This window comes from Arvicanthis niloticus, chromosome 6 (assembly GCF_011762505.2).
Source record: "Arvicanthis niloticus isolate mArvNil1 chromosome 6, mArvNil1.pat.X, whole genome shotgun sequence".
Lineage (NCBI taxonomy): Eukaryota > Metazoa > Chordata > Mammalia > Rodentia > Muridae > Arvicanthis > Arvicanthis niloticus.
The window spans coordinates 71,689,931-71,798,670 of record NC_047663.1 but is presented as its reverse complement, the minus strand read 5'-3'; the positions used below and the strand labels follow the sequence as shown (position 1 = coordinate 71,798,670).

At 41.4% G+C, this 108,740-nt stretch overlaps 5 protein-coding genes across 12 annotated transcripts; 3 read left to right on the top strand and 2 right to left on the bottom strand.

Annotated features, from left to right (window-relative positions):
- Positions 1-6,586: 6,586 nt before the first annotated feature.
- On the bottom strand, positions 6,587-9,542 carry LOC117711527 (olfactory receptor 2V2). The gene is made up of 2 exons (XM_034507249.2): positions 9,031-9,542; positions 6,587-8,547 (listed from the first exon to the last, which is right to left on the bottom strand). The coding sequence occupies exon 2, from the start codon at positions 8,522-8,524 to the stop codon at positions 7,577-7,579; it is 948 nt and encodes a 315-aa protein (XP_034363140.2). The 5' UTR covers positions 8,525-8,547; positions 9,031-9,542; the 3' UTR covers positions 6,587-7,576.
- A 13,378-nt stretch (positions 9,543-22,920) lies between these two features.
- LOC117711270 (olfactory receptor 2V1) lies at positions 22,921-27,862 on the top strand. Its single transcript, XM_034506810.2, has 2 exons — positions 22,921-23,346; positions 26,223-27,862. The coding sequence occupies exons 1-2, from the start codon at positions 23,281-23,283 to the stop codon at positions 27,189-27,191; spliced, it is 1,035 nt and encodes a 344-aa protein (XP_034362701.2). The 5' UTR covers positions 22,921-23,280; the 3' UTR covers positions 27,192-27,862.
- A 7,253-nt stretch (positions 27,863-35,115) lies between these two features.
- Positions 35,116-43,222, top strand: LOC117711027 (olfactory receptor 2V1-like). 5 transcript variants are annotated; one of them, XM_076936964.1, is made up of 4 exons: positions 35,116-35,706; positions 37,774-37,826; positions 40,390-40,489; positions 40,956-43,222. In XM_076936964.1, the coding sequence occupies exon 4, from the start codon at positions 40,975-40,977 to the stop codon at positions 41,926-41,928; it is 954 nt and encodes a 317-aa protein (XP_076793079.1). In that variant the 5' UTR covers positions 35,116-35,706; positions 37,774-37,826; positions 40,390-40,489; positions 40,956-40,974; the 3' UTR covers positions 41,929-43,222. The 5 variants fall into 5 exon arrangements, with proteins under 5 accessions (XP_076793079.1, XP_076793081.1, XP_076793082.1 ...); XM_076936966.1 differs by lacking the exon at positions 37,774-37,826; XM_076936967.1 differs by lacking the exon at positions 40,390-40,489.
- A 2,150-nt stretch (positions 43,223-45,372) lies between these two features.
- Positions 45,373-51,585, top strand: LOC117711814 (olfactory receptor 2M4-like). The gene is made up of 2 exons (XM_034507718.2): positions 45,373-45,544; positions 49,901-51,585. Exon 2 carries the CDS (start codon positions 49,905-49,907, stop codon positions 50,841-50,843), a length of 939 nt encoding a protein of 312 aa, XP_034363609.1. The 5' UTR covers positions 45,373-45,544; positions 49,901-49,904; the 3' UTR covers positions 50,844-51,585.
- An 11,657-nt stretch (positions 51,586-63,242) lies between these two features.
- Positions 63,243-87,277, bottom strand: Btnl9 (butyrophilin like 9). 4 transcript variants are annotated; one of them, XM_076936960.1, is made up of 10 exons: positions 87,058-87,277; positions 80,979-81,104; positions 78,748-79,095; positions 76,855-77,136; positions 74,325-74,453; positions 73,526-73,558; positions 72,139-72,159; positions 71,919-71,945; positions 68,189-68,215; positions 63,243-67,026 (listed from the first exon to the last, which is right to left on the bottom strand). In XM_076936960.1, exons 2-10 carry the CDS (start codon positions 81,082-81,084, stop codon positions 66,365-66,367), a joined length of 1,635 nt encoding a protein of 544 aa, XP_076793075.1. In that variant the 5' UTR covers positions 81,085-81,104; positions 87,058-87,277; the 3' UTR covers positions 63,243-66,364. The 4 variants fall into 4 exon arrangements, with proteins under 4 accessions (XP_076793075.1, XP_076793077.1, XP_076793076.1 ...); XM_076936962.1 differs by having other exon boundaries at positions 87,063-87,277; XM_076936961.1 differs by lacking the exon at positions 87,058-87,277 and adding an exon at positions 84,985-85,738.
- Positions 87,278-108,740: the final 21,463 nt, after the last annotated feature.

The window sequence follows — 108,740 nt, the reverse complement described above, 5'->3', positions numbered from 1 at the left end:
TCCTGTAAGCTAACACCCAGTCCTGCTTTCCTTCTGGTCGACCCCCGCCCTCCCCCCCCCCCCATAATTCTCTCATATCCAGCCTCATTGGCCACCACATGTTCCCTCAACATTGCAAGCAGACACCAGCTTCAAGGCCTTGACTGTTTAGTGTTACATCACACAGAGGGCTTTTCCAGACATTCCCTGCCTGGCTCAGGCATCTCCAGTTTTTATTGAACACTCCCCTCACACCCTATTTAAAGGTGATTTTTTTCTTCAACTCTGAATCTCTTATCTGCTTTGTGTGGCCCAGCAGGCAGTGTATGGTATGTTCTATCTACATAATTTTGCTGATTTCTGATCCTCACTAGGACTTATGTTTCCCGATCCTGCTTTTGCACACCGTATTGATCACAGGCTCTTGACAAAGTGACTATTATGTTCCCAGCAAATATTCTGGCTGAGTAATATTTATATTATCCAAAACAACCTTGTGAAATTTTTTGTCCCAGCTCACATGTTTCAACTCTGTCTGTGGAGTTTTGTTTTGCTTCCTTTGGAAGAGAGCATTAAGAAGCCACTTCGTCTCCACACTGGTCTTTGGAGAAAACATAGTCTGTGTCCCATATCAGCACTTTTCTTGATCCCCAGTTTCACTGCCTTTGTTTGTGCCTTCCTACTGCACACAATTCTTCAACTCAGGGACCCACGGATGGTCTCACAGACAGAGAGAAAGAAGGTAGGGAAATATCAATAAGACATTAAGAGGGGCTGGAGAGGTGGCTCATGGTTTAAAGCACTGGGTGCTCTTCCAGAGGTCCCGAGTTCAATCCCCAGCAACCACATGGTGGCTTACAACCATCTGTAATGGGATCTGATGCCCTCTTCTGGTGTATCTGAAGACAATGACAGTGTACACACATACATATAAGAAAGAGAGAGAGAGAGAGAGAGAGAGAGAGAGAGAGAGAGAGAGAGAGAAGAGTGAGAAATGACTCACTTTCTCCCTTCCTCCAACAACAGTAGGGCAGACAATGGGAGGAAAAAGAGATGCTGATTCACAAATAGAAACTGAAAAATGAACCATCAGCTTGGCACAGAAACTGTGAAATGATTCTCTGTTGGTTGTTGGTTGTTATCTTTGGTTGGGTGTCCTGAAGAAAACCTACCTGTAGAGGGAGTTCTAGCATGAAAATAACCATTTCCCTCTTCCCCTGCTTGCTCTTACTAGGTGAGAGGGATGAGGAATCAGCTCCATCAGATCCAAGCTCCCTCCTTAGTCTTCACTAACCCAGAGAGAGGGAATAGGGAATACACAGCTTCCATATTCACAAATGTCTGGGATCCATCCCATACCATATGACCTATTTCTGTCTGGTCAGGAGGTGTGTTTGGTTATAGTACATAGGACCAGAGTCTACATCCTTTGTGCCTGCCATCTCTCTAGTCTTGCTCCCTGAAAGTGTCCCAGACTTTACAATAAACTTTATGGTCAAAGTTTTAAATTTTTTTTGACATGTGTCACATTTGTAAGTCCACCTTCTCACTAGCCAATCCTAGCTGAGAAAACTAATCTTTTACCCCATGACCTCTACTGCCCAAGAGCAGAGACTCCGCCAGGCTTCTGGGAGGGCAGGTTTATGGGGCAAATGTGACTGTGACAGATTAAACATCTGCTGTCATGGAATTTCCTGTTTAGTTTTGGTAGAGCTCAACAAATATACAGTTTTTGACTGTATGAAAAGGTCACAACAAAACCCATTTTTTACAATGAATATATGCTAAGAAAAAGAAAATAAGTGACATGATAATTTTATAACTCATCAATGTCCCCGATGGCAGACTTAGAAAATTATAAAGAAATAACAGAGAGGAAGAATGCACCAGAGCATAGGAAAACTGAAGAATCAGGAACCATAGTAGTTGATACACTTGTTCCATTTTGTACACACTTAACTTTTTTGGGGGGGATGGGGAAGATGGCTTAGCAGGTAAGGGCACTGGTTGCTCTTCTGGAAAACCTGGGATCAGTTGCCAGCATCCACATGAAAGCCTTTTATTCTTCTGTTTTACATTACTTTTCCTCCACAGTGCCCCTTCCCTCTACTTCTCCCAGTACCTTCTCCTACTTCCCCTTTCCCCCAGACCAACTCCTCCTCTGTTTCCCTTCAAAAAACAAACAACACAACAACAGCAAAACCAGCCCCCCACCCCCAGGGACATCCATCAACTCTGTCCCAACAAGATGCAATAAGACTGGGCACGAACCCTGGTATCATGGCTGGACAAAGCAACCCAGTAGGAGAAAACAGGTCTCAACTGCAGAAGAAAGAGGCAGAGACTCTTTCACTCACACTGTTGGAAGTCCCATAAGAACACCAAGCTATACAACCGTAAGCTATATGCAGAAGACCTAACTCAGATCCATATGAAGTCTATGTTTGTCACTTCCATTTCTGTAAGTCTTTGTGAGCCTTGTTTAGTTGATTTTGTAGGCTGAGTTCTCATAGTATTTTGACCTTGCTGGCATCTACATACCTTCCTCCTCATCTTCTACAGTGTTCCAGGATATTTGATCACACTGTGAACCTTAGCACACACCTTTAATCCCTCTGGCTAGAATACAGACACACCTTTAATCCCAAACGATGAAGGTAAACTTAGTGTGTAGAAGGAAGCAGCCATGTTTGAAAGTTATGTCTTATTGAGTGGCAGACAAAGTGATGAATCAGAGAAAGATTTGACAGAACAGGATATACCCAGCTCTCATGAGAAAAGAGAGGAAAAAGAGGTTACTTAAGGTAGAAGACAGAGACAGAGACAGAGACAGAGACAGAGACAGAGAGAGAGAGAGAGAGAGAGAGAGAGAGAGAGAGAGAGAGAACAGTTTTACCAGGAGAGTCTTACAGAGACAGACTGAAGAGAGAACAAGCTGCTAGACAAACAGAACTGAAGAGCCCAGAGTAATTCCAGACATTGGTCTGCTACCCCCATCTTACTGCAAGTCCTCAAGCACTGCATTCTTTACAGTTGCAGTAAAACCACCTGGCCTGCCTTGGGCCCATAAATGTTGAGATAAGACTGCTGCCTTAGAATAGCCTTGAGCCTGTACAAACATCCTGCCTTCTGCTTCACCCTGGGCCTGAGAACTGACCCTCAATTTATGAATTTCTTCTTTATTATCCCCTAACATCTGCTTATGGGTTTATGCTTCAAAAGGAGACTGCCCCCACCCTTCAAGATTGTCATTGTCAGCTCCTGAGCTTGGCTGTGACCCTGTCCAGTTAGAAGCGTTTTCCTGAGGTGAATAAAGTTGCCTTTGGTTTATTTCTGACTTTGGTAGTCCTTTCTTTATTATTTGCATGCCCCATGACCCCAACAAGAATGAGCCAGAGGATCAGGAGCCAGAAAATTAGAACAGATTGCTAGAATTAGTTTTAAGTCAAGCAGAGCAATTTAGGAGAGGCAGAGAGGGGGGCAGGAGCAGATTGAATTAGTCAGCACGGAGTGAAGTTTGAGCCAGAACAGCTGAGTTGAAATCAGCCAGGCAGAGATCAGAAAGAACAAGAAAGAGTGAGCTTATTCAGCAGCAAGTTTCAGAGGCTGAAAATATTCTAGGCCTAGGTAAGATTATACAGAAGCTAGGAGCTTCCAGGACTAGGTAGGTCTAAGTTAGCAATTAGAGGCAGTAAGCCTCAGAGATGGCAGTTAATACAGGAGAATAAAAGATGCTTTTACATTGAAGGGTCCCCTGGCTCCACCTAGTGTTTGGCTGTGGGCTCTGCAGCTGCTCCAATAAGTTGCTGGTTAATGCCTCTTCTGATGACAGTTGGGCTAGATACCAATCAATGAGTATAGCAGAATATTATTAGAAATCATTTCACTGACTCCTCCTCAGTTGTGTTTGGTTCTATCCTGGACCTCTGGGTTGTCCTGACTCTGATTCCTGGCCATCCAGGCAGTGTCAGATGTAGGCTCCCTCTTAAGGCATGGACCAGTCATGGGTTGGCCACTCCCACCATCATTGCATCAGCATGTCTTGCAGACGTGATGTGCAGGACAGATTGTAGCCAACACCTTTCTTAAGTACAGACCTACATGCAGGCAAAACAACCAAACACATAACAAGACAAATTTTTTTTCTATAACAAATAACCTGGACTCAGAATCTTCCTTATGATCAGGTAGGTTGGTTGCCTAGCACCTGTAGTGCAGATTGTGTGTGTATGTGGTGTGTGTGTGTGTGTGTGTGTGTGTGTGTGTGTTGTTATCTACTAAGGTCAAGCTAGATATTTCATGAGAGCAAGGAGTGCATCTCCCCCCGTTCCCTCTTCCTGTTGGTCTCCATTTTCTTTCCAAGTAGCCTCCCTCAACCCTATTTTTTTTAAATCTACATTTTTTGCAGACAGAAAAAATAACTGTAATGTTCATCTTTCTGAGTCTGTTTTATTTCAATAGCTTTTCCTTTATAAGACACATTGTCCAGTTAATTGAATTGTATGCCTGGACAAAAGGAAAGTTTCTTGTGACCCCAAATTCCCCAAATGTCTGGGGAATAGTAGCTGATCAATAGATATCTGTCAATAGAAAACCTGATTTGGATTTAAGTGTATCAGCTCATGGTAAATCTTTGTATAGCTTTTCCAAATCCTGAGTTTAAAACATGGTAGATCTTTGTGTAGCATGTCCAGGTACTGAGTGCTGCAAACACATTAACAGCACACTGTTTTTTGTTTAGTATCTTAGTCAGGGTTTCTATTCCTGCACAAACATCATGACCAAGAAGCAAGTTGGGAAGGGAAGGGTTTATTCAGCTTACACTTCCTCATTGCTGTTGATCACCAAAGGAAGTCAGGACTGGAACTCAAGCAGGTCAGGAAGCAGGAGCTGATGCAGAGACCGTGAAGGGGTGCTACTTCCTGGCTTGCTTTCCCTGACTTGCTCAGCTTGCTTTCTTATATAACCCAAGACTACCAGCCCAGAGATGGGCACCACCCACAATGGGCTGGGCCCTCCCCCCTTGATCACTAATTAAGAAGATACCTTACAACTGGAACTCATGGAGGCATTTCCTTAGAAGAAACACCTTTCTCTGTGGTAACTCGAGCTTGTGTCAAGTTGACACACAAAGCCAGCCAGTACATCCAGGCAATGCAGTGGACACATAGTATATGCCCTAAAGGGGCAGATAAAATAGGAACACCCCCCAAAAGACTATAACTTAGGCAAAGGTTAGAAAAATATTTTAATGTTGTTTTTTAAAAGTATTTGTTTATTTGTAAATTAAAACAAGTATTCAAGACTGTGCTGAACTTCTAATCCTCCTGCCTCTACCTCTCAAGTGCTGGGATTACCGACATGTACCACTCTACCCAGGGCTTTGAGTGTACCAGGCAGGTCCTTCATCCACTGAGCTATGTCCTCAGTCCAACTGAAATGTCTTTTTTTTTTTTTTTTTTTTTTGAGCTGGAGTCTTGTGTGTGCTAGGTTGACTCTGAACTTGCAGTGTAACTGAGGATAATACTAAGATTTTGAGCATTCTGCCTCATTTCATGATTCCCAATTGATAGATGTTTGTCACCAAACCCAGTTTATAACAGAATGTTTTTCAAAATTTAAAGCTTTTACTTACTGACAGAGTCTCAATAACCCCTAGAATCAAGCAACTCTCTTGACTCAGAAGTATCTGGGACTAAAAATCCGCACCCTCACAGATATTCAAAACTTGTTAGAGCAAACTCATGTCTTCTTGGAAAAGGGATGAATTAATTCTGCAGGTTCAGTGCTTATGGATGAATGGTTCTGGTTGCTACATAATTTGTATAGATTGATATGTGTAAAATACTAGGGAGATGTAATGTGCATGAGTTTAACCAGAAACACTTTCTGGAAGAAGGGAATCTGTTAAGATTAAGATTTAGACAAAGCAGGTGGTTGGAGTAAGAAGAGAAAAGGAGCCAGAAAGATATTTAGTACTATAAACACTAAAGTCAGTTTGCTGGCTTGGGCACCACCTAAGAGGCATCAGTAAGAGATCAGTAAAGTAATTTACGCACGCTCACATAGTGGAAATTCTGGCAGCTACAAGGACATACAGCTTCTATTTTCACAAATCCTTGAAGATTTCCTTTGGCAATTAAGCCTCCCAGGGAAGGAAGCGCCCCCCACCCCCCCCCCGTAAGGTTCTTTGAAATAAGCATGCTCACTACAAAATGCTTGTTTTGAGAATCTAGCTTAGTTGGTTGTCTAATAGTATGTCCCCAAGGCAGCACTCTGTTTTTGTCTCTGTCTTCTCTGTCTCTCTGTCTCTCTCCATCTCTCTGTCTGTCTGTCTCCATCCTCTCTCTCTCTCTCTCTCTCTCTCTCTCTCTCTCTCTCTCTCTCTCTCTCTCTCGAATTCAGCATCCCACACAAGCTAAGCAGACTTTCTACCAATGAGCTCCATCTCACCCACCCTGCTTCTTAAAAATTGTATTTATTAATGCTGTTGCTCTCCACAACCAAAGCCTGAGACTGAGCAGGCACTTTCCTGAGGCTTAGCAAAACTTCCAGCACTTAGTTTGAACCCTCCGCTTTGCTCTCTGCTTTCAAAGAGATAATTGGCTTTTCAGGAAAAGATGATTTTATTACAAAAGTGGGTGAACAACTGATGCCCAGCTCAGCACAATGGATGTGAGTCCAATTTATAGTCAGAATGTAAACGACATTGAATAAAAGTTCAAATTTTGCTGATGTCTTCAACTTCCAGGGAGAAACAGGTTAGTCTATACAGTCAAAAGTATGAGGCAGGAGACCTGCAGCACCCAGATGATTCGGGTCATCTTAAGCATCATATTGAGATTCAGCCTCAAGCAAAGGAAAAATGATAAGAACAGTTAAAAACAGAAGTGATAAGACAGTCACATTTTTTGCTATAGGACCGTGGGCATCCTTTACTCCCACGTGCATCTTCTAGGTCCCACACACAGAATAAGAAAATAAACCTGTCTTTACCCTGTTTCTCCTGAGTAGCGCAATATTCCATTTTTATTCCCTGAAGCAACCTTAATAAGGTTTCATGGTACAAAGATGAGAAGTCTCTAAAAAGAATTCTAGAGCCTTGCTTTCTGCCATCTGGAAGATTTTTCATTTATGCCGTTAATGGGAGACTTTATTATATAAATAACAGAACAGTGGTAGCTTTATAAACAAATAAGGTGCATGATCAGTATGTAAATTAGAGAAAAATAGTCATACGTGCCTTGGTGCCTGGAAGTTAAGAAACTTGTGAGCATCAGTGAGAAGGGTTAAGTCTTCTGGTAAAGAAAACACTCCAACTTTAAGTGATAAATGATACAGTCTTAATGCCCTGGTACTGCCATGCTTGAGTTAACAGAGCTTTCTTTTCCTCTATAATGTACTTAGAAAGAAGTCTGCAAAAGACTGAGGGGAGAAAACCCATTTATCACAAGAGATACAGTTCGTACTGATTTAGGGTTTATAGAGTCCGATCCAAGATAGCAGGTGTCACGCACCTCATTGTTAGTGATTAAACCGTGTCTCACAAATGGCGAGTTATTTACAGCTACGATGAGACCAACTCCAACTCCAGAGTTCAGTGCTGGCTGCCAATCCTGCAGCGGTCCAGCCCTTTCTGCAGTGCTCCTATCACATCTCGATTCCTCAAGCTATAAATGAGGGGGTTGAGCATTGGAGTAAGGACTGTGTAGAAGATAGATACCATCTTGTCCTGGCTTGGGGTCCGGTATCGTCTTGGCCTCAGGTAGATGAACATGGCTGCTCCATAGAAGAAGGAGACAGCTGTCAGGTGGGAGGAACAGGTGGCCAGAGCCTTTTTCTGGGATTTGGCAGAGTGCATACGGAGCACGGTTCCTAGGATGCGGGTATAGGAGGCTACAATGATGGAGAAGGGAAACAGCAGCATGAAGACACAGCAAACAAACACTACCTTCTCAAATAGGGATGTGTCCACACAGGCCAGCTTCAGCAAGGAGAGCATCTCACAGAAGAAGTGATCCACCTCCCTCAAGCTACAATAGGGGAAGGTCATTACCACCACCATCTGCACCAGGCCATCTATTATCCCAAAGGCCCAGGAGCTCCCAACAATCTGCAGACAGACCTTCTGATTCATGAGGACAGGATAGTGAAGTGGGTGGCTAATAGCCACATAGCGATCATAAGCCATGAGTCCCAGCAAGAGCCCCTCAGATCCCACAAGACAGACAAAGAGGCCAATTTGTATGCTACAACCCACAAAGGAGATGGACTTCTTGCCAGACAGGAAGTTGACTGCCATCTTTGGCACATTGGTACAGACCAGCATGAGGTCCATGAGGGAGAGCTGACTGAGAAAGAAGTACATGGGGGTATGAAGTCGGGGGTCAGTGTAGATGAGGAGGATGAGGAGAACATTCCCACACAGTGCTGCTGTGAAGACCAGCATGACCACAGAGAAAAGAAGAACATCCGTTGGACTGTAGGAAAAGATGCCCAAGAGGATAAAGTCGTCTGTGGATGACTGGTTCAACCACATGGCCATGCTTAGTTGCTGCACTGGATCATCTGAAAACATAGACAAAGACATGTTAATTGATACCTCTCTCCCTTGAGTCTCATTCCAGACTGAAACTTGCATTTAGAATGAAAAATAAATACAATTGCATTTTTTTCTGGTGTTATGACTATAACTCACTAAGCTGTAGTTTTATCCCACAACCTGGAAAAAACAATCTCCTCCCTTCCTCTCTTATCATTAAAAAAAGAAAAATGGAGGAAGAGGAGGTGAGAAGAAGGGACTGGGAGGAGAGGAGAAAGGAGAAGCTGTGATTGATGTAAGGTAAATTAATTAATTAATCAATTTAAAAAAACAAAGAAAGAACTCAGCAACAAGCCCTTGATAGAGGAAGAGGATATGTTGATATATAAATAGAAAGGGGAAAATGAACAAAGTACTGGTAATAGGGATTTTTACAAAAAGAGAAAATGTCTGTGTGTGGGGGGGTGCATGCGTTGGGAGGTGGGAACAGGAAAGAGTCCAGCACTCACCTTTTGTCAAGTTTCCTGTAGGAAAACAACACAGAAATTCAACACAGATATTCAGTGGAGGAACTTCTACCAAAATAATTTCATTGTCTTTTTCCTGTGTTTGCTCTTACTAGGTGAAAGAGGACAGGAAGTAGCCGTTCTTCCAAGATCTGATCTCTTTCCCTAGCTGCACCAAACTTTCAGCCAGGCTGTGCATGTTTATACCACCCTGGGGACTCTATTTCAATGTGCCTCAGATAAACAACATCTTCTCACAAGGAGAAAGTTGACAAAATAATAAATACTTGACATGGTATATATGCCATTTTCTACAATATGATCATTATATATTTATATTAAATATTATACTCAATTCCATAAATATGTATAATTATTATGCATCAAAGTGAGGGAATAGAGAAGGAGAAAGTAGACTGAGTTAGTAAAATGGTGGTGATGGATCAGAACCAGGATCTAAGAACTGAAGGCCACTCACTGATGGCTGCCTGCCCACCTCAACCATCAGTCTCTCACCTGCCTTGTAGAACTGCCTCCTATTGTCCATGTAGAAGCTTAATACAAAGACTGAGTAGGAAAGTCTCATGAGAGCACCCAAGTGCCCGCTCTGGAACAATAGTCCCCAAGCTTACAATTAAAGCCACTCAAAGAGGAAACTTGGAGACAAAAACAGAGACAGGGCCAGTGGGGACAGATAGAAGAAAGCTACCCAGAGTTTCTACCCTCTGGGCTGCCAGACCTCAGGAATATAGAAATTTAAGGTCAGTTTCTTTGTGTTTTATTATATTATCCTTGCGTTCTCCAGGAGCCATGATAGGACCTCTACTGTGCCTGTCCTCTCAGATTCTCTCTGCAATTTGCCCTTTCTTTTTGTCCAAACCTGCCCTTTCTTTTCCATCACAAAGTCAGCCTATGTCTACAATATGTAGAGAATTTGGTGAGATATCATACTTGAATATAGTGTGAGCACTGACAGGGTGTGGTGGTCCATACTGTATTCCCAGCACTTGGAAAGCAGCAGGAGGAGGATAGAAAGGTCAAGGCTAACTGAACTATTTCTGTGAAGAGACACCATGACCAAGGCAACTCTTATATAAAAAAGCATTTAATTGAGGTATGGCTTACAATTTCAGAGGCTTAGTCTATTACCATTTATTACCATTATGACAGAGAGCATGGCAGCAGGCAGGCATGATGTTGGAGAAGGTCCTGACAGCTACATCCTAATCTAAAAGCAGAGGGGATGGGGAAGTGAGTGAGTGAAGGAGGGAGGGAGGGAGGGAGGGAGGGAGGGAGGGAGGGAGGGAGGGAGAGAGGAAGTGAGTAAGTGAAGGAGGGAGAAAGAGAGAGAGGAAGTGAGTGAAGGAGAGAGAGAGAGAGAGAGAGAGAGAGCCTAGTTCTGGGGTGGGCTTTTGAAACCTCAAAGCCCACCTTCAGTGACTCACGTCTTCCAGCAAGGCCACACCTAACCCTTCTAATCCCTCTCAAGGAGTAACATTTCTTGGTGATTAAGCAACCAAATATATGAGGCTATGAGGCCATTCTCCTTCAAGCCACCACAGGTATACAGTAAGACTCTGGGGGAACAAAGAAAAAGAAAAGAAGGCAGAAAGGTGGGTACTGAACACAAGCCTGGTCCTGAGACATTTATAAACTACAGAAAAGAGAAGAACTGTAGCTATGCTCACAAGACTATGTGTAGTATCTGTCCTTTGTGTTAGAAAGGCCATTTCCAGAACATATATCACTATCTTCTCCACTTTTCATTTTAGAGAAGTTTTCTACTGTTTTTTAAAGACAAGAAGGGTGGCTATGTAAGAGGCGGGAAAGCAAACACATTGGTGTCAAGAGCAGTGAGGAGAGGATGAGTGAGTTCAATACCTTGAGAGAAGATCACAGTGGGATCTTGATCAGAATGATGGAAAGGAGGAGAAAAGGAACAAGACACCAGTCAGAGCAGTATAAGAGAAGGAATGAGCATCTCCTGTTTGGCAATCTGCTTTCTGGTAATCCAAGAGAGCCTGGAACTGTTCATCGTCATACAGAACTGGGAACAGAACATCAAACAGGCCTGAACCTTTGTCTCTGTGGGGGCACTATACTCACAGGAAACTGATGGGCACAGTGATGTCTATCTCTTCAAAAGAGGAATTAACCCCAAGTGGAAGTATGGTGCAGATAAAAATGGGGAAAAGTGGATTATTTTGCTGCAGAAGTCAACCATAGGTCAAGAGGCAAAACATGCAACCAGTTGACAGGGAGTGAACATGGGCAAAAATCTGTACAGAATAAGAGGGAGTCAGTAGGACAGATAGAGAGACACATACAAAGTAGAAGGGAGGGATACTTGGCTTGAAGGGTTTTAATGGCTCATGGAGAAAGAGAGCTTTCTTTTCCTTTTGGGACATTGGCTGAGGAAGAAGGTCAGCTGGGTGCTTTCTCTGACTCTCTGAGCTAGCAGGCTTTCACCCCAGCATCTGGGTCCCAAGTCTTTATTGGTAAAGTTGAATATTGAGATTTTGTTTAAAAAAACAACATTTGGTGCTCCAATATGTGGCATAACCACAAAGACAGAGAAATCATGTCAGCTTAACTAAGAAACCATCAGATTTGATAAGACACCTGAACAGTTCTCAAGGAGAGTTAAGGATGGGAAACACCATAATAGAAGGCATTAGGACCCTGTATAGTGCTACCTTAGATGGCTTGAAAATAGAAGCAGAAAATGGAAAACTAAATGACTTAATTGTAATTGGCTCAATACTGATTATGATTATTATCATTTTGATATTTCATGTTTTATCCTTAATAGCCATAGTGGCTTTTTGTACATTCTCAAAGAAAAGAGCTTTATAGATACAGGAAAAAAGAAAAAATATGAAAAATGGATTGATAAAGTAAAAGCCTTAGAGGAAAAATTAGAAAGACTTATAAATAAAAATGAAAAAAATACTCAGATACTTAGGAATTTGGACAAGAACCTACCATACCACCCATGATGAAACTGAAAGTGGTGGCCCACACTTGTAAGGAAACCAACCTTAGTTTATCCAGTTACTACACAAGACCTATCAGAAGATAGGCTCCCCCAAGGTTATGAAGAAATTAAATGGAATCTTACAGACATATTAGACTTGAGGAGATTGAAGGAAGCAATCATTTCATATGTTATTAATTCACCCTATGTGAAGCAGATACTAAATTCATGGGCCACTCAGAACAGAATTATCCCCTAAGACTGGAAAGATTTGGCAACAGCAATATTGGAAGCGGGTCCTCAGTTACAATGATGAACATGGTGGAAAGAGAAATCTAGGCCCACAGATCAATGAAATAGGGCTAGAGGTGTTAATATTTTCCAAGGTTAATATGCTGAGTTACAAAGGCAGCTTGAAATTGATGATCACACCTAGGCACTGTGTTCTTAGAAGTTGTAAATACTTGGAACAAGGTTAGAGAACCAGGAAAGAGGTCTGAGTCATTTACTAAAATTATGCAAGGGTCCCAAAAAAGCATTCACTGATTTTTTTTTTTTTTTACAAAGATTGACTTTAGATTCTTAACAGTAATATAACCTTTGCATTTTATCACAGTCTGATTCAATATGCTCACAATATGTTTTAAGTTGTCTTTATGCCATTATCTGTTTTAGTTTTACAGTATGGTCATGCTGTATACAACTTTTTCATAAAGACCAGAAACTAATAATGAACATTTTTTCCCATCAACTCAGACCATTTCTTTCTTTTGCATAACCCCCTTATTTAAGGCAAAGATGAATCTATCTAACTTATATTTCTTTTAAGAGCATAGAAAATTTTACTTACTAACTTAACCTAAGAATTAACTTGTCCTAAGAATGAATTCTTTACCGTTGACCTTTAAGCTCTATTTCTTTAGGTCCTATTTTCTCTTAGTAGGGTTTGAACTTTCTCTTATTTCAATGTATTGGCATGCTTAGGTCCTCAAAAGTAGCTGACATTTCTGGGCCCTTTCCTCCTTCCTCGTATATTCCTATCAATTTTTGAGACCATCTAATAAGGAATCTTTTTAAAAGGTCTTGATCAATCATGTCTTTAACTAACCTTTTAAGTAAGCAGGAATCATAGTCCCATCTCCCAAGGATTGATGCAGGTGGCCCGGATATCATTCCCACTGATCCTTCCCAAGTAGAAGAGAAGATCCAAGGGCCTCCCTCGAGGAGGTCATTCTCAGAACAATCATGCACCTTTCCCAGGAGATACAACATGGCTCCCACAAATCAAGGACAGAATAACTTCAGTTGATAAAACAAAACTTCAGGAGAGACCCTCCCAAACCAAAACAAGACAGCAAAAGCCCAAGTATTTTGGCAAACTGCTATAAATGATCAGAAGCCAAAGCTAAAGCTACAAATAAATGGCATTGCAATGAAAGATTTGGTAGTCATGAGCAGGTGTAACAATAATTTCACTAAAATATTGGCATCCAGATTGGTCTTCTTAGGAGGTAAATATCAGCTTCTAGAGGTTGGAACTTTATCTGAGGTAAAACAAAGTACAAATTGGTCTAGTGTATAGGACCAGAAGGCAAAATAGGAAAATTAAAGCCATATGCTTTAATTTATATAGCCATTAACTTACGGGGGTGTGATTTGTTGCAGCAATGAAAAACAAAGATTAACATTCCTCAAATCTCAGGAACAAACCATAAAATAAAGACTGCTTCTCAGAAAAATATTAAAAGGTATTGTCAAGAATAGTCACACACTGTCCAGGTGGTCCATAAACAGAACAGGACAGGTGTTGGTCTTTTAAAGGTACCAATCACTCTACCTTTAAAATGGTTAACTGGGGCTGGAGAGATGGCTCAGCGGTTAAGAGCACTGACTGCTCTTCCAGAGGTCATGAGTTCAAATCCCAGCAACCACATGGTGGCTCACAACCATCCATAATGGAATCTGATGCCCTCTTATGGGGTGTCTGAAGACAGCTACAGTGTACTTACATATAATAAATAAATAAATAAATAAATAAATAAATAAATAAAACCTAGAAAAAAAAATAAAATAGTTAACTGGCAAACCCAAATGGGTAGAACAATGGTCTATGACAAAAGAAAAATTAGAGGGACTAGGACAGCTAGTATAGGAGTAACTAACTGCTCAATCCATTGAAGAATTTACCAGCCCATGGAACTCTCCTGTGTTTGTTATAAAAAAGAAATCAGGAAAATGGAGGATGTTAACAGATTTAAGAATCACAAATAATATGATTCAGCCAGTAGGCTCTTTACAGCCTGGAATCTCATTGCCTTCTTTATTATCTAATTCATGGCCTGTGATAGTTATTGATTTAAAAGATTCCTTTTCCCAATTCCTTTGCACGAGCATGATAGGGAAATGTTTGCTTTCTCAGTACCTACTTATAATAATAGTTGTCCAATAAAGAAATATCATTGGAAAGTCTTACCAATTTACAAGAAATGTTAAACAGTCATGCCTTGTGCTAATATTTTATACAAAAGTCATTTGAAATAATTCACGACAGTTTCCTCAGTCTAAAATTTATCATTACATGGATGAGAGCTTACTGGCTGATTCAGATGCAAATACCTTAGAAAAAATGTTTTATGAAGTAAAGAGAATTTTGCTTTGCTGGGGATTACAAATTGTTCCTGAAAACAAACAAACAAAAAACCAAAGAGGCAATCCTATCGATTATCTAGGATATAAGATAGGTTTATAAAAACTTAGCCACAGAAAGTATAAGTCAGGAGAGATCAATTATAAACTATTAATGATTTTCAAAAATTGCCTGTAGATATTAACTGGCTATGGCCCACAATTGGATTAATTGCTTAAGAGCTAAGTAATTTATTTCAAACCTTACAAAGTGATTAGGACTTAAATAGTCCAAAAAATTATCATCTGAGGTTGAGAAAGAATTGGCTATGATAGAAAAGAAATTATGCACATGTGAACTGTTTGGATGCAAAGCTGGATTGTATTTTGGATATTTTGCCTTCTACTCATTCTCCCATAGGAATTCTTATGCAGAGAAAAGATAATATCTTAGAATGGATGTTTTTAGTACACAAGTAAAAAACTAAAGACCTATATAGAAAAGGTTTTTGGATTGATTCTGAAAGAAAAAAAATGAAACTTCATCAATGACCAGGAATAGACCCAGCAGAAATTGTGGTACCTTTTACTAATGCTAAAATTTCCTCCTTATGGGCAGAAAAATGAACATGGCAAAGAGCCTGCAGTAATTTTTTTGGGAGAGATCAACAACAAATATCCCCCAAACAAGAGACTTCAGTTTATAAAAACAATTAATTGGATTCTCCTTCATTTAGTAAAAAGGGAAAACAATTTTTTGAGCATCTACATTCTATAATGATGCAAATAAATCAGAAAAGGCAGTAAAAATAAGTAAAGTATCTCAGAGCCCTTATGATTCAGTTTTACAAAATCAGAGCTGTATGCAGTTACTATGTTATTGTATGATTTTTCTAAATCTCTCAGTATAGTTACCAATTCTCAATATATAGAAAAAGTTGTTTTACATACTGAAATCAGTGATCTTATTTCAAGTGATTCATGATTAAATTTATCTATTCAATTACAACAAGTAATCAGAAATAGAAATCACCCATTGTATATCACACATATCAGTCCCATATGGGTCAACAAGACCCTCTAGCACAGGTAATAATGAAGTTGATCAGTTATTAATAGGAAATGTGCTAGAAGCCTCAGAATTTCATAAAAAAAAAAAAAACAAAACACTGTTAACATCAATGGTTTGAAGAAAGATTTTTTAACACTTGGCAAAGAGCCAAGGAAATTATAAGGCTATGTTCTACTTATTCTTTACAAAGAACTCCAAACTCCATTACCTGCTGAAAGTAACTATAAGATACCTAAAGAAATGAAAGTTGGCAAATGAATGTGTTTCATCTTTCAGAGTTTGGAAAATTAAAATATGTGCACCATACCATAAATACATATTCAGGATTTCAATGGGCAACTGTCTTGTGTTCTAAAAAAGCTGATTATGAAATTACACATTTATTAGAAGTTATGGCTATTATGGGAATGCTTGTACAAACTATAATTGACAATGCTCTAGCATATGCCTCTAGTAAAATGAAACTTTTTAAAATATTACAACATAAAGCATGTTACTGATATACTACACAATCCTAGGACAAGCAGTTATAAAAAGATATAATCTCACTTTAAAAGATATGCTTAATAAATAGAAAGGGGTAACAGAAAGGGGTAAGAGAAAGATCTCAAAGATAGATTTCACCGTACTTTATTGACTTTACATTTTTGAAATGCTAATAAGAAAGGAACAACAGCTTCAGAGAGACATTGGATAGTAGAAAAATGCTGAATTAAATGATCCTGTATATTTTAAAGAAGTACTGACCTCAGAATGGAAACCAGGATATATGTTATGTTGGGGAAGAGGTTTTGTATTTGTTTCCACAGGAGAAGAAAAACTGTGAATATGGTTAAGATTGATAAAGATTAGATTTGAATAGGAGAAACCTGAATAAGGAGAGGTAGCTATCAGTCCAAACTGTAACTATAAAGACTAACAAATGCATTTTACCAAAGGCACACTTACCTTACTGGCATGAAACGAAAAATGGGTTTTTCTAACCACATGTCTTAATTCCATGGTAGAATGTTAGACTGTAGATTGCCATGTTTCCCACACTATCTTGTAACCAACTTTTTAGTTTTCTTCTTAAATAAAAATGAAATTTTTATTGTTTGGTATTAAAAACACAGTTAAAGATTTATAATGTTTTAAGTAAATTCAAAGGGTTCCTACAGTTCATATTTGTTTTCTAAATTTCTAGGAGTTAGAGTGATTTGGAGGTAAGATAAAATATTAGAGCAGGGTCATGGTTGCCCATGTCTTTAATTCCAGCAGAGATAGTCAGTTCTCTATAAATTAGGGTTTTTTTTTTTAATTTTAGAGTTATAGTGAACAAGGTGGTGGTAGTACATGCCTTTAATCCCACCACAAAAGGACAAAATTCAGATACATCTCCTAATTGGTATGTTTGCACACTAGAGAAATCACATAGCATATTTACAGATTATTATCAAAACCATCTATAGGGTTTTTATAAAGGCATCTAATTTCCACTGGGGACAGAAACAAAGAGCAGCTTTTGCTGATATGGTCATCTCCATGCACGCAACCCTGACCAATATCGAACCAAATGATGCTCTAGTTATGGATATCATATTTATTGGTATATTGGCAACTGGGGTCAAAAAGATTTCATCAACATTTATCTGTTGTCTTTTATTGCAAATGCTTTCTATATACAGAGAATAAATATTCTGTCTTTGAGAAACAAATCTGGACATTTTAGGAATTATGGAGAACCTTATACTCAGTCCTTGCCAACCTCCCTATAGTCATAAGCAAGCTCCTTATAGTGATAGATTGGATCCATTTGAAGGTAGAGTCCTCTCATGCTTGGCCATGGAAGGAAAGGTATTGTTGAAGCCTGTGCCCAGCATAGCTGTAGCCATTTTGCTCCATGCCTGCCTAAAGTGGAAATTTCTGGTTTCTTTTAAAACTCGGTTGTGTCATGAGATGTTTTTATGGAAGCTGTCTTGTGAGATGGCATGTGACGTTTTGCTGAAAACAGACACTTGGGAGGGTGCATGATGTCTAGAAAAGATATAAATAGAACTCCACAAACAGTGAGAGGATACTCTTGCAATGCTGCGCCATGCAAAGTGTTTCTGCTTTTTACTGGTCTTCACTGTTCATGGAGAGAAATGTGCCAAAGAACTTCTCGAGGTATTCTGGCTGATTCTGGCCACTTCTGCTGACTTCTGCTGCTTTCTCCCCTACCCCTGGTTGGAACTCAAAGCCTACACTTGCCAGTCATTTCATATTTTTACTGACACAGAAAAATAGCTTTACTCAGAGTGGGGTTAGGCTGACCACATATTCTATTATGTTTGAGGTTTTTAATCTTAAGAAATTCCACAACCATAATCTCCACTTAGGACCAGTCAGAAGAAAGGTCAGTTAGAACTGTTTTGTCTAGCTAGGCAAAATAGCCTGAGTCAGAGCAGACCATTGAGCAGCACTTCCTGCACCTGTACATGAGCTCATTGTGAGTTTTGCCATATAAGCTGGCCCCAAAAAACATTCAGGTCTACAGTCAGCTCCTGAGTCTGTCTGTGGCCATGGTCTTGGGGTGTGCATTCAATAAACCAGCCCTGTTTAATTGAGATCAATGACTGAGTCATTTGTGTGGCAATTCCCAGACCTCAACAATATTATAATGGAACAGGTGGCTATCTGAATTCCTTCATGACCAGGATATGGTAGGAAAGGTGTCCATGTTGTCTCACACTGAGGAAAGAGCTCAGTTGCCTATAGTCCCCATCCCCAAACCACTACCCCTTCCCTAAAAGAGACACCTATTGAACTGTGGGGACCAAAGGAGTGGTCACAATATTTGGCTAATGCATCATTTACTGATGGTTCATCAACCACTAAAGGAACCAAAACTAATGGAAAGTAGCAGCCTGTAGACCAGGGAGTATAATGGCCAATACTGAGGAAGGAACTACAAAATCAGTGCAGCACTAGTGGCTATAAGACAGGCAACTAGGAAAGCAAAAGGAAAATCTCTATCTTCTTCAATTCATGGTATGTATGCAATGGTATATCTATATGGTCATCAAAACAGAAAACCACTAACTGGCAGATAAATGCTAAAGATCATGGGAGGCATGAACAGAAATGACAAAATCTAGCAAAACTTAGCGAGGACACCAAATTTTATGTCACTCATACAGGCAAGACAGACAAAATGTCTGAAAGTAATGAAATAGACAAATTGACATCATGCTAATAAGGACTAGAATATTAAAATTTGCCAGGGCACAAATTCAGTATAAATAAACAGGAATGATAAATTACACATTCAAAAAACTCGAAAGTTTACCCCTAACACTAGAAAATATGGTGGAGACCCAAATTAAACCAGGACAACCTATGTGAATAATTATTATAAGGAATCCATAGTCAGATGATATATAACAACTAATTTTTACATAGTTTAGTTTCAAATTTTCAAGAGTTTTTAAAATTTTAATTGAAAGATAATTCTTTTTCTGTTGCCAAAAAAATTTGCCCTAAGAAAGATATAACCTGCCAAAAAAGGCAACACCCCCACGCCCCCAAGTTAGGGTTGGGGCACACTTTTGTTTTTATCTTCCCAGGGGAATAAAAGCATTCAACTAAGTAATCCAGAGATCACTGGACAAATGAAACACCTGAAGAAATAGGTCAGATCATTGAGAGAATATGTGTCAAGTAAGAGTAAATTGACCAAGTGGTATCACCCACCCCCAGCTCATCTGCTGTTCTCTACAGATATAAGTGGCAAGTGGTATTTATGTGGTTCCAACTCAATTATAAATTAGAGCTGGCTTTGAGGTTGGAGTGTGGCTCTCTCCTTCTCTAAATCAATGCATGCTTGTTAAAGGACAATCCAAAATCTCTGTCTTGTATCAGAAGAGTCACCTGGTATGGGACAGAGGAACACAAAAAATTAGGGACTATTCTATTGCCACTAATCTCCTAGTCTTCTGGTTTTCATTTGACTCTCTAAAACTTCTCTTAAGGTATAAATATTATCTTACAATCTATAATATTATTATCTATAGATAAGCTTTTTGTTGTGATACTAGAAGTCACACAGAGAACTAATTCTAGAAATAAGCTTCATTTAGCTTCCCATTCATGTTTTCAGCTTTGAGTCTAAAACAGGTAACTAGGAACAAAGTTTGTCTACCTCAGATGTATTTAATAGATTGTGGTCCCCAAACCTTTCTGAGATCTGCTGAATATGACATTTAAAATGTTTCAGTTTCCTACCATTGCCAACAGTAACCTTTGAGGTCTCCAAGAAGATAATGGGGTCCTGCAATAACCAAGCCACTGGATTGCAGTAACACTAACCACTTGGTGAAACTGCCCCATGCCTCTTCAGCCACCAGAAGAGGCACTAGAACAGAACAGTCGAAACGTTTAGGTTGACTGCTGAGTTTTATCTAGCCAGGATTGCCCCTAAGCTGACAAACACCACTCAAAGATCAGCTTTAGACTACAAACTGCTCAGGACATTCAAATTCCTGAGTCCATATGAGACTGTCACAAACATTTTATACAACTTTGAACTCAAAATACTTAATCCTAAGACTGCCAAATACAACCAAGCTGGACACTGTGGAAAGCTTTGCAGAAATCGCTTCATTATTGTAAACAGTGTTACTGTGTTAGAGTTAAACTCTTCCCTTCTTATTTAGACAAAAAGGGAGAAATGCTGCAGATATTTGACCACACTGTGAGCCCCAAGGTTGTGTTGTTTACTGGAAAAACCTGTTTCTAGTTGTGGTGGGCTCTATGCTAGCACACACCTTTAATCTAAGAGCTTTCTGTCTGTTGTAAACAGGATTCAATGAAGTCAACCATAGGTCAAGAGGCAGAGCAACCAGTTGACAGGGAGTGAACACAGGAAAAAAACAGAGAGTAAGAGGAAGTCAGGAGGACACATAGACAGATGCACAGGAAATAGAAGAGAGGGACATTCAGTTTGAAGGGGTTTTTTTTGGCATACAGAGGAGGAGAGCTTCCTTTTCCTTTTGGGACATCAGCTGAGGAAGAATGTCAGCTGGGTGGGTGTTGTAAAATCGAATGATCAGAGTTTTGTTAAAAACAACAATAATATAATTTGTGTCTCCAGTTGAACCATCTTCACAGGTGGTGTTACTGAAGACTATTGAGTGGTTGGTGTGCTACCTGGGGCATCCTTCTGTTGTGGACAAGAGGAACTGGAAGAGCAGTGAGTGTTTTAACACTGAGCTGACTGAATACAGTGCAGCTGAGACTGGCTAATGATACCAATTTATTTGTTTGACTAAATAAATCTCTTTTTTTCATAAAATGTATTCTGATCACAGTTTCCCCTCCCCCAGCTCCTCCCAGATCCTTTCTACTTCTTCATTGACCCAGATTCACACCATTTCTTTCTCTTTCATTAGAAAACGCACAGGCAACTAAAATAAACAAACAAACACACAGGCACAGGACAAAACAAACAGGCAAGAGCCAAAGAAATAGTACAAGAAACAGATGCAGAGGCAGAAACATATGCACTCATACACATGGGAATCCCACAAAACCACAAAATTCAACACACACACACACACACACACACACACACTGTGGGGATGTGACAGTGTGGCAGCCCTAATCTGATGGTCCAAAAATAAACTGCTCTATCCAAGTTAATTAGGGACACTTCCTCCAGAGTGCTCAAACCTGTGTAATAATTCACACATAATTCCCTTGTGATGGATAAAGAAAGTTAGTATGGTACTAGGCATCTCTTAAGGGCCACTGACCTTTTGCCCTGGAATGCCCTGAGATCCTAGTGGCCCAAAGGTGAAATAAAAACAAGATTATGGTGTTCCTGCTTTCTGCTTTTGTAAACTCATTTATCGATGTTGACTGGGATGAAGTGGGTTTTTTTAATTACTACAGAACAGGAAATAAAAACATCTGAGGGTTGTAAAGCATTTTTTTTGCCCAGCTATGAATTCCATAGATAATTATGACATGCACCTTTGATGTCCACCTTTATAAACGCCCTCTTTAGCTTCTTTTGTGTGTCACACTGTTTGGCTCTAAGGCTGCTGTCCTGCTAGCAGTGAGAATAAATTCATTTAATCTATATAAGTCTAAGTTTTTGATCTTTCCCGGTGGATTCATTCAAATGTGTGTGTGTGTGTGTGTGTGTGTGTATGTGTGTGTATCTGTATATACATGTTTGAATACGTATATTTGAACAAATATATGTATATGTGTATATGTGTGTGTGTGCGCGGGTGTGTATCTGTATATATATGTTTGAATATGTATGTTTGAACATATATATGTATATGTGTATATGTGTGTGTGTGTGTGTGTGTGTGTGTGTGTGTGTGTGTGTGTGAAGAGAGAGAGAAAGAGAGCAACCCTCCACAAATACCATTGAGTTCATCTTGTGTTGGCCATGGGACCTGCCCTTAGCATGGTTTGTGTACCCAGTGAAGACTCAGTTGGAGAAAACCAGTTTTTCATTCGTGGGTGGTTGTTAATTGGAGATAGCTTCTGGATTCGGGATAGGGGCTTGCTATGGTCTCTGTGAGTGCATACGTGCATCGGCCCTATTGTGTCTAGAAGGCCTTATTTCCTTGGTATCTTCTGTCCCCATCCTGGCTCTAACAATCTTTTCACCTCTTCTGCAAGGTCTCTGAAGGGCATGAAACCTACGGAAATGTCGGCAGTGTTTGAGTAACAGTCACTCCCATGCCAGTGTCTTGTGGGTGTGAGTGCTGTTCCTTCTCCCCTATGGTTAGAAATTCCCTGAGAATAGGACTTGTGCTTGAATCAGAATTCAAGTCACCTCTTCTCTGCATTTCATTCAGGATTGGTAGATGCAGGCTAACTACATTAAGGCAATTAAAGGGCAGGTGTGGTTTGTGGTTACTGGGAGCAATTGAGCGGAGACACATAGGTAGAAAGAAGGGTTGGGGGACTGGGGGGAGTATGAGGATAGAGGAGTGAGGCTCAGGAAAAATGTTGCAGTGGGGAAGTAAGTAGAACAGCAGGGAAGTCTCTCCACACTCCTGTTAAGGCCCTATGGTCTTTCCTGACAGGTTTCCTCATTCAGTCCCCACTGGCCCTGTTTGAGCCACTTTGAGTTTCTTTAATTGCAAGTCTGGGAATTCCAATTGCAGGGCTGGAGTTTTCGGGCTCTCTTGGGAGACACTGGCTTCACATTCCTTGCTTAGTGTCTGTGTTAAGTACCTATGTGGGCAGTGGGGGATAATTCTGGGACTCACGTGAAAGACGGGTGTCTTGTAGAAACTGTGCAGGCATGAGCGGTTGAGCTCCGATGTCCCCAGGCTGAGTCTGGCACTCCTGTCCACTATCTCCTTGACTAAGTCTCCTTTTTCTCCTTTTGTCGCTTTGGTTTGGAAGGGGTGGTTGTCTGTCTAAGCCATACTATCTGAATTAGAGTGGTGCAGAGCTAATGAGTCTAAGCAGTCTGGCTGAGCGTAGATGGGGAGGAAACTGAGGAAGGAGATCAGAGTTCGAGGCATAGATATCTTCTATCCTCTTTCCACCAGAAAATGCAACAGAAGAATGATGAAATAAATTTGAAATGAGAAGTTTTTCCAAAGGGTCTTTCTGCCAGTGTTTGCCTCACACACAGGAGACCCACCAAAACGTGAGTAAGGGTCACTCTCCTTAAGACAATTCCTCTTATCCTGGCAGCTCTTATTACCAGCTGTTGCTTTATTTCTTCATTACAATATGTTTATCAGCATTTCTTCTGCTTTAGGTTGTCTGGTACTATTAGAATGACTGTTTATTTTTTTCTTTTTAAAGGAAGAGATTTTTAGTGTAATGTCTCTCCTCTTGTTCCCCAAATAACGTTGAAAAGTGGCTTCTTTTATGTTGCTAGTTCTAGGAAGAAAAAAAGGAAACCATTATATAAGAAACCATTTTGTTAAAGGTTGATCTTAGGAGGAAAAACACGTAAAATTCTAGGGGGGAAAATCCTGAGTTATTTTGTGTATCAAATAGTCACTCAATAAGTGTTTACTGACATCATAACATATATGCCAACAATTTCATAGGAGTCTGGGAATCTCCTTATGTCTCTAGTCATAGCTGTAAACATAGGTTGTAGTTAGGGAAGCAGAAGCCAAATCATACAAATAGAATGCAGCATGTGCTGTGATTTTTGCCTGCTGTAAAACTCAAGGCAGGAAAGTGATGAGGGATGGTGGAAGGATTTTAGGTCTCTGTATTCAGGGAAGTCATCACTGAAAAGGTGAGCAGAGTGAACAAGAAAAGTTTATCCTCTAACAGTGATTCCATTTATCCACCTTAGGGGAAAATGGCCCATTGAATTCAAGGAAACCATCAAGGATGGAGAAAGAAATATTGCGTATTAGTTTACAGTATAAGAATTAGGATGAGAAAAAGGGGTGGGGAGTCTATGTGGCTGAATGACTCTATCAGTGGGACAGAAGTTACTCAGCACACAAGAAGAACTTCTGTGAGTACTAAAGGAGATCCAAGTTATTTTTTTTTTTTGGTTGAGATTAAGACCAATATAGCTAGGAAGATGCTTTAAGGCTTTGGAGACAGTAACTCACTCTTATAGAAAACCTCATTCCTGGATATTGTTGTTCTGAAGAATACCTGGGCACATATTCTGGCACATCAGACATGTTGTGTTCTGTGGAGAAATGGATGATGTGGCAACTTCTTGATCATTGGTCTGATGTAACCCATCCTAATTTAGGGAGTTTCTGCAGGTCTTTTTGTACAATGAGCTGGATGTCCTAGGTAATTGTGTCACTTCACTTTTGCAGTGGGTGGGCTAGGTAGACACCAATACACCAACCAGTACAGGAACATCCCAGAGGTGCAACTGCCACCCATTTGTGAAGAACTCCTTATATTTTATAAATAGCAGAGGCTATTTCCTACATTACCACTAATTTTCTCACCAAGAAAGAAATCATGTAACAAATCGCTGTGCTCAGGTCAAAAACAAGCTCCCTGAAAACAAAAGAGGGGGATTTCTGCTTTTGGAACTTGGAATTTTGAAGCATGTATTTCATCTGCATTATCTTACTTAGCCAGCCAGATTCACTGAGGTCATGCTATGAACTAAATGGCTCCCCAAGGGCTGTCCGGATGTTACTGAAAACAATAGATGATATTTATATCCCAGTGAGATGATACAGAAATATCATAGAAAATAAATAAAATAAAATAGAAATAGAAGCATTTATGCAGTCAAATGAGGTAAGTAATAGAAATTAGATCAGGGAAGGATCTTAGATGTAAAATTCATATATATATATATATATATATATATATATATATATATATTTCACAATAGCTTGCATGATTCTATTAAAGTGTGAAGTGATTGAAACAACTCCTACTGAAAGTATATCAATGACTTCCCAAACCAGTCTAATAAAACTAGTCTAATACAAATCAGATTTTTTTCAGACAAACAAGACCCTCCATGCATGTGTGTGCACACATATGAGCACACACTCACATATCTGCACCCACTAGTGTCTTGTGGCAGATACTATATACATTATACATATACATATAGGAAGAGAGAGAGAGAGAATCTGGTGCTTGAGCAAGGATAGAGGTGGTTTAGAGAGAGGGATCTGGGTAAAGAGCTTGCCTCAGGGACAAGCTTTGAAGAATAAAAGACCAAAGATGCAAATATGATCAGTGTGACGAAATCCAAGGAAGTACAATGAACATCGGGGAATGGTGTGAGCTTCAAGACACTAGTGGGTGCAGCTATGTGAGTGTGTACTCATGTGTGTGCATACACACATGCATGGAGGGTCTTGTTTGTCTGCAAAAACCTGATTTGTATTAGATTAGTTTGAGAAGTCACTGACATACTTTCAACGGGAGTTTTTTTCATGGAGGGAAATATATATATATATATATAATCTCACATATGTGTATGCCTATATGTATGTATGCCACATGTGTGTGGATGCATTTAGATGCCAGAGCAGGGCATTGGATCTCTTGGAGTCAGAGTTACAGATAGATGTGCATTGACTAAAGCAGGTTCTTGTAAATGAACTCATGTCCTCTGAAAGAGACACAAATGGTCCTACCCATTGAGCCATTTCTCCCATCCCTAAGTCTTTACTACCTTTCTTCACAATATATAAGTTTTCTTTTGCATAGAAAATAGACTCAGTACTGTTAAATTGTGATCCCAGCTATTTAAAGTCAGTGCTGTATGGTAAAGCCAAGATACTACTGACTGGAGGACTGTTCAATAGTTCTGTGACTCAACAAAAATAGATTTTATCGTTCTTGATATTGATGTAAACAAATATAAACATGAAATATACTTCTATGAACTAGCAAAGATTGTTTCATGTGTGTTGAGGCATGTGAAAAAACATTGTTTTGTATGTTACAACACAAATGTTAATTTTTGGTGAGTTACAAAGCTGTATCTGACTGAAATAGAAGGATTCAGAAGCAAAGGCATGGCACTTCATCTCAGAACTTCTCTGCATCTATTTTCAGGTGACTGTGAACCACCGAGCCATGGGAATATGGCTGAACGAATCATCTATAGATGGGTTCATCCTTCTAGGCATCTTCTCCCAGAGCCAGACTGACCTTCTCCTCTTCTCTGTGGTCATGCTGGTCTTCACAGTGGCGCTCTGTGGAAATGTTCTCCTCATCCTCCTCATCTACACTGACCCCCGACTTCATACCCCCATGTACTTCTTCCTCAGTCAGCTCTCCCTCATGGACCTCATGCTGGTCTGTAACATTGTGCCAAAAATGGCAGTCAACTTCCTGTCTGGCAGGAAGTCCATCTCCTTTGCCGGTTGTGGCATACAAATTGGATTTTTTGTCTCTCTTGTGGGATCGGAAGGTCTCTTGTTAGGACTCATGGCTTATGATCGCTATGTGGCCATCAGCCACCCACTTCACTATCCCATTCTCATGAGCCAACGGGTCTGTCTTCAGATTGCTGGAAGTTCCTGGGCTTTTGGGATCCTTGATGGCATAATTCAGATGGTGGCAGCCATGAGCCTGCCCTACTGTGGCTCACGGTATGTAGATCACTTCTTCTGTGAGGTGCCGGCTTTACTGAAGCTGGCCTGTGCAGACACATCCCTTTTCGACACCCTGCTCTTTGCTTGCTGTGTCTTTATGCTGCTTCTTCCTTTCTCCATCATTGTGACTTCCTATGCTCGCATCTTGGGGGCCGTGCTCCGTATGCACTCTGCTCAATCCCGAAAAAAGGCTCTGGCCACCTGTTCCTCCCACCTGACAACTGTCTCTCTCTTCTATGGGGCAGCCATGTTTATCTACCTGAGGCCAAGGCGATATCGCGCTCCGAGCCATGACAAAGTTGTCTCAATCTTCTACACAGTTCTTACTCCTATGCTCAACCCCCTCATTTATAGCTTGAGGAACAGGGAGGTGATGGGGGCATTGCGGAAAGGGCTGGACCGCTGCAAGGTTGGCAGCCAGCATTGAAAAGCCGTGGCCTAGTGCCTAGTGCCTGGCTGTGTTGCCTGCTGTTTGCATATCATTGGTAAGTCATCTTTGTTTTGTGGATCTCTGTTTCTTATAACTTTATAGATAAAACAGAACCGTGACATGGCCCTCTCCCACAAGGATTTTGTAGGGACCACTTCCAATGAATCTGAAACCTCATAAGGAAGGATTGCTGCACTGTGAGTGTCATTACTGATTGTAACATCCTTGAATTAAACGTATTCTATTTTTCAGTTACTCTTGGTGATAGTTGTCTTTTATTGAGTGTTTACTAAGGACTGGAATTGTCATATTCAGTTCTGTACTATTTAATAGGTAATTTGGGATAAGAAATGTGGGTATCTTAAATGGGAATTTTCCAGATGGCAGGAAATGAGCTTCTATAATACTTGAATACATTTAGCTCTCTCTGTTCTAGTAGAGGCTATAGAAACTGTCCTTTAAAATTGTTGTTTAGGGCCCAGTGAGATGGGTCAGCAGGTAAAGGCGCCAGCTTCAAAGCCTGCCAACCTGAGTTTGATCCCAGAGCACACACAGTGAAAGGAGAGAACCCACTCCCACAAGGTGTCCTCTGACCTTCACATGTATTCCAGGACACATATGTATTTACATATATACACAGAAAAAAAATAAATGTAATCTTCCAACAACTTGAGTGAGTGTGTCTTTTAAATTTGGGGGAGATATGCTTATTGGAGTCCTTTCCCTATTGCCAAATTCAGTGGTCACCGTTTTCATGAGTTGGAGTTCTCTGTATCTTACAGAGACTATGACCTTACGAGACATGTGAGGGGCAGATATTGCTTTCCCTTCCCCAGGCTATGTTTTTACTTTCGGGTAGTAATTTCTAAGATTTTATAAAGTCCAGTTTTTCTTTCTGCTTGTGGCTTTGGCAACATAACTGAGAATCCACTCTGAAATTCAAGGGCACGAATACTGACTTTCACATTTCAAGGATTTATTGTTTTCAGTCTTACATTTAATTCACGGATCCATGTCCAGGCCATAGTGGTATAGCGTGCCGTGTAGGAGCTGAAATTAATCCTTTCCGCATGTGGATGGATACCCGATTTTCCTAATGTTTGTTGAAAATACAGACTTCTTCCTCGACTGAATGACATTAGCATCCTTGCCAAAAGTCAGTGCAGCATGAATGTTTGAGTTTATTTCTCACCTTGAAGTTCGCTTCCAGTTTTCTCTCTGTCCATTTTATGTCAGCACCGCACAGTTGTGATTATTCCCACACCACTGTTTTATTTTGTATTTAAAATTAGCCACTGTGAATCCTCCAACTTAGATCTTTTTCAATATTATTTTCCTTTTGGGATTTCTAAAAATGTCCAGAAACTTGAGAATTGACTTCTCCATTAAAAAAAAGTCATTGAAATTTTGATAGCAATTTCATTGGATCTACATATCACTTTGAGTAGTTTTGTCATCTTAACAACTTCAGATATCTCAATCTGTAAACACTGGACAATCTCATTGTTTAGTTAAATGGTGTACCTTTTTTGTTTGTTTTTTAATCTTGGGTGAATAATTGAATTTACAGTCTGCTCAATAGGAGGATATTTGTATCTTTATTGTAAACCTAGCCAACTAACTGTGGGAAAGGTCATAGACTCAAGAGAAGATTAATTCAGAAGAATAACAGTAATTATTTCAATATATATAGCATAGTACTCACTATATAGAAAAGACTGACCTCAAAACTACCGAGCTCTGTCTGCTTTTCCCTTATGAGCATAGGGATTAAATGCATGTGCCACTATGCCCAGCCCTCAGTATAATTTCTAAGTGTATTCAAATGCTTACCCTTATGCCCACCAATAGGTAAAGCTGTCATTCCTCCTCAAAGAAGCTGCCTTTTGCAGCAGATGGACACTATTACAGAGTTCCACAACTGGTCAAAATGCAGACAATAAGTGACTATAGGTGCCAAGTCCCAAGTCATCTGCAAAGCAACACCTATACCTAATGCTCAGGAAAACGCACGGGAGAGGAGACAAAAGATTAAGAGATCTGGAGAACCAGGGTTTCTGCTGTGAGATAGTTGTGTCTTCTAGACACCACAGAGAATATGGTTGCCTAAGAGGACATGCACAGTGACAACAGCAGTTGACATGCTAATGCAGATGAGGAAATTTCACACTGTCTCCTCACCTCTAGATGAAGTGCTGTAGTCATCAATGGCTGCTGAGAGCGAGAGAACAAGTTTTCTCCAGGGATGAGCTCCCTCATAGGTTACCCAGTTTCACCATAGGTGCAACAATAAATAGACTCAGTAGTAAATACATATGTGTGTGTGTACACAATTTGTACATGCACGTGACAACCAGAATTAAAGATGAAAAGGTCATGAGTTTTAGAGGGAGCTATGAACATGGAAGTAGTTTGAGGGGTGATAGAGTGGAGTAGGAATTAAGTGGATACAGTACTCATATATTAAAAACTTTAAAAATGAAAATTTTAAATGAAAAAAAAGTCATACACCGCGACCAAGATGATTTCATCTCACAGATATAATGTTAGCTCGACATGAGTGAATCAGTAAATGTAATACAACATATAAATAGAACTAAGGAGAGAGATCAATGATCATCTCAACAGATACAGAAAAGGGCCTTGGACAAAGTTCAACATCCTTTCATAATCAAATTCCTGAAGTCACCAGGGTGAGCAGGAACACACTTTAATTTAACAATAGCTACATCACACACATCTACACACACATACATCCACACACAGATGTTCACACACACACGTACAAATGCCTATGAAAGGATGACAAACCAGAATGCCTTTTTTCTAAAGCCAGGAATGAAGCAAGGAGGCCACCATCACTGCTGTAAGATTTAGAGCAGTAACAGGAGGAGGAAGGAAAGGGATACAGTCAGGAAAGCCAGAGAGCAGAGAGTCTGTTTGCAGATGATACGGTTAAAAGACTCCACAGACTCCACCAGAAAACCCTTAGATCCGAAAAACACTTCCAACAGAGTAATGGGATACAAAATCAACATACCAAAATCTATACCTTTTCTACACATCAATAGCAAACTTACCAAGAAAGAAATTGGGGTGGAAGAGGGGGTGAGAGAACCCAGTCATAATAGCTTTAAAAATAGGGGCTGGGGGTTTACTGACAGCTCTGTCAGTAAACAGCTTGCTGCACAAGAATAAAGACCTGAATCTGAACCCTCAGTTCACACATAAAAATTCAGATATCCCCACACTCGTCCGTAATCCTAGGGCTGGGAGGTAGAGCCTGGCAGGTCCCTGGAACTCACAAGTCAGGCAGCCTTGCTGAATCAGTGAGTTTTAAATTCAGTGAGAGACCTTGTCTCAAAAGATAGGGTGGTAAGTGAGTGAGAGAGACTCTGACATCAACCTTTGGCTTTACACACACACACACACACACACACACACACACACACACAGGCTTACAAGAACATACACAAAAAATAAGAATGAGTTTAACCTAAAGGAGTTAAAAAAAACTACTACAACTAAAACCTTAAAATATTTTTTTTAAAAAATCAATGGAGATACTAGAAGATATAAATATCTCCCATGCTCACAGATTGCCAGAATTAATGTTATTTAAAAAAAACAAAAAAAAAAAAAAACAAAAACAAAAAAAAAAACAGCTCCTGGGTTCGATGTAATCAGCATCAAAATTCCAACTATTTTTACAGAACTAGAAAAAACCAATCCTAAATCCTAAAATCCACATAAAGGACTCCAAGTAGCCCCCACAATCCTCAGCACAGAGAACAATGCTGGAGTGATCACAAAGCCTGGACTCAGATGATGCTACGGAGTCACACTGACATAACCGTATGGTACCAGCACAAAAGCAGACTGTGGAAGAGACCAGTGGGATAGAAGACCCAGAGATAAACCCACACAGCTGTAGACAACTAAGGTGTCAAAAACTACATTGGAAAAAAAGAATGACCACTATGCATTCGTGTGTGTGTGTGTGTGTGTGTGTGTGTGTGTGTGTGTGTGTGTGTGTTATATGTGAACCTCTGAGTGCTTGCAGAGATCAGAGAAAAATGCTGAGTGCCTACTCTGTCACTCTCCACTGCGTTCCTTTGAAGGGGGGCTATCTAACTGAGGTGGGCTGTAATCAGTAAGCCCTGGTTATCTATCTCCTTGTCTTTGTCCTTTATAGCACTGGGATCACAGGTGTGCCTGGCTGGCCACATGTGGCTCAATGACAGTTCCTTTAACAAATGGTGCTAGGACAACTGATATCCGCATATGGTGGAATGATACTGCGTCCATTTCTCTCACTAAGTCAATCCAAAGTGATCAAAGACCTTGATATAAGACCTCAAACTCTGACATGGTTAGAAGAAAGGAACATGTTGAGATATATAGCATGTGAACGTACTCTCTGAAAATGCCTCCAAAAATACAGGATATAATCTAACAATTGATAAATAGAAATGCATAAAACTAAACAGCGTCTGCACAGTAAAGGAGATGATTGCTAGAGTGAAGAAACAAATAGCTGAGGGCTGGAGAGACGGCCCAGTAGTTAAAAGTGCTTGCTGTTCTTGAAGATGGCCAGAGTTCCTTTCTCAGCATCCATATTGGGCAGCTCCTAAGTACCTATAACTTCAGCCTCAGGGGATATGATGACTTTTTATAGTCTTCATAGGCAACTTGTGTGCTTACCCTTCCCCACATATGTGTATAATTTTAATTTAAAAAGAAACAGTTAATAGAACACGAAAAATTGGTAATAATATATCAGATGGGATTAATATTCAGACTATATAAGAAACTCCTAAAATGAAGTACACAAACCCCCAAATCATCCAGTCATCAACTGACTTAATAACCCAATAAGTTACTCTCCAAAGAATGAACGAAAGTGACCAGTATAGCATTTTTAAAAGGGTCCAATATTCTTAGCCCTCAAAAAATGCAAATTGAAATGTCACCAGGATTTCAGTTCTTCCCATTCAGAAAGGGCACCATCAAGAAAACAAATAGCACCAAGTGTTGGCTATAATATTGGGAAAAGCAAGCCTTTATACAGTGCTGGTGGGACTGTAAGATGATGCTGTCACTATGGAAGTCAGTGTGGAGGTTCCTCAAAACTAAAAATAAAATTATTATATGACACAGCTTTCCCTCTCCTGGGTATGTACATGAGGGACTGAGTCAACCATTCATGTTTGCATTGCTACGCTCTTTACAATACCTAAGAAACTGAACAAACCTAGATGTCTACCACTAACCTGATGGACAGAGAAATGTGCTACATGCATGCAACGTGGTTTTATTCAGATATAAATAAAATTGAGGTTAACTGGAGAACAACTTGCTAAGTGAAATAAACTAAATTCAGAGAGACAAATATGCCATGTTTTCTTATTTATTCTTTCAGGATTTCATTCAGTATAGTTTTAGAATATTTTTCTGTGTCCCCCAACTCCTTCCAGATCCCTACCCACCCAACAACCTACCCTGTGGGAAGTCGACAGAAGGTGGCTATCATTCTTGCAGCCATCTTGAGTCATATACCCTGACAAGAGATTTGATTGCAATAGCCTGCAAGAGCTGAGCACACTCTGATATATCTTGTTTTAGATACCCAGGATCTTCCCTTGGGTGTGTGAGACTTAAAGCTGTGATTTAGAGCCAAGACTTAGGGGCGTGACTTAGAGATCAGATTTAGAGATAAGACCTAAGGGTGTGACTTAAGGGCATGGCTTAGAAGTGAGACATATAAAAGGCAAGAGGCAGACAGAAGAGTTCAGTACAACTTGGAGTAGGAATTAGGCATTGAGGAAGAAGACACTTGGACTAGAGAACTCGGAAGAAGAATTATTATTATTAGGCACTTGGCACTTGGAGGAAGAACTTGGAATTAGACACTTGAGACAGAGAACTAGGTAGTAGGCTTTAGATACTTGGATTAGACACTTGTAACTTGGAAGGAGACTAGTGACTGGGAAGGAGACTAGAAACTAGGGACTAGGAACTGAAGACTTGGGACTTGGACTAGGAAGAGAGACTGAAAAATAAATGGGATTGAATTACTCGCATCTATCCTCACTCTCTCTCTCTTGCTGAACCTGACCCTCGGACCAGAGGAGCTCGGGCCACGACACTACCCAACTTCCTGAAGTTTTTTTTTTTTTTTTTTTCTCTTTTAAAGGAAGAAAACACAAAACAAGCATGGAATCCAGTTTGCATTGGTCTCCTGAGCTTGGGGAGGGGGTGGGAACTGCCCTGGAGTGTGGTAGATATACCTAGTGTCACTCCATTGAGGATGACTGGTTTTTTTCCCCACTCCCAGCTACTATCGTTTGTGAATAGTTTCTTGGCTATGAGAGGAGCTGTGTGTGTACCTCACCTCCTTTGTGCTGGAATTTTGTTTGGCTTGAGTTTATGCAGGTCTAGTGAATGTCCTTTCCTGACACGTGAGTGTGTGTGTGTGTGTGTGTGTGTGTGTGTGTGTGTGTGTAGATTAAAGGAGACCCTGAGAGGAGAGCAACAGTTTGCAAAATGAAGGGGGAGGGAAGAGAAACAAAGAAGGAAGTAGAATTTATGTAGCCTGAAAGCAGAGTGGTCAGTATTTGGGGAGGGGGCAGATGACCAGCCATAGGGAAGCAAGAGACGTCGGGGAAGACAAAGGGATAAGATACTTGTATGACCCAGCCTGCGGGTCATTCAACGGGGTCTGCAAGGGAGAGAGTGGGAATGGAGGGGCAAGAGACACAAAGAATGGAGACAAGACAATTGTCTGATCAAGTCTCACTTATTGAAAGGCAATTATGGGTATATAAGCACAAGCAGGGAGTGCAGCTGGAGACACTTAACCATGAGCACCTTGCAGCTGGGACACTAAACAGCAAGTCCAGGATATGTCTGAGAAAAACAAGATGTTATCAGAGTGTGCTCAGCTGTTGTGGGCTGCTTGCAAAAATACCAAGCTAGAAAAACAAGTCTCTTGTCAGGGTGTGAAAGTATCAACCTGCAAATCTATGGCCCAAGATGGCTGCAAAGATGATAGACACTTTCTGCTAGGAGTTGGCACCCAACACTTGTATTCAAATACCACAGTCCTTCCACAGGCTTTAGAAGGAATGAGGGAAGTGATGCTAGCAACTATAAGTTTTAGGACTTACAATGAGGAGGTAACTTTATATTATTTAATTTTCACAATGTGGGAAATGTATTGGTTAAGTCACTTTCCCAAGATCAAATCTAAGTAAGAGTCTCATCTAGCTTTGCCTGATATTGTCTACCTAGCAACTGCTATGCTATGGTCATTTGTTTGCATTGTTTTCTGAGGCAGGGTTTCTCTCACTTTGCCCAGGCTAGCCTCAAAACTACAGTCTTACTGCTTTAGCCTCCAAATGCTGAAGATTTCTTAGTATGAATGAAGCCCATTTTGCTGTGAGCTTACAGGATGGTGGGCAGAAGGCAGACAGTGGCAGAGCTGCACCGAAACACAGTAGAATTGAGCTCTGAGGGAAGGGCCAGTGTGACTACCCTAAGTGGGTTAGGCAATAGGAAGATGCAGGAAGAAACAGAAGTGGGAGCTCTAGAATATTCTAGGTACACTGCTGAGTCTACCTAGATACATCATTTAATGGCTGTCATCAAAGTAAATTGCATCTCAACACAAGAGCCAATGCTGTCCACTTGTTTTTGGAGTGGAAAGAAAACCCATCATTCCCAGATTGGTCCTTAGAAACCCTCATTTCCACTATGTCTTCCCCTGGGATGGAGTTTGTTGCAGCCCCAGAGATGATCAGAGAACTTTGCAGGAAGCTCTCTTTCCTCAGAGGTTTAATTTCCAGAGACTGGGACAGAGGTGTGGCAGAGGACAGGTCTCTGAGGACTTATCAAAGCAGAAGCAACTTTCTTTAGTCACAATGAGATGACAGTGGGTGAGAGCTGACAAGGAATAAAACCTCTCAGGCAGGAACTGGCCCTGGCCCTGGCAAAGGGTCACATCTGCAGACAAGAACTCTGTTTTCTCTATCCTTGTTCTTCTAGTCCCATGGCTCTTCTGGAAGACTAGAGTTGACACTTCTGAAAAGCATTTCCCTAATCCCTAAAGATGGTACCAGGCTTTTAGGGAAGACTTTTTTTTCTGGGTTTGCTGTGATCCTTTTCTCATCATCTCCTTTCCATCTTTGTGCATCTCTTCAAAATCTTGCCACAGCCTCTTGGAAGCCATTGTGTTCCACAACTCCTATCTGTACAGTATACTAGAAAGATTTGAAGAGTCATTCTAAACAGGAGGTTTTCTCCTGCAAGTTTCTCTTCTCTGTTTCCTTAGCTTCCTTTTTCAAATTCTCCTCTCTCAAGGAGATGGAAGTCCTTCTGCTTGTCTGCACGGAGATCTCCCTGAAGATCTAAGTCTCTGATTGAAGCAGCTGCTGCTGGATGGTGGCAGTGAATGGATTCTGCTTGCTAAAGCTGACTGAGGTCCTTCCTGGTTTTGTTCCTGTGTTTGCAGGTGAGGTTCTTCCTCTTTGCCTCTTGGTCCTCCCCTCCAGATCCTTAAAAACCATCAACATCTGCTCAACCCACTCTCTTGCTTACTCCCCTTAGGTGTAGAAGACATGTGTGTCTCCGTTTGGCTTCTAACATGCTAGGTTCTTTGTCCCAATCCTTCATTCTTTGGATAGAATTAGAGAAGACATGACTGACCTACTCAGTTCATCATCTAAAGCTGGGGAGAAGGAGTGTCACTGAAGGGAGGTGGCATTATCAGAGTCCAGTCATAGGTTTTAGGAAGAGTGAGCATGGCTTGATATTTTCAAGCCAAGGGAAGACTGAATAATAGCTAGACTCCTTGAAACTGGCACATGTTTTCATGAGCCCCACAGAGTGCTGGGAGAACTGTCTCTTATGATACTGAGACATCAGATTTTTCCAGAAAGGCAGCAGTAAAAGCCATTCTTGTGGACCAGCCATGTAGATGTCCCCTTCTTGCTCTTCCTATACCACCCTGTATTTTCCCACCTGTTTTCGTATCCACTTTTTGAAGGATAATTAGAACTGGAGCTCATTTGGAGAAGCTTGCATTGGTGTGTGCTCCCCTCTCTTCCACTTGAACTTTTCTTTCTCTGTGAGAAAGCTCCTGGTGGGGCTGATTCCCACTCTTTCTGATGCAAACCTCTTCAACAAAATCCCCAGGTGTGCTCCTGCTTGAGTCTCTAATGTACAACAAAGGTTTTGGCAAGATCCTACAAAAAAAAAAAAAAGAGGAAATTTTAATTGACACAGCTTCATGCTGTATTTTGTTCACTGACAAGGCAAGTTCCTTGAATTTTTTTTCCAAAATTATTTTAGTGATCTGTTCAATACATCTGCAGTGGACTCTGTACTTTTTTGTTGGCTTCTGCCCTACAAATTTCCACGACAAAACCTATTAGGCATTATGTTAATGTATATATTTTTTAATTCATTTTGACCAGGTCATTGTCTCACAAGTTTAAAATGCTAAAGATAAAAATGTTTGCCCGTGAAGACTTTTCTCTAATTCAGTGTCAGCCATCAGATTCCTAGATTCTCCCCTCTGAGTCAGTCTTGCTGTTTTCTGGCACAGTGGCCCGGGTATGTGACTTGTGAGTAAATGAGTTCACTGCCTTCTGTGTGTTGCTACATTTTAAAACAATTTAGGGAGAATTCTGTAGCCATTCACCCAAAGCCTATTTCCTATTTACCTCAGCCCATTGTCTATTTAATGTTTCCTCTAAGGACCAATTAGATTGTTTGTGGGTTTTTTTTTTCTTAAACTTTAATCAAATCTACATCATATCTACAAGTAATTTTGCATATGTTCAAATATTTCTGTAAGCTTGCCTGCCAGGAGAGCTATCCTTATTTTGTATCTTTATTTTCTGAGTATCTGTCTTCTGAGTGCTTCTTTTCCCTCTCGTTGTAATCTTACCGATGCCTTTCCACATCACAACCTTGTGTTTATCTATAACGCTTTCTTATCTCACTCAGAGCTGGCAAAACGTTTTTGATACTTCCCTGAGAAGTCTCCTTTCTAATTACTGCCACCCTGTTAGTTTTCCTTCACTAGTGGATAAAACCTTTTTATGTCTTTTAGCCCTTGGATGTTGGCTCATATTAAAGTATTAAGAACAAGTTAGTGAGCCAGGCGGCGGCGGTGGTGCATGTCTTTAATCTTAGCACATGGGAGGCAGGGCAGGTGAATCACTGTGAGTTCGAGGACAGCCAGGACTACACAGAGAAGCACACTCTCAAAAAACAAAGACAGAACAAAAAAACAAAAAAAAAAACAAGTTAGCTCTGAATGTGTGGGGGTGTGCTCATTGTAGCCTCATTTTGAGTTATCCACCTGTCTTTTTTTCCCCCTGTCTGGCATCAGTAAGTGGCTCCCAAGCTACTCAAATTCCTGATTGCAGGGAGGGCCCTCCCACTTCCTGCTTGGTGGAAATGAATCTGGGTCCAGGAAAATAGATCAGATGATACATGGTCTTCACATTGCCCCTTGTGCTTGCAGGAGTCTCCCCTTCCCTGGTCTTCAACTCCATTTTTCTTTCCCCAGAGAAGCAGTCAAGTCTGTCTGCTGTGGGTGAGGAGGGAGCCCATCTGTGTGTGGTGAGCAAGGTCGTGCATGGCAGTGTCCTTCTAGGTGATGCCTTTGTTGGCCTCCCACTCATCCTGGTTTACATGGCTGCATCCTGCAACCAATCCTGAGTATCTGGGGGCTTGCTCTGCAGTTGCTATGCTGTAGCATCACTTCCACTACAGAGCTTAGCTGTCTTAGTTGCAAGTTGGTCACCTTCCACCCAGCCCTCTCAGTATCTAAAAGTAGTGCTTGCTGCTGCCCTCACATTCGCCTTCATTGTCTCTGTGGCCACTCTTCTTAGAGTGAAGTTTTAGAGATGTCCTGAATGGGCATGTACAAGCACCCATCTTCCCCCAGAACTGGAGATCTTCAGATTGGCTATGTTTTAAAGTCAAACTTTACTGATCCTCAGTGGCTGAGAAGGCGCTCTAGGGACAAACCTGCCCTCCTTTCCCTGACACAAAGGCAGACTATAAACAGAACCCATCTATGCGACTTAACTCAGTGTCTTTCCCTGTCCTGGGGAGAGTTAGTGCACCTGTTCTCACCAGTGTGAACTACTGAGTTTGGTTTTGTTCATCTCTCTGAAGAAGGTGCCTCTGGCCTCTATTCACAGATGCTCCTTTCCTACCTTCTTTATTTCTTCTAAGCCTCTACTGCTTCTGCCCCCTTCAGGATGTTTTGCACGATCACTCTGCAGTACACGGAATTTTATCTGCTCTCGACCTTCTTGTTGCTCTGGAGGAAATATATATATATATATATATATATATATATATATATATATATATATATATATATAATTTAAGACAGAGTTTCTCTGTGCAACAACTCTGGAACTCAACTCACTTTGAAGACCAGGCCAGCCTCAAACTCACAGATTTACTTGCCTATGACTCCAGAATGCTGGGGTCACCTTATGTAGCTCTGGCTGTCCTGGAACTCACTTTATAGATCAGGCACTGGCCTTGAATTCACAGAGATCCACCTTCTTCTGCCTCTCAAGTGTCGGGATTAAATGCTTGCACCATGATACCTAGCTAAAAATATCTTTCAGTTAAATTTTTAAGTTAAAGATCTTTATTCCATACTTGTTGCAATTGTAAATAAATACTCTGGCTTTTCCTGCTAATTTTGTTAATTGGTTGGTGGTAATTGTGAGAAAACTGTTAATTTTTAGGTGCTGAAGTATACATAGTTTAGTTTTTCTCATTTTTGAGCCACACACTAGCCTAATACAGCATACTTTTAAAATTATATTTATTTTTCTATGTCTTTTATAGAAAATGTAGAAAGTACAAGAGAAATTTAGGAAAATGATATTTAATGCCACTATATAGAAAGGACTACACTGTTAATACCTTGGCATATTTTCTTGAGGCTTTTAGAAATACTTAAATATTTTTTATATTAAAATGTCCTAAATAGCCAAGTGTGGTGGTACATACCTTTAATTCCAGCATTCTGGAGTCATAGACAGGTGAAACTTTGTAAGTTTAAGACCAGCTTGGTCTTCAAAGTGAGTTCCAGGACAGTTAGAGCTATTACACAGAGAAATTCTGTCTTAAATAAGATAAAATAAAATGTCATAAATATCCTATTGACTAAATATTATTTTACCATATGTCATAGTTTATTTAGTTACTTTTGGATTTTTATTATATTTGTGTGTGTGTGTGTGTGTGTGTGTGTGTGTGTGTATGTAAAACACACATATGGTGGTTGGTAGACAGCCTGCAGTCATCTTTCTCTACTAACATTTGGTCCTGGGGATTGAACTTAGGTTGCCAGGCTTGGCTGTAAGCCTCTGAACCATCTCATCGCCCCTTATTTACTTCTTTGTGTTGAACGTTTCTGTTGCCTCCAATTCTTCATTTACTAGACTTCTTAACATATACTTTAAAGGCCAGTGAGATTATTCAGTTGGTAAAAGCCTGAAGACTGAAGACCTGAGTTCAATCCCTGGGACACTTGTGGTGGAAAGAGAGAACTGACTTGTGCAAGTTGTCCGCTGAACTCTGCACAGGTGCTGGGAAACAACAAGCGTGTACACACACACTCAGTAAATGTTGTTGAAATGTGTTTCTTAAACGTACTGTAAGCTCTCCTATTTGAAAATAATAAGGGCCCTTCTTCAGCTGTTTGCCATTAATGAAATGAAGGTAATGATTATTCTTTCCCCGCCCCAGGACTTTGTGTTCTTGTTTGGTTTTGCTTTAAAATAGGGTCTCACTATGTAGCCCAGGCTGACCTTGACCCCAAGATATCCCTCCCTTACTGTCCCTCGTAGGTGGGGTCACAAGGGCACACCACCACACCTGATACTCTCTCTAAGGGTAGCTATGGGAGTTAGATATGAAGCCGCAGCAGAGTCCTTGTCATGGCCCCCAGCACATGACAAACAGTCCAAGCAATGTCACCTGCCCTCATTTCAAACCACTAAGTGCTGCTTAGGTCTTCACACCTCTTTGCTATCAGCTTCTGTTCTTTCTGTTGACTCTGTCTAAATAACAAAGACTAAAGCTTAGCGAGATTATGTCAGTTGCCCACTTGATCATTCTTAATGCCTGAGTACTTTTTGTTTTTTTTAAGAGCAATCCTCAAGTGGATTTGGAACCTGGGACCTTTACTGATTTTATGTCATCTTATTGTGTGGTGATGGTGTTTGAGCCCAGGACTTTGTGCATACTAGGTAACTGATCTATTCCTGAATGACATTCTTACCCTTGACCTAGAGAGCTAGGGATGAGAGCAGGAAAATTGAGCACAGTTCCTGATGGGGACAGAGACTATTTCTTACATTAGTAAAAGAAAAAAGAAAAAACAAAATCTTTAAACTAATGTTAGAATAACCAACACAACCTTTTTTTTTCAAATCTTTAAAGAGCCTACACATTTATTCTAAATCAAGTCATTTTTAAAGATGACAATACTCCAGGTGGTAGTGGTGCACACCTTTAATCCCAGCATTTGGGAGGCAGAGACGGGCAGATCTTGGAGTTTGAGGCCAGTCTGGCCTACAGTTCCAGGACAGCCAGGGCTACACAGAGAAACCCTGTTTCAAAAAACAAACAAACAAGATGACAACACATTGAGCAAGTTATAATGTCTTTACTATTATATATATTATAATGCTAATTTTGTAAACTTGCTTCCAGACCCCAGTGCTTGCTAACAATGGCCTGGGCAAGCAACCAGACTCTCATCTCTCACTTTGTCCTCCTGGGCCTCTTCACCCACTCTCCACTGCATCTCTTCCTCTTCTCCATCATCATGGTCATGTTCCTGGTGGCCCTCTCTGGCAATGGACTCATGATCTTCCTCATCCTTACGGACTCTCGCCTGCACAGCCCCATGTACTTCTTCCTCAGCTGGCTGTCCCTCATGGATCTCATGCTCATCTCCACCATTGTGCCACGGATGGCTGCTGACTTTTTCATGGGCCGTGGCTCCATCTCCTTCACGGGCTGTGGCCTCCAGATTCTCTTCTTCCTCACCCTCCTGGGGGATGAGTGCTTCCTGCTGGCCTTCATGGCCTATGACCGATATGTGGCCATCAGCAACCCACTGAGGTACTCTGTAATCATGAGCCGACGCGTCTGCTGGCTCATGGTAGCGGGATCTTGGCTCTTTGGCCTGGTAGATGGACTGATCCAGGCTGTTTTTACACTTCTCTTCCCTTACTGTGGTTCTCAGGAGATCGACCACTTCTTCTGTGAGGTTCCTGCTGTGCTCAAGCTGGCCTGTGCTGACACCTCTCTCTACGAGACCATGATCTATGTCTGCTGTGTCCTCATGCTTCTCCTGCCCTTTTCTGTCATCTCGGCCTCCTACCTCCGGATCCTGGTAGCAGTGCTCCGGATGCGCTCTGCAGAAGGCCGGCGGAAGGCCTTCGCTACCTGTTCCTCCCACATGATTGTGGTCTCCCTCTTCTACGGGGCTGCCATGATCACGTACATGCGGCCACAGGCCTACCACTCCTCCAAGCAGGACAAAGTGGTCTCTGCCTTCTACACCATGGTCACCCCCATGCTCAACCCTCTGATTTACAGTCTAAGGAACAAAGAAGTGACTGGGGCCCTAAGGAAACTCCTGGGAAAGTGTCCCTGTGGTGGTGGGGCTTTTGGTTGAAGTTGGTGTCAGAAGAGATGAGGTGTGGAGCTTGAGAGCCTGGATCCTTCAACTGCAGTGTGTCTGGGGGAGACACAAAAGTACCCTTTGAAAACATGTACACACGTTTATGTTTTCTTCATTCTTGAATGTTGTTACTGGGTATGAAACTATATGCTGACATTTATTTTCTGTCTTTAAATGACTTTTTATTAGCTTTTCTGGTTACTTCTGATAAGTACTCAACTATGTCTTTTAATGGAGAGCCTGTATGATGAGGTTACTTTTGGCTACTTTTCTTTACACATCTTGTCTTCAGCAACTTGAAAATGGCATGTCTCTAGTGTGGGCTTGTTTTTAATCTACGGACTTGAATTCTCCTAAGACTATTAGATCTGGTGAGTAGACAATAACTCATTTTAAAGACAATGTATACAAATACCTAGCAAATTTGAGGGCTTTTGTAGACTTGGTACTTATTTCGTCCTTTGAAAAAGTCTTACTATGTAGCTCAGGACGACTCCAAACCCTCCAGCCTCCTGCCTGAGCCTCCTCTGTGATGGGATTTTAGTCCAACTCTTTTCCCTCAGATTGTGGATGGATATTCTAGAGACACATATTCATCACAATTCTCCTGTGATATATGAGCTTGCCTCCAACTTGACAATCTAAGACTACCAGGATGCTCACAGGTGGGTATCTGATGCTGCTCTAATTCTTTCATTTGCCTTCATTTTATTTGGCCCTGCAATATTTGATAAGCCCATTTTGCAGTTCAGAAGTCAGCACCCTAACCCACAGGCCAAATCTGGCCCAACGGTTGTTTTAGAAAGACCCCATTAAGTCTCCTTCGTGATAAATAAGAGCTGGATAGTTGTAACATCTCCATGTGCTCCACAAATCCTGAAATAGAGACTGTCTGATCCATTACAGGATGAGCCTTCTCTGTCTCCAACTTAGATTGCTGACATTATCCCTTTATTTCCAAGATGGCCCTTATTTCACACCATAATCCAGCATTTCAGCCATTGTGTTTCTCAAGTCTAGAGTCATTCTATTCTTAAAGTTTCCATCCCTCTTTAAAACACAATTGAAGATCTTTGTATGTTCAAGTAGTCTCATTCATTAAAAACTTATGAGATTTAAAATCATGTTGTATGTCTAAACTTATGAGATCTGTTAGTCTGTCTGTCTGACTGTCTGGATGGCTTTTCTCTGAACAGGGCTGTGTTTTCTTTGCTTTTTGTATGTGCTGTATTTTCTGACTCTGTTGTGCACTTTGAATAAAAGTCATATTGAAGACTAAACTATATAATTTTTGTTCTAGTCATTTTGTTTTGAGGGAGAATGCCATTCTTCAAACTGATGGTGAATCCATTAACTTTCAGCCTCCCTTTTGTTTAGAATGGAATATCTGCTCTTCACTAACCCTTGGTATCTTTTATGCAATGCCCACTTAGGGTATTTGTTTGAGCATAGTAGGATTGGAGCTGCAAGGGGTTGGAATCCACCTCCAGTAGCATGTGTGTAGTTCTGTATGCACCGCAGCAGGGCCTGACTAAAACGCAATTGTGAGAACTTTCACTTTTTCTTTTTTGTTTTTTTTTTTTAAGCTTTATTTTTTCTATCAATTAGCAAAATACCTCTGGGGAGAGTATTTGAATTTATCAGGAGACAAAGACAGGAAGGCTGCAGGTTGGAGGCCAGCCTGGGCTGTCTAGTAAGATCCTTTACCCAAAGAAAAGGTTTTAACAAAAGATGCTTATATTTGGGATTCTTCTAGAATCCAACCTGTTGTACTAGTCCATTCATGGTAGGGGAATTTTAATCCAGCTAGGAATGTAGCACTTGTCTACCATACAGGAGTTCCTAGGTTCCATCCCCAGTACTACTTCAAAGAAGAAAAAACTAAAAAAAAAAAAAAAATCACAATCCTGTCTCCTGTCATGTCAAGCATCTCTTCCCTGGGTAATGCCATCTTCTGCAGGGGGCATGGCTTATTCATTCAGTGACTGATTTTTTCCCCAGTAAGATCTTAGTTGACCACCATGACTTCTGTTCTGTAACTGTCTTCCATCTGTTTCTATTTACACTCAGGGTTGGAGACATGGCTCAATGGTAATGTCTATATAGTCTATATGTATTGTAGCTGTATCGTATATGTGTCTACAATATATAATGTCTATGTAGGTTTGATCTCTAGCATCTGGGGAAGAGAGGTGAGAGGAAATGTGGCTCGAGAAGGAGATAAAATAATGGAAGCAAAGTGATCTGAAGATGCCATTCTTCTGGCTTTGAAGGTGGAGGAAGGGTCCTGAAGCAAAGGAATACTGACAGCCACTCTAAGCTGAAAGTATTTGAGCTGGCAACCGGTGAGCCCCATCAAGTCTTTTGTCTCTGTCCTACTCAGAGCTGATGATCCAGGAGTGCACATGTATGGGACACCAAGCTTGTTTTCTGCATCTGAGCTCCAGACCTCATGATTGCACAGCAAGAGCCCTTAACTGCTGAGCCATCTCTCCTGCCCCGAGACTGATATCTTTAGTAATAATCTAGGAAGCTGAACAGTATTAATCATCACTAAATGGCCAAGTCTTGACAAATAACCTGTCAGGCCTTCTACTTCTTCCCTTGCTTCTTCATTAGGATCAGGTATGAAAGCCCAAATACATATCCTAACTGTGAGTAGGGCAGCATCACTTCTAGTCATCTACTCCAGGCCAGCATCCTGCAGTCAGAGCATACCCGAATCTTAGTTCCTTTGCTCCATCTCCAGCCCCCATTTTAGAAATGGCCTCACTGTGTAGCCATGGCTGCTCGGGAACTTGCTATGTGGTCCAGAATGCCCTGAAACTTAGAGAGAAGCACTTGCTTGGCTTTCAGCGCTGGGACTAAAGACCTGCATCACTGTGCCCAGCTATTCTCCACCCCCCCACACACACACACATGACTGAAGCCTTTGACTGTCAATCAAAACTCAGGAGACAGTAGCTGACTCCCTTGCTGTGGATAAATGGCCTTGCATTTTCTTTGATTGGTCTTTATTTCCACAGTGCTCAATAATTATTTGTGTATTGAGTGATTAACCATTAAAAGATATAGGAAAGTATGGAATGTGAATTGAAAACAAGGGTTACAGAACCCATGACCTGGTCATCCATTAACAAAACTCCCAGAGAGTACAGGCAGACATTCTGGCACTCAGTGGTTACCCTGGGACAAGGTAACCATGAATCTTGGGGAAGAGTAGGTGGCATGTTAGACAATATCCCATGGGTGTCTCCTTCAGTAATTTAATGGGAGTCTAGGGTATTTTTCAAAGTTAGGGCTATGGGGAGTGAACTTTGTCCTGGAGCCAATTCATTATTTGGGTTTCCTTTTTGGTGTGGTGTACATGTCTATTCCCTGGTCTCATTAATAACTGGGTCTGGCATCCCAAGACATCTGCCTTGAATAAACCTGGGACACAAGCTCATTATTAGTTTTGAAAGAAACAGAAGACTACCTTGAGTGTTTAGTTTTATATAAATCTGTATCTGGAGCTTTGGGGTTGGAGGAAAAGAGTGTGTAAATGTCCCTCCCAGGACCAACACTTACACACTCCACCCAAGACTGGATTTGCAGAGTGAAGTAGAAGGTGACCTATGGGGAGATGAATGGGGGTGGAAGGTACTGAGGAGGTGAGGGAGGTCTGAGAGATGAGGGACTGAAGGTGGTCAGGATTTGGGAAGAGCTGTTCTGACTTTCACTTCAGGTTCTCTGGAGAAGGTTGGGCTGAACAGAGAGATACCTGTTGCTTTGACTGGCAAAGGAACTGGGAAGCAGGGAGGTGGCACTCTTGGTTTTCACAATGGTGAAACTGTTGTGTTTGTTCAGCTACTCTTAGGCTAAGTTCCAATGTCAGGAAGATGATCCATGGAGTCTTAACCAAGTGTGTATTCACTTGTACTCTGATTCCATCAGTGTATTGGCCAGAGCAGATCTTGAGGTCCAACCAGGCTGTGCTCTGTCTTCCTTCCTTCCTTTCCCTCCTTCTTTCCTTCCTTCCTTCCTTCCTTCCTTCCTTCCTTCCTTCCTTCCTTTCTTCCTTCCTCCCTCCCTCCCTCCCTCCTTCTCTTCCTTCCTTCCTTCCTTCCTTCCTTCCTTCCTTCCTTCCTTCCTTCCTTCCTTCCCTCATGGGTGCATGTCTGCAGCTTGCTGTGTCTTAGGTCTCTCCACATCGATTTCCATAATTTTCTGACTCTATCCAGATTTTCTGCTAATATCAAATGAGAATAGTTAGTTATACAGCCAGATTGCTGTGAAGCAATATGTGTAAGGATACATACACATATACATGTGCATGTACATGTACATATGGTTCTCAGACTTTCTTGAAGCCTTTAACATTGACATTCATCTTTGTTCAGCACCTGCTTCTTTTGATGGCAAAACAAAACTCCTCCCTACTCAAAAAAAAAAAAATAGAAAAAACTCTCAACAAACATAGAGGAAAAAGACAACACCTTTTGTTCTTGAATAAGCTTTATGTCAGAGGTGATGCCCCTCATGGGGAATGTACCATGACCAAAAAGAAGGGAAACTCAAGCTTTTTGTACACAGAAATTCTCATAAGCAGATATGCCCACAAATTTATGAAGCTCTAAGAATGGACTTGGCTGGCATGGCAGGGGAATAAAAAAAAGACAGACATATGGACACACAGAAAACCTCAGATTGGGTGGACCAGGCTCTCTGATGGACAAGTGGCAGCTGGAAAATCCTCCTGTTATTTAATACAGTTGGATAGCGAAGCAAGATGATTGTGTAAGAGAAAAAGAAAGTGAAGTTATGAGATATAGATAAACAGAAGCCTTGGTTAGTATCCAGCTTAACAAAGAGATGGGTTTACAGAGCTTGGTAGGTACAGTCTCTGGAGGGGAGCAGTCTTCAGACTGTGACCATCTGAGCAGCAGAACACCACAGTGGACATTTTCTGTATACACTGTCAATATTTGCACTTGAATTAGGAGAGAAGGCTTTAACCATTTCCCTGAGCCTAGCCCAAGGAAGGTTTTGCTATGTTCCAAGAGTCTCAGGCACTGGGATCCTTGATATGGCAGTGCCCTTGTCAACAACTCACATTTGCACAGGACATCGCTCACTACCTACATGGATACATGCATTACTACTCAGTTGCTTTCAGGTAAATGGACACTGATCCTCAAAGAATAGGATTTGACTGTCATCATACATGGTTTATCTTAAATTTGTTTGTGAACTGAAGAAACAGCCAGCTAGATAATTGATTTTGTATAAAGGAAAATTAAACTTACATCTTCCTGAAAGGAAGTGACTTTGTGTTTCTGAAGGAAGGGCCAGGCTCCAGTTAGGTTCCTACTCTACCCCAGTGCCCAGTACCAGCCCCGGCCAGCAGGGAGGGAAGAATTGGACATGGGACACCATTCATTTTTGATTCATGAAAGGAAGCACATCTCAGTTTGGCTTCACCTACTGTGACAACCTGTGTCTTTCACAGGCTTAATTTAAACATAAAATAATTTTCTCAGAAACTCTTCATTTATGCACAGCTTTTCAAAATACATTTCCATTTAAAGTCTTCCTTGATTACGTAAGAATATTGAAAGTGGAACAAAGCAAGCAAACAGCAACTTCACGAGAACAAAAAAATAACATTATGATAAAATCAGTTTTCTTTTAAGTCAGTATCTTCTTCCTTAAGATTAGTGTTGTAAAAACTTTTGATTACAGAAATGCTAGACAGGATGACTCTATTTGAATTTGGTTCTGTTTCAATTTGGCACAGAATTAATAGGTCAAAAGTTATTTCTTACTACCTGTTATTTCACACTTGGCTGTCTACTGAAGCTCAATCTCCCTGAGCCTTATTTATTTCTGCCTTTACTTCCTCTATATTTCTTTTATATTTGTCGTAAGAGCATCATCTTTTTTTGACTCTTAAATACAGTGCAGCCCCTTGCTTAAGCTACGGTGGTCTGTTTTGTGTTTTTCTATAATATCAGAAAAGTTCTGGTCTGACAAGGCTGTTCAAGAAGGCAGGCAGTTCATTGAGCTAAAACATTTTTTTTTTTGAGCCTCTGTCATGATCCCTTGTTTCAATATGATTCCTATCTTTATTACAATTCTGGAAAAAATACAATGACATCAGGATTCCTGAAACTGCTTCCTTTTGCCTTCAGGAAGGTACAAAGGCTTGTCATTCACTGTATGATCAACATCTCCTACGATTCACACAAGTTCTTTCTTTCTGAAGATGAAAATAGAAACCTAGTCATTCAATTAGTTTATCAGCTTTCAGGAATTTCCAAAGTTTTTCTTCTTTAATAATTGTTCTCAAATCTTTTGTCTTATCCTTACTAATAACACTCACTAATAATTTAAATTTATATCCTAATAATAAGTCCCTAAGAAAGATTCTGTTTTCTGCATAAATGTTATTCCTAAGGAACTTTCATTAATTTCATTCTTGTCTACACCGGCTTCTTGTGATGCCAGCTCTAGCTTTTGGAGAAAGGCCTTTAACAGTGAGAAATAGAAGTATAAGCAAGAGGTACAGAGCAAGTTTCCACCAAGGGTAGTGAAGGTCAGTCCAGGACTCAAAGTGCTAAAACTTTGCCAAACAGCATCTTCAGGATGATTGGTGCCACCACCCTGGAGACTGACATAAGGACACAGTCTCCCTTTCTTCTTTTCTCTTCTCCCTTCTCCCTTCTCCTTCTACTTCCTCCTCTGCTCCTCCTTCCCAAGGAACACACTCAACCCAGGACCTCAAACATACTGGTATATTGAGGTACAACAGCAACACCTTTCTCTCCTCTCCTCTCCTCTCCTCTCCTCTCCTCTCCTCTCCTCTCCTCTCCTCTCCTCTCCTCTCCTCTCCTCTCCTCTCCTCTCCTCTCCATATATATCAAAAAGACTCTCATTCTTTATCTTTGACTGTCTTAGTTCTCACTATATAGACCAGGCTGGCCCAGAACTTATGGAGATCTGCCTGTCTCTGCCTCCTGAGTGCTGAGATGAAACTTTTCTCTTCATCACTGCATTTCAAAGGGCTCTAGATCTTAGGTCTTGGAAAGCAACATTCCTGGGTCAGAAACAACACTAAAGCAAGAACTTCACTACGCTTTTGAAAGATTTAAAAAGATATTGGGAATATGTAAAGTAAATAAATAAAAAATCTGTAAATAAATAAATTAGTGTGTGTATTGGGGCAACAAGCAGGACAGATTGGCATACACACAGACAGGTAGAAGGTGGGAGGATCAAGAGTTCAGGGCCATCCTTGGATACATAATGAGTTCAAGGCCAACATGGGCTAGAGATCCTGTTTCAAAAACAACAACAAAGTCTCAAGAAGACTGACATACATCTCACCTAGAAGGAGCTTACTTAGTTTTCTCAGGCAGGAGCTTCAGGAGAAGGGGTAGAGAGGAGTCTCCTCCTGCATTTTAACTATCAATGAACACAAATATGTATGAGTGGGATTGTGAGGCCATGACACAGTCGTGAAGGTCAGAGACTTCCAGGGAGTCAGTTGTCTTCTGCAGGACTTAAGGAGAACACTCAGGCCATTTGTCTTGCACTGCAAGCACCTTTACCTGCTGAGCCACCTCACCAGCCTGCTTCCCTTACTCTTTAACAAGGAAGAGTCAGCCTTTTGGTTTTTAATTGTGTCACCTTAACCCCTTCCATCCAGGCTTTCCCTGAAGCTATTCCTCCCACCTGCCATTTAGCTACTGCTCATCCTTCCTTGTGCTACCCAATGTCCCTGCCTGTGTCCTCATTCCCCACTCTCAAGAGAAATAAGGACCAACTCATGCTTGGTACACTTGAAAGCTGCTAAGAGAAAATGAATTGTTACTGCAGGAGGAACTGGTGGGGCAGGGTCAAAGGCTAGTCTCTGCCTTTTTGGAGGAAATGTTTTGTTTTATGCTACTGAGATGTCCACTAATCCATTTGGTTTTATTCTCAGGGTCATGGCAGAGGAGTTCTCGAATCATTCCTCCCTGTCCAGCTTCATCCTTGCAGGCCTGTTTAGCCACTCACCTTATGACTCCTTCTTCTTTTCCCTGGTTCTTCTGGCCTTTGGGACTGCTGTGGTTGCTAACATCCTCCTCCTGATGCTCATCCAGGCAGATAGACGCCTGCACACCCCCATGTACTTCTTCCTCAGTCAGCTCTCCATCATGGACTTGACTATGACATGCACAGTGGTACCAAAGATGGCAACCAACTTTCTCTCTGGCAGGAAGCTCATCTCCCTAGGAGGCTGTGCATCTCAGATCTTCTTTGTGGTCATGGTAGGAGGAGCTGAGTGCTTCCTCTTGGCTGTCATGGCCTATGATAGGTACATGGCTGTCTGCCACCCACTGAGGTACCCTGTACTGATGAATTGGAAGGCCTGCTCTTTCTTGGCCATGGCATCCTGGATGGGTGGTATGGCAGACAGTGTGATTGATGTGGGTGTGGTCTTCAGCTTCCCCTATTGTGGCTCTTTAGAGGTAGACCACTTCTTCTGTGAGGTCCCTGCTCTGTTGCGCCTGTCCTGTGCTGACACCTCACTATTTGAAGACCTCATCTATGCATGCTGTGTGGTGATGTTACTGCTGCCTCTTGGGGTCATTGTGGCATCCTATGCTCGGGTCCTCACAACTGTGATGAGGATGCCCTCCACTGAGGGGAAACAGAAGGCACTCACCACTTGTTCTTCCCACCTGGCTGTGGTAGGCCTCTACTATGGGGGAGCCATATTTAGCTACATGCAGCGAGCCTCAGCTAGGACACCACTGGGGGATAGAGCTACATCCATCTTCTACACTATTGTCACCCCAATGTTCAACCCACTTATTTACAGCCTGAGGAACAGGGAGGTAACCAGTGCCCTGAAGAAGATGCTGGAGAGGTGGGGCATGTAGGCATCCCCATCCCCTCACACATTATTCTTAGGTTCTTGTCTCATCTGTTCCTTCCTCTGCCCATCTTCCCTGCTGTTCCAACGCTTCCTCTATGCCTTTTGGGAGCCTCTCTTGCTACATAGGAGTAGGCTTTAAGCTAAGAGTAATTTGCTACTGTAGGATACCTCAAAGGATGATGAGAAAGAAACAGATGGGTTCCTAGGCTTCCTGGAACACTTTCCTTTTCTGAGAACCATCATTTTGAGAATTCACAGGCCACTGTAAAGTTTAGAACCAGAAAACTCCATGTTTATGTTATCCTGAGATTGGCAGGCACAGCTTTTCCTCTAGACTACATGTTTAGCTGGGCATTGGCTCAGTTGGTAGAGGTCTTGCCTAGCATGCACAAAGCACTTGATTCCATTCCCAGCATATGAACCAAACATGCTAGCCCATGTCTATAATCCTTCCTCTTCTGAAGAAGAGGCAGGAAAGCCAGAAATCCAAGGTCATCCTTAGCTATACATTGAGTTCCAAGACCAAGTTCTGAGCTGCAAACAAACAAATAGAAACCATAGGGAACCAAGGCTGGAAACCTATTCACAACTCATTCACACATTGAAATGTGGAATCAAGAAACTTGAAATATAGTACACAGATTGGTCTGTGTAAGAAATATGAAACTTTGGACAAGGTTACTTCTCTGTGGACTTCATGTTTCTTATCTGTACAACCATGGTTGCTGATAAAAATCATACCCAGAGTTTCTTGGCATTCACTAATACCTAATTCCTTTCTGTGAAACTTTATTTTTGTGTCTTGTCATTAAGAAATAGAGTTTTGTATCTTTCTACAACCATGCTTTATCTTTTCTATTACAATATGGAGTTTCAGTGTGTTGCTTAGGATGACCTGGGATCAAGTGACCTTTGAAGTCATCAGGACTGATGCTGGACAGTGAGAAGAACCTTGTAACATGACAACAATAGAAAAGACACCAAGTCACACATTACAAAGCAAGACAGGTAAACTGTGCTGCAAGATCAGTCAGGGCTGACTGACCTCAACTCCAGCTAAAGGAAGAGCTCTGAACCTCGGTCTGAACCAGGATGCTGGTCACCGGACAAAATGGAAAAGCAGGCTTTTGTCAATGTTGGGGATCATAAGCTGAAGAATGTTAGTTGTCATGTCCGAGCCATGCTCTCAAAAGTTTGTCACCTTACATGAAAGCTTTGTGGCCTTGTACTTGGTCAGCTAAGGAGCAGTGGACTTTCCTCAGAAACTGCTGTCAGTCTTGTGCCACTATCTTGTGAAACTATCCCAGCTTTATGACAGGGCTGGAGGTCTTACAGTGTTTATGTTGACAAAGCAAGCATATGGTCGAGGTGGAAGAAACACATGCCATCTCTAATGGGCAATAGGTCAAATTAACCTTACATTAATCCTGGACAGGTTTGTCAAATAGTCATATGCAGAGTTATGCTCAGTTTCCTCAAAGGTTCTAAAGCAACAAAGAACATAGACATGCTACAGGGACAGAGATCTCAAGCCTTTCATTCTGACTGAGCCATCTGTCAACATCTACACTTTCAAATAAAGAATCAGTATTTTTAGCAAACTCAGCCTTCAGGTTTCTGCAGAGCAACCTTGGTAATGACTATCACAATCCATCTGTGAGAAGTGTTCTGTATGATGAACCTGGAAGGCAGCCAATGGTGGACTGCACAGTTGTCCTGTAAACACTCTGGCTTTCCAGACTAATTCAGTGTTTTCTATCAAAGCCATGGAACAAGTACAGGATGAGCCCTGAAAAATTCACATATTTGCCTCACTATTCATATCAGTAGCAAAATCACAGGAAAACATACATCGTGTTTTTAATGTGTAACATTTGGTAAGAGCCCAGAGTTTATTTCATCATCTTGGGTGGTCCCTGTGGCAGGACAACAGACATTCCTCTGCCTTTAATTTTTTGATTAATTATTTATTTGTGTTGTGTTGAAGACTGGGTCCATGTTTTATGCATGGTAGGCGAGGGCTCTACCACTGAGCTGCACTCCTAGCCTGGGCTTTGTACCTTAAGCATGGAATCAAGGTATAGAAATGTTAAAAAAAAAAAAAAGCCACATGTTATTGATTCCTAGGTTGATTTTCTGCTTTCTGCAGACATAATTAACAGGTAAACACAGTCTATGTTACAGGTGTGTGAAGTGCTATTTGGCTGTAGGCACATTTGGGAATAATTGCCATGGAATGAGGCATCTCTATAGGTGGAGTTTAGGCTGTGGGAAAGTACAGAGAGAATAAGTAACTCACTCTATACCAGTGGTTCCCAACATGTGGGTCATAACCTCCGAAACCATTGGGAAATTCAGATATTTACATCACTATTTATAACAGTAGCAAAATCACATTTATGACGTAGCAACAAAAATAATTTATGGTTAGGTGTCACCACAACATGAGGAACTGTATGAAAGTGTCACAGCTTTAGAGAGGTTAAGAACCACTGATCAATACATCAAGAGGGTTCACAGGCAGATTGATTTGGGGGTGTAGTGCTATGGACTGATCCCCTTGTTAAACACACATTCTACCATTAAGCTAAACCTTAGCTCTCAAAATGTTTCTTTATCACTGAAACCAAAGGAGAAACAGCAGTGATGTGTGGTGAGACCACTGTAGACAGAAACCAGCATTTGCTTTAGTTTTTGTTGCAAGTACTTTGTATTGTTTTGCTTTATTTGAGATAGTGCCTGGTGTTACTCTGCCTGACCTCAAACTCTCTGTACAACCAACAATGACCTTAAATATCTTTCTTTTTCTCCTATATTCTAGGATTATAGACATCGGCCACTTCACCAGGCACAAGCAAAGAAATTGACTTCTGTCAGGACAGAATATCTATGAAGACAAATATTCAGGAGGGACTTAGGTAGTACTCTTTTGGTATTTCGTCTTGATACAGTGTCTCCTCTCATTATGTAGCCTGGTCTAGCCTTGGTTTTAGGATCACCCTACTCTCCTGCATCCCCAGCCCCACCCCTAATTGCTGAGATTACAGGTGTGTCCAGCCATACCCAAGTCAAGAGATAATCTTTGACCCATATTTTCAATAAAGACCTCCTTTAAACATATTGGACCAAAAGAAAAAAATTATACTTAACTATTACAGCATTCAAGAGACATCTACCAGTTTCCTGGTATCTCATGGTTTTGTCATGTAGCATGTGGAGAAGGGAGAGACACCCACCAGTTTCTTGGTACCTCATGGTATGTCAGGTAGCATATCTTGAGATACTGTGGAAGAAGGAAACGCGATCCAGCCCCTGAGAGCTTAGAGTCTGGGCCATAATTCAAAGTGTTTTAGCTAGATGAAACAGCTTCAAAGGTGTTCTAGAGTGGAGAGACAAGAGAAAGAATAAGAACTTGCTAGCCAAAGAGAACCAGGTCTAACACATGTAGGGTCAAGTAAGCCAGTGGGAGGAGTTAGAGATCTGAATGAGAGAGAATTTGCCCTGGGTTAGTTGGTTTGGTTGTGTTTGGGAGCTAGGGGCCCATTATACAACTAAGGCTGGTTTCAATCTCATTATCTGTCCACGTGTTGAAATTACAGGTGCTTACCAATTATAGTATTTTTATGGGGGGGTGAGTGTTCTGCCCATTCTTGTCCATTTTGCTCCCAAGGACATGGTATAAGACACATTGCAACTTATTAATAAGGTGTTGGCACTCTGCTGGGCAGGTTCTGAGCTACTCTAACCTACATCCCAGCCATAAGTCCTGTGTTATTTCTTAATTGAGTCTTGCTCTGTGTGTCCTCGGGGAGATTTTCTCTTTGCTACATGTTCACGATCCATCCTGTCTCATGGTGGCCTCCTTCTTCCTCTATCTTTCTCCTTCTTCTCGTGGTCCTTACTTGAGACCTTCTACTTAATCTCAAGTCTCACCTTCCTCTCTCTCCTGCTCAGTCACAGGCTCTAGCCTTATAAAAGGTTCATAAGAGATTATGGGGGAACATTCTTTATTGCATATTGTCTAATACAATGCCCATGTTCAGACTGCAACCTGATCTTGGGCACAGAACTCAGCATCTAAATACATCGCACACAAGACCAACCTTGACATGTATCAATATGCCCAGCTGATCTGTTTTAATAGATCCATTCAGGAAGTTCCTGTAGTGATTGAGTGGGAGGTTATAGAATTCGGATCTGGGTAGAAAGAAACATGACCAGAAGTGAACAGGTCCTGAATACATTTTGAAGTTTAAATAAAAAGTATTCTCTACGTTATTGTCAGAGGAGAAAATCAAGATAGGGTAGCATTAGTTTAGAAGGTTTATGATGAAATGAAGGACAATGTAATTTATTTGTTTGCTTCTTATTTTTAAAAAGATTTATTTATTTTATTTATACAAATACACTGTAGCTGTCTTCAGACACACCAGAAGAAGGTATTGGATTCCACAACAGATGGTTGTGAGCTACCATGTGGTTGCTGGGAATTGAACTCAGAACCTCTGGAAGGGCACTCAGTGCTCTTAACCACTGAGCCCTTTTCTAGCCCTTTGTTTCTTTTTTTTTAATCGGATATTTTAGTTACATTTCAGATGTTAACCCCTTACTCCATTTCCCCCCAACCAGGAACTCCCTATCCCATCCTCCCACCACCTCCTGTTTCTATGAGGATTCCCCCATTCAGCCCCCACTCCCACCTCCCCACCCTCAAATTCCCCCATACTCGGTGTCCAGCCTTCATGGGACCAAGGATCTCCTCTCCCACTTATGACACACAAGGCCATCCTCCCCTACATATACAGCTGGAGCCATGGGTCCCTCCCTATGTGCTCCCAGGCTGGTGGTTTAGACCCTGAAAGCTCTGGTTGCTTGGTATTGTTGCTCTCCTCAAGGGGCCGCAAACCATTTCAGCTCCTTCAGCTCCTTCTCTCTAACTCCTCCATTGGGAAACCCTTTATCAGTTCAATGGTTACTGTGAGCATCTGCTTCTGAATACGTCAGACTCTGGCAGACCTCTAAGGAGACAGCTATATCAGGCTCCTGTCAGCATGCACTTTCTGACATCTATATCAGCATCTGCCTTTGGTGACTGCACATGGGATGGATACCCAGGTAGAATGGTCTCCAGACGGCCCCTCCTTCAGTTTTTGTCCCACACTTTGTCTCCATATTTGCTCCCTTGAGTATTTTGTTACTCCTTCTAAGAAGGACCTAAGCACCCACACTTGATCTTCCTTCTTCATGAACTTCATGTGGACTGTGAGTTGAATCTTGGATATTGTGAGCTTCTGGGCTAATATCCAATTATCAGTGAGTGAATACCATGTGTGATCTTTTGTGATTTGGTTACCTCACTCAGGATGATATTTTCTATTTCTATCCATTTACCTAAGAATTTCTCGAATTCATTGTTTTTAATAGCTGAGTAATACTCCATTGTGTAAATGTACCACATTTTTGTATCCATTCCTCTGTTCAAGGACACCTGGGTTCTTTTCAGCTTCTGGTCATTATAAATAAGGCTGCTATCAACATAGTGGAGCATATGTCCTTATTATATGTTGGTGCATCTTCTAGGTATATGCCCAGGAGTAGTATAGCTGTGTCCTCAAATAATACTATGCCCAATTTTCTGAGGAACAGCCAGACTGATTTCCAGACTGTTCCTCTTTCTCCACATCCTCGCCAGCATCTACTATCACCTGAGTTTTTGATCTTAGCCATTCTGACTGGTGTGAGGTGGAATCTCAAGGTTGTTTTGATTTGCATTTCCCTGATAACTAGGGATGCTGAACATTTCTTTAGGTGCTTCTCAGCCATTCAAGTTTCCTCAGTTAAGAATTCTTTGTTTAGCTCTGTATCCCATTTTTAAATAGGGTTATTTGGTTGTCTGGAATATAATTTCTTGAGTTCTTTGTATATATTGGATATTAGCCCTCTATTGCATGTGGGATTGGTAAAGATCTTTTCCCAATCTGTTGGTTGCTGTTTTGTCCTATTGACAGTGTCCTTTGCATTGCAATTTTATGAGGTCCCATTTGTCAATTCTTGATCTTAGGGCATAAGCCATTAGTGTTCCCCCTGAGCCCAAGTATTCAAGGTTGTTTCCCACCTTCTCTTCAGTTAGTTTCCATGTATCTGGTTTTATGTGAAGGTCCTTTATCCACTTGGACTTGAGCTTTGTACAAGGAGATAAGAATGGATCAGTTTGCATTCTTCTACATGTTGTCCTTCAGTTGAACCAGCACCATTTGTTGAAAATGCTGTTCTTTTTCCACTGGACAGTTTTAGCTCCTTTGTCAAAGATCAAGTGACCATAGGGGTGTGGGTGCATTTCTGGGCTTCGATTCTATTCCATTGATCTTCCTGCCTGTCTCTGTACAAACACCATGCAGTTTTTATCACTATCAATTGTTGTACAGCTTGAGGTCAGGGATGGTGATTCCTCCAGGAGTTCTTTTATTGTTGAGAATAGTTTTTGCTATCCTGGATTTTTTATTATTCCAAATGAATTTGAGAATTTCTCTTTCTAACTCTGTGAAGAATTGAGTTGGGATTTAAATGGGAATTGTATTGAATCTGTAGATGGCTTTCAGCAAGATGGCCATTTTTACTATGTTAATCCTGCCAATCTATGAGCATGGGAAATATTTCCATCTTCTGAGATCTTCTTCAATATCTTTCTTCAGAGACTTGAAGTTCTTGTCATAGAGATCTTTCACTTGCTTGGTTAGAATCATACCAAGGTATTTTATATTATTTGTGACTATTGTGAAGGGTGTCATTTCCCTAATTTCTTTCTCAGCCTCTTTCTTTCGAGTAGAGGAAGGCTACTGATTTGTTTGAGTTGATTTTATAACCAGCCACTTTACTGAAGTTGTATATCAGATTTAGGAGTTCTCTGGTAGAAGTTTTAGGGTCACTTAAGTATACTATCATATCATCTGCAAAATAATTTTACTTCTTTCTTTCCTATTTGTATCCCTTTGACTTCTTTTTGTTGTCTAATTGCTCTAGCTAGGACTATATTGAATAGGTAGGGAGAAAGTGGGCAGCCTTGTCTAGTCCCTGATCTTAGTGGGATTGCTTCAAGTTTTTCTCCATTTAGTTTGCTATTGGCTACTGGTTTGCTGTGTGTTTACTATGTTTAGGTATGGGCCTTGAATTTCTGATCTTTCCAAGACTTTTACCATGAAGGGATGTTGAATTTTGTCAAATGCTTTCTCGCATCTAGTGAGATGATCATGTGTTTTTTTCCTATGAGTGTATTTATATAGTAGATTACATTGATGGATTTCTGAATATTGAACCATCTCTGCATTATTGGAATAGAGCCTACTTGATCATGATGGATGATTGTTTTTATGTGTTCTTGGATTCAGTTTGTGAGAATTTTATTGAGTATTTTTGCATTGATATTCATAAGGGAGATTAGTCTGAGGTTCTCTTTCTTTGTTGTTGGGTCTTTGAGAGGTTTAGGTATGAGTGTGATTGTGACTTCATAGAACCAATTGGGTAGTGTTTCTTCTGTTTCTATTCTGTGGGATAGTTTGAAGAGAATTGGTATTAGGTCTTCCTTGAAGGTCTAATAGAATTCTGTACTAAAACCATCTGGTCCCAGACTTTTTTTGGTGGGGAGACTTTTAATGACTGCTGCTATTTCTTTAGGGGTTATGGGACTGTTTAGATGGTTTATTTGCTCTTGATTTAACTTTGGTACCTGGTATTTGTCTAGAAAATTGTCCATTTCATCCAGAATTTCCAATTTTGTTGAGTATAGGCTTTTGTAGTAGAATGTGATGATTTTTTGAATTTCCTTAGTTTCTGTTGTTATGTCTCCCTTTTCAGTTCTGATTTTTATCAATTTGGATACTGTCTCTGTGCCCTTTGCTTAGTCTGGCTAAGGGTTTATCTGTCTTGTTGATTTTCTCAAAGAACCAGCTCCTAGTTTTGTTGATACTTTGTCTAGTCCTTTTTGTTTCTACTTGGTTGATTTCAGCCCTGAGTTTGATTATTTTCTGCCTTCTACTCTTCTTGGGCTTATTTGCTTCTTTTTGTTCTAAAGCTTTCAGGTGTGTTGTCAAGTTGCTAGTGTATGTTCTTTCCAGTTTTTTTTTTTTTTTTTTTTTTTTTTTTTTTTTTTTTTTTTTTTTTTTTTTTGACACTTAGACCTACGAGTTTTCCCCTTAGCACTGCTTTCATTGTGTCCCATAAGTTTTGGTAAAATGAGTCTTTGTTTTCATTAAATTCTAAAAAGTCTTTAATTTCTTTTTTTATTTCTTCCTTGACCAAATCATCATTGAGTAGAGCGTTGTTCAGTTTCCACATGTATGTGGGCTTTCCATTGTTTGTATTATTAAAGACCAACCTTAGTCCATGATCTGATAGGATGCAAGGGATTATTTCAATATATTTGTTTCCATTGAGGCCTGCTTTGTGACCAATTCTATGGTCTATTTTGGAGAAGGTACCATGAGGTGCTGAGAAAAAGATATATTCTTTTGTTTCATGATAAAATGTTCTATAGATACTCATTAATTTATTTGGGTTCATAACTTCTATTAATTCTACTGTGTCTCTGTTTAGTTTCTGTTTCCATGATCTGTCCATTGCTGAGAGTGGGGTGTTGAAATCTCCCACTATTATTGTGTGAGATGCAATGTGTACTTTGAGTTTTAGTAAAGTTTCTTTTATGAATGTGGGTGTTCTAGCATTTGGAGCATAGATGTTCAGAATTGCAAGTTCCTCTTGGTGCACTTTTCCTCTGATGAGTATGAAGTGTCCTTTCTTATCTTTTTTGATAACTTTTGGTTGAAAGTTGATTTTATTTGAAATTAGAATGGCTACTCCAGCTTGATTCTTGGGACCATTTGCTTGGAAAATTGTTTTCCAGCCTTTTACCCTGAGGTAGTGTCTGTCTTTGCCACTGAGGTGCATTTCCTGTATGCAGCAAAATTCTAGGTCCTGTTTAGGTATCCAGTCTGCTAGTTTATGTCTTTTTATTGGGGAATTGAGTCCATTGATGTTAAGAAATATTAAAGAAAACTGATTGTTTCTTCCTGTTATTTTAGTTATTATATTAAAAATAGAATTATGTTTGTATAGCTATCTTCTTTTGGGTTTGTTAGAAGATTACTTTCTTGCTTTTTCTATGTTGTAGTTTCTCTCCTTGTATTGGAGTTTTCCATCTATTATCCTTTGTAGGGATGGATTTGTGGGAAGATATTGTGTAAATTTGCTTTTGTCATGGAATATCTTGGTTTATCTATAGTGATTGAGCATTTTTCTGGGTATAGTAGTCTGGGCTGGCATTTGTGTTCTCTTAGGATCTGTATGATATCAGTCCAGGATCTTCTGGCTTTTATAGTCTCTAATGAGAAATCTGGTATAATTCTTATAGGTCTGCCTTTATATGTTACTTGACCTTTATCCCTTACTGCTTTTAGTATTTTTCTTTGTTTTGTGCATGTGATGTTTTTATTATTATGTGAAGGGAGGAATTTCTTTTCTGGTCTAGTCTATTTAAAGTTTCTTAGGTTTCTTATATGTTCATGGGCATCTCTTTTTTTTAGGTTAGGAAAGTTTTCCTGTATAATTTTGTTGAAGATATTTACTGGCCCTTTAAGTTGGGAATCTATACCTATTATCCTTAGGTTTGGTCTTCTCATTGTATCCTGGATTTTCTGGATGTTTTGCATTAGGAGCCTTTTGCATTTTCTTTGACAGTTGTGTCAATGTTATCCATGGTATCTTCTGCACATGAGATTCTCTCTTCTATCTTTTGTATTCTGTTGGTGATGCTTCCATCTATGACTCCTGATTTCTTTCCTAGGTTTTCTATCTCCAGGGTAGTCTCCTTTTGAGATTTCTTTATTGTTTCTACTTCCATTTTTAGATTCTGGGTGGTTTTGTTTGATTCCTTCACCTGTTTGGTTGTGTTTTCTTGCAATTCTTTAAGGGATTTTTGTGTTTCCTCTTTAAGGGCTTCTATCTGTTTACCCATGTTCTTTTGTATTTCTTTAAGGGAGTCGTTTATGTCCTTCTTAAAGTCCTCTATCATTCTCATGAAAAGTGATTTTAAATATGAATCCTGCTTTTCTGGTGTGATGGGGTGTCCAGGACTTGGTAGGAGAACTAGGGTCTCATGATGCCGGGTAACTTTGGTTTCTGTTGCTTATATTCTTGTGCTTTCTTTTTGTCATCTGATTAATTCTAGTGCTACCTGCACTCATTGTCTTTGACTGGAGAGTGTCTTTCCAGTTATCTTGCTTGTGTCAGAACTCCTCAGTGTCCAGCTGTCTCTGTGATCCTGTGATCCTGTGATCCTGAGCTCCTGGGTGAAAGACCTCCTGGGACTCAGGCTTCCTCTGGGATCCTGAAATCCTGCTGCTCTGAGTGCAGTGGTTCCTCAGCTGCTCTGAGTGCAGTGGTTCCTCAGCTGCTCTGAGTGCAGTGGTTCCAGCACTGCTCTAAGATGGTTCAGGATATGGTGTCTTCACAGGAGCAGACCCGCTAGGGGTCTGTCCCAGCCAAAAGGGCCAAGCAAGGGGTGGAAGGGAAATGGTATTCTAGAGGGGCAGGGTTTGTGTGGGTTGCAGCTCTGGGGCTTAGGATTGTGAAGGAGAGTTCTTACCTGCTGCTCTAGGAAGGTTCAGGATATGGTGTCTTTATGGGAGCAGGTCTTTTGTTTCTTAATATGATGCTAAACCTCAAATCCAGAGCCTCCTACATGCTAGACAAGTATTCTACCACTGAGCTACATCTCCAGCCCAAGGAAGAAGCCCTTGTTAATCAGGTAGTAGTCACTCACACAGCTGAGCCTGTAACAGTGGGCTGCAGACATCCCCACCCCAAGGTGAGTCAACCTATGTAACACAGCCAACTTCAGCAGTACATTGAGTCCTTCCTCTTAACTACCCAGAGACTAAAAATGCACCTAATCCCTTCTTAGAAAACAGTTAGCTGTTGCCACACAATCCTAAACCCCAATTAATAAGCAATGTAGTTTTTAACTCCCTCATTGTGGTTTACAATTGTAAATGTAAACCTGTAAACACATTCTCAAGATTGTGTCAATCTGCATTTTTCTAGATTTTGATCCTAATGCTAGCATCTCATTAAAAATTAAGGAGCTTAAAGGTCATTGGTAGGCTCTCCCTTATGATCAGCTTGGGACCCCACCTCCTGTGTCTATGGTAACACTAATTTCAAGGAAGAGAGATGTATGGCAGTTGCCACTCTTGATGACTTGAAATCCCCAGGGGAGAGGGAGGCAGAAGGAGGTATTAGGGGTTTGTTGAGATCTGTTAAGGGAAAACAGCCTATTTTATATTTAATTTAAATTTTTTTCTCCTGGTAAAAGAGGATATTTTAATCTAAGATATTAAAAAAAAGTTTATGTTAATGAATGTTTGCCTGAATGTGTGTATGTTCCTGGCATGAGAGCCTAGTGACCTCTAGGGAACCAGAAGAGGGGATCAGATTCTCTGGAAATGGAGTTACATTACAGATGACTGTGAGATACCATGGGAAAGCTGGGAACCAAACCTGGTCCTCTGCAAGTAACCACTGAGCCTTCATCTCTCCAGTTCAAAGCAAGTTAGTTTATAAATTCTTTTTAATCTGTTACTTTTGGGTGGTAGGAATATGGCTTTCTAGTAAGAAAATAAACACAAATTATTGACTCCACACTTAAGGGGCGATCCAAATCACTTGGACAAGAAAACTACCCTTCAGGAAGATTGTTCTAGAAACTTTAAGAAATACTATAAAGTCTCCTCAACCTGTAGGTCAGCACAATGGCCTTTCTGGCCATTGTCTGAAGTCCCTACCCCACCCCTTAAGAGTGCCCTGAACAATAGTACTTTGGTCAACACTCATTTTCTTACGATTATTTCCTATTAACCTGAGGCAAAAAGAGAAAAAAAAAAAAAAACAAAACAAAAAAAACAGGGGTTTGCTGTTTTAGTTTCAAAGGCAATACATGATCTCTGTTTAAAAAAAAAAAAATCCCACCAGGGAACTAGAGAGACGGTAAAGTGCTTTTTTACTCAGATAAAGTGCTTACTTCAGAAGCACAAGGAACTTATTAGGATCCTCTGCACCTATGTAGAAGCTGTGTGCGGTGTCACTCTCTTGTAACCCCAGCTCTGGGAGCCAGAAGGCAGAAACAAGAGGATCCCTGGGGCTTGCTAACCATCCAAGCAGTCTGGCTAGTCAGTGATCTCTAGGCTCCTTGAGAGACCCTGTCTCAAGATATAAGGTAAAAGAGTAATGGAGGGAGGTACTCAGAGCCTTCACGTGTACACAGACAAACCAACACACACACATACACACAAGCACATGGGCCTCCAAAACATTTGCACCATAAAAATTTATGACATCATAACATTGGATAGTATGAATAAGTTTATTTTGTATAGTAACAAACAGGTAGCCTCCAACCTCTAGGCTGCATAGTAAGAGCCTATCTCACTAACACCAACAAGGCACCTTTCCCCCTCCCTAATACTACAAAGAGGCACTTAAAATATTAACAGTCACCAAACACGTCTCCACCAGAGACTAGCATTGAACTTTTAGGTCTGTTCTATTTTGGTTTGTATGTTTTTTTTCCAACACAACTCTTTCTAGGCTTATATTTTTCAAAATCTACTTTAATAAGGTTACTTAAATGCTTTAACCTCCCTTCTAGCCCACCACCCACCAAAGGTAGTGAAAAAGAAGGTTAATAGGGCAAAGGAGGTTGTGGATCTGTTTAGAAATAGTTCTTTGGAGAAATTCCAGTCTGTGTTGTCACACTGATTATCATCAGTTCATTTCACACAAATTAGCCGCAGTAGCTCGATCCACTTGCAAAAATCATTCATAAAGCAGCAGTGGCAGGTTGATGCAGAAGAAACCTCAAGGCTCTGCCAACCTGCTGGAGTCTGCAGAAGTGGCAAGAAGCCACAGGAACACCACCAGAAGTTCTTTGGTGTGTTACTCTCTGCAAAGTCATGACAAATGAAGTTCAGCAAAGAGTGGCAAGGTGAACCAATGCCACACAGCTTTGCCCACTGTCTGTTGGGTTATGTTTATTCCCTTTCCAAACATCACGTGTCCTCTCAAGTATCTGCTCTAAACATCACATGCCCCTTTTCCAGGCAGCTTACAGAAAAACACCATATGTCTGTTCTCAGCAAAACATCCTCCCACATGTCTGCTTCAGAAAAAAAAAAAAAAATCCTCTCATAAGACAGTTTTCAGAAAAGCATCACATGACACAACCGAGTCTCCAAAGAAACCAGAAATTTCCACTTCAGCTTTTTGAATCTCACACACTTGAGCCCCTGTAGATGAGTTAACCAGAGACACTATCAATCACCACCTTTGCTTTCTGGGGCTTGGGGGAGCACCTGAGATTAGTCATTGTGTTTACCTCAAGCATCTCTAAAGCTCTCAACACTTACTTGTGAAGAGTAATATTTCCCTGCATCACCTCGGCATTCACTTGTCAAATCAACACTCACATATTTTCGTATTTTGGGCTCCTATTCATTTTCTTTTGACCTAAGGTCTTGACTCATCCTTGAAAATGTAAATGTCATCATGTGGCTTATCTTGCAGATTATCATTACAATCATACTCTCTCCTTTTTTCTTCTCCTTTTTTTTCCTAAAGGAAGCCCAAGGACAATTTTATCAGAGTTTACAGCAAACTGGTTCAAAAGAGATGAAAACTCTGGTATGCATAAAGAAGAGATGAAGAAAACACCATGACTTTTAAGTTAGGCATAGAGCAAAAATAAGAGACAACATCTTAAGAAAGAAAAAAGCACTCCCCAAGAATGTAAGGATGCTGGTGAGCTGAGGAAAGAGACTGAAGCCAGAAAGAGTCTGAAGTCCTTTCCCCTATGTAAAAATATATTTGTTTTGTTGTTGTTGTTTATACGTCTCTCATAACATTACATCCTGACTGTAGTTTCCTCTCTCCTCTCCTCCCAGCCCCCACTCACCTCCCCTCTCCTTCAGATCCACTCCTCCATTTCAGAAAAGGGCAGGCCTCCCAAGGATATCAACCAAACATGGCAAAATAAGATGCCATAAGACCAGGCACATCCCTTCATGTCAAGGCTGGGCAAGGTAACCCAGTAGGAGGAAAAGGGTCCCAAAAGCAGGCAAGAGAGTCAGAGACAGCCACTGAACACCAAGCTACACAACCGTAAAATACAGCAGAGGACCTAGGTCAGACCCCTGTGGTCTCCCTGATCCTCCCTTCAGTCTCTGAGGGCCCCTATGAGCCCTGCTTAGTTGATTCTCTGGGCTGTGTTCTTACAGTGTCCTTGTCCTTGACCCCTCTGGCTTCAACAAACCTTCCTCCCCCTCTTCCAGGGGACTTCCTGTGCTTCCCCTAAAGTTCAGCTGCATCTCTGCATCTGCTCCTATCAGTTGCTAGATGGAACCTCTCTAGTGACTATGCTAGGCGCCAGTCTACAAGTATTATTAAGAATCATTTCATAAATTTTTTATTTCTCAGTCATATTTCTATTTCTACTATTTTAAGAAGTATGTAAGGTTGTTTCTAACGACTGTGGCGCTATCTTGCTCTTCAATAGACTGCCTGGTGGTTTCTTGTTTGGTTGGCTGTTTGGTTGATTGGTTGGTTTTTGTCTATACCAATTATTTCCTTGATGTAAAGCTAATAGCTTCTTCATTCCACCCTTCCCATTCTCTTTTAGATAGGCTTCAGTTGATTTTTTTAAGCTTCTCTTTAAAAAAAAAGAAAAAGAAAGTGCTAGCATTGACTAACACTTTATTTTTAAAGTATTAGCGTTTGGGTTTTAGCAATTGCCTGGTACTGCACTATTTTATTTTTTTTCATTTTATGAGATTATAACAAAATTACATAATTTCTTCCTTCCTTTCCCTCCTCACAAATTCTCCCATATATCTATCCTGCTCATTCTGTGTACTTGTATGTATGTTTTGGGGGCATTATTGCATTCTTGTCATCTTTATCCTATTCCTCCTGGGTTGGGGATCTAATGCACTTCCCTGGGGGAAGTGTCGGTGAAGTTGAAGATGTGTTCGATCCCTCAGGTTAGACAAGCACTCTACCATGGACCCCACTGCAGCCACATCACTGCCATTACTGATTTCCATGTACAAATTGCCACATATATGATCAACAAAGTCACTATAAGCTATATTCATATCTGAGCTATAGGTGAACTCATTGCTTATGAGATGTCATTAGTTCTAGAATTTTGCAGAATACACAAAATTTCACACACACACACACACACACACACACACACACACACCATACAGAACTGTAGACAAATTAGTGGATAATTCTGGTTTCTTTCCCATCTCTTACACTGCACACTTCAGAATCCTGCTATATACACAAACGATCTCTCATTTGCCTATTTAAAGAGTATTATATACATGCGTCTGTAGAGGCCCTCTCTCTGTCCTTTTTCTGCTGACACCCTGCATGCTTTGACTGCAGGAGGAGAGCAAAGCGCTGTCCAGGAGTTCAGGACAATGCTTGGCCTTGAGGCCATGGCAATGCCTCATTACCAGCCCAGGCCAGGTCCAAGGGCTCATAGGGCTGTAGCCAGTTGTCACTGTCGTTCTCTTCAATGACCTGTGGCCCTCTAATCGGCAAAGAACAGATGGTCATAGGATCCGGGTGTTCGCTGCCATCATGGGCTCGGGGCCTGAAGTAGGCACGGAGCGCCCCGGAGAAAGTGTCGGTGAAGCTGAAGATGTGCGAGCCATCGGACACATTGAAGAAGGACAGCTTGCCCGCCTCGTAGTCCAGCAGGACACCGATCCTCCGAGGAGGCACGCGTACCGCCAGTGCCACGCGATGTGGGTCCAGCACGAAGTACTCACAGCGGTTCCACAGCCCCATCACCCAGTAGCCTGCGGCCGGGCTCAGGCGCGCGGGCCCCGAGCGCTCCACCGACTCCAGACAAGCGCCCAGGAACCAGCGGCTGCGCCGACCCACGTGCACCTCCCAGTAGTGGCGGCCGCTGGAGAAGCGCTCCCTACTCAGCACGCAGGTCTGCTCCGAGAACCGCTGCGGATCATAGGCTGCAGTACTGGGCACCCCCAGGCGGGAGGACACGCTCTTGCCATTGTTGGAGACCTCCAGGCTAGGGTGCGCTGTGGCGGGATCTAAGGACACGTCCACTGAGCAGAAGCTTCAGGTTAGTACCTGGTGAAGAAGATTCAGAAACCTCCCCCTTTTCTCCCTCCCTTTCTCTCCCTTCCACTCCCTTGCTTTCTCCTCTCCTCTTCTCTCATTCGCCCTCTCCTCTACTCCTCAGAAAACTTCTAGTTTCTCAAGTTGGAACAAGTGGTGGAATCATACTTCTTCCCACCCACTAACTCTATCAAACATCCCGCTTCCAAGAGCATCATGCAGATCACTCCTGACGCCAACTCCTTTCCTGAATCCCATTCTCAGGTTCCAAATGAGGAAGGTTCTTGAGTAGATTCGTGAGGATGGAGCCAAGCCTTGAGCAACTAGGAGACAGGTATCTGCCGGCTTCTGTGTCCTCTGGTTCTATCGCCCAGTCTGAACATCAATGCTGTGCCTCTGCTTTACAGCAATTTTAGGGCTCTTAAAACTACAGGAACGCCGGGCGGTGGTGGCGCACGCCTTTAATCCCAGCACTTGGGAGGCAGAGGTAGGCGGATTTCTGAGTTAGAGGCTAGCCTGGTCTACAGAGTGAGTTCCAGGACAGCCAGGGCTACACAGAGAAACCCTGTCTCGAAAAAAAAACCAAAAAACCAAAAAAAACAAAAAAACAAAAACAAAAACAAAACAAAACAAAACAAAAAACTACAGGAAACCTCTGAGATCATCCAGTGACCTACACTTCAACACCTATGCCCCCAAACACATCCACTTGATGGCTGAGAGAAACTGGAGGGTACCAACCCACCAATTTCTTGATACAAGAAATAGCCCCTATATAGCCCAGGTTGACCTTGATTCATGATCACGATTAAGATCATGATCTTGACCTCAGCCTCTCAAGCATGCTAGGATTTCCTGTGTGTGTCATCATGACTGCCTTCGGAGCCCTTCTCTGAAATGATCTGAGAGGTTCCTTCCAGAGTCTGTTTTTTTTTTCTGCAAAAGACCCCAGAAGCAACCTTCCTGTCGTGGAGCATGTGTGCGCATGTGAATGTATGCAGTGTGTTGTATTATAACGTGTTCATTTCCAGGATATGGGCTTGATTCCTGGAAAAGCCCTTCCTGTAAAGTCAGTTCCCTCTGCATCCCTTCTGTGCAAACCCCAACCCAACCTGTCACCAGTCACATCTGGTAGCTTCAGATACTTACCTGCATATTGCTGGGCTGCTCTCCACTCTGAAACCAAAGAGAAAGGAGAAAGGACTCAGAGAGCTCAGCCAGCAACTTTGGAACCCTTTACTTATTCAGGAGCTGTCCACAAATTAAATGGCCTCATCTCCTCCTCTGGATTGGACTGGGCAAGGGTTTAAACAGTGCTAGGTTCTCCCAAAGTGTTGTACAGCCTCAAGCTACATTGAGAAGATGCAGCAGGATCAAGGAACCTGGGTACCTTAAAGCATGGAAATGAAACCTATCTGCCTGCCCAAGCCCAGTCCTGGAGGTCCTGCTGAGCTGGACTCTGTCTTAAAATGTCTTCTAAATGCCCAATCTTCCCTCTGCAAAGAGTTGATCCAAAACAATAGGAGACTTTTTTTTTTTTTCAGAGAACTGGGGGAGCCTCAATCAGAACAGCCAGTGGAACTTTAAAGATACACAGCTGTTACATGGAATAGCTTAGTTCTAGCAAAATGCCGACTCAATGTTGGTTTGCTTATGAATTAAAAAACATTCATCTAAATCAACTTGAGGATTTTTAAGGGTTCATCAGCTTTAAAAGGGAAGTAGATATGGGGAAGGAACACTTGAACTTCCGGATGCTATCAAGGTCATAATAGTGATAACAAGAAGGGAAGGAGAGCCCTTGGACAAGTCTATCTGGACTGAACATACACTGAGGTTGAAACCTTACCTCAGTGGGGAGATTATGGCTGCTGAACTAAATGGCATAAAGAAGACCCATTCACTGCACACACACAAATCAGTGGACCCACTCTTACCTCATACCCACAGTGTGAGAAATTCTGTAGGATTGATGACACATGAAACATGCCATTGCAGTTTGGATACGAAACATTCTCCAATGGCTTAGTCCTCAGCTCTTCACTATGTGGAATCTTTAAGAAGGACAGTCAAGATGAAAGTCTTCTGACCATCCAGGGGGTATTGAGACTCTGGCCTTTCCTTCTTTTCTTTTTGCTTCCTGCCCTACTATGTAGCAAGCACCTTTCTCTGCCTCACATTCCCTACGCCCTGCTGCAATGTGCTGCCTTGCCACAGGCCCAAGTGACCATGGGATCACCTTTGAAACTGTGATCCCAAGTAAACCTTTGCTCACTGCAAGTTTACTATATCAGGTGTTATGTGACACTACTAGAAGGTGAGGAATAGACTCTACATTAATAAGAGAAATTATAAGACAGTATCATTGTGGCATCCTCAGCAAAGGTCTTTAACAAAGTTTCAGGAGCATAAGCCATAAGGTACAAGTTTTGATTAGTTAAACTTTATCAAAAGTACTGTTCTCGCCAGGCAGTGGTAGCGCACCCCTTTAATCCCATCACTTGGGAGGCAGAGGCAGGCGGATTTCTGAGTTCGAGGCCAGTCTGGTCTACAGAGTGAGTTCCAGGACAGCCAGGGCTATACAGAGAAACCCCGTCTCAAAAAACCAAAAGGAAAAAAAAGTAATGTTCTCTCTTTAATAAAGGGAACATGAACAAGACTAACAGCAAATGACACAATAGCAAAAGGAATCCATGTTGTTTAATATCAAAATATATATATACATATATATTATCACACACACACACACACACCCCACATACAGAAATCCTCAAAACCTTAGCATCCAGAGAGGAGGTACTATTAAAAGAATGAGAAAGCATTTATCTCTATGGACCAGCAAACTTAGAGAGCTAGCTCACACAGGATACAGGTGTACAGAGCCTCACCATTGTTGATGGCAGGAAGATGGCTTTCTGGGAAACCTTTGTCTAGTCAGCATCCTAATCTCCCTTCCTGGTTATACTTCCTAGAAAAACAGGGTGATAGGACAACACACTTTTGGCTTACTCAGTGTGGTTTGCAGTGGTGTGCAGTGAGAATCAGCAAGAAGAAAGAGACCTAGCATACACGAGATGGATATTTAAACAGTGATACATGTATGAAACAAGGGACAGACAGCATGAGGCTATGAATGATGTTTACACAAAAACTATAATGCATGTGACAAAGTAGAAACCCAGATTTACAAGAATGTATACAAAATAAAATATACATTAGACTGTTGGCCTTATGGAGGGAATATAAGCCCTTACAGTATTGTCAGGTTCCAAGAAATTCCTTTTCCCAAAGTCTGGCATTTAGGCAAAAGCCAGCATTCCCTCTGGGACTTAAGATGATAATTTGTACTTGCTAACAGGAGTCATTTTTCTTATATGTGGCAAAAGTGACATATAGCTCCTCCATTTACCTATGCCTGTAGTATCTATTAGCATATCAAGGTCTATGCTACCCTCTAGGGTCCCTCAATCCTAGCTGACATACTTTGCCTGCTACCCTAAACCTCTCCAGCTTCTGTCCCTTGCATTGTTCAGACATTTTGGCTATACACTTAGATCCCTTCTTGATTTTACTGTTGGCTCTGCTCCTGGACCTCTCTTCTTCCATTTGCCCTCTCTCCTATTCCTTCTTTCTTCTCTTCCTCTCTTGCTCTCCACCCCTGCCCCTTTCCTCTCATTGTTCAGTTCAATGTTCTGGATCCATTCAGTTTGGATTCTTTTAGTTGCCTCTGGCTGTACTCTCCCTCGTGTATACAATAAAAAACCTTCTCCTCAACCATTCCTAGGAGTGGCCGTGTCCTTGGTCTCACTGAGTTATGAAGAGAAGCATTTAAACATATAGTAACATGTCTACTCTAGATCCACAGGAAATTCGAGGATTAGCATCAGAAATTCAGGTGACTGTGGTGTGTAACTGTTAGGTTTCAAACCAGGAACAAATGATTTCAGTTAGATGGCTGAGGTGCCTATCTAACATATCAAAATGGACCTGGCCTCCAGGCTCTCCCAGCATCCCTGAGTTCCTACCTGTTACAGGGTATAGCTGGCATCCCCCACTCCCTACCCCAAACTTCTCTAGGTAAGAGAAAAAGGCTTGGCTGCCCTTCCCCCAGCTGCCCTTCCTTATATAAAATCCAGCCATTTTGGTACCCAGTTCTCTTTTGGGCCTCCTGGCTACTACACCTGGTTTGCTTTCCTCCTCTCTCTTTTTCTTTTCCCTCAGGGCATATCCACTCTGGACTCTTCCTTTTATCTATAATAAACTTCTTCCTACACCATTCCTAGGACCATCCATGTCTTGTCTTTTTTTTTATTTATTTGTTTTTTCATTCAGTAACCAGGATTAAAAACAATGTTCTTCCACAGGTAGCCTTGGGACAATACATATAAATATACAAGTGAAACGTGGGTCTGATCTATACCAAGCACAATATGCACACAACACGGAATGCACAGGAGAGACGATGAAAGCACCAGAGTGTGATGTTGCCAAGTAGAGGGTAGCTGGCTAGTGATAGTTTGACCTACATTTTTGGTTTGTTTGCTTGCTTACTCGTGTTACTTTATAACGGTGTGGAAGCCATAGGTATTCATTAGAAACTGCATAGAGTTTCCATCATTTCTTAGACTGTTGATAGGTGGTGTGTTAACTCTATGGAGATATGGGGAAGCCACAGTGAGTCAGAGCCTAACCCAGCTGCGTGATCAGAAGGTACCCGTCCAAAACTCCTGCCCTGGGCCATTCATCTGTGATGTTTGGTAGACATATCAAATCCCTTTCCAACTTAGGACATTTTCAGTGGGTTTAGAAAGATATGAGTCCATCATGGAAGTCAGGGAGCCTAGTGAGAAACAGTAGGAGAGAAAGCAACTTTACTCACCAGCCTGGCCTTCGGACCTTCTCCAGTCTGAAGCAGCAAAGGAAAGGGGGGATTACAAAGTCAGGACACCATATTTTTTGCCATAGTGACCCAATTCCTCCTTCCCTCGCCACCCCTGCAGCCAGCACAGTTCCAGCCTGGTTGTCATACTTCCTTGGAAGAGGATAGTAGGGAGCAATAGGGGACAGAAAGGGATGGTTCTGGGGTGGAGGACACTTACCAAGCTCTGTCTGAAGTTTCTCTGCAAGCAAAACAGAAAAGCGTCAACTTTCTGATGAAAACACATTCCTCTCAGGTCACTTCTCTCTGCAACTCTACCCTTGATGCCAATTGCCCTGTGGGAGGCTCATCCCCAGCGCTCCAGGGCCTTTAGCCCATCTTCATTTCAGAGGAAGAAATCAACAGACACTGGGCTTGGGAGAACAACAGGCTTGGTTCTAAAGGGTTTCTCCCCTAGGTTCCAGTTGGGTGGAGCGGAGTTTATTCTTTCTAAAACCAGAAGATGTTCTTGGTGTTTGTATGGTTGGGGGGCGGGGGAGGGCGGTTAGGGCCAGAAGCACATGAATAAGCTTAGGCACAGAGCACAACCTATGTCTCTTGGAGTCATTTGCTGAATAGTTCATTTAAAGATAAGAAGGACATGATAATTCGTTTTTCCTGGCTAGGTGTAAAGGATCTGACTCTGTCTCTAGAATATGGTCCTCCGGTCTCTCCGTTTTCTGTACTCTTTAAAAACAATCAGTATACTGATTCAGACTGGGATCTTGATGAGTCATCGCAATGGGTTTTTGTTTGTTTTGTGTTTTGGTTTTGGTAGGATTGGGTAGGCAGTGAGACCCAAGGCACTCAGGTTCCTCACCTTCCTAAGTACAGCCCTCCGCTACACCACACCCCTTGATGGTTTTAAGTTGGTATGTTCCAATGAGAGGAAAAGTAATTTGCCAGAGTGTTCCCATTTTAGTGTATGTTTAAGGGTCATTCTTCACAGTGGCATTTGGGTTAGAAAAGAAAGGTCAATCGATGGTCGATTCCAGGAAGGAGGAAAGTTGGGGGAAGGAAACACTCCAGCCGTGTGTGCTCAGAGGTTCTTCTATTGAATGAACCCTGAAGCTGAGACCCACAGGCAGCCCATCTCAGTCTGACTAAGGGAGGTGAGGCAGGCAAAGATGGGTGGAGAACCAGATGGATGTCATCTTCTCTCCCTCAAAGGAGCCTAGTCACTTTGACTGCCCTTTTCTGCTTCAGGGGTGGCCAGATAAACATACTTGTCCTATATATAACCTGCCCTCTGTTGAGGAACCCAGAACTTACCCAACCGCACAAAGGGATAGAGGATGCTCTCAGACATCCTCTGTCTGAGATGGGGAACGACCAGACAGGACAGACTATGAACAGGGGGATCTCACTCCCCCAAGGTATGCAGACTCAGCCCTGTGCATCTGGGAGCCAGCCTGGGTGCCTGGACACAGACACCTTGAGCAAACGCAGTCCTTCCTTCTCTCTGCTCTGCTAGTCCTAGATGCCCCCCCCCCCAAGACTGAGGTCTTGTCTTGGAAACTTGGGCCCTGCTCAGGATGTGGGGATAGAGGGTACCACCTCCAACTTACCTCTGTCCTTCTCTTCCCACTTCACCCGCTTTTCTGAAAGAAGGAATGGGAGAAGCTGAGTAGTGTGCGCTAGCGTGTTTTTTTTTTTTTTTTTTTTTTTTTTTTTTTTTTTTTTCAAGCTCTCCTTCCAGATTGGGTCGCCTTGTCCCTCCAGACCTCCCCAACCCCTCTCCCTCCGCTTCCCTATTGAGAGGCTGGCAGTTAGATTCCCTGGTGGGTAGACAGTGAGAGGGACCATAATATAAAGGTGGCAAATTTCCAAGAAAGCCAGCTTCTTTCTCAACCTCCTGACTTGAGACAAAAATCCTGACAGTTTTTGTCTTCCACCAGCAGGACCCCTGCGGGTGGACTGGCTCTACACGTTCAAGGACACCTCACAAAACCTTTGTGGACCAGTCAACCATCCCATCTGTCCTCAAACCAACCCACCATAGGGGAGGGGAGGAAGATTCTTCAGAGGATTTAAAAGCCACGGTCCTCGGGGAAGGGACAGGATTTTTTCGGCTTCTTGGGTGTCCCCTCTCCCCACCCTTAGGTCATTTTCCCAAGGGTCGTTTTCCCTGTTGCATGTGTGTGCTTCCCCATCCCAATAAGAAAACGGCTGCCTGTTTAAACTGTTGATTCTGTTTGTGATGCTTGAGGTTCCCCTGCTGCTTCCTCTTCTGTTTCAAATACCGCTCCCCCCACCCCCCATCTCTGTCTTTTAGTTCTTCAACTGGCAGGGAAAACAAACCCGGTCAGACCCCTACCTAGACTGTATCATTATGGAGCAAAACCAGCTCCAGGGCCTGACTCATACCTTGGAAGCGCCGCTGCTTGTAAAAATACCACAGTGCCAGCATAGTGAGTACAATCAGGCTGAGCGGCAGGATCACCAGGGTTCCCACAAACGCTTTCTTCCAGGGGGACGTTCTGGGTAGGAACACATCTGGAAAACGTGCCACGTGGTGTTAGTTGTCTCGACTTAGGGTCTACTAACCACTGAAGCGAGACAATCTTGGACTTCACATCATGATGTCTGGAGTGACTTTGGGGTAGCCAGTTACACCTTTAGTGGGATCCTCTGTAGCCAGGTATGAACCGAACATGAACGCAGCTGTGCAGCCTTCACTCCAGATAGGATCGGGTGTAATGGCAGAACTCATTAGTGTGGGGGAAGGTAGGCTGTGAGTTGAGGATAAAGAACACGTCCTGGCTGGAGGGATGTTACAGCAGCCTGATGGCGCTGTGTTTTTGCCTGCACCCAAATGGACTGCTCTATCCCAGTTATTAGCATGTTCAGGTCTGAGTAATAATTTACATAGGTCCCCTGTGATGACTAAAGAGACTTGATATGGAGCCAGGGGTCCCTTAAGTGCCATTGACCTTTTACTCCGCAATGCCTGGGAGGTGCTAGTGGCATACAGGTGAGATGAGAAGAGGAAAATGGGCTCTAGGATATTAACAGCGGCCGTTGCTTCTGTACCCCTTGCTTATCACTGTGGGAAAGGGATGCAATGGTCTTTTTACTATTTAGAGAAAAAGTCAGAAACAATTGAGGGAAGTAAGCCAGTTTGCCTGCCCAGCTGTGGATTGTGTGGATAGCTGTAACACACACCTTTCTGACGTCTGCCTTTGAAAACCCCACGTAAATCCCCCTTCCACACAGCATGCTCTTTGGCTCTAAGGCTGTCAATTCATTTAATCTGAATTTGAATTGAATCTAAGTCTCTGGTTTCTCCCAGTGGGTTAAGATGACACGGAACTGGTATGCCCTTCACCTCCTTACCACTTATAACTGGGGGACCACAACCCCACTTTTCCAGTTCTGATCCTACACTTGAAGGAGTCCAGCATCCAAAGTGTTTCAACATGGCTGGGGAATCTACAGGTTGCCACTGGCTTCCTGGCATTTGTCTCAGTTCTCAAACCACTGGAAGAATCTCCAACAAAGCCAACAGCTGCTTAGCCACAGTAGCAAGCCAAGCAAGCCCTGTGTTGGTTTAAATGAAAATGGCTCCATAACACCAACCCAACCTCAAAACCTTTAATCTACAATTTGTCCTGCCTACAAGATGTGCTGTGGTAAAGGTGGTGCAGAAATTGGTGGAGTGGCCGACCAATGACTGGTCCAGCTTGAGACTCATGCCATGAGAGGGAGCACATGCCTGACACTATCTGGAGAGCCAGGAACCAGAGGCTGGATAGCCCAGACACCTAGAATAGAAGCAAACATGACCAACAAAGAAAAAAAAAAAGTCCATGAAATGATCCCTAATGATATTCGTAGACTGGAACCTAGCATAATTGTCATCAGAGAGGCTCCACCAGCAACTGAGGGATGGAGAGAGGGGGTATGGGAGTAGAGGAGTGGGGAAACTGCAGTTGGGTTATAATATATGAAATAAGAATAGGTCGGGCGATGGTGGTGCACGCCTTTAATCCCAGCACTTGGGAGGCAGAGGCAGGCGGATTTCTGAGTTAGAGGTCAGCCTGGTCTACAGAGTGAGTTCCAGGACAGCCAGGGCTACACAGAGAAACCCTGTCTTGAAAAATAAAAAATAATAAAAAAAAAAGATTAAAAGAATAAATAAAAAGCAATTTAAAAAAAAATAAACTGGCCCTCACAGGCTCATAGAGAGTGGCATTACTGAGGTGTGACTTTTTGAAGGAACTGTGTCACTGAGGGTGAGCTTCAAGATTTCAGAAGCTCAAGCCAATCCCAGTCTCTCTCTCTCTCTCTCTCTCTCTCTCTCTCTCTCTCTCTCTCTCTCTCTCTTCCTTTCCAGATGTAGAACTCCCAGGGACCTTTTCAAAACCTGGGTTCCACCATGATTCCTGCCATGATGATATGGACGAAACCTCAGGAACTGTAAGCCTGACCCAATTAAATGTTTTTCTTTATAAGAGCTGTCATGCTCATGGTGTCTTCTCACAGCAATAAAACCCTAACCAAGACAGTCCCCAAAGGTAGGGTGCAGTTTGGTGCTGTCTATACCCCAGGGAAGCTCCCAGAGTAGCCAGGGACGAAGATAAAACCAGAGCATAACTTTGAAGAAACATGTGTCAGCTTTAAAATTTTGTGTTCGTGTGATCTAATTATTCAAAGGTAATGATTTATTACAGATAAATATTTTTAACCTTTAGTATAGTAAACTGAGGCAGAGATTGCTTCAGGGTTAAGAGCCCTGAATGCTCGCTCTTCCAGGATGTTATAGGAGAAATAGACCTTATACCAGGAGCTATACTCCTTCCCCTAAACCATGCATTATTGTATAGATGACCTCTGGGCCAATCAACATGGAGCTTTTGATGGTTAGAAAGACAAGTGTGAGCTAGTGCCTACTGACCTGCAATCTGGATCACGAACTCTTTCTTCTGGGGCAGCAAGGGGTTCTGGATTATGCAAGACACATTGCTATGAGCCCCTCCTCTGACAATCACAGATGTCTCCAAACTGAACAGGCCCTGGGCATTCTGTGTGATGGCTTCAGACTCTGGAGAAAGGCACTGACCCTGGTGGCCTCTCCACTGAACGTTTGGCTTGGGGTACCAGCCACTGGAAGTGCATTTGAGCTGAATGCCTTCTCCATTGAAGCCCTCGAGGGACATGTGTGGGTCTGAGCCCAATCCTGGGAAAGCAGAAGTGAGAAAAATCAGGCTCACCATACATAAAGTTCCTGCCACCGTTCACCATCTGAGGTCGGTCACCATAAGATGTCAGGAATTATGACTGCTCTTATCACATATGTGAGCTTGCACCCTTCCAACTCTGAACTGCCAAAGGCAGTTTAGATTAGGTAGGGACATTAGGAAATATTCAGGGGGGAGGGGCTATGTGTATTTAGTTATATTGTGCAAGAAATGTTCCCACTACAATGAAGAACCGCTTCACCCAGAACTCCAGTAGATTATCCTCTGTTAATTCTCACTAGATCTCAAGTGCCTACAATATATGCAATCCTTTCACAATCAAATAGAACTAGCTCTGTTATCTGGCAAGCTATTATTTGTCATTTAACTATTAAATTATATGCTAGGGGTCAAACCCAGCTCTCGTTCATGTAGGTAAACCTCCTATCACTGAGCTCTATCCCCAGCCATATATTTTGCACTTGCAAAATATTAATATATGTGTGTATATATATGTGTGTGCACTGAAATATATATATATATCTTGATCTATGTATATATACAAGTATGTTATACATATACATATATAATCTTGAGTCCTTTTTGTTGGTGGTACATATATGATTTCAAGGCTGACCACTCTGCATGTATGTAACAATAATACTCAAAAAAAAAAAGAGGCTACCAACTTGAGAGTGAGGGACATGGGAGGAGGGGTTTGAGGGAGGGTATCTAGAAAGGGTTTTCGGGAGAAAAGAAGAGGAGAAAGGGATGTAATTCTACTTCAATCAAAAACAACAAAAGATTAATATTATTTAAGTACTAATGATATATAAAATACATATCAATATCAAGAAAACCCCAGGCCTTTCTTCATCATTTTAATTTCTTATGTCTCACTACTCAGGTAATCAATTAATTTCTGTTAGCTTCTAGCTTGTATTTCTTAACAAGTCTTTCTACAAATTTCCCTATTAATTGTGTTCAAAAAAATATACCTCCTCAAATTTCTTTGTTCTTTTCTCCCCTCTTGTTAATGGATTCTAGGAATCACTGCATATCTGTTCATTGAGACGCAACAGGCTCTGGGCATTCTGGATGGTGGCAAGGAGCTTGTTTTTCAAGCTTCAGAATGCAGATGGTGCCGATGGACCATCTTCAGCTCCAGTGTGTTGATATTTAGGACGCTTCGATGCTCTTGGAATTCTATGTAATGCTACGAATACTGATATTACACAAATGCCTATTATATCTTTATGTCACTTTGATTCACCTTGTCATTGTGGACTAAAACTATCTTTCCAGCTATTTTTTTATAAGTCATTCAGTATTTTTATGAACTCTTTTCCTTTTTATTTGCTGTATATGGATTTATTGGGTTAGTTTTTAAATCTTTTTTAAAGCCACCTCACCCACAACTCCTGGTACTGGGGATCGAAGCACAGCCTATGTGTGCTGGGCAGGCACTGGACCTCTGAAGTGTCTCTTCATGCCACACTCAACGTTTTAACACATTGTGTTTGTTGTTTGTTTTCGATCCGACATTCTCTCTGCAATTCCAACTCGATCCTTTTCTCTGTCTTCTGCTCCTGGCTGGCTTATGAACGTACCTGCTACTTCCAGCTCCCACGTGGCTTCACCAGAGAAGTTGTGGGAAAGAAAGCGGCACCCATATCGTCCCTCGTCGGAGGGAAACACGCTGAGGATGTTCAGGTTCACGCTGCCCTCGGCAATGTCATAAGCTTCAAATAAGGTCCTGTTTCGGAACTGTGCCATCTGCAGGCTGGAGCGGCCCTGCAGCTCCTGATACAGGTACACCACGTTGGAGACTTGGGTCCGGAACCAGCGAATTTCCATGTGCTCTGCGTCCTGGTATGATGACAAGCGACACGGGAACTCCACCGCTTCCCCGACGCGGGCCAAAATGGGATCTTCAGGGCCCAGCACCCAGACCTCATCTAGGACAACAATCCAAAACAATGGCCAATATCAACCCATTTCAAACATATTTTTTGTTGTTGTTGTTAAATCACTTCCCTTTGTAGATAAGAAATCTTCAGTAAACCATTCAAATAACAAAGATGAGATGCTTTCCCGAGAACAATTTGTGTGCTTTCCTGGAGAAGAAATTGTCATGAAGAAAGCCAATTAAAATACCTATCTATGTACACACTTTACAACCAGATGTGCTGCGCAGGGCTGGAGTAGTTATTGGTTTGAATCAATCAGGAGTAGATGCTATTTGGGGTGCTATGTAAATATGGCCAGGGGAGCATGCCAAATGCAATGTCTGTGACTAACAAAATTTATGCCTATCATATGGAATTGCTGATTTGTGTAAGTGCACCGAGAAAAAGGATCTTGAAAGAGGGAAACCATTTAGCTGATGGTGGTGCTTTCTGGGCAGTGAGACTGGAAAGCCTTATTTTATTCATGTCTTAGTAGAGTTTTCATCATCCTGATAAACATCGTGATCAAAAGCAACCTGAGAAGGAAAGGTCTTGTGTTACAGGTAAGTCAAGGCAGGAACTCAAGGCAAGGCCCTGGAGGCAAGAACTGAAGCAAAAACCATAGAGGAGTGTGCCTACTGTCTGTTCTTCACGGAGTCTGCAGCCTGCTTTCTTATGCCCAGGATGTATAAGCAAAGGATGGGCTGAGCTTTTCTATATTAACCACTAATTTTAAATGCCTCAGGCTTGCATGCAAGTCAACCATAGAGACATTTTTCTCAAGTATGATCCCCACTGCTCAGATATCTCTGACTTGTGTCAAACTGACAATAAACTAGCCAGGGCAGGCAGTCTTCACAGCATTTATCAATAGAGTACATATGTGCAGCTTCTGTGTATTTGGGTATTTAAATGCCTACTGAACTCTGCTGTTGAGAGACCTGTTGTAATCTTTCATTTTCTGGTGCTTCCAGGTGGTCTCTCTGCTATCCTCGGGTTGGCTTCCTCCTATCCAGCTAACACTTCTTCCCCAAACTCATACATCCTACATCTCCTTCCTCATCCTTCAATTTGCCTGTGGATCAAGTTTCTTGCTCTGTGTCATTTTGGAATAAAAAAAATTTTTTTTTACCTCCTGGATGACTCCCAGACAATCTAATCACCTTCCTACCAGGTTCTCTCTCCAGAGTCTCGTCAACTGTCCTTCTCACACAGCTGAGATCCCCCTGTCTCTGTTTCTCTGTCTCTCTGGCTCTCTGGCTCTCTGGCTGTCTCTCTTGGTGTCTCTGTCTTTCTCTTTCTTTCTCTATCTCTCTCCCTGCTCTCCATTTATCTTCCACCTATTATCTTCTCAGGGAACATATATTTTTGCAAGGCTTTCCAGGAAAGAGAATTGCTCTTATCTGTGCTTGTTTGCTCCAAGGACGTATATATGAGAAACGGGCTGGCTAACTGATGAAAGAGCATCAAGTGGTACGGCTCTAACAACTGGTATAGAAGCAGTGAATGGTGCTATATAACTGTACTGGTTGGTATGTAACTGTACTGCTTGCTATATAACTGTACTGGTTGTTATATGTTCCAGTCCTGAGGAGGCTGAGGCCAGGGGATTGAGATTTCCAGGCCAGCCTAGGCTGCATAGCAAGAACCTGTTTCAAAAGCAAAACAACAAAAGTTACAAAACAAATGAAAACAAATGAACCAACCAACCGAATAACAACAAAATCCAAAACCCTGCATGGGAATCTTTTTGCATTTTAGCAATTAGTATGGTCTGGTGCTGTGTTATGGGGGCCCACTCCTAGGGGGCACCCAGTAGAGATCAGGGCAGAGTTTGGTTGCTCATTTTCTACCTGGGTGGGCTGACTATTGCTGCAGATCAAATACACTACCTGAGTTCACCTCCCACAGCTGAAGGAAGAGAAGGTAGGTGAAGAAGACGCTGAGGCACAAAGGCATTTGCTTCAGAAACCCCAGAAATACTGAGAAGTCTGTCATCTGTCAGCAGTGAGGGCCACCTAGAAAATAATAAACATGCTGGATAATGTGGGCAGTGACCCTTCACACGGAGGGTCCGAGATCTGCTGCTAAGTTATTTTTATTCTTTTATTTATTGTTATTTTATTATTAGCTAATTCTGGAGTTCCATATCAGGCCCATATCTTCTTTTAAACCATGACAGGATGTAAGAACTGCTTCTAATTTTATCAGGCGATGCTGTTACCATTGGGCTTGTTGGAACTCATGGTGCTGTGACAGGGCTGAAGGGTCCCAGGGGAAGCCAAGTATTGTTTAGACTCAGGAATGGAGCCATACATTGTGTAGGGGCTCAGTGTCACCCTCCTCTGGGTTAGTGACACTCTGGAGAGTGGAAAATCTAGGAAGAATCTCAAATGCAGCTTTATCTCCCTTCCCCCCCACCACAGACCGCTAGTGCACACGTTTCTTTGCCCTGGAACATCAGGTCCATAAAACAGGAAGAGAGAGCTGGTTTTTTTTTTCCAAAGCAGATTATATATGGTGGGTGTCTGCCAACTTTTGGGACATTCTGGGTCAATTTCATCTATTCAGATCTTCTCGATAAACATGTTTATCACATGTTTAGGCCCAGCTGATGGAGGGATACCATCTGGCAATCCCTTCTCCATCCCGTGGTCCAGAAAATTTAGACTTCTCTAGCTCTAAGTCACTGTTGCACTCTGTGTTAGCATCTAAGTGTAGCAGCCAGTGAGTCTGATGTGATCGATGCATCTCGGGGTGCACAGTCTCTCCACATCACTTCTTTATTTAGCTGTAGGACTTAAGGCAGCAGATTTTGTAGCTGGGTGGACCTCAATCTTTGTGCTTGATCAATGGAAGGAAAAAGTTTAAGCCTCCTATGGGTTGACAAGATGCTGTTTAAATTGCATGTGATGGTGTACACATAAAATCACAGCATGCAAAAGGCTGAAGCAAGGGGATCATGAGTGTATATATTTCTATATTTAAGACTCTGTCTTAAATATAGAAATAAGGAAATGCTCCAGATATAAAAGTCACCATCTTCTTCTCTCTCCACTTTCAAAACATCATTTTGCCACTTTCTTCCAGACATGGTTCATCACATCATGAAAGTTCCTCTGGGCAGGGAATATCCATTAGACTTTTACTCTCTAGTCCAACTCACACTTCTACTCTGTCTTTGCCACCATATTCGCCATTATTTGGTGACCCTTGCATAGCCTTTGCTTCTGTTAAGCCCTAGCTACACGAACCACAAAAAAACATAGACAAAGATGTAGGATTGCACAGTAGGAGAGCCGTCGGAGGGGATGTGGGAAGGTTGATGAGGGCTTCTCAGGGTGACCTTTGGGCTAGAAGGCCCCAGACTGGTAGGAACACAACATGGAATTCGGGGAGCAATGGTCTAAGAAATGAACGTACCACATCTTGGGGCTTTGGAGCTCAGACTTAGGAGTTGCAGAGAGAAGGCAGAGGAGCAAGTGGGAACCACTCCATTAGTGTTTCAGATGGGCTCTTTAGAGAGAGGAGGGCTCAGTCCCCTCTGGAGCCAACCTGTCTGTTTTGATGGCCAGAACGCACTGAGATTAGTTATGCGGTAACTAACAAGACCAGAGGTCCTGGGCAGAGATGAAATCTCTGAAAGGACAGTAAGATCCCTTGTCCATTGTGGCTGATGACAGAAGTGTGAATGTGAGTGTCAGTGACAGCCCTGCCAAGTGGCAGCAAGGCATCTGAAGCCACACTGACTCTGCGTGTGTCACTCACCTTGTCTTCCCTTCCCTTTTGTGCCTTAGTCTTATGGGCCAGACACAGCTCAGAGACCCAAGAGAGCAAAGCTACACAGGGCAACATCACCACCCAGACAGCACCTTGCAAATCAAGGACTGGGGCATATGCAGTGGTACATCTGGATGAGCTACGATGTGGGGACTTAGTCAACTGTGTTAAGTGGTAGCTCTGGTCAGCCTAGAGAGACAGTTTGTTCTTTGCCAGGGGGCAAGTAAGTGAAGTGGTAGCTCTAGTTAGACTAGAAGGTTAGTTTATTCTTCCCCAAAGGGCAAGTAAATGGGGTGGTGTGTTCCAGAATTGCTAGAGGGCCCACAGTTTTCTGTAGTCATTTCTCTGTTGTGATATATACATGTGATTGTCATCATTGAAGCTATGGGGGAAAATGTTAAAATATAAGGTGAACACACACACACACACACACACACACACACTGAGGTAGAAGCTTCACTCTATCACCTCTAGCTGTGTGTGACAGTGTCCCACATGCCTCAGTTTTCCTACTTGTAATTTGGGCTTGCCTCTTCACAGACAGGAGTCACAGGTACTTTGTGTCTGTTCAGTATTCAGGGGGTATCTATTAGATAGCCTTTAATTGGAAACCAGTAGTCTGGAAACTTCCTGAAGGGACTAGAAGAGAGTACACACACACACACACACACACACACAACTCATATATATGTCCACAGCAATAAACATAAATTAAGCGCTTATTTATCAAACACTCGCATATACCATCAGTATTATTACTACTTTTACCAATAAGCCCAAATTATAGGTAGGTAAGCTGAGGCACATGGGACACCTTCACACACAACTAGAGGTGGCAGAGTGAAATCTACCTCAGCTGTCATTTACAGCACTTGTTTTCTCTTCTCCAGCCTCTCTCCATCTGTGTTGTGTCAGGACTGGCTGCTGGTTTCATTCACATCAATAACTCAAAACCATAATGCTGTTAGGAAGCCCCCAGCCTCAAGCAGTGCCATGCCCACCTGCACTAAAGAAGAAACTAGGCCAAAAGCTATTCAGCTACAAGACCAATCAACCAATGAATTTAAATTTTACTGCCAAAGAAAAAGAAAGAAAACTTAAACCAAAGTGTCCCCAAGACTTTGCCACTAGCCTCTTAGGCAAGAGTCATGGGACTTCAGTGTCTGTTCAATGCTCAGGGGTATATGCTGGAAAGCCTGGAAGTGCAAGCTTGGAAAGTTCCTGAAGGGACTAGAAGAGAGTTTCCTAAAGTGACTGTGTGCCAGACCCCACGCTACTCCCCACCGCTGCCTCAAGGTCTCCTTTCTACCTTCCTGCAGTTTCCCCCAAGGAGAAACACTTTCTAGTTTCCACCGTTTACACCAAGGTTTCTGTGGACTCCAGAGTCTGATCCAGGTGGAGAAGTTTGGATGGAGAAAGGAGGAAGCTAGAAATGCTTAGTTGGGGTTGGGGGTTGGGGGGATGGAGACCTCAGTGAAGAGGTCTCAGACCTAGCTAAGTTGTCCTGGTGAAGACCATGCTCTCTCTGTGATCCCCTGTGATGCTCCTTCTGAAGGCATGAAGAATAAAGAGTTCGTGCACACTGTAGTACTGAAGCCCGTTTCTCACTCCTGCTGTTTTGCACTGTTCTTTTGCAAACGGCAATTGGTATGTTTCATCTTGCTGCTACCCTCATAAGCTCCAAAGGGCAAATGAGACTTGTTCAGTTCCTTCCCCTTTCCCACTCCAGTGCCCTCTACTGCCTGCTAGCCTACACTAGTGTGATTTTAGTTGGTCTATAAGAGGATTTCCATCCTCATAATCTCTAAGGGTTGAGTCACTTTATGAAGGGAGTCTCCAAAGAATGAACTCTTTTTAAGCAGGGGAAAAGGATGCATCGGAACCTTGCCTCCTCAGAGGGGCCAGCCCGAATGGGCATTTCCTCTAAGACACCCAAAATACCCCCCACAAAACCACCAGAATTGGGTGATAAGAGTTTCCATCTAAGATATGCTTCCCCTAGGGTCTCTTTCTGTCTTTTTCTGCTTTCTGTTTCTAGAACGTTCATACAGGTGTTGCAAAGGAACCACATACCTTTCAGGTAACAGCAGAAGATCCAAGTGGCAGAGGGATGCTCACCTTTCTCTAAAGGGGGTGATTATGAAGTATTCGTTCCTGATGCTAAGATGTTTTAGATGTGGGCTGGCGGCTGAGGTCAGGAAGGGGATGCAGCTCACTGGTGACAGAATTACTCACTCACCTTCCACCTTAGGATATAAACTACTGGTTTTGCCCTTTGTTATAAAAACCAAGATAGATAGAACAAAACAAGGAAGTCTCCGTCACATCCCGTCCCCATGGAAAAAAAAATCTCAAGCTGAGTTCCCATAGAAAATGTCCCACCAGTGTCTTAAAAAGAGGCCAAAGGTGCCTGGGAACTTTATTGGAACAGACTGCATCTGCAAGGGCTAAGATTAGAAAAAGAATACCCAAGCTGGCCACCCAGGATTTCTGGATAGATCAAGCTGGATATTCAGGCAAGCTGGGTGGTGGTCCAAGGCCAGCCCCTCTTGCTTCCCCAGTCACATTGAAACAGACTGCAATCTCCATTAGAAGTTAGGAAGTGCTTGTGCCCAGCTCCTACTTAGCCCATCATATCCCTCTGTGCAAGGAAACACCGGCACGGAAATCGCCTGGGAACATTGCCACAAGCAGACTTACATCAGCGCTCATACAGCTTGGAAACAGTGGGGTATAAGCACTTCTCTGGTGAAGCTGCACTCTACACAGAGCTGAATGGAATAGAGAGAGGCTGCTGGAGGTGGAGAATCCACTACTCTCTTGAGTTTGTCATATGCAGTGTGTCCTTCCTCTTCAAGTCTCTCCACCTCACCCCTTACCCCTCACTCTTGCTTTCCCAGTCCTCTCTGCACTCTCACCTCCTAATCTCCCACCAAGCAGGGAGGCAAAGCAGTCCATTACACTCTCTGTCCATGAGCGTGACATCCTATAGACCTCTTTCCTATCAATCAGCACTCTTTCCCAAGATCCTGTTCCAAATTCCTGCCTCTGATGAATGGACTTGACCTCTTCCCATGTGCACATCTCTTTCTTCTCAGTCTTCATACAGGGGGTCTCTGAGACCATCACAGCCAGCAGAGAACCTAGAGGCCAAGGTTGAATGCATTGCCTTCATGGCTAGTATAACTAATACAGGCAAGCATAAAATAATTATAATAACAGTTAACAGAGGACCAAGGAAAGGGGAAAGCCATCTGAACATGATGGGTATTCAGAGGGCACTTGAAAGATTTTACCTCTTTATGCAAATCATGAATTTGACCTTCTGTAATATGAGAGAAATCTAAAACATTAAAGCAACACATGTCAGGAAAATGTTGACAACCAAAATTATGCTTCAGCAACAAATTACCTATAGTGGCTCTATTTTATAAAACCGGGGCTCTCAATTCAACCATCTCTGGGTTAATTTCTGCTAACATTTTTGCTATAATATTAATAGTTTTACTACTAATTATATAATACAGTAATTATACAGGCCACTCTCTTTGTATTCCAGTAATCATTCCTGGGATTGATAATAAGAAAGCTGCTGTGGATGCAACCATTACAGGGTCCAATAGATGCAAAGAATCATCACAACTTGGGGGAGGTCTCTTAATTATATTGATCAATTGTAAAGATTTACTGAAAAAATGAATGTAATGTGGCTTAACTCACATAACACCATTTAACTCACAGGAAGGGCAGTGTATGTAGAATATTCTCTCTCTCTCTCTCTCTCTCTCTCTCTCTCTCTCTCTCCCTCTCTCTCTCTCTCCCTCCCTCCCTCTCCCTCCTTCCCTCCCTCTCCCTCCCTCCCTCCCTCTCTCTCTCTCTCTCTCCCTCCCTCTCCCTCTCCCTCTCCTTCTCTCTCTTTCTCTTAAACACACACACACAGACACTGTCGTGAGCACTTATTCCCCTAGACTGCCAGTTGGTTCTGACAGGAGGTGCCCTTGGGGTAGACAATAAGGCAACGAGCAGCCATCAGACTGGTTTTCTAATGCTTTAATTCCACACTCGGGGTCACACACAATTGTTGTGGTTGAGGAGCGGACCTCCTCTTCCACTATCACACACAGACAAAAGAATGTAACTGCTGTGGCTAATATTCCTAACAGAAGGATAGATAACATGTCATTACAAGACCTGACCAGCGCGTCTCAGGTTCGGGCTCCGACGTCTCGGGATCACCTCTTTGCATTCAGCGAGTCTTGCTCCGATGGCTTGGGGCAGTTCTCTGGGTCCACTGATGATCAGTTGGTGGTTTGTATCTCGTTCATTCACTCGTCGGGCTGAGTGGAGTCCAGACCGGCGTGGAGTTCACAGGCAGGTCATTTTGGACCGACTTTCCTTCTCTGGTCAGAGTTCTTATACTCTATCCTACCCTTATCTATCCTTAACACTTTACTGCAAACGTCATACTTCTTAATCTATACGCAGGGCTCCTCTGCTGGTTATCTCCTCCCAGCCTTGGCTGGGCTGGTCTTATCTCTTATCCTGGATGTCAGCTGCTTCTCCTAGCTGCTTCTAGCCTGGCTGTCAGTAGCTGCCTTCCATGTTCACTACATTCCACCCTCTGACACCTGAAATGACATCAACATAAAAGGTGTCACAACTGAGGTCACAGCCTGGGGGGTTACAGAGTCTATCGGCGCAGGCTACTTGTAATGTGTGCTAGTGGTTTGCGCATTTTCCTAGGTATTTTCTGTTTCCTAGTTTTAAGCCATGTTCTATAAATTTCATACCAAGTTACATAAGCTGCGTATTCTAACAATAAATCTTCAAGTAATGGTCTCATAAGCATTCTCACACAAAAGCTTTGCAAATTTCCAGGGGTGTAATTCCCCTGGCTATTATTTCTGCCATACCAATATCCGTATAGCAGGTTTTTTGCTCCAAAGGGATCATGTCTAATGAAATTCTTACACAATTCATAATGCGGATAGTTTCCTTTGCATATATAGCAACTTATCAAACTAGCTAATACATGAAGCATTCTGTCTACTGGGTGTCTATGTATTAATTCCATAGGATGATTCAAGAAATGATTCATCAACAATATCAATCTATCCTCAGTATTATCACATGCCAAGTACAAAGTGGTGTATTTGCTCTTGCAGAAATGGCAGGACTCGACTCCGATGTGACCTTCGGTGATTCCCATTCAATATAGGAGATCTCTCAGCACGTCCCAGTGTCTCATGTAATGGTAGCACAGGGTTATTTTTACCCCTTGGGTTTGCATCAGGTCACACCTTCGTCCTGACAAATTTCCGCTTCTTCTTGGCATAATTATTTCTATTTCTGAAACACATGACAGTTTTGAACGCAGTATATGCTATTCCAATCATCACTGTTATCCACATTGCTTCTTTCAGCCAGTGCCACCAATTATATATTGGTGTACAGATGAAATCTAACTGTACTAGTCTTGCTATGTAGTCCCAAAAACTACAGTGCTGCATCTTTTGGTTCCAATCCTTGTGTATGTAAGTATTAATTCTAATGAGACCTACTAAATTATGTGTTTCTATCATACTCCTTCTCAAGCTTGCTTGAGTTTTCTTGATCTGCTTATCAATGGAGCTTAATTGCTTCTCATTGAATTCAGATATTTCCTGTAGTTTTTGTGTTGCTTGTACAAATTTTTCATAATGCTCCTTTTCTAGGTTCTCCAAAAATACTGTTGGCATTTGGTATAAATGTGAGTATTGTATGGATATCTTTGTCACATATGTTGTATTATCTACATGTAATACTGAGCAGTTGTGTACCATCCAACATCCTGGAGTCATTATAAATGAGGTGTTGGTACCATTTAATGTTTCCTTGTCCAAATTTGTACAAGTGATTTCCTTTTCTTTGGTTGCACATACCAGAAATGTCCAGTCTCCTGTGCTCATTACTGTGTCTGTCATTGTTGTTACAGTTAGTCTTGTCTCTGTCATTTTTGTTATTGGTAAATGTGGATATACGAATGCATTTTCTCCTAAAGAGTAGCATTCATCTAGTGGAATGTAAGCTGGTGTGTTATTCATATTTATCCATAGGAAATGGTCAATAGGAGTAATCCATTTAGATGTCAATGTTTGTAGTGGGTCTAATTTAGTATCCCAACGTTGTGGTATGGGCTTTGTGTGGTGTGCTGCGAATGCATTGTGTAAGCATATTTGCATCACATGTATTGTGTATATTCCTTCTTCACACAAGCTATCCTCTGTTGGATTGATTAATGTTTGGAACTCTGATGTGCGTCTCCCTAATCCTGATGTGAATAGTGTATCTAGTTCCGTTTTGACTCTGTCTAGTACTCTTGTGTACTGCATGCACATAATCTGGTTATGGTTAGTGTCTATCATTGTTTTTAATACTTTCTCCTTATATTGCCAATCTTTTTTTAAGATTTCCTGTTCTGCTCTCATTTGTTGAGTTAGTACATTAAGTGCATCAATTGAATTGGATATCGCTGAGAGTGCTTCTGAGGTTTTCCTATTGAGTTGTTGTATATGATAGAGTTCTGCTTTAATTGGTTCCAGCATTGCTGCTGATACTCCTCCTCCCATTATGCCTCCTAACAAGGCTCCTGCTAGGACTGCTCCTAACAACATAAGTTGTAAAGGTTTCCTTCCTATCTTTATTGGGTTGGAGTATTGTAATTCATAATTCAGTTTGTTGGAGCAATATGTGTTTGGTGGTTTGAATACTTGTAGGTCCATTTGTAGTTTAATTTTCCTTACTCTAGGGAACAATATAACCTTTGCTGGTAATTGTAAGTCTGGTACTATCATAGGTGCTTCTATGACCTTTGGGTTTCCAGGTGGTGGGTATAAGTATCCTTGTGGGAAATGTGCTGTATATAGTTTGTATTTTTTTGTTTATGTGTTATTTCACCTCTATCCATTAATTTACCTTCATGATATTTCTTATCGGGCCATGAATCATGTGTTATTGGTATGTGGTAAATATCATCCCAATCCAATTTTAATGAAGAGTTCATACCTTTTGGTTTGTGTGCTATCCATTCTACTTGTTCCCATTCTTCATATTCTGGGTTCAAAGCCCATGAAGAAAAGTAGTATGGATATCCTGTATGCCAATATTGTATTGCATACTTTTCTGTTAGGTTTAAATCCTCAAACCAATCTATTGACAGTGTTATGTTGGTGTTATATCTCACCTTTGTGTTTAGTTGTGATATGTGATTTGCTTTTATTTTATTATTATTACCTTTCTCACTCCCTACTTTCACCAATGTGTATTCCATTATTTCAGGTAATTTATACGTTATGTTTTCATATGCTTCTGTTATGTTGATAGGTGTTGTATTCTGATTCAACCACGCTATAACTTTTGATGGTCTATATATGGTGCCTAATGTGCTTTTTATGTCATATGGTATCGGGTATTCATCTAATCCCGATCCATAATGTGCACATATGTGTATGCCTTTTTTATCTGTTTGTGTTTCATTTATTATGAAGTTTTTTATTGGTCTATTTGTTCCATTATATATGGGGTACCACTCTGTCTTTTCTGTAGTGTTTCTAAGTATAAGCACATTTTGGGTGTCATTCACAAATATCACTTCTTTTTGATGTGGTTTTCTCAGTTCTGTCCATGCTTTAGTCTGGTTAAAATCAACATTTGTGGCATTTTTAAGATTATTTATTTGTGGTTCATCAAATCCATGTGTATTTGTAAGTATTGGATTATGTTCTAAGCATAACCATGTCCGTGGATATGATCCATTGATCGAGGTGTTGTATACTAATTGACCATAGTAGCATGTGTGTGTAGGTATAAGGCATTGTGGTCTTGTTGTCCATGTCCTTAACTGTCCCCATGGCTGTGGTAATATTGATGTAAGTATAATTGGGAATCTCCAATGTTCTACTCCTAATGCTAGTACTTTGCTCCATAATGACCAATCCCAAGTGTCTTTGGTTGTTACTTTTGGGATGTGGTTTGTCTTGTTAATCTTATGCCCATTTATCTCAATGGTATCAATTTCCTTGTATGGATTACCATTATTATCTACTGGTGTCAGATTGCCATAAAATGGTAGGTTAGGAAATTCAGAAACACATAACATGTTATGCTTTTTTACTGTTTCATTTAAGATGTTCAAAAATGAGTTTGGGCATTTCTGTCCCCAGGGTTCTGGTAGGTTTGGTATCCCTTTTCTAATAAAGTTTGGTTCTAATTTTTCTTTTACTATTGCACACTTTCTTGATATAGTTGTTCTACAAGGGTCTGGGGTAGTTATGGTAGTTCCCTCTTTATCAGAATAATTAGAATAATCAGGATCAGAATAATCCTGCTCTTCTATTTCTTCTGATTTTTGTTATACCAATTACCCACAAGGCCTGTTTGCCATGCCTGTGCTATCATAGGCGCAAACCATGTTCTGGGGTAGGTTGTATTCATACCCATTCCACAAGTGAAAGTTTCATATAATTTATTTTCTTCATAGAAATCTCTATATTGTATAGCCATTGTTCTATATTTATTATTATTTACTTTTAGTGTAACTGTCTTAAAGTTTATTCCATGACGTCCATGCTGTGGAATATATTGCCATATTGCTAGTTTTATTTGCCCATAATTCAATCCAATGACATTTTAATGGATTTTGTTCTTCTAGGTCTGCTGCATTCATATTCATATCTAACATGTGTGTTTTGAGATGGTAGGTTGATCCTACAGCTTTCCTAAATTGATCACATCCTGTATACCATTGATATTCTATGCAATATGCGTATTTCTGCCAAAAGCTACCAAAGCTAGTTGTTATATGTACCCAATCTCTAAAGTCTTTCCAGTATTCTGGCATCTTTCACTGATGTTCATCACATTCCTCTGTTGGTATGCCATAGTAAATGTTGGAAGGGTGTTTTTGTGGCATGCGCTATAGTCATCGTTCCTAAGATACACATAGTTGCATTTATACCCCTTTGTATGGGATGGGCGTCTGTGGCATTCCATAATTTTGGACAAATGCCCCATGCCCAGTCTGCTATTGGTAATGCTCCCCAAATTATCACTATCAGATTTAGTATAAATAGCATGATTATTTTTGCTATTTTGTTCCATGATAGCATTATGCTAGAGACTCCAAGGTGACCAGTTGCAAATCTTTTTTACCTTGCGTTATCCACGCGTTATTCCCGGTTCCTTGGGCTACAATTTCTGCTCTTTTCAGTGAATTATTTTTCTTGTTCCTGTAAATACAGGTGTATGGTCTAAGTAAGTTTGTATCCTCTTGTGCAGGGAAATCTATAACAACCTTCACCTTTTTTGCCTCTTCCAGTGAGGATTGTCTGTGTAGTCTGGGTCTATTATTAAGTTCTATTATTGCTATGTTTAATGCTTTCTGTATGGGTAAGTGTGTTAAGTGTTGTAGCTTTATTTTTAATAATCCATTGAACCTTTCTATTGCCCCTGCAGCAGTAGGGTTATATGCTTTATGGAAGTCCCACATTATATTGTATAATGCGGCTATCTTTTGTGTTTTTTTTCCTGTAAAGTGTGTACCTTGATCTGACTGTATGATTTCAGGTACTCCAAAAGCTGCACACCATTGTAGTATAGTCATTATACAAGTTTGTTGATCTGGTTTTGGCCCTGATTTTGCCATGCCTAAACCTGTGGTTATATCTACCATTGTACAAGCGTAGGCGTTCCTGAATCCCTTTAATGGTCCTATGAAATCTATTTGCACTATTTTGTTAAAGTGTAATTTATGTCCTATGTGTCCTTTGTAATTGTGTGTAAATCTGGTAATAGTTGCTGGACAATTTATACATTTCTTTATCACATTTTTTACAGTGTGCCATCTGACCTTTATGTGTCTTTCATCAAACCATTGTTTAAGGGCATGTGCTCCCACATGTCCTAATTCTCTGTGTAATTGTTGTATCTCATTTTCACTCACATCCTTATCTGTTTCAGGTTGTACCAGTTGGTATTGTGTTCTTATTTTCTTTTTCAGAGGACCAATGTCCTCAATTTTGTATTGTCTCTGTATCTTAATGTTGGTTGCCAATGCAGCCAAATTATCTGCTATTTCATTATTTTTATGCATTTCATCTTTCTTTTTAGTATGAGCATTTACATGATATACTATTATTTTAACTTCCTGTGCTATTTCCCAAAGTTCTATCCATGCATTTCTAGACCAAAGTGGTTTACCATTGATTTTCCAATCTGCCTTTTTCCATTTTCCTGACCATACTGCTATACCGTTGGCCACACACCATGAGTCAGTATATAGGTACATGTGTTTTGGTTTTTCTGCCAATGATTGTCTAGCTGCTAATAATGTGGCTATGACTTCAGCGTGTTGTGCGGAGTATTCTACTCCTTGGTCTGTAAGTATCTTACCATCCTCTGGCCTATAGGCTGCCGCTTTCCACTTTATCCTATTATTTACTGTAGTTGATGATCCATCAGTGAACCATGCATTTCGGATACCTTTGTGGTATTCCTGTGTTCCCCAGTGTCCCATGGGATGTGTTTTTTCATTATCCGATACCTTGGTTAGGTGGGTGATGTCGGGTGTCAGCCACGCTGCATCCTCCATGCCACCCCCTTGTTCCAGGATTTTCTCGGACTGTCTCGTTATTTTTCCTTGTGTTGAGACCTTTAAGTGTTTTATAAAGTCTGATAGGTACCATTTCCACTGTAGTACCTTACTTTCCATGGGTAGGCCTGCCCAGGCTTCTCCTGGAGCCTTGATTCAATTGGTATCTATTATTGGTATCTCTGTCCTTATTATCACTACAGACACACACAGACACACACACAAACACATACAGAGTGAGTGAGAGAGAGAGAGAGAGAGAGAGAGAGAGAGAGAGATCCTTCCCAAAGGCAGTTGTTTGCCAGAGGGAAGAGTATGGTTAGAGGTAAGATTACAATAAAGAGAGATGTAAGTACATTTAAAGCAATAGTCAACGTGATTTAAAACGAAAAACAAAAAAAACAAAACAAAAAAAACAGGCCGGGCGGTGGTGGCACACACCTTTAATCCCAGCACTTGGGAGGCAGAGGCAGGCAGATTTCTGAGTTCGAGGCCAGCCTGGTCTACAGAGTGAGTTCCAGAACAGCCAGGGCTACACAGAGAAACCCTGTCTCAAAAAAAAAAAAAAAAAAAAAAAAAAAAAAAAAAACCAATAAACAAAAAACAAAAAACAAAACAAAAAAAAAACAGCATTGGCAGTAATATCAGGGGACAGTGGTGCAAATGGAGTCTAATGGATATGAGTAACTCCTATGTAAATATATATTTTTTTAAAGAGCCCATGAATAGACAGATCTCCTCTGATGCAGAAAGATTACTCTTGTTGACTGTCAGACACCAAATGAAGCCAGAGTTTATTTTCTAAACCATTGGCAACAGATCGTGCTATTCTACAATAATATCAACTTTGATAAGCAATACATCAGACAGTCCATTTTTTCATCTTTATACAACTATAATTTCTACCAACAGAGCTTTTTCTAAAGAGTACTTAATTGTGCTAAATTCTATATTATTACATCTGGGATGATCAATTAGATTAGTCTGTCCATGATATCCTCCATTCATATAATTCTATGTTTATATAACATCTTTCATCCAGACAATTGGTCCCAAAGGATAAAGACAATCTTTAATATGGCAAAACAACATCATACTGTCTCCTATTACAGGAGTGCCTTTTATTGCCCCTGACACAAGGCATTAGGATTCTGGACTGACAAGCTGAAAATTAACATGTAACACAGCCAGCAAAGATAAGAGCATCACTTTCATGTAAATAGTGTTGTGTCCCTGCTGTCTCCTTGAGCTTGGCTTAACAAGTTAGTCTTGATGTTTCCCCAAGTCTTTGACTTACTTTCTTCTTGGTGGGTTAGTGTTCTACCTTTGGGTGCTTCCTTTGTCTAGGATGTTGTCCTAATCTCATGCATCAGAGCAGAAGCCATCTGGGACTTCATTCATTTCTGGGAACAAACAAAAACAACCTCACCCTGATGTTAGAGGAACACCCGGACCTTTCTGTCGATTAGTTTCCATTTAACATATACTTTAGGATACATCTCCTTTAGGGAAAAAATCTTTTTGTCAGCAGAAGAAGTATTTTTCCTTAAAGTAAAAAAAAATTAAAGCTAGCGTGGATAAACATAGCATATTATGTGGGGATTTCGGTGGATATACAAAACCCTTTTCTATTTTTAAAATTCGCCACTTAAGTATTTGATGGTGTCTTTCCACAAAAGTTTGTCCCTGTGGATTGTAAGAGATTCTAGTAACATTATTAATATTATATAAATAACAAAATCTCTGAAAGCATTTGCCTTTATAAATAGGACCATTATCAGATTTTAGTTGTAATGAGAGTCCTAGAAAGAAAAACGTCACAGATAACAAATGGTAACGGCATCTGAGGTTGTTTCACCCGTGTAAGCAGAAGCAAAAGTCATATTAGAAAAAGTATCAGCTGTTACACGGACATATTTTAAGCTTCCAAATTCTGAGATATGAGTAATGTCTGTTTGCCTAATGGCTTTAGGTTTCCACCCTCGAGCATGAATGATGCCAGTAGATGGCAGCAGCGTAAAAGAAGAAGGAGATGGTCTGTCACGTTTGCTCAATAGGTAAAAGGATTATGCCTGTATTTGATGAAGTACCGGAGATGTTTGAGCAGCCTAAAAATAAAGTATTAGAGGTGGGGGGTAGGTCAGAGCATAGGTTTGAGCAAATATTAATGGACCTGGCAGATTAGATTGAGCATGAATATGTGTTGTGACAAATGTTGAGACTGGTTGTTTTACAGACATCTGAAGGGAGAGAAGTACCTCTGAAGTAAGATTAAGAATAGGGTTGGATTAAGGCTTGCAGATTCTAAAAGAGAAACAGTTTGAGAACGATATGCAGAGTCAGTTAAAATATTCAGTGGCTTAGAAACATCTAATAAACACCAACTGATTACAGCAAGTTCAGACTGTTGAGCGTATGACCAGGGGTGAGTATAGTCTTCTTCATGTGCAGTGTGAGGAATTTGTATATAAAACACAAACTCCTTGTCCTTTTGAAGATCCATATGCATCTTAGTTAGGGTTTTACTGCTGTGAACAGACACCATGACCAAGGCAACTCTTGTAAGGACAGCATTTAATTGGGGCTGTCTTACAGGTTCAGAGTTCAGTCCATTATCATCAAGGTGGGAGCATGGCAGCATCCAGGCAGGCAGGGTGCAGGAAGAGCTGAGAGTTCTACATCTTCATCTGAAGGCTGCTAGCAGAATACTTGCTTCCAGGCAGATAGGACAAGGGTCTTAAATCCACGCCCACAGTGACACGCCTACTCTAACAAGGCCACACCTCCCAATAGTGCCACTCCCTGGACCAAGCATATTCAAACCATGACAATCTGCAAGACCATTAAAAGCAATTTCTATAGGATTTTTAGATGTAATTTTAGGTATCTTAATATAATGGGATATCTTTGAAAGATCTTAAAAGAAGATCTGTAGACTAATGTTTATCTAACGATCCTAAGTAACATACTAATGCTACCTGCCAATTACTACCAGTGTGGAACAAAATAATCAGCCTGCATTTTAGAGGCACCAATTATTCCTGTAGGCCAGTGGTCCTCAAGCTTCCTAATGCTTCAACCCTTTAATACAGTTCCTCATGTTGTGGCGACCCCTAACCATAAAATTGTTTATGTTGCTACTTCATAACTGTAATTTTGCTACTGTTATGAATCATAGTGTAAATATTTGATATACATGATATCTGATATGTGACCCCCCTCCAAAGGGTCACAACCCACAGATTGGGAACCATTGCTGCAGACTCTTTACCAGTAAGTTGTTTCAGATCTGTCCTTCTTAGCATTGTCAAGTCTATAATTTCTTATAAATAAAGAATTGCAAATCATTGCAGAGAATTATGGTATACATAAATTTCTATAATACCATCACCTCATCATTCCAGTAGGTGATAAGGAAGAAGGAAGGATAAGTAATTGATAGGGGGAAAAGGGATTAATTCCATGAACTACTGTATTTGCTACAACATGGTTTAATAAGCCAATGGCTCTCTCTCTGCTTCAGGTGTTATGTTTCTTACAGCATTTAACTGAGAGACTCTGGAAAGCAGCTTAAAGAACAGAGCCAATCCTTAGTAGTAACAGGTATGGAAGAGTGCTCCCAGATGACGTGGCCATACATAGTTTTGTAAATAGTAGACGATGTGTTGTTTGGGATGTTTTAAGCTGAAAGGATGATGGTAAATTAATTATTGAGCAATAACATATCCTAAAAAAATTATATTTTTATTTTACTCAGAACTATGTTCAAATTTTCACAAAAGTTATGTACTCATTTAAAGATTGATTAAATGAGCAAGAGGTGGGAGGAATGTCTTTTCCAAGATCCCGCTCAAAATTCCTGCTTCTGCTGGGCCTTCTGGTGGGCAAAGTTCCTCTTCCTGCATGCACATCCCTTTTCCGTCAGTCTTTGTCTTACCCCTTAGTTTGAACTTTTATAAATGTTTCATTGGGGCACATTCACAGTTTTCTCTGTGTGTCTGTTTCATTTTCAAGCACTCTTGTTCCTCCTAGAGTCTAGGTATCTGTGCTTCTTGGCCTTTGACATATGCTGCACAGACTCGCTAAGTGCCAGTGAGCCTCTTGGATTGACATGCAGGAGAGAATTTCATGAGTCGGATGTGAGTTAGGCTTTGAACTATTTGGATTAAGGGTTTCTTTTCCAGCTCTTCCAGTGCTGACCTAACTTTACATTCCAAAATAAACTCAACTCAGTCACTGTGTGTTATGATACTGTGTACTTTTGTGTTGACCTAACTTTACATTCCAAAATAAACTCAACTCAGTCATTGTGTGTGTTATAATCCTGTGTATCATTTTATTTGAATTTGCAAAATTTTGACATTCTTTCACGTTTTTTGTTTTTTGAGTAAGCTTACTGAGGTGTTACCTTTTTCATACTGTTCTTAATTATTTCAGCACTAACATTATATTAATTCACCAGTGGATTTAACATTTTTATTCTGCTTTCTAAAAATGTGATGTAAGAGTGTTTCTATTTCTCTCTTTAAACATTTGGTTGGTTTCATTTAAAAAGAAAAATAGTGTGACTTTGGTGTCGTCTGTGTGGCAAGACTGATTTAAAGCCCACAGGAGTTACAAGGCATTTGCAAAATGTTTTCCTTTGACTCCGATTTCTGTTTTATATTTTTCTGTGATATGTTTGTTCAGCCACATTCAAACGTGAAGTTATTTTAAGCAGTTTAAATATACAGCCCATCTGTACTTCTTCCCTCGTTTCCTGTGCAATAGAATTGGGCCGTTTCCCTTGGTTTTGATCTTTGTTGCTAGATGCTCAATAACATTTTATGCTTTTTCTTTTTGTGAGATAGAGTCTATGTAGCCCAGGCTGGCCTCAAGCTTGCTATACAGCTAAGGATTACCTTGAAAGCTCCTCATCTTCCTTCATCTGCCTCTCAAGTGATGGAATGACCAATATGCACCCCCACAGCCAACATATTAGCAGTGCCTTGAAACGACAAGCTTCAGCATGCTTCTCTGCTTCTCTGCACTCCTTCCCATTTTATTTTTAACTCTTCCTTATGGTTTCTATCCTCCTTCCCCTTTCATCTTGTACCAAAAAAATTAATATTTTAAGATATTTAAATGCCAACTACAAATATAAAAATATACTATTTTATGTATGAAAACCTCCAACATTCTTATGTATAACTACACATAATTCTCTACAGTCTTTCCACTTCTACCATGAATACTTATGGATATAACTTTGACTCAGAAAACGACATTAGCTGCTTTTCATAATCAATGATATCCCTTTTTGTTATGATTCAATTTGAAGAATGATACAGTTTTGTTGTAGTTCAGTTCTAGGAATTTATAAACTGCCACTACGATTTTAATGACTCCTTTGGTTATTTTAGAATTTTTCAAACAGAAGATTTAAAAATTGTCCTTATTGTCACTTAGCATAACTGCACAGTGATTATTGAGTACTGTCTGAATGACACCAATTCCTTGAAAATTCTTGAAAGCCATCGCATGCTGCTGTATGTGGTGAATGATGATAAAGTGTTCAGCTTGTGCTTCAAAAATCATTCCTGATGAACACCACTCTTATAAAACTGCCCACTAGGTCAAGTTTATTAATTCACATTTCTATACTGAAACAGAGTCTATGCATGGAACCCATTTTAGAGAGCATCACACCCAATCATTATAAGCCATCAGTTATATGACATTTGTGACTTAGATGTGCATTTAGCCCTCGTTCTCTCCTCACAACTCACCTCCTAGTTGTACTCTGGAGTCCATCTTGTGGATCAGGCTGAAGTGCTGAATGGATCATGATACATTCACAACGTTCTCTTAAACAGTAGAGAGGACTCCACAGGAAACAGGCCTTTCATGTCTTTACTCAAATGTGAATTCTGGGAGTAAATTACATGATTTTTCCACTTCACTATGGGCTGAGGGAATCTTCCTGAATGTTGGGTGCCTACTTTTAGCAGAAAGCGGCTATCAGCTTTGCAGCCATCTTGAACCATATACCCTGACATGAGACTTGGATTACAATAGCCTACAACAGCTGAGCACACTCCAATAATCTTGGTTTAGATACCTTGGGTGTGTGAGATTAAAGGTGTGTAACTTAAGAGGGAGACTTAGAAGTGTAGAGATCAGATTTAGAGACAAGACCTAAGGGCATGATTAAAGGCGTGACCTGAAGTCATGGTTTAAAAGTGAGACGTGTAAAAGGATAGAGGCAGACAGAGAAAGTAACAGATTACTTGACATTAGGTAGAAGACAGTTGGCTCTAGAGAGAATCAGACACAGCAGAGAGAAGACAGAGGAGACACTTTTAGGAGACACTTAGAGGAAGAGAGACTGAAGAATAAACGGGATTGAAACACACTCTGTCTGGTCTCCATTCTTCGAGTCTGCCCTCTCTCTTGCTGAACCCTGACCCGCCGACCGAAGCGGCAGCTTGGACCGGAATACAGTGGCCGCCAAACTCGGGGCAGCCCGAGCCTCAACATTTTGTTCGGGCCTCGACATTCTTGGTGCCCGAATGTGGGACTAGTGCGGTTCCCAACACCTGAAGTCTCTCAGAGTAGCAGGATGCCACAACTGACATTTCTCATGATGGAAGTCAGCAGAGCTGAGCCAAGCTTAAAGAAGATACAATGAAAGGAATGACAAAACTCTTTCTGATTGGAAGTCATCTGTGAAAACATTCTGTTCTGGAGGGTGCACTAAGTTATCACTAAAAATAACTGCTAAGTTAGCACTAAAAATAACTGCTAAGTTAGCACTAAGGTGATGTGCTGGTTTGAATATGCTTGGCCCAGGGAGTGGCACTATTAGGAAGTGTGGCCTTATTGGAGGAAGTGTGTCATTGTGGGGATGGGCTTTAAGACCCTTGTTCTAGCTGCCTGGAAGCCAGTCTTCTCCTAGAGGCCTTCAGATGATGATGAAGAACTCTTAGCTCCTCCTGCACCATGCCTGCCTGGACCATGTCATGCTCCTGCCTTGATAATAATGAACTGAACCAATCTTTGAACTTGTAAACCAGCCCCAATTAAATGTTGTCCTTCTAAGAGTTGCTTTAGTCAAAAACCCTAACGAAGACAGGTGAGAATGGCTATCTGGGCAGGACTTCCTGCAAGTGACATGTACACCCTGCTGGGTGAAACAACGTGTTTTTTTTAAAGCTGAGTGAACAAGAGTAAGAAGTATGACAGATAGAGGCACACATATGTAACATTATGGGAGGGTGACTTCTATATGGCCATCTGTCTTGCATATGACATCATCAAAAAGAGAAGTGAAATTCCACGTGCTGTTTCTGTGATACCCCAGGGTCTAGGCAGTGCCAAAGTCTGATAAATATTTGCTGAGTAAATAAATGGAAGGAAGAGTAATAGTATAAACACTAAGAACGTGGGTCTGTGTAAGATTCATGTCTCCCTGGCTCTCTGCCTGAGAATATACACACTATAGATAGCAGAAAGAAAGCAGAAACGGGAAGAAAGCAGAACATGGAACAGCTGGGCATCAACTGGAAAAACAACAAGGCAACTGACAAATCTCAAGGCTACCTTCAACCCAGCAACAGAGATGTGTTCCTAGTAGCCTCACTTCTCATCCGAATGACCAACAGTGAGAGGAGGGGAAGGATTCCCCCTGCTCTCCAGCTTCAGCCTGAGATGGCAAGAAAAAATGAGTTTGAAAAGGAGGTGAGTACTGGCCCTTGCTTTTGGTAGCATGGTGCTTATGGAATCACCCTGATGCTTCAAAGGTAAGAAAGGCAAATCCCCAACCCTGGCATCAGAAAATGGTGAGAACTTGGCCTGTAATGTGATGGGAGAGACAGGCACCAATACCAGCCATAGTTCACAAATGAAATCCCCAGTCTTCCCTGAATTCTTGACCTCATTGAGGTTTTAGATTTTTATAAACTTAATAACATTCACAGAGATGGTTCCCTGGCTTATTTTCCCAATTCTTTTTATTATGTCCTAAACTTAACACTTTCATTCCTGGAGGGTGGCGTTCTTCCTCCTGTCTCAGTGGTCCCTAGAGTAGAGAGAGAATGTCTTGCTGGAGACCCCACGCCTGGTTGAATTTGTATTTGTCAAGGTGGACTGTACAGGTCCAAAGACTGATTATCAGCCTTGGTAGCTCTGTCAAGATCCCAGAGCAAATCACTCAGTCCTGAGCCCAACCAAAAGTAGGCCATAATATCATGATATTTTACAAGACCTCAAAGTTAGGAGAATAGTCTACCACTGACTACTCTGGGTACCTTAGGTCTGGCAAGATCTAAGTCCCATATAATTTCATAAGATTTCTGCAGAAGACAGAGAAAAATACATATGCACACACATGCACATGGGCACGCACACACACACACACACACACACACACAGAGAGAGAGAGAGAGAGAGAGAGAGAGAGAGAGAGAGAGAGAGAGAGAGACTCTTGGCCGATCTCTGGACTGCTTCTCTGGACTTCAAGATCAATTGGCCCTGTCTAAAGCTGTACTTGGAAGTTCTTGGGTACTGTTTTTTCTCTTCCTAGAGGATAAACAGAGGTGATGAACTCCTCTCAGGAAAAAAAATTATACCCACAGAACTGATGCCAGAAACAATCATTAGTATTTATACAATGTTTGTTATATGATAGTCTCTGTTTTAAGTGACTCACATATGCCAACTTGTTTTTTGCAACAATTCTATGAAGCAGCTACTATCACTGTCTATTTTCCAAATGATGAAACTGAGATGCAAGGATGTTATCAGCCTGAGACTATATAGTTATGAAGTCATAAGAGAAATCCAGTACCTAGAACAGAGTGAAAAGAAATGCCTTGGACCAGGGTATCATTTTCCAAGAGTTCTTCCTCAAAATTAGAAAAGCAAAGGGCAACTACTCTAACAAATAAATCATTGTTACATTTATTTATTTATTTATTTATTTATTTAGTGATGGTGGGGACAACATTGTGTCATGACATACCACACATAGAGGCCAGAGGACAATTGTCAAGAGTTTGTTTTCTCCTCTCACCCTGTGAGTTCCGGGATCCAACTCAGATCAAGCGGCTTGACAGCAAGTGCTTTTGCCTAATGAGACATCTCACTGACTCAGGACAGCTTCTTTTTCTTCCTGTTTCCCCAAACTGTGTCAGTTTGTGTACAAATTCAGTTGTCTTCGTTTTTAAAGACTCCTTCACTCTTGATAAGAAGACAGCAGATATCAACCCTTGGCAAGGATGGAGGAAAAGGATGCACGTAGCCCCTGTGGAAGATAGCATGGACGCCTCTAGTTCTTCTAAACTTTTGTTCAGGGACTCGCCCTTCAAAGACTGCTTAGTGGCAAGTTTCTAAGTCCAGCCCACTCTCCCCTCTAACACAGCTCAAAAGCACCTTTGGTCACACACTCTGCACACCCAAGCTTCCAGATCTGAAAGGAAAGGAAAATCAATCACCAGACAAAGGAAAGGCAATGTTCAGGACAGGTGTCGAGGGTGACTCTCTACAAGGCAGCAGGTGCTACTGCAATGAAGAACAAGTCCACACAAGACTTCAGGAAGATAGCACCTCTATCATAAGGACACACAGTCCCTAGAGAAGCTACAGAACCAAGCAAAAGTAAATTAAGCCACCAGATACTCTCAGCCACCAAATGTGGAGAAAAATCAAGCTTCAAAGCATAAATAAATAAATAAATAAATAAATAAATAAAAATAAAAAAAACCCAAGGAGGCAGTTTGCTACAGGTTGGTTTACTCACCAGTACATATGATTCCCTTGAAAGAAGTTTAACAGTCTGATTCAATTTAGGGTTAATTTAAATTTTTAATCCTTGAGTGCATTTACTTATGAGAAATATTTATTCAATGGGTAGCATATGCCAGTTGACTTCCTGAGTCCTTGAGTACACAAGGATGGGTAAGACTTTACATATTTTTGTGACTATGTACTCTACTTATATTGTGTATTGTGGTTGGGGTATGGAATAAACTGGTATAATTAAAAGAGGTGAAATCTTTCATACCTTTTTGCTACCTTATTAGGTTTAATTTGAATAAACAAATAAAATAGTCTCCTGGTTCAAAGTACTAGGGCAGACAGTGAAAACTCCTTTCCACATGGATCTTTCAGCAACCAAGGCCCCTCCTCGTGCTCAGCCAGTGTTAGTGACCAAGCTGGAGTTGAGGAATAGATTTCGTGTGATAGGACTGTTTTTTTTTTTTTTCTTTAAACTTTGTGAGTGAGCTGGGTAGTGGTGGCACACACATTTAATTTCAGCACTTGGGAAGCAGAGGCAGGCGGATCTCTGTGAGTTCAAGGTCAGCCTGACAAAGAGAGTTCCACGATAGCCAGGGCTACAGAGAAAAACCCTATCTCGAAAAAACCAACCAAACCAACAAACAAAAGCAAAAAAAAGCAAACAACAACAACAACAAAAAAAAAAAAACCCAACTGTTTATGTATGTGCGTGCGTGCGTGCGTGTGTGTGTGTGTGTGTGTGTGTGAGAGAGAGAGAGAGAGAGAGAGAGAGAGAGCATGTGCGTGTGTGCGTGTGCGTGTGTGCATGGGTATATAGGCCAGATGTCAACAATGAGTGTCTACCTTTATCCTAATCCACCTTACTTTTGAGACAAGGTCTCTCATTAAGCCTGAAGCTCATGGAGTCAGCCAGCTGCACAGAGCTGCTGGTCTCTGCATCTGAGTGCTGCAGTTGCAGACCTATCTTGCCAAGTTTGGTTTTTTGTTTATATTTGTGCTGTGGATCCAGTGCTCGCCCTTGCACAGCAAGCCCCTTACTCACTGAGCCACCTTCCCAGATCTGTAGATTCTTTTCATCTTGGAGTTTAAGCTTCCTGAATTATATGACAGTAAGTTTTTGTTCTTTGTGGTGTTTTATCATGGCAACCCAAGCAAACTGAATACATGTGTATATACATATATTGCTTCCCTATTTTGGACTTTTAGGTTTTCTCTAATCTATTACTTAAAAATACAGCTACAAATCACCTTTCACTATGTCATTTCACGGTGTGTGTTAGTTGGCTTTCTGTCACTATGACAAATACCTGAGCTAAATCAAATTAAAGAGAAGAATGGCTTAATTTGGCCAGCAGTTTCAGAAGTTGTAATCCATGGTTTCTTGGCCCTATTGCTCTAGGTCTGAGGCAGCATAGTATATTACAGTAGGAACATGTGGTATAGGGAAAGCTCCCCACCCCAAATCAGCTAGAAAGCAAAGACAGACAGCAGGGTGTTGTGGCCCGAGCTGCCCCACGTTTGGGGGCCAAAATGTCTCCGACCGTTCTGTCAATGTTGGAACCCGAACTGCCAAAAGCCTTGGGGGCTAAATTGTTAGAGCCTGCACTGCCCCAAGCTGCTCCGGTCCGAGGGTAGGGGTTCAGCAAGAGAGAGAGTGAGGATGGATGCAAAGAATGGAGACCAGACAGAGTGTGATTCAATCCAGTTTATTCTTCAGTCTCTCTTCCTAGTCCAAGTCCCAAGTCTTGAATTCCTAGTCCCTAGTGCCTCCAAGTTCTTTCTCCAAGTGCTAAGTGCCTTCTACCTAATAATTATAATTTTTCCAAGTTCTCTAGTCCAAGTGTCTTCTTCCTCAATGCCTAATTCCTACTCCAAGTTGTACTCTAAGTTGTACTCTCTAACCTAATTCCTAGTTCCAAGTTGTACTCCACTCTTCTGTCTGCCTCTTGCCTTTTATATGTCTCACTTCTAAGCCACACCTCTAAGTCATGCCTTTAAGTCATGCCCTTAGGCCTTGTCTCTAAATCTGATCTCTAAGTCACGCCCTTAAGTCACACACCTTTAAGTCTAACACACCCAAGGGAAAATCCTGGGTATCTAAAGCAAGATGTTATCAGAGTGTGCTCAGCTGTTGTAGGCTGATGTAATCAAGTCTCTTGCCAGACTATATGGCTCAAGATGGCTGCAAGGATGTTAGCCGCTTTCTGCCAGCTCCCCACAGCAGGGCACATTCCCAATGGATTAACTTCCTCCAGTAAGTTCAGTCACCTCTTAATAATGTCACAGTCTGGTGACCAAGACTCTAATATTTTGTTGGCCTGTCTTAACCTGCCAGCCTCCAATAATCACATGGACACTTTTTATGATTTGTGAAAGCTTAGGCCTTATAGCTTAGGCATGTTCCCAACCAGCTTATATAACTTAATAACCAGTTTATACTAGTCCACGTTTTCCACATGCCCTGTTACCTCTCATCTGTTCTCTGTACATCTGACTTCCTCTGTGTCTGGCTGATGAATCCCACCTCAATTCTTTCCCAGAGTTTCTAGTCTTGCCCTGAAGTTCTGCCTTTCCTCTCCTGTTCTGCTACAGGCAGTTAGCTCTTTATTAAACCAGTCAGAAGGTGATGAAGAAGAATATTTACAAAATACTCAGTCAAGTGATGATTCAATAAAAATAACAATACCAAGGTCCTGCCTACACTCAACTCTGCGAATATACAGAAATCAATATTTGAATAATACAAAGACAATCTTTACATGATACACAAGAACATTATCCCAACACAGGAGTCTCTTAAGGACATTTTGGATGCAAAATATAGCACTATGACTGTGCCACATGGTGACTGTCTACAGCAGAATCGATGTGGCAGAAACTGTGTGTACATGAATCCTTACTGCCCAGTGTCTTCCCCAGAAGCTTAGGCAGGACACTCTAACCCACACAGGGGAAGAATTCTACCCAGTATGTTTGTTATCAGATGTAGGGATCTGCCATTTTGATAGGGAAAAAATTGTGTTTCTGTCAAGTTTGGGTTTGTGTTGTTTGAAAAGGGAATTTATTTATATGTATGAGTGTTTTGCTTGTATATATATTTGGAAGTGTCCCTGTATCCATTCCTGGTGCCTGTGTAGGTCAGAAGAAAACTGTAGCTGAAGTTATAGATAGTTATGAGCTGTTGTGTGGGTGCTGAGAACACTCCCAACCTTTGCAAGAGCCACAAGTGCTCTAAACCTGTGAGCCATCTCTCCAGCCCAAAGTTTGTATTTATTATGAGTCATTTGTAGGAGCTTTCTCTGAATCTTTCATCTTCCTTATGACTTTTAGAAAAAGTTGTGTTTCAGGGGACATGATCCTTTGTGATATAAGATGTAAATATTTTTTGTAGGTAGTAATTTGCATTTTTATTTTCCTTGTAGTGATTTTCCATAGAGTATTTGACTATGGTATGTTTGAGTTTGCCACTCTTTGTGTCCCACTGTTTTTGTGTGTGTGTGTTATAATAATAAAAAAAGGAAAGCATTTCTGTATTCTAGTACGATCAAGATTTTTCTGTGATTGTTTTCCTAACATTTGTACTGAAGTGGGGATAGCAGTGCTGGTGACTAATGGGTGCACATTTATTTATTGATGACAGGGTCTTGCTATGTTACCCAGGTGAGCCTTGATACCCTGGGCTTAAGTCACCTTGGTGCCTCAGCCTTGTATGTGTCTGAGACTAAAAGCACATACCCTCCTCAGCCCCGTTCATGGTTCATACTTGCATTATACACATAAATTTGTATATATATATATTAAATACATATTTATATATATACAAATTTATCCTTTTTAAAATGTTTCCCAGTTGTCCTATGTCCTATACTACCTTCCCCACACTGATTTAAAATATTAAATGACCGCCCTGTGTTGCTCTTTAATTAGGGTTTATAAGCATGCTTGGGAGTTATGCCCATTTAATTACTGATAAGTTTTAGTAGTCCTCCCCCATCTCTGGTTCTTTTTTTTAAGGCATTTTCTGGCTAGAAATAAGCAATGGTCTCTCATTGTCCTTGTGAACTTCAGAATCAACAATGGGCTGCAAATAAGGTTGTCACTGTAGCTATGGGAGTCATTACAGATGAGGAAAAGGGTACCATCCTGAGTCTGAGTCATTCCTCTCCTTGGAATCCAAGAAACTGCATCCGTTCAGTTGCACTTCTGCATTCCTGGGAACACTGCAAAGTTTCTTCATATAAGTCGTGCAGGTGCACTGTTAGTTCCTATTTCATTTTTTTGCTGGTTCCTATTATAAATGTACTTTTGCTTCATTTATTAGAATTATAGTTTATACATAAGGAGACTATTACTTTCTTTGTGTTAATTCTAAAAACACATACTTTACAGTGTTGTCTCATTGTTTATTCTGGTTTCCCAAGTTAATTACCTTGGGCTCTGTAAAAATAAAATCTTGTTATCTGAAAGTAGGATAATTATATGCTTGCTCTGCAATGTTTATACTCTATGGTTGTTTTTTTTTTTTTTTTTTTTTTCCTTATCCAGCTGCAACGGGAAGTAAGATAGTAATGGGTAGCTTCTTCTCCTGACTCTCTCATTGCGTTCAGTGTTTCTCCTGTTATGCTCTCTAGTGTTGGGAGCTGACTCCTAGCAGAAATCGGCTATCATCTTTGCAGCCATCTCGAGCCATATACCCAGACAAGAGACTTGTTTTTCAACAGCCCACAACAGCTGAGCACACTCTGATAAATATCTTGTTTATCCCACATATCTTGTTTTGCTGTTTAGTGCCCCCAGCTTCAAGGCACGTGGTATCCACGCCTGCAAGGTGCACATGGTATCTACGCCTCCAAGGCACATGGCAAAGTGTATAAATACCCAGGATTTTCTTTCAATAAATAAGACTTGATCAGACCCTCTGTCTTGTCTCCATTTTTGTGTCTCTTCTCCTCCATCTCCACTCTCTCTCTTGCTAGACCCTGAGCCACAGACCAGAGCAGCGCTTGGGCCAGGATACTGTGGCCCCTAAGCCGGGCAGTCTGGGCTTCAAAATAGTGGCACCTTAACATTGGAGCTCCAGTAATCGGGATACAGTGAAGGTCACTGTGGGAATTGGAATCGAGAATCCTCACTCCTGTGCTGGAGAACCTGTTGACTAACGGAGTGGGCCGGGACACAGTGGCACTCAACAAGAGGCAGCGAGAATGAGAGACCCAGTGAGGGACATTACTAGAAGAAGAGTCGACTGAAAATTCAGAAGTGAAACAAAGGTGATTGCCATGGGAATTTGCAGAGTCAAGACCAGTAAGACATAGTAATGAAAATAGGGCAAGAAATAAGTCAGCCTGAACTCAATTCTCTGTTTTTGTTTTGTTGTTTGCTGTTTACGTGTGTCAATTGTCTGCTTTTGTTTCATTGTTTGAATGTTGTGTTTCATGTTCAAAAGAAAAAGAAATACAATTTGTCAGAG

What these genes read in the sequence shown, in the direction of transcription:
- LOC117711527 (XM_034507249.2), bottom strand. Translation starts at nt 8,524, where the DNA reads ATGGCCATGTGGTTGAACCAGTCATCCACAGACGACTTTATCCTCTTG.
- LOC117711270 (XM_034506810.2), top strand. Translation starts at nt 23,281, where the DNA reads ATGAGAAGTTTTTCCAAAGGGTCTTTCTGCCAGTGTTTGCCTCACACA. An exon ending in CACAGGAGACCCACCAAAAC is followed by an intron (nt 23,347 to 26,222) that starts GTGAGTAAGGGT and finishes ATCTATTTTCAG; the next exon opens with GTGACTGTGAACCACCGAGC.
- LOC117711027 (XM_076936963.1), top strand. Translation starts at nt 40,975, where the DNA reads ATGGCCTGGGCAAGCAACCAGACTCTCATCTCTCACTTTGTCCTCCTG.
- LOC117711814 (XM_034507718.2), top strand. Translation starts at nt 49,905, where the DNA reads ATGGCAGAGGAGTTCTCGAATCATTCCTCCCTGTCCAGCTTCATCCTT.
- Btnl9 (XM_076936960.1), bottom strand. Translation starts at nt 81,084, where the DNA reads ATGACAGACTTCTCAGTATTTCTGGGGTTTCTGAAGCAAATGCCTTTG. An exon ending in GTGGGAGCTGGAAGTAGCAG is followed by an intron (nt 77,137 to 78,747) that starts GTACGTTCATAA and finishes CTGCTTTCCCAG; the next exon opens with GATTGGGCTCAGACCCACAC. An exon ending in GTTCGTGATCCAGATTGCAG is followed by an intron (nt 74,454 to 76,854) that starts GTCAGTAGGCAC and finishes CACGTTTTCCAG; the next exon opens with ATGTGTTCCTACCCAGAACG.